At 39.5% G+C, this 144,179-nt stretch overlaps 1 protein-coding gene and 4 long non-coding RNA genes across 7 annotated transcripts; 3 read left to right on the top strand and 2 right to left on the bottom strand.

The window, feature by feature from the left end:
• Positions 1 to 26,081: 26,081 nt before the first annotated feature.
• LOC109491425 lies at positions 26,082 to 30,748 on the bottom strand. Its single transcript, XR_002144771.3, has 2 exons — positions 30,678 to 30,748; positions 26,082 to 26,343 (listed from the first exon to the last, which is right to left on the bottom strand). It is a non-coding gene; the product is annotated as an uncharacterized LOC109491425 (long non-coding RNA).
• Positions 30,749 to 53,847: 23,099 nt separating this feature from the next.
• Positions 53,848 to 86,078, top strand: LOC109491424. 2 transcript variants are annotated; one of them, XR_002745392.2, is made up of 3 exons: positions 53,848 to 53,946; positions 58,917 to 59,289; positions 84,146 to 86,078. It is a non-coding gene; the product is annotated as an uncharacterized LOC109491424 (long non-coding RNA). The 2 variants fall into 2 exon arrangements; XR_006585373.1 differs by lacking the exon at positions 84,146 to 86,078 and adding an exon at positions 65,673 to 67,056.
• On the bottom strand, positions 55,263 to 93,440 carry STRIT1 (small transmembrane regulator of ion transport 1). The gene is made up of 5 exons (XM_045037412.1): positions 93,314 to 93,440; positions 88,438 to 89,199; positions 58,060 to 58,255; positions 55,467 to 55,562; positions 55,263 to 55,367 (listed from the first exon to the last, which is right to left on the bottom strand). The coding sequence occupies exons 3-4, from the start codon at positions 58,070 to 58,072 to the stop codon at positions 55,471 to 55,473; spliced, it is 105 nt and encodes a 34-aa protein (XP_044893347.1). The 5' UTR covers positions 58,073 to 58,255; positions 88,438 to 89,199; positions 93,314 to 93,440; the 3' UTR covers positions 55,263 to 55,367; positions 55,467 to 55,470.
• Positions 93,441 to 93,510: 70 nt separating this feature from the next.
• LOC109491423 lies at positions 93,511 to 98,692 on the top strand. 2 transcript variants are annotated; one of them, XR_006585372.1, is made up of 2 exons: positions 93,511 to 93,671; positions 98,069 to 98,692. It is a non-coding gene; the product is annotated as an uncharacterized LOC109491423 (long non-coding RNA). The 2 variants fall into 2 exon arrangements; XR_002745391.2 differs by having other exon boundaries at positions 93,525 to 93,602.
• A 2,810-nt stretch (positions 98,693 to 101,502) lies between these two features.
• On the top strand, positions 101,503 to 104,099 carry LOC123379816. Its single transcript, XR_006584683.1, has 2 exons — positions 101,503 to 101,652; positions 102,238 to 104,099. It is a non-coding gene; the product is annotated as an uncharacterized LOC123379816 (long non-coding RNA).
• Positions 104,100 to 144,179: the final 40,080 nt, after the last annotated feature.

The following is a 144,179-nucleotide window of genomic DNA, read 5'->3' as shown; positions in this document are numbered from 1 at the left end:
TCAAATAGTAGTGATCCTCATGGTTCTACCAGTGTCTTTTCTTCTTACTCTCTGTACCTTCCTTTCACAACCTTTCCTGCATACAGGCTTCCAATTATCATCTAAGACTCTCAGCTTTATATCACCTGTACAGTTCTCTCTCTAAAGGTCTAATCACATAAACTGGAGCATACATTTTCGCTTGGCTATTATATATGAAACTCAATATGCTCAAAATGGAACTAAAGACTTTCCCTGGAATCTGCCCCTCTTCATATCTTTGAGAATGGTGCTGTCGTTCATATTGCTGTATCCACATTGTACCACATTGTACCTTTCCTCCTTTCCCTTACTGCCCACATTCAGTCATGAAGTCCTAAGTTCCATGGATTTTGCCTTCCAATATGTCCTTTATCTGCTCACCATTCCTCTTACTCTTCCCTAGTTTAAGCCTTTGTTACATAGTTGCGGCAAGAGACTTTCTTTATTCATCCTTGTCCTTTCTAATCTATTCTATAAATAGCAGTTCTGTGTATAACTCTTAATGTCTCCCTGCTTCTCTTTGGGTAAAGTCTATAAGAAACAAAAACAACCTAAGTGCCCATTAATGGATGAATGAATAAAGATGTGGTACACATATACAATTGGATATTATTTAGTCACAAGGACGAAGGAAATCCTGAAGCTTCTGGCAATGTGGATAGGTCTTGAGGGTATTATGCTACATGAAATAAGTCAGGCAGAAAAAGAAAATACTCCGTGGTTTCCCTTATATATTGAATATAAATTAAAAGTCAAATTCATATAGCAGCACTCTCAACAATAGCCAAATTATGGAAAGAGCCTAAATGTCCATCAACTGATGAATGGATAAAGAAATTGTGGTTTATATACACAATGGAATACTACGTGACAATGAGAAAGAATGAAATATGGCCTTTTGTAGCAACGTGGATGGAACTGGAGAGTGTGATGCTAAGTGAAATAAGCCATACAGAGAAAGACAGATACCATATGGTTTCACTCTTATGTGGATCCTAAGAAACTTAACAGAAACCCATGGGGGAAGGGAAGGAAAAAAAAAAGAGGTTAGAGTGGGAGAGAGCCAAAACATAAGAGACTGTTAAAAACTGAGAACAAACTGAGGGTTGATGGGGGTGGGAGGGAGGGGAGGGTGGGTGATGGGTATTGAGGAGGGCACCTTTTGGGATGAGCACTGGGTGTTGTATGGAAACCAATTTGACAATACATTTCATATATTAAAAATTTAAAAAAAATAAAAGTCAAATTCATAGAAACGGAGTATAGAAAAGTGGTTGCCAGGAGCTATGGGTGAGGAGAAAAAGGAAGAGATTGATTTAAAAAATCAATCAATCAATCAAAAAGGTACACACTTTCAGCTATAAGATGAATAAGGTCTGAGGGTTAAAAAAAAAAAAAGTACACAATTCTTATCAAGTTCATAAGCTGCTACTTGACCTACCCCTCTGAATAATTTCCTTTTTAGCTGTCTTTATATGAACTTCTTAAATATGTCCATAGCACCATATCTTCCATCACAGAATCTACTACCCTGTTTTTTTATCACTTTATTCCTCTGCTAAATTGATGTCCAAAGGGGGATTAGTCACCTTTCCCAATTATATCTAATATCCAGGGTAGTGCCATTGGTCTATAAATGTTTGTTGAATAAATAGTTGGGTGATTAAATGCTGAGTTCTTTAGTGTTCTTAGATAGCTTTATTCTCTGATAAAATCCTCTGACCTTAAAAGGAAATCTAGAACATATCCATTCCCTGAAAGATTCCCCTCTTTCATCCTAAAATAAGTCTTCCATATTGGTATCTCAGCTCCAAGAGGTCTCTGTAGAAGGATCTGGTTGATATTCCTAACACCAATGTTTAAGTCAAGGCATGATCTAGCCTGTCTGTTCTCATGTTTGTCTCTGTCATCCCTCAGTAGTATATCTCATCTTTTTTTGTTCTTATACTGTTTGTATATTTTAATTTTTACTTTAATAAAATTAAAAATGTAAATGGTTTAAGGAGTGAAATAGTTTTACAAAACTTTTTAAAAAAAATTTTTTTAACATTTATTTATTTTTGAGACAGAGAGAGAGCATGAACAGGGGAGGGTCAGAGAAAGAGGGAGACACAGAATCTGAAACAGGCTCCAGGCTCTGAGCTGTCACCACAGAGCCCGACGCGGGGCTTGAACCCACAGACTGCGAGATCATGACCTGAGCCGAAGTCGGACGCTTAACTGACTGAGCCACCCAGGTGCCCCAGTTTTACAAAACTTTTTATGAGAAAAAACAATCCCCTAGCCTTCCAACCTACTTGGCACTCTCCGGAAGCAAAACTTTCAAGATTTTGGCTTTCTAAATACCACACTTGTATGGCTGCTCATTGATATTTTATTTTTAACCATTAAATCTTGATTTCTTACCATAGAAAAGGTAAACACAACTCTTGTGCATGCACACACACACACACACACACACACACATACCACTGCACACCTGTAGACTTCCTCTGCCCTTCCTTCCCAATATTCAGAGTTCATGTAGGTTCTTTCCATGACCAAGCCATGTAGTAGGCTCTGATAAGTTTTCCTTACCTGAATTTTTGTGTGTGTGTTGGCGGGATTAATAATTTTCTAGTTTTTATATTTGTTTGGTTTCCTATGTACTTAGCGTTGGCTCAACACAAAACTCTCCATCAGTTGTCCAAGTCTCTTCTCTATACTTTGCAGTATGTCTTATTTCAATTTTGTCTATTTGAAGAAATTTCTTTTGAGGTTTTCCTACTTGTTCCATCATAAATGACTTGCACTCTATTCTCATTGTAGACCTTTTGTTTCAGAATTCCTTCTGTATCACCATGGGGATTCCCTTCCTGTCTCTTGTTTCTTCTATGTCTACCTTGAATATACAAAAAATCATCTGGGGGAACTTTAAGAAATCCTGATGCCTGGGCCTCATCCAAGGCCAATTAACACAGAACTTTTGGAGGTGGGACCCAAAAAGCAGTATTTCTTAAAGCATTCCAGTTGATTTCAATGAGTAGCCAAGAAGGAGAACAACTACTCTGTCTGTCTGTAGTTTTCTTTGTTTGCTTTCCAATTTTGGTGGCACACATCCTCCAGAAGCTCTGAGAAAGAGTATTTAAAAGAAGAATTTTGAGACTACTTTTCTGAACATACTTATATTCTGCCATCCATTCAATTTATAACTTGCCGAATATAGAATTCATACTGGAAAATATTGTTTTTCTCCAAATTGTTGAAGGCACTGATCCACTATCTTCTAGCTCTCAATATTGGCTTTTGAGAAGTCTGAAAGTGTTCTGATTCCTAGTCTTTCATATATGACCTGTGCTTTTCCCACTACATTTTTATAGGGACTTCCCTTTGCCTTCGGTATTTGAAAATTTTTTTATAATTGTCTTGATGCGGGCCTATTTTCATCCATTTTCTTGCTATAAAGCACTTTAAAAAATTTTTTTAATGTTTATTTTTGAGAGAGAGAGAGAGAGAGACAGAGTGTGAGTGGAGGAAGGGCAGAAAGAGAGGAAGACACAGAATCAAGAGCAGGCTTCAGGCTCTGGGCTGTCAGCACAGACCCCACACGGGGCTCGAACCCATGAACCATGAGATCATGACCTGATCCAAAGTCAGACACTTAACCAACTGAGCCATCCAGGCTCCCCTATAAAGTGCTTTTTAATCTTGCAACTTGGGTCTTAAAATTCTGGAAATTTTTGTTAAATTTCTTCATTAATGACTTATTCTCCTCTTTGTTTTTTTATCTGTTCTCTTACTCTGGAGCTCATATTTTTCAGATATTGGATCTTCTCTCCTAGTTTTCTACCATTCTTTACTTTTTCTCCCAGTTTTCCATTTCTAATCCTTTTTGGTCTATGTTATATGCTGGATCGTGTTTCCCAAACATTAAAATGTTGAAGTTCTATCTGCCAGTACCTCAGAATGTGACTGTATTTAGATACAGAGTCTTTAAAGAGATAATTAAGTTAAAATGAGGTCATTAGAGTGGGCTTTAATCCAATGTGACTGGTACTTTTAAGAAAAGGAAATTTGGATACAGGCACACCCAGGGAGAGAATGCCATGTGAACATGAAAGTGGTTATCTACAAGGAGAAGAAGGAGGCCTCAGAAGAAACCAATCCTAGTGACATCTTGATCTTCAACCTCCAGACTCCAGAAGTGTGAGAAAATAAATTTCCTTTGTTTAAGCCACCCAGACTCTGATATTTTGTTATAGCAGTCCTAGGAAATGAATACAGTCTGCTTTATAGGATCTTTTCTTTACTTTATAACATTACTCTTTTTTTTTCTTATGTCTGGCTATAGTATTTTGTAATTTCTAAGAGTTGGGTTTTTAATTATAATAGCATCTTGCTCATGGTCCAGAGATGCAATATCTTTTCCTACCTCTCTAAAGGGAGTAATGGTAATTCTCCTTTCGATGTTCTCATGTTTATGCATAGTTTTGGGTTTCCTCAAATTGCCCATTTTGTGTGTGTTTTTTAGCCTTTGTCTTTTATGCTAAGTTTTCTCGGGTACCTGATTATCTGTTCACCTTTTAAGAAAAAGACAATACAAAAGCTGAGTTGAAGCTCTGAGTGGTGGATGGGGTTTGTTGACTGTGAGCCCTTTGATCTTTTAACCCAAAGGTTGAAAACTAGCAATCCACAGACTGAATCTGAAATAAATGTGTCTGTTTTCTGTTTTGTCTTTCAATTAGATCTGCATCCTTTAACTGAAGATGCAACCTTTAACTACCTGCAAATCCCACTCCTCCTTGTTGATTGAAGCTACTTTTAAGCTTGAAATTGCTGCCTCCCACTTGTCTCTAGTCAAAATCTTGCTTATCCTTTCACACAAACTCAAATGACTCTTCCTCTGCGACATCTTCTCTAATATCCTCAGGTCAACTTAAACTGCCTACTCTGGGTTCTACCAAGTGTCATTTCCCCATTGGAGCTTTTGCCACAGTCCTCTTTCATATAATAGATACTTGATGTGTATGTGGGATACTCCAGGTGACTGTGTATCTGTGGAGGCAGGAACTCCATTTCAGGCATGTATGTACTCATATAGTAGCTTTGGTAAAGGTTCAAGGATCTTCTTCCTGAAAGATCAAATTTGGTACTCACCTTGGAGTATTTGATTAGTAAGACCATGAACTACAATTCCCTCCCATACCCCAAAGGAAGTAACATGCCATGCAAAGCCACAATGTGGCTTTAATATTCTTTCAGATGATTTCACAGAGCATAATCTGTTTCACATGATAGAACATTCCTCAAGCTGCAACAACAAAGAGAAGAAAAAACAAAACTCCAACCTATCTAAATGAAAGAAGGAACCTTTCTGCATTTGAAGAGGTGATTTATCCTCATCCATGATCATGTACCCTCTCAGAATTCAAATCAGATAAAGTATAAATCCTGGCACATCTGCAAAGGTGCCCATGTATAATATATCTTAGTCTGTGGTAGATATTTTGAAAACAGTTTTCAGATACCTGAGCCTTTAGCATTTCTGCTGCTTTTATTTCACCATGGCCTCGGTTGTAAAGTATCCTTTGCAACTTTTACAATCCTTTGATATTCCTACATGGCATGGATTTTTGCCATGCAACCCATCCATTTCCGCTTAAAGCTTCAAGAATACAACTACATTCTCATCCATGTAGCATCCCATCCATAATTGAACCAGCCTTTCTCTTTTTTATTCAGCCTCTCATGCTTGCCCAATTAAACAGCATCAGCTAACTCTTTGTTCCTATTAATCTCTTCCTCCCAGAACAGTTTGAACATTGTGGTTTTTAAATTATTGAGAGCGCCCTGGGAGTTACCAAATATAGACTCATTCATGTAAACAGTAAACAAAGCATGTTTGGATTCATACAAATTTATGACTCTGTAAAGATCTTGAAGAACCAGATGGGTTTTAAGAACTGTATCTCCAAGTACTCTTAGACTGGACATGTGGTTCAGGGACAGAACGAAGTGCACACAGCCTGAGTTCCCATCAAACCACTGCTTTGTATAAACTAGGTGGCCTCGGGAACTGTTTAGCCTCTCTATAAACCCCAGTCCCCATCTGTGAAATGGGCAAAATAATCGCATCTACTTTAGAAGATGTTTGTGAACATCAAATGAAATAATGTTCTTGGCACACAATCTGTAAATATTAGTTGCTGTATTTCTTATTAAAGAGAACACCAAGGTTGAAACATGGTGTCATACAAAGAAATTGCAAGAACAGTTCGTCCATAGTTTTAAAAACTGGTTAGACCTCTATACCTGCCAAGTTCAAAGCTGGAATAAACTGGTTAAATAAAACCAAGACCATTTAGAAGTTAATGTTTGAACGGATAATTTTTACACTGCATTTGGAACAAGAATTATAAAGGAATTGAAAGCATATAGCTTCCATTTTGTTTAGTTATTATAAAGAAAACGTTAGGAAGAAAGCAATAAATTGGCAGCTCAAACTAGTTTTGTTGTTTGTTTGTTGTTTGTTTTTAAAGAATCTTTTGCTTTAATTAGAAACCTAAATTTAATGGGACCCTAAATTCAAATCCTCCCTTCTTCCCAACATTGTACATAATGCCCCATATGCAGAAACCAGCTCAGTCCAGTAAGGGGAGCCTAGCTGGTAATGACAAAGGCTACTGGTACCCAAACTGAACAAAAAAATAAATCTTTGCCTTTGTCTAAGAGAGAATTCACTGCTTTTATTTGAATTTCTGGGTCAAAACACACACACACACACACACACACACACACACACATTTTTAAAGGCAGGAGAATTTAATAAAGTGTACTTTGCTTTCCATGTGCTTAGTTTTGTTTTCAGGGGTTTTTTTTGTTTTTGGGGGGGGGTTTGGTGTAAGTTTGTAGTAAGTTGATGTATATGATATGTAATAGTGTTTTTCCTAAGTATTTGGAAAATTGGTTGATTTAAATTAATATATTTTTTAACGTTTATTTATTTTTGAGAGAGAGAGAGAGGGCACAAGTCGGGGGTGGGTAGAGAGAGAAGGAGACACAGAATCTGAAGCAGGCTCCAGGCTCTGAGCTGTCAGCACAGAACCCGATACTAGGCTTGAACTCACGAACCACGAGATCATGACCTGGGCTGAAGTCGGACGCTTAACCGACTGAGCCACCCAGGCGCCCCCTAAAATTAATCCAAATTAGCATTTCCCTAACCATCATCCACAGAGCATTGTTCCTAGGATGTTGATGAACATGCTAGGAGAAAAGTGTCCTAATACAAATAAGTATGAGATAGAGGCATTCATTATCCATATTTATCATCATGCCAAGTGCTAATTAGCATATTAAAAACTCTAAGATGCCCTGTGATGGGGAAATCCATTTCTTCTTTAATGCACATTTTTCCAAAATTATTTGATCCTGGATCCATTTTTCCCAGCTTTTCTTTTAGATTCTAAAGAACACAGTTTGCAGAATTCCTGCTTGGGGATACATTGATTACATTTTGGCAAGGCTCATCCTGTAATTCATCTAAAGGCTATCACACTGAAAATTAATGGTGATTATAATAGATGCCACTTATTGAGAACTTACTAATTCTTAGGGAAATTGCTTCTTCCCTATTCCTTTCCTTTTTTTTTTCCTTGAGGAGGATTTCCCCTCAATATCCCAGGCTTCTTGTTTTACCCTTGACTCTTCTTGGAGGGGAGCATTACCATTAGTTGACAGCCATTGGTTACTGTTTCTCAGTTAGACAGAGCTAATACCAAAAGTGGGAGTGAACAAAGACACTAAGCCCCTTTTTCCTTTGCATCTGGACCAAGGGCAGTTAGTACTCTGGGTTAAGTGTCCGTTCCTCTGAAAGCAAAATTTCTCTCAGACAGATTGTGTCAAGGCCAGGAATGGGACATAGATAGTTAGCAAGCCCATTTCGTTAGTCCAATTAATGTGACTTGCAACCTAGCCTTTACCATTGATAGTGATGATATTTAGCTCTCCATGGAATAGCTTTATTATATTTCAACTGGTTTAAATCTCAGAGAGTGAAGAGGGGTGCTGTTTTAGATCCCGCTCATAACCTCATATGTCATTAATTCATCAAGTTATTTTATATGCATTATCTCATTTAGTCCTCACAATTTTTTGAGGTAAATACTAATATATCCCTATGTTACAAATGAGGAAATTGAAACAGAGGTTAAGTCACTTACCAAAGGTGATATAGTGAGGGACTGAACTCATCATTAACGAATGTAATATCATGCACATTATTTAATGTCACTATTATTATAACTAGTGCATCTTATATTGTGGTGTTTGCATTTGAATCTCCATATTATTTATCGCTCAACTCGACTTCTGTTGCAATCTCAGTTATATGGAATGAATATAAAAAGACAATAACCCTGGTCAATGAAGAAGATACTCAGGTAAGGCCTAAAATCAGAGTTGTAAATCAGAAATTTCAAACTGACAGCCAGCCCAGAAACATGTTTTGTTTGGTTCCAAAAGTGTTAAAGATTTGAATTAGTTAATATCATAAAAATATACATTTCTAGCTTCTCTTTTTTTTTTTGCATAAACTCAGTGATTTATTTATTTTATTTTATTTTATTTTTTAAAATTTACATCAAAATTAGTTAGCACATAGTGCAACAATGATTTCAGGAGTAGATTCCTTAGTGCCCCTTACCCATTTAGCCCATCCCCCCTCCCACAACCCCTCCCATAACCCTCAGTTTGTTCTCCATATTTTTGAGTCTCTTCTGTTTTGTCCCCCTCCCTGTTTTTATATTATTTTTGTTTCCCTTCCCTTATATTCATCTGTTTTGTCTCTTACAGTTCTCATATGAGTGAAGTCATATGATTTTTCTCTTTCTCTGACTAACTTCACTTAGCATAATACCCTCCAGTTCCATCCACATAGTTGCAAATGGCAAGATTTCATTCTTTTTTTGCTTACCGAGTAATACTCCACATATATATATGTATGTGTATATACACATATACATATGTGTATATATATATATATATATATATATATATATATATATACCACATCTTCTTTATCCATTCATCCATCGATGGACATTTGGGCTCTTTCCATACTTTGGCTGTTGTTCATAGTGCTGCTATAAACATGGGGGGTGCATGTGTCCCTCTGAAACAGCACACCTGTATCCCTTGGATAAATGCCTAGTAGTGCAATTGTTGGGTCATAGGGTAGTTCTATTTTTAGTTTTTGGGGGAACCTCCCTACTGTTTTCCAGAGTGGCTTCACCAGCTTGCATTGCCACCAACAATGCAAAAGAGATCCTATTTCTCTGCATCCTTGTCAACATCTGTTATTGCCTGAGTTGTTAATGTTAGCCATTCTGACTGGTGTGAGGTGGTATCTCATTGTGGTTTTGATTTGTATTCCCCTGATGATGAGTGATGTTGAGCATTTTTTCATGTGTTGATTGGCCATCTAATTGTCGTCTTTGGAGAAGTATCTATTCATGTCTTTTGCTCATTTCTTCACTGGATTATTTGTTTTTTGGGTGTTGAGTTTGATAAGCTCTTTATAGATTTTGGATACTAACACTTTATCTGATATGTCGTTTGCAAATATCTTCTCCCATTCTGTTGGTTGCCTTTTGGTTTTGCTGATTGTTTCCTTCACTGTGCAGAAGCTTTTTATTTTGATGAGGTCCCAGTAGTTCATTTTTTTTTTTTTTTGTTTTTTGTTTTTTTTTTGTTTCCCTTGCCTCTGGAGACGTGTTGAGTAAGAAGTTGCTGTAGGCAAGATCAGAGAGGTTTTTGCCTGCTTTCTCCTCGAGGATTTTGATGGCTTCCTGTCTTACATTGAGGTCTTTCCATCCATTTTGAGTTTATTTTTGTGTATGGTGTAAGAAGGTGGTCCAGGTTCATTCTTCTGAATGTCACTGTCCAGTTTTCCCAGCACCACTTGCTGAAGAGACTGTCTTTATTCCATTGGATATTCTTTCCTGCTTTATCAAAGGTTAGTTGCCCATACGTTTGTGGGTCCATTTCTGGGTTCTCTATTCTGTTCCATTGATATGAGTGTCTGTTCTTGTGCCAGTACCATACTGTCTTAATGATTACAGCTTTGTAGTATAGCTTGAAGTCTGGGATTGTGATGCCTCCTGCTTTGGTTTTCTTTTTCAAGATTGCTTTGGCTATTCAGGGTCTTTTCTGGTTCCATACAAATTTTAGCATTATTTGTTCTAGCTCTGTGAAGAATGCTGGTGTTATTTTGATAGGGACTGCATTGAATATGTAAATTGCTTTGGGTAGAATCGACATTTTAACAATATTTGTTCTGCCTATCCAGGAGCATGGAATCTTTTTCCATTTTTTTTGTGTCTTCTTCAGTTTCTTTCATAAGCTTTCTATAGTTTTCAGCATATAGATTTTTCACCTCTTTGCTAAGATTTATTCCTAGGTATTTTATGGTTTTTTGTGCAGCTGTAAATGGGATTGATTCCTTGATTTCTCTTTCTGTTGCTTCATTGTTGGTGTATAACAACGCAACCGATTTCTGTACATTGATTTTATATCCTGTAATTTGCTGATTCATGGATCAATTCTAGCAGTTTTTTGGTGGTATCTTTTGGGTTTTCCATATACAGTATCATGTCATCTGCGAAGAGTGAAAGTTGACCTCCTCCTGGCCGATCTGGATGGTTTTCATTTCTTTGTGTTGTCTGATTGCAGAGGCTAAGACTTCCAATCCTATGTTTACTAACAGTGGTGAGAGTGGACATCCCTGTCTTGTTCCTGACCTTAGGGGGAAAGCTCTCAGTTTTTCCCCACTGGGGATGATATTAGCATTGGGTCTTTCATATATGGCTTTTATGATCTCGAGGTATGCTCCTTCTATCCCTACTTTCTTGAGGGTTTTTATCAAGAAATGATGCTGTATTTTGTCAAATGCTTTCTCTGCATCTATTGAGAGGATCGTATGGTTCTTGTCCTTTCTTTTATTGATGTGATGAATCACATTAATTGTTTTGCAGATATTGAACCAGCCCTGCATCCCAGGTATAAATCCGACCTGGTCATGGTGAATAATTTTTTTAATGTATTGTTGGATCCGGTTGGCTAATATCTTGTTGAGGATTTTGGCATCCATGTTCATCAGGGAAATTGGTCTATAGTTCTCCTTTTTAGTGGGGTCTCTGGTTTTGGGATCAAGGTAATGCTGGCTTCATAGAAAGAGTTTGGAAGTTTTCCTTCCATTTCTATTTTTTGGAACAGTTTCAAGAGAATAGGTGTTAACTCTTCCTTAAATGTTGAGTAGAATTCCCCTGGAAAGCCATATGGCCTCGGGCTCTTGTTTTTTGGCAGATTTTTGATTACTAATTCTATTTCCTTACTGGTGACGGGTGTGATCAAATATTCTATTTCTTCCTGTTTCAGTTTTGGTAGTGTATATATTTCTAGGAATTTGTCCATTTCTTCTAGATTGCCCATTTTATTGGCAGATAATTGCCCATAATATTCTCTTATTATTGTTTTTATTTCTGCTGTGTTGGTTGTGATCTCTCCTCTTTCATTCTTGATTTTGTTTATTTGGGTCCTTTCCTTTTTCTTTTTGATCAGACTGGCTAGTGGTTTATCAATTTTGTTCATTCTTTCAAAGAACCAGCTTCTGGGTTCATTGATCTGTTCTACTGGTTTTTTTGGTTTCGATAGCATTAATTTCTGCTCTAATCTTTATTATTTCCTGTCTTCTGCTGTTTTTGGGTTTTATTTGCTGTTCTTTTTCCAGCTCCTTAAGGCATAAGGTTAGGTTGTGTATCTGAGATCTTTCTTCCTTCTTTAGGAAGACCTGGATTGCTATATACTCTCCTCTTATGACCGCCGTTGCTGCCTCCCAGAGGTTTTGGGTTGTGGTGTTATCATTTTCATTGGCTTCCATACACTTTTTAATTTCCTCTTTAACTTCTTGGTTATCCCATTCATTTTTTAATAGGATGTTCTTCAGTCTCCAAGTATTTGTTACCTTTCCAAATTTTTTATTAAAGTTGATTTCAAGTTTCATAGTGTTGTGGTCTCAAAATATGCATGGTATGATCTTGATCTTTTTGTACTTATTTGGGGCTGATTTGTGTCCCAGTATATGGTCTATTCTGGAGAACGTTCCATGTGTACAGGAGAAGAATGTATATTCTGCTGCTTTAGGATGAAATGTTCTGAATATATCTGTTAAGTCCATCTGGTCCAGGGTGTCATTCAAAGCCATTGTTTCCTTGTTGATTTTTTGATTAGATGATCTGTCCATTGCTGTGAGTGGGGTGTTGAAGTCTCCTACTATTATTATGGTATTACTATCTATGAGTTTCTTTATGTTTGTGATTAATTGATTTATATATATGGGTGCTTCCACATTTGGCACATCAGTGTTTACAATTGTTAGGTCTTCTTGGTGGATAGACCTCTTGAATATGATATAATGCCCTTCTGCATCTGTTGATACAGTCTTTATTTTCAAGTCTAGATTGTCTGATATAAGTATGGCTACTCCGGCTTTCTTTTGTTGACCATTAGCATGATAGATGGTTCTCCATCCCCTTGTTTTCAATTTGTAGGTGTCTTTAGGTCTAAAGTGGGTCTCTTGTAAACAGCATATAGATGGATCTTGTTTCCTTATCCATTCTGTTACCCTATGTCTTTTGATTGGAGCATTGAGTCCATTGACGTTTAGAGTGAGTACTGAAAGATATGAATTTATTGCCATTATGATGCTTGTAGTGTTGGAGTTTCTGGTGGTGTTCTCTGTTCCTTTCTAATCTTTGTTGCTTTTGGTATATATATTATATATGATTTCTCTAATTCTTAAATCATGCTCTTTTGCCTTAATCTCCTCTTTTTTTTCTGTTTCATTATTCTCCATAAGTTTGTCCTCTATATTACTGATTCTCTGTTCTGCCTCATCCATCCTTGCCGCTGCATCCATCCCTGATTGCAGCTCAATTATAGCATTTTTAATTTCATTCTGGCTATTTTTTACTTCCTTTATCTCTGCAGAAAGGGGTTCTAATCTATTTTCTACTCCAGCTAGTATTCTTATTATCGTGATTCTAAAGTCTGGTTTAGACAGCTAGCTTGTATCTGTGTTGGTTAAATCCCTGGCTGTTGTTTCTTCATGCTCTTTCTTTTGGGGTGAATTCCTTTGTTTTGGCATTTTAAAGGGAGAAAAGGAATTAATGAGGTAGAAAAATTAAAATTAAAAAATATTAAAATTAAAAAATATTATAATTAAAAACTTAAATACACACACACACACAAAATTGAATAAATGATGCTAGATCCTAGGTGTGTTTGGATCGGGGTGTTGAAAGTGGTTTGACAGAGAAAAAAAAGGGGGGGTGGGAGGAAATCGTTTGAGAATTTGAAAAAATGAATACACTGAAGAAGACTAAAATGAGATGATGGGGGTGAAATAGAATTTGAAAAAATATACACAAAATAAATAATATACTCGAAAAAAATTAAAGAAAAATATTGTTAATAAAAATTAAAAATAAATATGAATTTTTTCTTTTTCTATATTTAAGAAAAAAGAAAAAAGAAATCGTTTGAAAATTTGAAAAAGTGAATACACTGTAGTAGACTAAAATAAAATGATGGAAGTAAAATAGAATTTGAAAAAATGTACACAAAAGTAAAAATATAGTAATAAAAAATAAAAAATTTTAATAAAAATTGAAAATAAAAATGACTTTTTTCTCTTTCGGTATTCAAGAAAAATAAGTGTAAAAGAGAAAAAAGAGGAAAAGAAAGAAAATTGAATTGCATTTTATAGTCCATAAACTAAGCCAGCAGTGAGACTTGTGTTCTTGAAGAGTGAGGTTGGCCCAGTTGGGCGGGGCTCAGTGTAACGGCTCCGCCTTCCACTAGATGGCGCTGCTATCCTACTGAGGTGGATTGTTGCGGGGCTCGTAGGTGCGTTTGCGCATGCGCGGGAGTGGTAAAAATGGCGATACTCAGTTACCCAGTCTGTTTTTCGGGATCAGCAATTGCGCACCCATCCTCTGTCTTCAGCTCTCGGCCACTCCCCGCTTTTTCACTCTCCGTGACCAGGGCCCAGGCAGTACCTCTCTCCCAAATTTTGTCTCAGATGTGGCTGCCTTCCCTGGCCCCTTACTTCTGAAGGACTGCGGCTTTGACCCGTTCTGCCCCTCTGCGGGAGCGTCTCACCAAGCAGTGGCCGAATGAGCAATGGCCGAATGTCGGCCGCACCCAGGAACGCTAGCTGGACCCTGCTGCTGCCGGTGCCCCGAGGCTGTGGCCAGGTGCCAGCACATCCCAGAAAATGTTCACGAGGCAGTGTAGCAGCAGCGTTTCAGGGATTATGGAAAATCGCAACACACCTGGCACCAGGCTTCACCCTTAACCTTGTTCCAGCACCAGCGAATGTGGCCAGTTTGTGAGGTCTGCTGGGACCAGATGGCTTCAACAGTCTCTACCAAATGTCCTTTCAGCAGTGGAACCGCTTTTCCCCGTGTGGCTTGAGAACCTCCCGGACCGCACTCTGTTCCTGGGGATTCGCCCTTTCCACCAGAGCACCACCAGGTATCGGGCTGTGGAGTTGCAGACTCTGCACTCCCCTTGTTTACAGTCTTACTGGAATTTAAACCCTCTCCTTTCTCCTTTCTCCCTTTTTAGTTTAGTCCCTGCGGCGGTTTCCAATTTTCCACTTTCTCCCCAGCTGCTTTGGGGGAGGGGTGCTTTTCCCGTATTCTCCCCCCAGTCTCCGTCCTCTCTCCTCTCACAAAAGCACCTCCCTTCCTGCGCCTTCTCGCTCCCCAAGTTCACTTCTCTGTGCCGCGTACCTGCTGAATTCTGTGGTTCAGGTTGTGCATATTGCTGTGTTAATCCTCCAGTCAGTTTTCTAGGTGTGTAGGATGGTTTAGTGTTGGTCTGGCTGTATTTCATGGACACAAGACACCCAAAACACTTCCATGCTGTTGAGTCATCTTGGCTCCTCCCCCTGGTTTCTCTTTTTTAATATTTGTTTGTTTATTTATTTAAAGAGCATGAGTGGGGGAGGGGCAGAGAGAGAAAGAGGGAGAGAGAGAATCCCAAGCAGGATCCATGCTGTCAGCTCAGAGCCTGACTTAGGGGCTTGATCTTATGACCATGAGATCCTGACCTGAGCTGAAATCAAGAGTTGGACGCTGAACTGACTGAGCTACCCAGGCGCCCTGGATTTCTGGCTTTTCTTGAAAAATGAGAACATCTGGGCAGAAGGGAACTGGAGTTGAAGAGCTATCTCCTTTCGATGGAGCATGTGCAACACAGTTCCCCTCTTCCCCACTGTGTCAGTTCATATAAGTACCTTGCTGGCATATGCTCTTGTAAACATTTCAATTTGCAACCCTGGTGCCAGACAGGAGGTCTCTCACCTCTGCCCCATTCACCTCTCTGGGACATCACGATTATTGCAAAAATCCTGGAGGTTGGATGTCAACAACCTTGACCAGGCCACTAAGTGAATGTAAGGGGTCTTGATGTCAAACAGCTGAGCTATATGAGTGGCAGCTCTTCAGAAGGGATGCCGTTCAGTGAGGGGGCTCATTTCATCCCTTCAGCAAAAATGTTCACGCTGCAACCTGGAGAGACTTCAGAGAGAGAGGAGAGCAGCTGGGCTGCTGGGTGTGAGGCTACCTCACACACTCAGTTCCATCTGTGTCTGCTTCAGGTTTGAGACATCTTTGTAAATGTTATTAAATTATGGATTTCTCTGGCTCTAAAAACATTGTAAAACATTGCCTCTCAGCCCTCCATATTCTCATCCCCAATATGAGGAGAATAGATACGAAAAGAAGGTTCTTGTTGTATCAGTGTCTTTTATAAAGCAGTTGCTCAATAAACATTGCCAGATGAGTAATTGAATAGACAGACTTTGTGAATTCTAGGATGGATGATTGTCCTTCCCATAAGAAATGCATATTTGAGTGAGTGAAGAATATCCACCTCCAGCAAGACTACTTTCCATCTTTCTGTTAATCTCTTTTACTAATCTAATTTCTACTCCAACACCAGGAGGAGCAAGACTTATTTCCCATCAATATTAGGTATTACCCCCTCCACGGCAATCTACATTCAAAGGATTCCCTATTGATGACTTAAAAAAAAACATCTGTCTCCTCTTGAGGGGATATTGAGAATTAGGTGGAATAAATATTTTGGGTGGGCCACTTTCTCACCCTAAGATCAAACTTACATACCTGGATTTGAGATCAAAAGAAATAGCAAGTTCAGACTTTCAGTCAACCGTGGCTTATTTTTTTAAATATGAATGCCTGTGAGGCACCTGGTTGGCTTCCTCAGTGGAGTCTGGGACTCTGGATCTCAGGGTTGTGAGTGTAAGCCCCACACTGATTGTAGAGATTACTTAAAAATAAAATATTAAAAAAAAATGAAATTAAATAAATAAGTAAGATCACCCATGGAATCACAGGACATTTGATGGAGCTAGAAGGAACTTTAGCAAGGAATCACCAAACATGACAATCCATCACAGCAATTAGTGACATTGAAATGCCACCTGCACCAAATTATTATAAATACCAATTTGCTGAATGGCTTTGCAATGTTAAGTACAATGTATTTCTTGAAAAAGGTAATCATCTAAAAATTATCAACATTGGGTTTTAATGAGAGAATTATCTAAATTGTTCTTTAGCACAGTATAAACCTGTTGGGAGAGAAGGCATGCTTTGGGGTAATGGCAGACAAACACCTTATTAAAATTGTATTTCCTGGTTAAGAGTATTTGCTTTCATTTTACAAGACCTGGCTTACACTAATTATTTGATTGGGCAGAAAGGTCATACACAAATCTTTAATATTCAAGGAATGAGGAATGCCTTCCAAGCTCCCAAAGGTACTGAAATAATCAAAGGAACTCAAGCCGGACGGACTTACCATCAGGCAATTTCTTAAAGAAAGTGTCACTCTGACTGTTAGAATATCCAGTGAACAGATTTTGTCAAAGGTTATTGAAGTGCTCGCTAATAGCCATTTTTAAAGTTAAACATATAATAATATAATAATATAACAGGGGCAGGATAGTGTTATATTTTTTAAGTTTTATTTTATTTTTGAGAGACAGAGAGAGAGAGAGACAGACAGAGAGTGAGCAGGGAAGGGTCAGAGAGAGAGGGAGACACAGAATCGGAAGCAGGCTCCAGGCTCCAAGCTGTCAGCACAGAGCCCAACGCAGTCCGAACCCACCAGCCATGAGATCATGACCTGAGCTGAAGTCAGTCACTTAACCGACTGAGACACCCCGGCGCCCTGAATAGTGTTGAATTAAAGGGCACTACACTTTTACAGCTGCAGAAAACAGGTGGGCAGTTCCTAAAGGGTAGAGGCCCAGGAAATGTAAAGAAATCTCTTGTTGCGTCCTCCTTTAATACGGGAGAAATCAGCCTCAAATAAGCCTCCAGCTGGGGATCTAATAACCGCCCCCCCCACGGACCATATGCAGCAGAGGCACTTGAAGATGTGCCCATCACCAATTACAGTACGGCATACATTGTGGGCTGACTTCCCAACACTTTCCACTTCCTGTTCCTGCTGCAGAAACTGGCAAAACTATATTCTCATTCTCCCATCCCTGCCCCTTGCATTTAGGAATGGCCGTGTGACACAGTTGGGCCAATGAGAGATGGGAGAAAAGTATGCTAGGGAGTTTAGGCAAAGTTACTGTGTATTCTTTTTTGTTTCTTATAAAAGCAGTTCCTCCTTTTCATCCTCCTTGAACATGCATGCTTATGTCTGGGGCTTTAGAAGCAATTTTGTGACTTTATTAAGTCTCTGAACCCACATGAGAGGCCCGCTTCCTTCTGATTATGGCACTAGGAAAAGGTTCTTTTGTTATTTGCAGCCAAAACACACAGTTGAGGACTAATAACACCTTTTCTTCATGGTTTTTAGTGTATTTAAAATAACATTTCACTAGATGGATTTCTCACTTTCATGGAAAAAAAAATCTTTAAACACACATGGTTCGTGGCTAGTCCACTCTCATTCTGGAAAAATTATCTGGAGGCCCCTGCAATCTGTGTTTTACACCACCTTCTTAGGGAGTTTTCCTCTTGTGTTTGGCGTGGGATGGTCTATAATTTCCTTCACATTCCTCTGGTCAAAATATTATTTTTATTTAAAACACTAATTATCCACATGGGATCTGCTCATTCTTGGTTTTCCCCAGAGGCCTTTAAAGTTTACATCTTGGGTGATACAGTCTTCTGGTGTGTAAAACAAAACTATAGGAAAAGGAATACAGTCTCCTGCTTCACTGGTAAAACCTATGTTAAAAACTATCGTCAGGGGTGCCTGGCTGGCTCAGTTGGTGGAGCCTGCGACTCTATACGCACATTGGGTATAGAGGTCACTAAAAGAAAAACAAACAAACAAAAAAAGCTATTATCAGATATTTTCTTTCAGATAAAGTTATTAACCACATGGTGATGGCAAAACAAAAAAGTGTCCACTCGCCCTTGAATCCAACCTGCTTCCCTCCTCTTCCACTATCTTATTAATTTACTTACAACAAAGATTTTTGACTCAAATAAAAATTAATATGGGTATGCACTCTCTTCCTGCCCTTGCTACACAGAAGTTAGCCTAACAGGTTGCCCTACGCCTTTCTTCCCGTGTGAAACCACATATCTTGGAGGCGTTCCATATCTGTGAATGGCATCCACATGTTTACAGTGGTAAAGTATTCCATTGTTTGAATGTACATGAAATATTTAGCTAATCCTCCTTTGTTGGACATTTGGACCATTTCAACAGACAAAGCTGTAATAAAAAACCCTCAAACACACATCATCATGCACAAAGGAAGAGATACTGTAGGAGAAATACCCAGAAGTGGACTTGCCAGTCAAAGGGTAGAGGCAGTTGTAACTTTGATTGTTAGTGTCAAATTGCTCTCCACGGGAGTTATACCGATTTACATTCCCACTAGCAACAGATGAATGTGCCTGAAGGCAAAGTTAGATTCTACCAATCCACTAGGTGAGAAATGGTATCTTAATATAGTGTTAACTTTTTTATCATGAGGAACTTTGAACATCATAAGTTTTAGAGACCATTTACATTTCTTTTTTCTGTATCTTTTCTGTATCCTTTCTGTGTCTGCCAATTTTTAAAAAGTATACATACCTTTTCATTTAAAGGAACTCTGTATATTAAGGATATTAATTTTCATTTGTAATATGAGCTGGAGATCTTTTTCCCAGTTTATTGCTTGTCTTTTAACATATTTCTGGTGGCACTTTTATTGCCATGCAGAATTTTGGGCTTTTACCTAATCTTTTATGACATCTGAAATTTGAGCCCTGGAAAGACCTTCCTTACTCAGATCAAATAAAGAAATCTATCCATGTATTCTTTTTTTTTTTTTTAATGGAATGGCATTTTTCTTTTTTTTTTTTTATTATGCAATTTATTGTCGAATTGGTTTCCATACAACACCCAGTGCTCATCCCAACAGGTGCCCTCCTCAATACCCATCACCCACCCACACCTCCCTCCCATCCCCCATAAACCTTCAGTTTGTTCTCAGTTTTTAGGAGTCTCTTATGTTTTGGTTCCCTCCCTCTCTAACCATTTTTTTTCTTCCCCTGCCCCATGGTCTTCTGTTAAGTTTCTCAGGATCCACATAGGAGTGAAAACATATGGAATCTTTTCTCCTCTGTATGACTTATTTCACTTAGCATAACACTCTCCAGTTCCATCCATGTTGCTACAAAGGCCATATTTCATTCTTTCTCATTGCCACACAGTATTCCATTGTGTATATAAACCACAATTTCTTTATCCATTCATCAGTTGATGGACATTTAGCCTCTTTCCATAATTTAGCTATTGTTGAAAGTGCTGCTATAAACATTGGGGTACAAGTGCCCCTATGCATCAGTACTCCTGTATCCCTTGGGTAAATTCCTAGCAGTGCTACTGCTGGGTCATAGGGTAGGTCTATTTTTAATTTTTTGAGGAACCTCCACACTGTTTTCCAGAGCGGCTTCACCAGTTTGCATTCCCACCAACAGTGCAAGAGGGTTCCTGTTTCTCCACATCCTTTCCAGCATCTATAGTCTCCTGTTTTGTTCATTTTAGCCACTCTGACTGGCATGAGGTGGTATCTCAGTGTGGTTTTGATTTGTATTTCCCTGATGAAGAGTGACGTTGAGCATCTTTTCATGTGCCTGTTGGCCATCTGGATGTCTTCTTTAGAGAAGTGTCTATTCATGTTTTCTGCCCATTTCTTCACTGGATTATTTGTTTTTCGGGTGTGGAGTTTGGTCAGTTCTTTATAGATTTTGGATACTAGCCCTTTGTCTGATATGTCATTTGCAAACATCTTTTCCCATTCCATTGGCTGCCTTTTAGTTTTGTTGATTGTTTCTTTTGCAGTGCAGAAGCTTTTTATCTTCATGAGGTCCCAATACTTCATTTTTGCTTTTAATTCCCTTGCCTTTGGGGATGTGTCCAGTCAGAAATTGCTGCGGCTGAGGTCAGAGAGGTTTTTTCCTGCTTTCTCCTCTAGGGTTTTGATGGTTTCCTGTATCAAATTCAGGTCCTTTATCCATTTTGAGTTTGTTTTTGTGAATGGTGTAAGAAAGTGGTCTAGTTTCATCCTTCTGCATGTTGCTGTCCAGTTCTCCCAGCACCATTTGTTAAAGAGACTGTCTTTTTTCCATTGGATATTCTTTCCTGCTTTGTCAAAGATTAGTTGGCCATACGTTTGTGGGTCTAGTTCTGGGGTTTCTGTTCTATTCCATTGGTCTATGTGTCTGTTTTTGTGCCAATACCATGCTGTCTTGATGATGACAGCTTTGTAGTAGAGGCTAAAGTCTGGGATTGTGATGCCTCCTGCTTTGGTCTTCTTCTTCAAAATTATCTTGGCTATTTGTGGCCTTTTGTGGTTCCATACAAATTTTAGGATTGCTTGTTCTAGCTTCGAGAAGAATGCTGGTGCAATTTTGATTGAGATTGCATTGAATGTGTAGGTAGCTTTGGGTAGTATTGACATTTTAACAATATTTATTCTTCCAATCCATGAGCACGGAATGTTTTTCCATCTCTTTATATCTTGTTCAATTTCCTTCATAAGCTTTCCATAGTTTTCAGCATACAGATCCTTTACATCTTTGGTCAGGTTTATTCCTAGGTATTTTATGATTCTTGGTGCAATTGTGAATGGGGTCAGTTTCTTTATTTGTCTTTCTGTTGCTTCATTGTTAGTGTATAAGAATGCAACTGATTTCTGTACATTGATTTTGTATCCTGCGACTTTGCTGAATTCATGTAGCAGTTCTAGCAGACTTTTGGTGGAGTCTGTCGGGTTTTCCATGTATAATATCATGTCATCTGCAAAAAGTGAAAGCTTGACTTTTTCTTTGCCAATTTTGATGCCTTTGATTTCCTTTTGTTGTCTGATTGCTGATGCTAGCACTTCCAACACTATGTTAAACAACAGCGGTGAGAGTGGACATCCCTGTCATGTTCCTGATCTCAGGGGGAATGCTCTCAGTTTTTCCCCATTGATGATGATATTAGCTGTGGGCTTTTCATAAATGGCTTTTATGATGTTTAAGTATGTTCCTTCTACCCTGACTTTCTCGAGGGTTTTTATTAAGAAAGGATGCTGAATTTTGTCAAATGCTTTTTCTGCATCGATTGACAGGGTCATATGGTTCTTATCTTTTCTTTTATTAATGTGATGTATCACATTGATTGATTTGTGACTGTTGAACCAGCCCTGCATCCCAGGAATGAATCCCACTTGATCATGGTGAATAATTCTTTTTATGTGCTGTTGAATTCGATTTGCTGGTATCTTATTGAGAATTTTTGCATCCATATTCATCAGGGATATTGGCCTGTAGTTCTCTTTTTTTACTGGGTCTCTGTCTGGTTTAGGAATCAAAGTAATGCTGGCTTCATAGAATGAGTCTGGAAGTTTTCCTTCCCTTTCTATTTTTTGGAACAGCTTGAGAAGGATAGGTATTACCTCTGCTTTAAATGTCTGGTAGAATTGCCCTGGGAAGCCATCTGGTCCTGGACTCTTATTTGTTGGGAGATTTTTGATAACTGTTTCAATTTCTTCGCTGGTTATGGGTCTGTTCAAGCTTTCTATTTCCTCCTGTTTGAGTTTTGGAAGTGTGTGGGTGTTTAGGAATTTGTCCATTTCTTCCAGGTTGTCCAGTTTGTTGGCATATAATTTTTCATAGTACTCCCTGATAATTGTTTGTATCTCTGAGGGATTGGTTGTAATAATTCCGTTTTCATTCATGATTTTATCTATTTGGGTCATCTCCTTTTTCTTATTGAGAAGCCTGGCTAGAGGTTTTATCAATTTTGTTTATTTTTTCAAAAAACCAACTCTTGGTTTCGTTGATCTGCTCTACCGTTTTTTTAGATTCTACATTGTTTATTTCTGCTCTGATCTTTATTATTTCTCTTCTGCTGGGTTTAGGCTGCCTTTGCTGTTCTGCTTCTATTTCCTTTAGGTGTGCTGTTAGATTTTGTATTTAGGATTTTTCTTGTTTCTTGAGATAGGCCTGGATTGCAATGTATTATCCTCTCAGGACTGCCTTCGCTGCGTCCCAAAGCATTTGGATTGTTGTATTTTCATTTTCGTTTGTTTCCATATATTTTTTAATTTCTTCTCTAATTGCCTGGTTGACCCACTCATTCTTTAGTAGGGTGTTCTTTAACCTCCATGCTTTTGGAGGCTTTCCAGACTTTTTCCTATGGTTGATTTCAAGCTTCATAGCGTTGTGGTCTGAAAGTGTGCATGCTATGATCTCAATTCTTGTATACTTATGAAGGGCTGTTTTGTGATCCAGTATGTGATCTATCTTGGAAAAGGTTCCATGTGCACTTGAGAAGAAAGTATATTCTGTTGCTTTGGGATACAGAGTTCTAAATATATCTATCAAGTCTATCTGATGCAGTGTATCATTCAGGGCCCTTGTTTCTTTATTGATCCTGTGTCTAGATGATCTATCCATTGTTGTAAGTGGAGTATTAAAATCCCCTGCAATTGCCACATTCTTATCAATAAGGTTGCTTATGTTTGTGATTAATTGTTTTAGATATTTGTGGGCTCCTGTATTTGGCACATAGACATTTAAAATTGTTAGCTCTTCCTGATGGATAGACCCTGTAATTATTATATAATGCCCTTCTTCATCTCTTGTTACAGCCTTTAATTTAAAGTCTAGTTTGTCTGATATAAGTATGGCTACTCCAGCTTTCTTTTGACTTGCATTAGCATGATAGGTAGCTCTCCAACCCCTCACTTTCAATCTAAAGGTGTCCTCAGGTCTAAAATGAGTCTCTTGTAGACAGCAAATAGATGGGTCTTGGTTTTTTATCCATTTTGATACCCTATGTCTTGGTTGGAGCATTTAGCCCATTTACATTGTGTTATTATTGAAAGATATGGGTTTAGAGTCATTGTGATGTCTGTAGGTTTCATGCTTGCATTGATGTCTCTGGTACTTTGTCTCACAGGATCCCCCTTAGGATCTCTTGTAGCACTGGTTTAGTGGTGATGAATTCCTTCAGTTTTTGTTTGGGAAGACCTTTATCTCTCCTTGTATTCTAAATGACAGACTTGCTGGATAAAGGATTCTCAGCTGCATATTTTTTCTGTTTACCACATTGAAGATTTCCTGCCATTCATTTCTGGCCTGCCAAGTTTCAGTAGACAGATCCGTCACAAGTCTTATTGGTCTCCCTTTATATGTTAGAGCATGTTTATCCCTAGCTGCTTTCAGAATTCTCTCTTTATCCTTGTATTTTGCCAGTTTCACTATGATATGTCATGCAGAAGATTGATTCAAGTTACATCTGAAGGGAGTTCTCTGTCCCTCTTGGATTTCAATGCTTTTTTCCTTCCCCAGATCAGGGAAGTTCTCAGCTATGATTTCTTCCAGTACACCTTCAGCACCTTTCCCTCTCTCTTCCTCCTCTGGAATCCCAATTTTGTGTACATTATTTCGTTTAATTATGTCACTTAATTCTCTAAGTCTCCCCTCATACTCCTGGATTTTTTTATCTCTCTTTTTCTCAGCTTCTTCTTTTTCCATAATTTTATCTTCTAATTCACCTATTTTCTCCTCTGCCTCTTCAATCTGAGCTGTGGTCGCCTCCATTTTATTTTGCAGCTCATTTATAGCATTTTTATCTCCTCCTGACTGTTTCTAAGTCCCTTGATCTCTGTAGTAATAGATTCCCTGCTGTCCTCTATACTTTCTTCAAGCCCAGTGATTAATTTTATGACTATTATTTTAAATTCATTTTCTGTTACATTGCTTAAATCGTTTTTGATCAGTTCGTTAGCTGTCGCTACTTCCTGGAGTTTCTTTTGAGGAGAATTCTTCTCTTTCGTCATTTTGGATAGTCCCTGGAGTGGCGGGGAACTGCAGAGCTCTTCCTCTGTTCTGTCTGGAGTAACTTGCATTGGTGGGCGGGGCCACAGTCAGACCTGATGTCTGCCCCCAGCCCACCGCTGGGGCCACAGTCAGACTGGTGTGTACCTTATCTTCCCCTCTCCCAGGGGCAGGACTCACTGTGAAGTGGTGTGGTCTCTGTCTGGGCTACTTGCACACTGCCAGTCTTGTGGTACTGCTTCGATGGGATCTGGCATATTAGCCGGGGTGGATCCGGAAGGTGCACAGGGGCGAGAGGGGCAGGCTCAGCTGGCTTTGTCTTCAGTGGTCCGCTTTGGGAGGGGCCCTGCAGCACCAGGAGGGAGGCAGACCCGACGGAGGGATGGATCCACAGAAGCACAGCGTTGGGTGTTTGCAGGGTGCAAGCAAGTTAGGTGAGGGGAATTGGCTCCCTTTGGGATTGGCTGGGGGATGGGTGAGGGCGACAGTGCTTTCCATGCCTTTGTTCCCGCCAAGCTGAGCTCTGTCCTCCGAGGCTCAACAACCCTCCCTCCTGCTCTACAAGCAGAGCTGTTGACTTATAACATTCCAGATGTTAAGTCCCACTGCTGTCAGAACACACTCCGTGCGGCCCCTCGCTTTTATGGCCAGACTCAGGGGCTCTGCCTTGCTGGGTGGGCTGGCTGCCCCTCCACAGCCCCGGGTCCCTCCCGCCAGTCCCTGTGGTGCACACCGCCTCTCTGCCCTTCCTACCCTCTTCCGTGGGCCTCTCATCTATGCTTGGCTCCAGTGAGTCTGTTCTGCTAGTCTTCTGGTGGTCATCGGGGTAAATTAGGCAGATGTGGGTGGAATCTAAGCAATCAGCAGGACGCGGTGAGCCCAGCATCCTCCTACACCGCCATCTTCTCCTACCTTCCCATGTATTCTTTTAGTAATTGTATGGTTTTATTTTCTTACATTTAAATAGTTGATCCATTTGGAATTTACACCACTATACATTGTGACATAGAGATCTAATTTTTTTTTCAGTTGTTTACCAAGTTGTACCAATAGCAGTTACTGGTAAGTTTGTTTTTTTAGGATCTTTAAATATGAATTTTAGGGGCACCTGGGTGGTTTAGTTGATTAAGTGTTGGACTCTTGATTTCAGCTCAGGTCATGACCTTACAGTTTGTGAGATCGAGTCCCACGTCGGTCTGGACAGTGTGGAACCTACTTGGGATTCTCTCTCTCCCTCTGCTTCCCTGCTCTCTCTCTCTCTCTCACGCATGCTGTCTCTCTCTTTCTCAAGTAAATAAACTTTAAATAAATAAATAAATAAATAAATAAATAAATAAATAAATAAGAATTTTAGATATCTAGCTAAATGTAATGGTTTCATTATTTTCTAAGCTAAAATTTATAAAAGAAAGGGGTTAGGAAAGTACCCCCTGGTTTGTGCACAATCCACTTGAAGATGGAAGTGAAAATTTAAATTTGTTGTTGAGATTCTTTGATTCACTAGTAACTAGATTGAAATGGATATAGAAAGTTATGTAAGGAAAATGTTAGGTCATGTTAGGGAAATACTGCTATAGATTTTTATTTTCCTTTTACAAATTAAGGGCAAATGATAAGCAAAATTACACATGAGACTCAAAGGAGAAGAGCCATTTTTATTATAAGTAAATGAACAACCTAAAATGGAATTTGATACAATTCTGTCTCAGTATCAAATATCACTCAGTATCACTCAGTCCCCACTCCTGAAGGCCGAATCAAAATGTCTAGAGCTGGGGGGAAGAATCTTGAGCTGGGATCAAGGGATCTATATTTATAACAAGTTCTCAGATGATTGTAATGTAGGCGCTCCCGCACAAGTTAGTGAACTCACATCTAGGAAACTTTGACTTCTAGCCTGAAAAAGAAAGGGCAGAAGCCAAGTTCAGAACCACAGAACTAGAAAAAAATGCGAAGGAATGACTGGACCCAACCCATTGTCTTCATTCTTATTAAAGGACACACATGTGCTTCCTCTCCCCAAATATCTCAGTAATCCACAAACACCATCAGAAGCTCAATTTCAAAGTCATCACCCCAACAATCAAGAATTCTTGTCTTTCCACAAATGATGTCTTGCTTTAGCTTGGATCACTTTCTTTTTGTTAAATCCTACTCCAAGAAAAGAGAAAGGAATGAATATTCCTTGAGCTTTGAAAGTGTGCCAGACATTTCATAAACCTTAATGTTTTCACTTGGTTTCCCACAAACGTTGTGAAGTGGATATTATGGCTTTAATGTTTACAGTTAAGAAAACTGAGGCTTGGAGAGATTGTATGACTAGTTTAAGGATACTGAGTAAGTATATTTAGGAGCTGTTTTGTGAAATCTTTCTATAAAGAAGAAAATGATTGATCAGCATCTCTTTCTATGACCCTCAGACAAAACCCATGATGGTTTGAAGATACAATAACCAAGCAAATTTTAATCTTTACATATTTAATTTACATTCTTTAGGTACAATTTTGGACCTCAGAAACCTATTTTAAAAATCATCTCTCCTACAATTAATTATCCCTCTCTCCACTTGCTTGTTCTTTCATCAACGTATCCCTCAGTACCTGACAGTATGTGCTTTAATTTACATATGTATTGCCTGTCCTGTACCACTATAATGAAAGCTCCCAAGCACAGGAGCTTGGTCTGTCTTGTTCTCCACTATATCCTCAACACTTGGAACACTGGAAGTCATCAATATTTGCTGAAGAAATAACTGAAAGTGAATTCTTCCTTCATACTGGCTTCTTTTCTTTACAGCTGCCCAGATTTGAGGTTTTGTTCTGTTTTCAAATTCTGAGCATAGAGCTGGGTGTTTGGGTTAATAGCTGGTTTAATAACCTGCTAACTATAGTATCTCCCTGCTATAGATAATATCTCTGCTCCTTGGGAAAATGAAGGTCTGCAGAAAACAGAGCTTTGAAAATCATTATCATCACATCTGAGCCTTCTTTCCTCTGTGCCATCTACTGTCTCTCTACTTTTACTTTTTTCTTTTCTCTATAATTTCCCTTTTTCTCTACTGGGCACAATCTGTAACATTGTCATTTATTGAGGACTCTCTATGTGTCAAGGAGTGTAAGTTGTATTTCTTGAGGTACTTCATTATATCATCCCAGACACTCAGGTGTCTTACCTCCATTTTTCACATAAGGAATATGAATTTCCGGGAGAGTAACTCACCTGCCTGAGGAGAAAGAGCTAGGACTCACACCCAAGTTTACATCCACTTAAATCTCGAGCTTTTTTCACAATGTCTTCAGTGTATGAGGGAAACCTGGTTGGCTATAATGTCTCCATGGGCTCTAATGCTACTATTTTCTAAAGACCTGTTACTAAAAGATCTGCTTTGTGAAGCAAAGGTAGGGGAAACATTATATTTCTTTACTTTTATAAATCATGTTAGATATGGTTCATTTCATAATTTACTAAGGTCTTGGGGAAACATAACTTTAGTCATTTTGTGTAGTTTATCAGTGAGAAAATGCCTTCAGTCAATGTAAGCGAGACCTAATGGGGCTTAAGGAAATAACGGTTATTCCATCAAGTGAAAGAAATCTGGAAATCAGGACTCCAGGTACAGCAGCTCCACAAAGTCATCTAATTCTTAGGATCCTTCCAACATTCTCTTCTGCCATTTTTAGTGCATAATTTTCATGCGCAAAATTGTCTCGTGGTTTATGACGACTGCTAGAGCTCTTCTCATGACATCTTCCAGACAGCCAGGAAGGAGGAAAGGTGAAGAAACATGGGCTGTTAAAAAAACTTTGCCAAAGGCCCAACCTGTCCCAATCCTCCACCTTCTGTGCCAAATGTGGCCATGGAAGCCTTCCTTCTCCATGGCTCCCGCTGGCTGGCACTTGATGCTCACTTTCCTAATAACCACGCAGCATTCTCCACTTACAGGATGCATTGAAGAAAAGTGTATCGTGCAAGTCTCAGCCACCATGGTACCCACTGCCAATCCCTTATTTCCAATCTTAGGCAGCCGTACCTGTTTCAGCGATCTTTTGCAGCATAACAAATAACCCCGAGAGCTTAAATTAAGAGCTTAAAATACAACCCAATATCTCCCGTGGTTCTTCAATTTGGGCACACCTCAATGGGGAAAGTCTCATCTTTGTTGCAACAATATTTGCAACTGAAAACCATTCGTGCAACTGCTTTCATCTGTCTGTACCACTGGAGCTAGCAAGTCCCAATGTCTCTTCCTCCACAGTCTCTCTGTGTGGCCTCTTATCACTTAGTGATCTAGTCAATGCTTATTCCACGGTGTCTGGATCCTAAGAGGCAGTGGTTCAAGGAAAAGTAAGAGAAGCTGTCCTCTAAGGAGCTGGAGGTGACACTAGCAAGGCATCACTTCCTCCATATTCTGCTTGTCAGAAAAAACCATAAGGCCAACCCAGACTCAAGGGGAAGGAAAAAACCTTCACCTCCTGAAAGAATGTGGCCACTGTAACCCACCATTCTATACCCTCCCTTTGAGTTGGACCACTCGTTCTTCAACTACATCTTTAACTATTTCTGTAACTACATCCTCTCAGGAAAAGCCAATGATAATCTCTTAATGGATCTAACCTTACTGAACAAACATTTTCAGGCCTGAATGACAAAAAGTTACTAACACAATGCACCTGCCTTTCTCTAGACAAGGGAGCCTATAAGAATTGGTTTCCCATAAAAGAGAAATGTTCTTTTGTTTTCCTTTTGGAAATGAGAAAACAGTGGCAAAAAGTCAAGGAATGTATTATTTCAGTAACATTCCAGTTACAGTCACATTCATATTTTTTAATATAGTTAGCTTCTAATTCCCTGTTGTAGTTTGGTAGAGCATAGACATAAGAAAACAAAACTTAATCATGTTTATAAAGACTTATTTTGACAGCTTCAACTTCATTTATATTCAAACAGTTATCATATCCCTGAAAAAGAACAGACAAATAATTGAGTTGGCTCTCACCTCCCTTTCCTTCTCATTGTTTAAGAAAAATATGGAGTCATTAGTATATAAATTCAGCTCAAAGCAAAAAGAGATCTTACTGGTTTGTAAGCCTGGGAAATCACAAGAAGGTCTGGTTTCAAGTGTAGCTGGATACAGGTGCTCAAATATTATCACCACTGCCTTTTGCTTCCATGTTCTTGGCTACAGCTCTCAATCATTTGGCTTTATTCCCTCCTGCTACAGATGAGCTTTGCCCAGTAACTGGAAACAGAGTTGCCGGCAGCACCACCATAATTTTCTTCAAGATTAGCCACTCCTAGGAAAAATAACTTCTCCTCCCATCCTAATAATAATCCCAGGGAAAGATTTAATTTTCCTGTTTAGGTCACATGTCCACCTTTGGATGAACTACTTTCCCAGGAGAATGGTATACAAAAAATGCCCCCCCCCCCCAAAGATGTTCACATTCTAATCTCTGTAGCCTGTGAATATGTTACTTTATGAGGCAAAAGGGACATTGCACATGTGATTAAATTAAGAAACCTTGCAATGGGGAGATTATCCTGGATTATCCAGGTGAGCCCAATACTATCACAAGGATCTTCAGAAGAAAGGGGAAGAAAGAATCAGAATCTGAGAGAAGGAACTGAGAACTGTGATTATGGAAGCAGAGATTGGATTGCTGTGCTGTGAAGATGGAAGGAGCCACGAGACAAGGAATACAGGTTTAGAAGGTGGAAAAGGCAAGAAGCAGATTCTCTCTTAGCACCTCCAGATGGAACCAGCTGTGCCAATACCAGTTTTGGACTCTGGCCTCTAGAACTGTGAAAGAATAAAGTTTTGTTGTTTTAAGCCACTAGGTTTGTGCTAATTTGTTACAGTAGTGAAAGAAATTAACATATGTGGTTTCCTGATTTGGCTCTGTTTAGTTTACATGGTTTGATCTGTGGTCAAGGAAGGGGATGGGAGTTGATAGGGAGAGGGGCAGAGTGGGAGCATGTGCTTGATGGTACATCCAAGAGCACATAAAATCAGGCAGAACCCCCTCCCCCCCCCCCACCGAAAGGAAAATTCCTTTGCTGTATAAGGAAGTAGATAGAAAAGAAGGCATGATAAATATAGCCAACAAGCAAACAACACCATAAACAGTAGATACCACAGTCTAGTACTACCATCTAGTACTACCCATAAGTAAAAATGCTGAGTCCAGCAGGAGGAAGGAATTAACAGAGGCCAGGATGTGTAGGACCTACCGTTGGGCCTGGATAATCACGACTCCACAGCAGCAACAGCTAAGGTTTTCCTGCTCCAATGTCCTGAAAGACACAGAATTTTGAAGAATAAAGCACCTCTTAGAATCAGTAAGACCTAAGCTCAAATCCTCCACTAAGAACAAACACTCTCATCTTGATTTTCAACGGTAACATGGGAGAGCTTGTGATGCCTCAACTCTTCCAGAAAGAATGCCAAATGTTGTAGAAGAGGAAACTGAACATGCACACTGAGAATTTCACAAGGGTCCCCACACAAGTGCACCTTTCCCTGAGTACTGGTTTTATTATTTAAAATTCAGGTTATTGACTTTAATATAAAATTGATATCTTAAAAGTCCTGTGAATTAATTTATTTTTTCTTCTCAAGTGTTTGAGTTAATTGATGCTCCAGGAGGTTTTGCCATTTTTATTCTGGCTTCAAATAGTCTATAGTGTCAATGATTTACATAACACATGTTACCCACTTGTGGGATTAGGCTCAGGACTCTTCCAGACCTCCAGCTTCTAAGACAATCACCCATAGACTCTGCTGTCCTCAGAGCCTCTGCTGTGAATCAGTTTGGTTTTTCATGGCGCTCCTTAATCTTAGCATGTGGGAAAGGACTTTCCATAGAACTGCACCAATATGTTTGTTTGGGGAAGACAGTCAGAAGGCCAGGAGAAATGAAAAGTCCTTTAGAAGGAGTCATTACAGAGAGGAAAAAACAGAGAGAGAAAGGGAGAACTCTAGATGCACTCATTGTCTGGTTGCAACAGGGGAGAGATCTTAAGCAACTCTGTCCATTCAGCTCACAAAACCAAGAGAGGTAATGATAACAAGTTAGGGTTTATTGTTTTACACTGCTAAGTTTATGTACCAATAGATAATCAAAACAATGGTATTGTCTGGAGGAATCTTTGGAAAGGGAAAAAAATAAAATATGTAACTCAGAGGCATAACCTTCGTATGTCTAGGACCCCAGATTCTACCCCTGCACCTCTGATTCACTTTCCATGTTGGATTATAAGGTGTCTATTTACTTTTTTCATCTTCCCGACTGGAAGACAGTAGGTGCTTCATAAATGTACAGGGAGGGGTGACTGTGCGGTTCAGTAGGTTAAGTGTCCAACTTTGGCTCAGGTCATGATCTGGTGGCTCTTGAGTTCAAGCCCTGCATCAGGCTCTGTGCTGACAGCTCAGAGCCTGGAGCCTGCTTTGGATTCTGTGTTTCCCTCTCTCCCTGCCTCTCCCCCTCTCATGCTCTGAATCTCTCTCTCTCTCTCTTAAAAATAAATAAACATTAAAAATTTTTAAATAAATATATGGGGAAACTGGAGTAAGGAGACAGGGAGGCTGGGAACTGAGCCCAAGTGATGGGAGCTACAACCAGACTCCTACTGAAATCTTTTGTGAGTTGAGTTTGATGGATAGCTCCAAGTAGTACAATGTAGCCTGAAGATGCTGTGCCACCAACTCCATTACCTACCAACTGAATAACCATGTTACTCCATATCCTAGGACACATTTCTCACCCTGGAATGCAGGAAACAGAACCAACAGGCAGTATCTACCAAAAGTTCCAATTGTATTCTAATCATTCGTTTTATAAATATTTATTCAAGATTTGTTATGTTCTAGGCAGAAAGGTAAGCAATTCAAAACAAAATTTTATATTAAAGTAAGTGCAGTTTTAGAAAATTCCATGTAAGCGATTATCAATAAAAATTTTGATATTGTAATGTCTTCCTGTACAAAAAATGGGTCAAAAAATGGGTGGCTCAGTCATTTAAGTGTCCAACTCTTGATTTTCGCTCAGGTCATGATCTTGCACTTTGTGGGATCAAACCTTGTATCAGGTCTTTGCTGACAGCCTTGGAGCCTGCTTGGGATTCTCTCTCCTCTTTCTCTGCCACTCCCCCCACTCATGCTTGCTCTCTCTCAAAATAAATAAATAAACTTAAAAATATTTGGTAACTCATAGCTTATCTGCACTGCTCTTATTTGAACCACAAAGCAATTTGATTTTTTTTTGTCTTTTTTACAACTTGAATTAGTGCCCAATATTTAAACCTCAGGGGTGTCATTTACTACGTTGGATCTCTGGCTTCTCCTGAAAGAAACCAGACGAGCTGACACCCATAAGCTCATCTCTTCACGTGGCAACAGTCAGCTAGTGCCGAGCTTCAAATTCCCCCTTTTCTTTAGACAAGACCTGGTCCCAGTAGCTTGCCACAGTCCTTGCCACTTCCTATCCACCCAACCAGCCAGGCTGTGTGTGGCCTGCTTCTCTTGCCTGTGGTAACTGCCTGGGCCTGGGAAGTTCACGCTGACGTGGAATCGTTTGTGTCATTTTCCACCATTTGTCACTGACTTCCAAATTTTTAAAATTTTCAGGATACTCGTCTTAGATCCAGAAGTTAGGTCTTTATTTGCCCAAGTCCCAAATCAGAGAATCATAGAGTTGCAATGGACCCACTTTTCTGATGATGGCCATAGCATCCTGAAGACTGCCACCCGACCACAGGGATCACAAAGACCCCCAAGATTGCCTGACTTACTCTAAAGGAAAGACTCAGACTCAAAACTTGTATCTTCCCCAAACATAGAGTCCCAGGAGAACTCGGCAAAGAGGAACTAAAAGGAAGTTAAACAGTCCTTTTTTCCTTTAAGTTTATTTATTTATTTTGAGAGAGACTGAGACAGCATAAGTAGGGGAGGGGCAGAGAGAGAGAGGGAGACAGAGAATTCCAAGCAGGCTCCACGCTGTCAGCTCAGAGTCCAATGCAGGGCTCAAACTCCCAACAGTGAGATCACGACCTGAGCTGAAATCAAGAGTCAGATCCTTAATCTTAATCAACTGAGCCATCCATTCGCCACAAACAGATCCTTTTAGAGCCCGCACTTTCCTTTGGAAACACACACTCCTTTTCACAGTGTTGGGAAGTAGGGAGCGGTTCCACAAAGGTCTTTGGATTCTGTCAGGAACGGGTGAGGGTGGCGTCCTTACAAAGACATGGACAGCCAGGTAACAGAGTCCAAGTTCCTGCAGCACTCTGTGTGTGTGTGTATATGTTTGTATGTGAGTGTGTGACTGTATCCACCTCAGGGGCCATGAATGTTCACTATGAGTCATGGTTTTGTTTTCTGGGCTCAGTAGCCTGTGGTCTGGCAGGAATCAAGGTCTAAGATTTTGCAACAGCTGTTCATGTCATGTCACCTGGGGTGGCAACTAAGCACGCACTGGGACCATTTTTATCAGCTCATGAGCACTGGCTTTGCCTGCCAAAAGGCCATGTTTCTCAACTAGAAAAATAATATTCCTATCTGGAATGAGTGTGGAGTCTTAAATTCTAGGGTCTAAATTCTTATCTTATGCTACATAGTCTTAAATTGTTCACATAGTCTCTACTTTTAATTTAAGGTGACTAACTCCTAAAGAGAACAGCTATAACATCTATCCAGACGGTACCGTAACTCACACAGGGTCATCAGCAAATAGCCTGGAGATGGAGGCTAAGTCTGTCTCTAACCTATCTTAAAGTGACTCTTATGTTTTCAAGGCACAGCTACCCTGTTCTCCACTCAGGAATTTCATACACAAACATCTCACCACCAGGCAACTGTTACAGGCTCCTTCCTATCACCTGGTAGCCCTGGTCTTTCTAGACCTCATTTTTAGCCCACCTTCTAAGGAAATCTCCCTAATCCCAGATCTTGAATTTGCCTGTTCCTGGACCCTTTCCAGCCTCTCCACGGAGAAAGGCACCGTGTCCTTTGGACCGTGGCCATGGGAGAAACACTGATCATAGGAGGAACATAGGCACCACCTGTACTCTGCAAACAGCACACAGCAATGACAGAGGGATGCCACAGAGGGCTGCTTCCCGATGTTGTTGTGGGAACCTGAATTAACATATTTGGATAACGAAACGGCCAGTTTGGTCAGATGTAACATAAAATCTTACCAAACATACTTAATCAGCAAGGTAAAGATCAAAGCCATAAGTCAGTCTTAGAAGACAGTTAAGGGTGTGAATAGTCACAATGGTTTATCATTAATTGGGAACTCTTCAAAACACTCATCTTAATACCCTTAAAATAAGATGCTTCTTTTGAAGCCAGTGTGATATTTTTTTTAAATTTTTTTTTCAACGTTTTTTATTTATTTTTGGGACAGAGAGAGACAGAGCATGAACGGGGGAGGGGCAGAGAGAGAGACAGACACAGAATCGGAAACAGGCTCCAGGCTCCGAGCCATCAGCCCAGAGCCTGATGCGGGGCTCGAACTCACGGACCGCAAGATTGTGACCTGGCTGAAGTCGGACGCTTAACCGACTGCGCCACCCAGGCGCCCCAAAAGCCAGTGTGATATTACCAAAGGGAGTTTTCAAGTTAAAAAGTATTTGCATATATGTAATATTGGAGAACAGGAAAATGGAAATTTTTATTTAGGTGGAAAGTGGAAATTTTATTTTACCTAATAAAATTATCTACCTGCTGTTTCCAGATCAGAAAGCAGTATTGACAGTATTAACAGAAAGCAGTATTCTAGATAAAAATTATTGCAGCAAATTCAGGTGATTGTTTCTTCAATATGTGAGGATTTGTTTTTTTAATGTTTGTTTACTTATTTTAAGAGAAAGAGAGCGTGTGTGCAGCTCGTGGGAGTATGAGCAGGGGAAGGGGAGAGAGAGAATTCCAAGCAGGCTCCATGCTCAGGATCCCGACGTGGACTCAATCCCAAGAGTCAAACACTTAATGGACTGAGCCACCCAGGCACCCTAGCAATGATTTACTTTTAATAGTGATCCATTGTGTCATCAAATCTGGGTCTCTTATCACAAATACTGATACCAACACTAGTAATTTTATTATACCCCTTTTTATCTACTTCTGCAGAGTTCTTAAAGGCTTTGATTTTAAGTTCTGTAGAAGATGCAAATAATAGAGCATACCTTTCATTACTATCAGTGGATATTACAGAGAAAAACCTAAAACCTTAAGAAGGATTGATTGTCCATAGAGGATAAAAAGAGGACTCAGGAGAGGCCATGGAGAAGCAAAAAGAGAGAGCAAGGATTGGAGCGTGTGTGTGAATGTGCATGCGCACGTGTGTGTGTGTTTGTGTGTGTGTATGTGTGTCTTAAAATTTGGAGGAAGTGGCAGGAGGAAATTCTAGAAAGGAATTTCAAAAACCCCTCCTCTCCCTCTTCTTCCTCCTTTCAACTACTTAAAAGTTTTACCACAAATGAGCTCTGCCTCCAGGCTCTCTTGCAGCTTATTCCCATACCTACCTTAGTCCTTTCTATTCAATTACTCCTTCCTATTCGATTTATAAGCTAAGAAGAAGGCCCAAGCTAGCTGTTTCATATACAAATCAAGAGAGATATATTGAGAAGAGTAAACAACTGCAAATGGCTGAACATTACAAAGGGACAAAGAATAATGGATTGGTTCCAAGAAGCCATGCCACTCAGATCAGAAAACTTTTGGGGGTCGGGTACTCCCAGGAAGGGAATCATTGTATTCAATCCTATGAGAATCCAAGCATGCCTTGCTGATGAAACAACAAGCCCACATGCCAGCAGATTAGGGTATTGTTCTGGGACAAAGGGGAACATACGCAAGCTATTCTGAGAAGTTAGAAAGTCATGATTACCCCACAAATTGGCCCAGACAATTTAATCAGTGTGTGGGCAATGCAGGAAGAAAGCGTTTTATTAATATAATTTTCCTTTTTCAAAATACAACTGGCAATTCTCTTCTAATTATCATGAGTTGACCCAACAAAGAACAGAAGAAGAAATATTTCCTTTTGATTATATGTACTGTTTTTCCTTAGGGGATGGGTGGGAGTGAATATTTAAAAAAAAAAATGGAACCAGAAGTTATAAACTAGACCATATTCTTGGCTCCCATTTAGAAAGAGGCAGAATGTTTGGATCAATATCACAGTCATCTGCTAAACATCCATGCTCCTTGGTCTACCACAAACTGGTACTCTTCAAATCATAAATATATACATGTTTTTCCAAAAGAGGTGAATCAATACCATTGTTTTACTCATGCCATTTTTCTTACAAATGTTATGTTTCATCAGACATACAGTATTATGGAGAATCATTTTCAACTCTTGCCTATTCTTTAAAAAGTTGAGGTTTTTGTTATGAGATTCTTCTGAGCTTTATTTTTGAGGCAATTTCTGTAAATAATCTAAAACATTATGTTCTATGGATAATTTTCCTCTCAACTGAAACAGCCCATCCATCCATTTTGGTTGATATTGGCAAGAAAATACCCATTTGTTTCATCTAGATTAGTTTTTTCCGTAAACTACGAAGACTGAAGAGTGCCTGAAAAATAACTTCTGTCCTAGGAAATGGTTAAGCAAAAGGGGAAAATATACAAAAAGAATGCCATCTTGTGGCTGCACCAGTAGAATAACAATAAAACATTTATCACCCCAAAAGGTAATGTTATGGTGTCCAAACAGGGATCTTTACATTGTAATATGAGCCTCTGAGGTAGTGGTCCACACTGCCCAACCCTAGATAAATCCAGATGCCATCCTATCCTCAGACCCCAAAGGGAATGATACTGTTTGGTCTGTGCCCTAGAACCAGATATTCCTAGGAAGGCAAATTATTTGGAGAGACCTACCAAGGGTATCAATCCACTTAGGAAAATGCCTCTGGGTATGATATTGAATGGCCTAGGGGTCCAAAGAGAACTGATTTCAAGATGACTAAGGGTAGGTCCCCGGGACCTCAGGTGTTTGAATTTATAAGACAGCTGCTTTGTGGTGGCAGCCGAAAACAAAATGGACTTCTTGACACAGGCTTACCCCAAACACTGGAAATAAGAACTAAGAAACACCAGTTAATGTGTACCAGTTGTTTGGAGCCAAGTAGTAGAAGAAGTAAGCTCAGTAAGCATTTGTTCTTGTAAACTGCTGACTCACAGCTAAAAGAAGGGTTTAGATAAATACATGTTTTATAGATCCATGATGTATCATCAAGAAAAGCTGATGATATTTAGTACACATTTTGTGGTTGCTGTCTACAAGGTTAATGATATCTTTCCATAAAATGGAGACTTAGTTCTTAGAACTTCAAAAGACCTGAAAGGTCATTTAGTTCACTCCCTTAATTTAGCAGAGGAAGGAAACAAGGTCCAGAGAGGCTAAGTGACTCAAATAAAATCACACAGCCAGCTAATGCTTCAACTTGGTGCCAGATGTGGGGTACACAACTTTCTTCAGGTGCTATTCATTATAAAAAGTGTATGTGTGTGTGTGTGTGTGTGTATACATATATATATATATATATATATATACATATATATATATGTATGTATTTGTATTGTGTTGTATATATTTGTATGTATATATATTTATCCATATAAAATGTATATTTGAAAAAACATATACACACATATCTGTATCTGTTATCTATGTATGTCAAGATATGTATACATATATATCCCTTTCTTAGAGATTCAAAATGTACATTATCATATACAAAATTCTGAGCAGTCTTTCAGTAAAGAAATCTGTTCAGCTTTATTAAGCTCAGCTTTTCCCAAACTTATTTGGCCATGAAGCCCTTTTTGCCATTCAACAATTGCTAACATCCATGAAACTAAATCATGGAAATTCTGCATAAGAACTTCCCTTGGTTCTATAATTATTCTATTTTGTCCACTGGTTCATTTTTTTTCATTCTAGTTAATTCAAGCTAGAATCATAAATAAAAATAGGTGCTTGAATAAAACCCCACAGAGTTTCACTCACTCACCCAGCTCATTCAAGTAATAGTGAAATCCCAAGGTTACCTCTATGCAGATCTACCACATGGCACAGAACCACCCGGGGCCTCTGTATTTTCCTACATTCGCAAACTAATACAGCATTTGCCTACTTTTCTCAAAGGTGGATAGCTATCACATTGCACAGATACTGACTTATTTGAAGAGAATTGTTTTCAGCATTTACTTATAGACATTTTTTTGGTGTAAAACAAAAAGTGAGAATCCCACACAACAAAGCACTGTCTGTAGACCTTTAATGTTTCATAGTTTGGGCCATGAATCTTTATCTTTAAACAAAAGGAAATACAGCTTTATACCTGATAGAGACCTGTAAAAAGCTTCATTCTGTTTTAAAAACCTACTTTTCTGTCCTATGGCATTGTCATCTCACTGCTGCGAACTGGAAGTATTAGGCTGTCAGATGGTATGAAAATTCTTATATTCTTAAGTGTTTATACAATCTTCTGGCTTAAGAAAAAACAAACAAACAAACAAACAAACAAAAAGACCTGGAGTGGCAGAGGCAGCACTCACTTTTGCCAAATGTGGCAGCTCTGTTAGGTGCACTGACCCTACTCATTTCATCCCCCATGACAGAATAATTTCTAGTAGAATCATGCATTCACCAGCCAATATTAAGGAATCATCTGAGTTCCCTCAGAATGAGCATATTTCACACACACACACATGCACACACACACACCAAACTCACCAGTGCCTGGAAGGCATGTGACATTGCTTTGGGCTTAAAATATACCTGGCAACCAGTATCTGAATGAGTAATTTTAGGAACCCTAAATGCCAGTCAAGGCAAGATTCTGCCCAGGCTTCATCTGTTAGCAATCTGTATTCATGTTGATTCCTCATAGTCCACGCCTCTTGAGATAGCTGCTAAATTAAATAGAAAAGTACCTAGATAAACTCATGCAATCGTCATAATCTAATACTGCTAAATTGCAACCCACGGGTAATTTAAGAGGAAATTACATTTACATCTCCAATCAATGGACCGATGTTATGACTCATTTTGTAATCAGCAATTCTTTTGACTTTGCTGATCTCCACCCTGGAATGGATATTTTTAGACTGAAGTGGAAAGGATTATTCATTGTAATCTTGCCCTTAATACTGTTTTGTGTATGTTTCCACACACATAATTGGCACTATGAGAATTGGAGGATAATAAGATTGTTAATAAGGACTAATATCTCTACAGTTCCGTAGAAAATGTGTTGAGTTTCAAAGAATTTTTAGAACTTGAAGCAATTGTCTTTGAAGAGTGCTTTCTCCCTAACTATCTGCCTCATACAATAGCCGAAATCAACTTTCGTTGCTTCATAGGTCTAGTAAATTGAGGAACTGGATGCTTTGTATTTTAGTTCTTCTAAGACTGCTTGCAACCCAGAAAGTCGAACAAAACAGCAAGACGGTATGTGATACTACAACCAGGCCAAAATCCAGTACTTCTGCAAGAATCCATGCTTTTGGTGCTAATGGGTTATAATAAATCTCAGTAGAACCAGGAGTCTGGCTATTTGGATAAATAATGAATACAAGGTTGGGGATATTTTCCCTCAATTTTCTTCTATAAGAGGCAAGTATAGAAATACTGGTTTCTATTGAGATTGAAAAAAATATTTTATTTCATGTAATAATTTTAGGATGATATCCTTATATTTTTTAATACCAAGTATTCTTCCTACTGGTATTCAGTATCCATTTTAAAATTACATATCCATCATAAAACAATCTTTCCAAGTCAGAGCTGTTCTGGTTTATCCTATTACCAAGGCAGCTAAAATCCACCCATTTAAATTTACCCTCTCCTTCATTTTATTCTTCTTTACAATCTCTGAATCCTGGAAAATGGCAGGGCTCAGTACTTGGATCTTTTCTCTATCTACACTCACTTCCTTGAAGATATCATCCATGCATGAAATGCAATCTATATGCCAATAGCTCTAAAATTTGTATATCTAGCTCACACTTTCCTCCAAAATTCTAAGCTCTTATACCCAAACTTCTAGTCAACAACTCCACTTGCATTTTAAATAAAATCTATAACTCACCATTCCCAAAACTAAACTCTTGATCTTTCCTGCCAAAGCTGCTCTGCCCATAGCCTTGCTTTTCTCTGTTGATAGCAACTTTGTTCTCCCCACTGCTCTGGTCAAAAGCTTAAGTCATCCTGGACTCCTCTATTCCTTTCATACCTCTCATCCAATCTAAATATAAATCGAATTGGTTCTATTATCAAAATAGATCCAGAGATCCGTATGAACCCATGTTTATTTTAATATATGTAAAGACAGGTAGATACATACATAAATTTAGTACCTGTTCGTATGCAAAGTGGTAGGTAGCAGAATGACCCCTTTGTAAAGATGTCCACATCCTAATCCTTAGAACCTGTGAATATGTTACCTTCCATGGCAAAAGGGACATTGCAGATGTGATCACATTTAGAACCCTGAGATGGTGGAATTCACTTGGATTAGCTGGGTGGGTCCAATGTAATCACAACCATCCTTAAAAAGAGTCAGAGGAGGAGATGGGACAACAAAAGCAGAGTATCACAGTGATGCAATATGGATCTGAAATTCTATGATGCCAAGTTTGAAGATGGAAGAAAAGGCCATGAGCCAAGGAATGCAGGAAGCCTGTAGGAGACAGAAAAGGTGAGGGAACAAAATCTCTCCTATAGCCTCCAGAAGTAACACTAACCTGCCAACATCTTGATTTTAGCCTACTGAAATCTATTTTAGACTTTTGACCTCCAGAAGTGTAAGATGAATTGGTGTTGTTCAAGTCACTAAGTCCTCAGTAATTTGTTACAGCAGCATAGGAAACTTAGGTTAGTGATACACACTTGGGTTAGTGATATACATCTGTTTCCTGGCTCTGTCTGCAAGGAGGGTCAAGAAGCAGTGGCATCCCAGCAATAATGGGGTATAGTGCCCAGATCCTGGCTTCTAAATATCATTCTCCAATATGAGGTACCAGGGCTCCTTGGAGAAATGGCTGATTCTAAGGCTGGGGATGAGAAAATGCAAGATAAGTTTGGAGCATTTTATAGCACCAGAAAGTAAGGAAGCACTGTAAAAAATGAGGACACTTCAAAAAGGCACAGGAACAAGACCAAAAGACTTTCCAATGGCCACAGTTGGAGCAATCTGAGTAACAAAATAATCGTAGTATTGGACGATTATTCAAGGAGGAAAAATCCATGAATCCATAGTAATATAAATTTAAAATTAAATGTATAAATACATTGGTGAGAAGAGACAAATCCTCCTCACAAAAAATTCCAATTAATAAATGTGGAAGAAATGAGGGAAACAGAGTATCACCATTAGAACTCCACAGCAATAATTTCTGAGGCAAGATCCACTGATTAACACAAAACTTTAAAAAGAATCAGAATATTTGCATAGCTTCAAAGTACCTCCCCTCAAATATTTATCAATTACTATAGTGGTTTTATCATGTGTCCACAAATTGTTTGATAATCCTCCCTCTAGGAGGGGAAGCTTAATTCCCAACTCTTGAGTGTAGGCTGGACCTAGTGACTCACTTCTGAGGAATAGAAGAAACCTGGAAAATACTCCCCTCAACCAAGTGATCACAGCTGAATCACTGGTGATAAGTCATGTTGAGACCCCTGGTAGGATGCCAAGAGAAAGCCCCATCATCTCTGTGGTGGTCATCTCCCAAATCTAAAATCTTAGCCCAATTACAGGAACACAGACAAACTCAATTTTAAATTGAGACAGAGCCTAAAAAATACCTGACCACTCTTCCACAAAAGTGACAAGGTCCTGAAAGACATGGCAAAACTGTCACAGATTGGAGAAGACTAAGGAGATATGACCGCTGATTTCAACGTGGTATCCTGGATTGGATGCTAGAGCAGAAAAAAGATACTAGTAGAAAAATTCTTAAAATCCCTATTTCTCTGTTTCTCCCTATCACAATGTAAGTTGCCTTCCATGACAGTAGGAACCTTAAAATAAAAGCAGACATTTTATCTGTTGATATAACCCTGTTGATATATATCTGTTGATATATCTGTTGATGCACCTAGAACAGTATCTGGCATATAGAGCATGCACAATGAAGTGTTGTTACATTGAATTTAACCTGACACATTCAGATCCCTAGAGTATGGATCAGTCTTCAAAGGATATCAGAATCCCTAGAAGCTTTCATATAAATTCTTTCTGTTCAAGTCAATGTATATATATTAAATAAAACTTTATTATTAGACTTAATAATTATTTTCAAAATTCATGATATGTTACCATATTAAATTGCCATTTTTATAGATCAAAATAGGTGAACATTCCAACTTCATGTAATTCAAGTTAATAATTCTATGATTTTTATCAGTTCTTTGCTACTAATAACTATAACTCAGTTCCAATGATTTTTTAAACCACTTTATTGAGGTATGGTTGACATACAAAAAGCTGTATATGTTTAAATATACAATTTGTTGAGTTTAGTGATAAGTATACACTCAAAAAACCTTTACCACAATCTATGCCATAAAGATATTCATCACTTATCTTTCCTTCTTTATTTATTATTATTATTTAATGTGTGATAAAAACGTTTAACATAAGATCTACCTCCTTAACAAACTTTTAAGTATACAATACAGTTTTGTTAACTACAGGACCTACGTGGTACAATATATCTCTAGGACTTACTCATCTTGCATAACTGAAACTTTGTACCCTTTCACTAATTAATACCTCCCTGTTTCCCCCTTCCCTGGCAACCATCATCCTACTCTCTGCTTCTATGACTTTATTTATTTTAGATTCCTCATCTAAGTGTTAGGTAGTGTTTGTCCTGTGTCTGACTTATTTCTCTCAGCATAATGTCCTTCAGTTCATCCATGCTGTCATGAGTGGCAGGATTTCCTTCGTTTAAAGACTGGATAATATGACATTGTATGTGGATACCACATTTTCTTTATCCATTCATCTGTCCTTGGATACTTAGGTTGCTTCTATGTCTCAGCTATTGTGATGATAGCCTTGAGAGTGAAAATATCTCTTGGAGGTAGTGATGTCATTTTCTTTGGATATATACCCTGAAGTGGGATTGCTGGATATGATAGTTCTATTTCTAATTTTTTGAGGGAGCACTGTACTCTTTAGTATAGTGAATTGCCAGTTTGTATTTCCATTAATAGCATACAAGGGTTCCAATTTCTCCACATCCTTGCCAACACTTTTTTTTTCCTTTTTTTTTTTTTAAAGACATCCTAACAGATGTAAGGTGATATCTTTTTTTTTTCCCCACCCCAGATGTAAGGTGATATCTTATTGTGGTTTTGATTTGTATGTCCCTGATGATTATTGAAGCTGGGTACTTTCTCATCTTCCCCTTGGGCATTTGCATATCTTCTTTGGAGAAATGTCTCTTCAGTTCCTTTGCCCATTTTTTAATTGGGTTATTTGGGTTTTTTGCTAGTTATGGGAGTTTCCCATATATTCTGAATATTAACACTTTATCAGATATACAGTTTGCCAATTTTCTCCCATTCCATAGATATCCAAACTGGGATAGTTGGTCACCTTGACCAATGCCTATATGAAAGTGTACTGAAGATTTCAAGGTATAAGGGTTCAGGCTCTGCCAGGGCTACCACACCAGCCAGGTCTTCTGTGCAAGAGCCATCTTCCAGTAGGCATCTACTCAGGTAACCCCAGGAAAAAAAAGATGTCTCAGGGAACCCTGTGTTATGGACCAGAAAGGCCCCATCCTGCACCCATCATCCCTGTAGCCACCAGAAAAAGGGGTGATTAAGGGCTTGCTCTGAGGACACAACCATAGAGCACTGTGCTGATCCAAATACTAAAAATTTTAATTAAAAAATAGACAGCATTTTATTTTTTTATTATTTAAAAATTTTTTTTTAACGTTTATGTATTTTTGAGAAGAAAGAGACAGAGCATGAGTGGGGGGGAGGAGAGAGAAAGAAGGAGACACAGAATCTGAAACAGGATCCAGGCTCTGAGCTGTCAGCACAGATCCTGACACAGGGCTCAAACTCATGAACCATGAGATCATGACCTGAGCCGAAGTGGGACGTTCAACCCACTGAGCCACCTAGGCGTCCCTCTTAGGTAAACTTTTAAAACTTATCTACTTCATGTTTGAAATACCATGATTTAAAGAATTTCACTATCATTAGAACCTAACAATGAGTTTTAAAACACGGACATGACCTTGTTTAGAGAAAGACAATAAAAGAGAGCCTATATCTAAATTTTATTCCCCCTTAAGTATAGTTTCCAGAAGCCCAACAAAGCAAATATGTTTCATTAAGTTAAAAGGAAATAAAGATCTTTTTCAAGGTTTGAGATGAAGCATATGCAAACTAGAAAGATAATGTCTTCTCTTGGAAGGGGAGAAAATGTCATTTCCTTTTCTAAACCTTCATTAGATGAAGGGAAATCAGTAACACTTGCTTTACTTACATTAACTTTTTATCCAAAAGCCCGAGAGTCCTGTACAGCAGTGCTCTTAGATCAAAAAAGTGTATTTTATGTTAGTTTCTCTGCCTCCCCATGCTTTGATTTCTTTTCAAGAGGCAGATGTCTTGAATTTGCTCTTGCATATATTTCTTAACCTAATGCTAAGTGAAATCAGACAAGGAAATAAAATCAAGTCATTGTAAAAAGATCTCAAATCCTGCACAAGTCTTTAAACCTAGCTGTAGACCTGGCTTTGGTTTCCTAAAGTCTAACACAAAGCAAAGAATCTTACTGTACTATACATTTTTATTGTATTTCCTCTGGAGTTCATATATATTTAAATAAATGTAATTTCAACAGCAACTGGAATTAAAGGCACTTTTTATAAATCTTTTCTTGACAATATATTTAAAATAGATTTTTAAGTCTCATTGATTACAATGTTGTCTGTTTTATCAGACAATACTCTTTTAAATATGAATTTCAATGGATGCAAGCAGGAAGGAGTGAACTCTCCATTTGTTCACATAGTTTTCACTGTTCTCTACTTTTGGTTTTGTGTCTCTCACCTCCACTACCTTGCTGTCCCCCAAGCATGTGAATTTGTGACCTCTGAATTGTCAAGAATGGACTAATGTTCATCAAAAGTAATTAGAGCCAGATTCAGAAAGAGAGCAAAAACTGTACTTTAAAAGATATTCATCATGGGCACCTGGGTGAGAGTCGGTTAAGCGTCCAACTTTGGCTCAGATCATGATCTCACAGTTCGTGAGTACCAGCCCCGCGTTGGGCTCTCTGCTGACAGCTCAGAGCCTGGAGCCTGCTTCAGATTCTGTGTCTCCCTCTCTCTCTGTCCGTTCCCTGCTGTCACTCTGTCTGTCTCTCTCTCTCTCAAAAATAAATAAACATTTAAAAAAAATTTTTAAAGAAACTCATGGATTTCAAGAAAAAGACTTTGTCAGGTTGTTACCGATACATGCCCAAGCTGAGATGATATTTTAGAAGTTAGCTTGGAGACAGAGCTTCCCAACATGAACACGTGTGCATCACAATCACCTAAAAAGACTTGTTGAAAGACCATGGCTGGGCCCCACCCCCAAAGTTTCTGATTGAAAAGCCCTGGAGTCCCAGTATGTGCATCTCTAACAGGTTTCCAGATGATGCTGATGCTACTTGTCCAGGAACCAAATATTGAGAACTATTGGAATAAGAAATACCCAGAGACTTGAAATAGTTTTAAGAGGAAGGAAACTTTTTTATCAAATTTATTTTTCATGTTACACACACACACACTTATACCCACATGGACTTTATTTTCTTTACTACATGGTTAAAATTCCTTCAGATAAAACTTAGTGGGATATAGTAGTGAATTATTGGAAAGGAATAAATAAGATTTGGAAGGATGTAGGAAGACGTGTTGGAAAACTAAGGGGGGTGGGCTTTAAAAATACAGAGTACATTGACTTGAGAGAAACCAGTCTCTACCTCTATGACAATGAAGGACAATGTGGTTCTGGACACTTATGTGCACAGATGATTCATACCACACAGGTCTTTGTTCTGGTTGTTTAAAAAAAACTTTATCAATTTACTAGAAAATTAACCAGATCTCTATTACAATCTTTTATCAAACAATGGATGGGCCAGACATGGAAAAAAAAAAAAAAACCACAACACATCAAGTACTTTTGCTGGAAATCAGTCTAATTAACTGCAACATGATTGATGATTACTGAGCCTTTAAATTTTCACTGTTCTTCAAGTCCTTCTGTAAATAGTCACCAACTCATAAACCACCTATCTCAAGGGAAGTGGGATTCCAACCATTTTTCCAAGGCTGAGTATTGAGTTGGACTTTCTCTTTACCATTTTTTTAGACTGAGATGATTAATCAGAAGGGCACATCCTCTCACGACCTGGAATACGGCCTTCTCCTAAATTCCAGTTGATAACCGTTAGGCAAAATTACTTCAGGCAATGAATTTCAAATGCTTCTCAGTAGCTAAATTTCTTAATGTGACATCAAAGAAAAGTCAAATGTAGTTTGAAAATATAACACTGAGTTCTGCCCCACACTTGATCCTGGCCTGCTTTCCTCAAGATAATGGGTCACAACACCCTCCTTTCTACTTGGACTCTATTGTACTTCTATTACCTGATGTATTCATACACCACGCCACTTTTCTTCTCAACAGGTTTCCTTGTCACTATCTGTATATACACTACTAAGAGTAATGAGCTGTTGCTGCTGCTGTTGCTGTTTTTAAACCTCTTTGGATTCCTGGATGGGAGTCATCACTAAGTGCCACTGATTTATTTTTTCTCTTTTCTCTAAATTGAATTTATGTAGACATGGATTTTTAAAAAAGTCTTCCAAAGAATTACTTTTTTAAAAGTGTTTTATTTTAATTCCAGTATAGTAAACATACAGTGTTATATTAGTTTCAGGTGTATAATAAAGTGATTCAACAGTTCCATACATCACCCAGTGCTCATCAGAAGTACACTTTTTTTTTTTTTTAATTTTTTTTTCTTCAACGTTCATTTTTACTCTTGGGACAGAGAGAGACAGAGCATGAGCAGGGGAGGGGCAGAGAGAGAGGGAGACACAGAATCAGAAACAGGCTCCAGGCTCTGAGCCATCAGCCCAGAGCCCGACGCGGGGCTCGAACTCACGGACCGCGAGATCATGACCTGGCTGAAGCCGGACGCTTAACCGACTGCGCCACCCAGGCGCCCCAGAAGTACACTTCTTAATCCCCATGATCTATTTCACCCATCCCCCCCTCTACCTCCCCTCTGGTAACTATCAATTTGTTCTCTAGAACAAAGAGTCTGTTTCTTGGTTTGTCTTTCTCTCTTTTTTTCCTTTGCTTATTTGTTTTGTTTCTTAAATTTGCCATATGAGTGAAATGATACAGTATTTGTCTTTCTCTGACGTATTTTGCTTAGCATTATACCATCTAGCTCTATCCATGTTGTTACAAGTGGCAAGATTTCATTCTTTCTTGTTTTTTTTTTTTTTTAATGTTTATTTATTTTTGAGAAGAGAGAGACAGAGAATGAACAGGGGAGGGGCAGAGAGAGAGGGAGGCACAGAGTCCAAAGCAGGCTCTAGGCTCCGAGCTGTCAGCACATAGCCCGACGCGGGGCTCAAACTCACAGACCGTGAGATCATGACCTGAGCCGAAGTTGGATGCTTAACAGACTGAGCCACCCAGGCGCCCCCATTCTTTCTCATGGCTGAAAAACATTTCATTGTATATATATACTACCTCTTCTTCATCCCTTCCTCTATCAATGAACACTTGGACTGTTTCCATATCTTGGTTATGGTTAATGCTGCAATAACCGTTCTTTCTTCAATGTCTTAGAGTTTTCAGAGCACAGTTTTTCACTCCTTTGTTAAATTTATTGCTAGGTAATTTTATTATTTTTTTGGTGCATAAAGGATTACTTTTCTGGGTATTCTGTATCATAGCTAAGTCCCAGGACTATGAAGCAACGTCTCTTAACTTGAAAACTTTTACTTTTTTTAAGTATTTTTTAAATTTATTTATTTATTTTGAGAGGAAGTGACGAGCAGAAAGACAGGAAGAGAGAGAGAATCCCAAGAAGGCTCTGCACTGTCAGCACAGAGCCTGACAACAGGGCTTAGACTCCTAAACCTCCAGATCATGACTTGAGCTGATATTGAGTCAGACGCTTAACCAACTGAGCCACCCAGGTGCCCCATCTAAACTTGAAAAATTTTAACTCATCACATTGTAGAGACATGCACCAGGCAACCAGACAGTTGGACTTTCAGAGATCCCATATCAACTTCACTGTATACCTCTATCAAGATTGGTAGGAAAATGAATACATCAGCCTCGGGCTTAGCGAAGAAGAAGGGGGTAAGGGAGGGACTTTTGAGCATCTCAGAGCAAGTGCAGCTGTTCAGTGCTTTAACTACATGAAGATACAGGCCAATGGAATATAAAAATGTAAGCAATATAGATACATGCCACACCATAAATAAGACTAAGTCATTTACTGTACAAGTTCAATGCTCTCTCCATTTCCATCAATCTTAAACACACATGCTGCAAGTTGGCATCTGTTATAGCAGAAAGACTATATACAACAGCCCTGGGTTAAGTTCTGCTGAGCTGGTGACCAGCTGTGGGACTTTGCCCAAATAAAGACTTCCTAAGTCTTATTTCACACATCTGGATACACCTACCTTTCATGAGAATCAAGTGAGATAATGAATAAGAAAGCACTTTTACAACCATATCATGTAAAGTATCTTGTAAACACATTGCAATGATTTTGGATGGATACCCACTTAATTGCTAATAGCAGTTACTTCTGAGGAAGTGAGCAGCACTGAAGATAGATGAAGCAAATCTGAACTTTTTACTACTGAATTGTTTGAGGTTGTCAGGGGAAGAGGGCCTTTCTTACAGATGTCTCTTTTAATGATAGTCTTCATATGTCTTTGTTATTAGAACTATGCAAGGATCTAAAAACCCTTACTATCTAGGGATTACATGTTTACTTGCAAGCACTTGTGTGAATATCGCTACAGCACTTACAACATGAAAACCCTCAACTCACTCTATCTGTAGATACAGAGAAAGCTTTAAAGTTCCATGTCCCTTTGCTTCTTGAAGGAGGCTCACATTTGAGCCAAAATTTAAAGTCTAGAAGGAGGCAGTTATATAAATTTAGGTGTTTGGAAACGGGGTGGAATATGCTAGGGCCAAGAGTAGTTATTTTCCAGAACAGAACATGCAAAGTTGGCTTAGAGCTAGAAATGAAAGTAGGCAGCCCAGATATACCTGGTTAAGAGCCTTAAGTTCTATGGTACAAAGATCCTTTAATGTCAAAGGACTGACAACAGAAACCTAAGAACTTGACAATATTACATAGAAAGGGACTGAATGGAAAACCAAAAGGAGGTTAGAGAAAGAATGGAGGTTGTGCCAAGGGATGCAAATGTGGAGACCAAGAAGCATGAAAATAAAATGTCACCTAGAAGAAACAAATGTAGTTGTTAATTCTTTAAATATAGGGTAGAGATTTCCTCCTCTGAAATTTGGTGCATCTTCTAGTATAGTTCAAAAAGAATCTTAGGGGCACCTGGGTGGCTTAGTTGGCTGAGCGTCTGACTCTTGATTTCAGTTCAGGTCATGACCCCCAGAGCTGTGGGATTGAGCCCTGTGTCGGGCTCCTGTCTGAGCATGGAACCTGCTTGAGATTCTCCCTCTCTCTACCTCTGCTCCTCTATCCCACTTGCACTCTCTCTCAGAAAAAAGTCTTATAATTTGATCATACAGTATAGTAGAAAACAATTTGTAATTTGAAATCAGAAGACATGGGGTCAAGTATTGTTTGTACCAATCACTAACTATATAATCATGAACAAGTCTCAACATTTCTGTACTCCAGCCTGCTTATTTTCAACACGGAGTTAATGATAATTTCTACTTCACAGAGTTGTTCACTGGAATAAGTAAGAATGTATGTAAGATGTAATAAGGAAAATTGTGATATTAATAATGATTAAAATAATCTTACATTAGTTGGGCACGTAGTAACTGTTAGACACTGTGCTAAGAGCTTCACGCTCTTAATATATCTCATGAGGCTGTTTGGTTAAAGGTAATGTTCAGGCATTCATTCACTTATTCACTTGATATATATCCATGAGACATCTTCCTGTCATGTCTAGTGAATCCTACATTGTCACACATCCTACATTGAAAGAGTTTATTATGCTCATCATGGTGAACATTTTGTAATCAATATAAATGTTGAATCACTGTGTTGTATACCTGAACCTAATATTATATGTCAACTATACATCAGTTTGAAAAAGAGGATCTGCCATTTATTTAGTGGGGAATGTGTGTGCGTGTGTGTGCGTGTGTGTGTGTGTTTGGAGGTAAGGGTGCTCAGATAAACTCTTACCAAGTTGATAATGTCTAATAACTCTGAATTCTAAAATAATGTTCTTCCAATGGTTAATTAGTCGACTCGTTTTTAAATCTGTTTGGTGGGGGGTGCCTGGGTGGCTCAGTCACTTGAGCAAATGACTTCAGCTCAGGTCATGGTCTTGCAGTTTGTCGGGCTCTGTGCTGGCAGCTCAGAGCCTGGAGCCTGCTTCAGATTCTGCATCTCCCTCTCTGACTCTCTCTCCCTCTCTCTCTCCCTGTCAAAAATAAATAAACATTAAAAGACATTTTAAATCTGTTTGGCAGGTTGAGACCAGTATTTTGTCTTAAATTATCACCGACCCTACTTATTTGTATCACAAGACTCTGAGAATCCAGATGCATTACTCGAGTGGCAGTGAGATCCCAACAGCTCTCAGCATGTCTGGTATCTTGATCTGGCAAATAAACTAAAGCCTGCTTGCATAACTTTGAGGAGACTCCTGGGAGAACTCCTCGAAGAAGCCAGGCTTGAGGAACTTGACCCAGTGATAGTGAATTCAGTGTGGCAGGTGCCACTTGAGTCTGTCTGGCTCTGCCCTGGATGTATGTCCTAGGGAGCCAGAGGGGAGGCTGAAAATGAAAACTAAAAGAACTATTTAATTAAGCCCTGAGGAAAATGTAACATTAGGCAGCACTGCTTTAGAACTCCACAAACAACTACTTGCTCACAGACCAACATATAGGCCCAGTGAGGGCTGCCATGGGAGAGATGGGGGAAATGGGAAACCACCCACAGTGTCTCTGAGACACGGCTGGGTCCTGGAGAGGAGAAGTGGTGACTAGAGCAGGGGACATATTCATAAGCCCATGTGAGCCACATGAGACCCTCCTGGCTTCCTCAGCAGGAGGGTGCAAGAGCCAAGGAAGTTAGAATTACTGATATTAAGGTGATTTCATTACTCCCCATGGGCTACTGAGACCAGAAAAGAAGTGTCAATTCCGTACAACAGGGAAATAGGAGGAGAGTGAGAGAGAATATTAAATAAAGATAAGAGCAGAAAATGAAGGGAAAAACAAAATTGGACAGATCTGGCTATATGCTTGAAGAGGTCCAAAGCAATCTCTCCATCTACTGTCAATGGGCTCCAAAGCAAGTTTCTACCTTTAGCGAGATAAATGAGGAATATGCCCAATGTCTATAACAACCTGATGAGATCACCGTGTCGATTAAACTAGGGAATTGCATTTTCTAAATGCAAATACATCCTATCCTGAGTATATCTTCACATGGTAGAGATGAGAGAAAACAAATAGGATGCCAGGTTAGAGGCTTTAAGCACATCAGTATGCAAACCACTTTTTAAGCCTGTTTCCATTTTACTCTCCACTTCTGGACCGATTTTACAGAGCAGGTAACCTGTAACTCAAAACAATCTCTCCATGACCCTATTTCATTCAGCAGCAAGATTCTAATCAATATCCTATTTCCTTTAATAGTCATAGGCATAAGCTCTAAAAATAACTTCATCAGCTCTATATTTGTGTCATTTGGAATTTTGAATTTATAAGGGCGTGTATGCCCAGCCCAGGGAAATTACTGAAAATGGTCTTAAATCTCCGATAATGGCCTAAATTTGAAGCCCTGGGATATTTCTGTCCTTCCAAAAAAAAAAAAAAAACCCACTTTGTGCCCACTCAGGATTCGTTCAGATGATTTATAAGAAATTGCATACCCATCTCACTTTGCAAAACAGGAAATCACTTTCAAAGGAGAGCAGAATAAAACACCTTATCCATCTCATTCTCAGGGAAATTACCAACTCAAAATATTCTTCTGCTTTTGATGTTCTTTCTTTCCTCTAAAGGAATCTCAGGCTAATGTATATTTATGTTTTAAGTGGAACTACTGTGCTTGTCTAAGAAAGAAGAGGAGAAAGGGGATGTCTGAGAAACTGCAATAAGCAAAAATAAAGGACAGTAAATAAAACAAATAATAAAACTAGGAAATTTCCTCAGGAAAAAAGAGAAATTCAGGTTTATTTTATTATAAGATCGATAGATGCGTATTACTTGAAAACCTTGTATCTGTTTGTGCACAGGGATCTCTCCTCCAGGACTTATCCTTGGGAATTTTCTCAGCTCTGTTGAGCTTGGTAGATCATGAGGAGTTTCCTTAAACATTTCAAGACTCAGTGGAATTTGTCACTTTTCCCAGACACAGAGAGTGATAAACAGCTTTCTTTAAAGTTTTTTATATTTTATGTCCTAATAGGTATTAGAAAAGTAGTATTTCTCAGCTCTAATATCAATACAGGTCTTGGGGTAGGGGAGAGGCATAGGGTGGGTATTATGATGATGTAAGGCTAGGCATTAATTCAGTCAAAAATGTCAAGAAACAGTTAACCCATCATACTCTTCTCAAATAGGTATAACTGCACTTTGACAGAACGTACACTGAAGATTTTGGAAATTTAAAAACATATAAGCTTCTATGCCTTATAAGATCTGTATGCAATCATCTACTCAGATGTATTATTCACAGATCACTAGTCACTTCTTTGAGAATTCCAATCCAGCTTAAATTGCTTCAACATCTTTAAAGTTCAAACTTAGAGCATCAACATTGTGTATTCAAGGATATTGTAGGGGGAAAATAATTACCCTTTTGGTGCATATTTAGTAGTTGTCTAATTTGAATTATAGTCTATACGTTGAAAAGGTAAGAAATGGATTCACCAATAAAGGGCTTAAATTTAATAAAGAAAATAAAATTCACATATGTGAAAATATTAGTGGACAAATAGCACTATGTATCATTATACTTAATGTAATTAAAATATATAATAAATATAATATAATATAATATAATATAATATAATATAATATAATATAATATAATATAATATAATATAATATAATAATATAGTGCAATTTTTTTGCTGCAGCAATAAACAGAAAAGTGGCTGGGACTTACCAATGTAAGCTATCGTGGATCAATGTCTATATGTATCTGGAGGAATGCCTACATATACACATACACTGTAAGTGTGTTTTCCAAACTTCTATGATAATAAAAATCACCAGGAGAATTGATTTTTTTAACAGGCTTTCTCCAGACCTACCAAAACAAACTCTTAGAGAAGGAGCTCAAGAATCTGTATTTTTCACAAATGACTCCGTCAATTCAGATCAGGCAGGTTGAGAAAACACTGTGGTCCTCAAAACAATCCCATGAGAATATTATTATCCTTCTTTTATAGTTGAGAAACTGAGGTTAGAGAGATTAATTAACTATTCAAAGGACTCCCAAGTTAGGATAAAGCAATCTGACTTCCAAAATTTTTGTTCTTTTTTACTGCGCTAAGCTTTCTTTGTTCTCTGAGAAAATGATCAGGTTGGATGTGGAAACATAGAAAAATAGAAAAATTCATTTCTATTCCTCCTTTAAAACGTTACCTTCTGTTTTAAAGTGCTGGAGAAAAGAATATTGAGCCCTTGAATAAGAATGTGCATATTGATACAGCCCCCTCCATTTTATAGAAAGGTAGAATACATAATTCTGTACCTGGCTTTTTTCACTCAACACTTTGACCTGGGGATGACATCACATCAGTATATAGAGACCCCCTTCATTCGTTTTCACAGACGTCCAAGTAACACATTATGTAGCTAGAACTCAATTTATTTAGTCAGCCCCCTGTTAATGGACCCTTGGCTTGTTTCCAGGTTTTTGCTATAACAAATTATGCCTTAATGAGTAGCCCTGTGCAGATGCCATTTTGCACTTTTACCAGTGTGCATCTGTGGGAAATGCAATATTCTTAGAAAAGGAATGGCTGAGTCAGAACTTAAATACATATTTAATTCTGATAGATATTGACTGTCAAACACCTCTAAAAATTCTGTACCATTTTTAATTTCTAAAGGCAGTATATGAGCGTGTTTTATTCCCCACATATATAAAGTCAAACATCTTTGTTTTGTCCCAGCTACGAGGTGAGCGATGGTTCTCCAGTGCGGTTTTAATTACACTTCTTTTATCATGAGCAAGAGGGGAAGTTTATATTTACAGCTTATTTTCTGTGAACAACGATCTCTATTCATCTCTAGCTCATTTTTTCTATAGGGTTTTTTTTTGGTGGGTACCCCCCCAAAATTTTTAATGTAATTTATCAAACTTTTCCCTATTGGTTATGCATTTTTAGTCAAAGTTTGGAACATTTTTCCTATTCCCAGGTTATAGAGAAATTCATCCATAATTTCTTACAGTTCTTATTTGTAGTTGGAATTTTTAAAAGGTCCTAAAAAGATTCATATGTACACCAAAGTAACAGTTTACAAATCCAAGGTTAGAAAGTGATGTCAAACATTGCAGTTTATTTACATAAGAAATGTTTAATAATCTGTCATGTTCATGTTTTTCTTAATTCTTCTAAATGAAGTCAGTCTGCAGTCTTCTTGCCTGTATGATAAAATGTTCCATTAGTAAAACAGAAAAGATTATTCCTGGAGTAACGTATGGTCTTTATGAATAAACATATTCAATTATTGAAAACTTTACCTTTCTAAGAGAAGACAACATAAACCATTATGATGCAGCCCACAATCCAGCCAATCAAGAGAAGAATAGGGACCAGAAGGTGTGATAGTGTAGATTCTGGTTAAAAATAAAGAAAAGAAAACAGAGTAGGTAGGTCATTTTGGCATCATATCTTCTGAAGATAGAGAATTTATTTGAGAGAATAAATGGAATCTGATAATATCAAGAGGAAAAAAAAATACACTCTTCAGTCACTCTCAGACATGATTATTATCTTCTGTTTTACAAAGGGTACATGAGACTCGGCTGGGTATTTAAAAGGAAAGACCTGTGTTCAAATGATAGGCTTTCCTTATACAGTTATGCGACCTTGGGCAACTCTGAGCTTGAACTTCCCTATTTGTAGAGATAATGAAACTTGTGATATCTACCTCCCTGAGTTGTTGAGAGGATCAAATGATACTGTGCATGTGCAAGAGCTTTGCAAACTCTAACCTTCCTGTGTGCCTAGGGTGCACAGAACACATCCCTGCATTTGTTCAAGAACACAGAGAACAGCTGTTTACATAGAAACCATCGAAAATGACTTTTGAGGCAATTCCTCCTAAACTAAATAATCATAATATAGGGAAAGTTATTGAAAATTGTTGTTAGCCTTCATAGCTGACTTTAATCCTAAGTATCATAGGAAAAGAAAAGCATTATACCTTATATAATCATTCTCAACTAGAGAAAAGAGATTCTATTTTCTTAACATATTCAGTAGAGCAACCAACACTGATCCAACACACATAAAAGACGTTTAGAACAATGATTACTCCTGTGTCTATTTTGAACTCTAATCTGAAGAAAGCAATTTATAAAATTATCATTTTTTAAATATTCATTGTACATGCACACCACACAAAAAGATTCAAAAAGAGCACAAAAAGACATCATATAGAATTAATGTCCACACATTAAGGACTCAGATATATTCTTAACTGAAAAGCACAATTAGGTTTTGTACCACCAGCTAACAAAGAGAACGCATATTCTTAGCAATTGTGTGCCTGTTACCATTTCTATCATTTTAAAATGTGAAGTTTTTTTTTAAGTACTATTAAAATCATCAGGAAAAGAAACACTTCCAAAATTAGGAGCTCCTCTAATAAAAGCAAACTTTGTGAAGTTAAAGTGAATTTTAATAGTTTAAATCTATCTTTCCAGGAATGTTGGCATGTCTTTTAACTCTCACAAATTCAACGGGTTTTCCTTGCTTCTCCATCTCGCTTTGACCTTGAACAAAGCATTAACCACTCATGGAAAAACCTTTCTCTTTACCTGTCTGTGGTATTGCTTTAAGTATAAAGCGAACATTGTGATATGCCCTTTACTCTCATTTGGATGAAAGCGTTTTTATGAATTAAGGTGCCATTACAGTGGGAGTACATAGCAGTAATTTTTTTGAACTGTTCATATATGCGATTTCACTTTTTTCCCAGTTTCAAAGAACTTAAAAATTAATACGAATATTCTAATTGAGCATTTATAAATATCTTATACAAGCATATTTTTGTACGATTCTAAAATTTACATATAATAAAGCCCTAAAAGTATATATCTCATTATTTACTACTCATTGTAAAACAGTACAGTTGACTGCATTTCAACACTCAGAGTATGCCTGCATTTGTGTTCTTTTAACATGAATATTTTAAGTTTTACCATAATCTGTAGCATTGTCACTTATATTATGGCACAAACAAGCACAAAACTTCTTTTTAAATATGAAGAGTGATTTCAAAATGCTTCTCTCTGTCCAATTCTGAGCATGCCCAAGAGGTTATACCTGGAAGTATCCTTAAGGGCACTGTGCTCTGAAACAAGACTGTCTGCATTCAGAATCTGCTGTCACCACTTTCTATGATCACAGGCAAGTGGCTATACTCAGCTATGCCTCAGTTTCCTTATCTGTAAAATGGAAATGAAGACAATACTGCCTATCTCATGAGATCATTGTCCAGATTAAGAGCAAACAGTGTAGTGTAAAAGAGCATTTCTTGGATACAATATATATTCAGCCCCTTCTGTCATAGTAGAGTCAATCATTTTTCTTAAATATAACACACATTTTAAAACCAGAAAATAAATTCAGATCTGAAGCATATCAGAAATGACTAAGTCCATTTTATTTATTTTCACTTCAGAGGCAGAAAACAGGCCCAGAGAGCTAGCGGAGCTTCCCCAAACTCACATGGCTGATCTGTGGACAGCCATGAATTGAGGACAGAATCAAATGTCCTCAATTCTGGTCCAGCACACCACAATACCTCGAATCTTGTATAACACTCGAGAATAACTGACTCCTACCTCTTTCAAAACAAGCATGAACAAATTAAGCTCTTCTGTTTGTTTGATCCTTTGAAACTACATGTAACGTACAGACATAATCCATAAATTGTACATTGAATGGCTTTTTTCGTAGCCATGCTAACATATATGATGAATGCCCATTTAGCAGAGATGCCCCATTCTTAAGAATAACTGAGAAATACTAAATACTGGGGAACATAAAATAAACCAGGGAGCTTGGGCCTGTCTTACCAAGAGGGTCTGATGCCTTAAATCTTACCTTTTTCAGCCATTCTTCCTGTTGCTGGGTGGGTTGGTCAGGGCCACACTCACCTCTTCGTTGTTGTCACACACCGTCTCTTTGAACTTTAAATAGATATCTGAAGAGTGTGGCAGCTGCCTCTCTCCTGACTGCCAATTGTCTGCAGAGTGATGTAAGGTGTTGGAGAACAGATCTCCCCTGGCTCTTCTTTATCCTGTTATCATGGAGGAAGCAACGGGCTATATAAGCTAAACAATTAAAGAAGTTGAGCTATCCTAACCCAGAGATGGGCAGATTTTTAATTCACCCAATGCCTTCAGGCAACATGGAGAAAATGTTTAGGAAAGGGGGTGTACAGAGGAAAAACGGCATTGCAATTAGACAAGTTCTATCAAGGAGAGAGGGTAATCTACTGGGGGAAAAACACTTTGGAGTCGGAAAGACCTGGCTTCAAATTCCAACTCTGCTATTTCTGTAATGAAGGCCAAGTTGCTTAACCTGAGTATCAGCCTCTTGAATTTTAAAATGAGAATAGTGATACCTTTCCACAGTGGAGGGGTCATAAAGAGGAGATGAAAAAGCTATGTGGAAATACAGACATTTATTACATTACAGGATGCAAAAGATAAAGTAAATTAAGTGGTGCCCCTCACTGTGAACCATTCTAAAAACAGAACATTTTAATATAAATGTACTAGAAACTAAAACAACGAAAGGCTGGGGTATTGCCTAGAATTTTCAGAGAGCAGTCATAAGCTTGTTTTTATTAGCAATATATAAAAATAGGACATCCCATTTTTCAAAGTCCAACCTGGTTTATGTAATATGACCTAGACTGTGCTCTAGATTCTCACTGGAATAACTTTAATTTTCAGGTCTGGATGGAAAAGTTTTGCAAAATGACCCTGTGACCAACTTCTCAAAAAGTCCACCACAAGATTAAGGGTGTCCTTCTTGAAAAGACAAGAGTTGCCTGACCAAGTCTACCTCCACAGAGCTCCAAGAGGGAGGTGTCCCTGCAAATGACCACATCTCATCACTCACCAGAATCCACCCATGGTTCTCCATCTCCCAGAAAATAAAAATCTGAACTCCTCACTGAGTACCTGAAAAGCCTCATCTTCCTACTTTCCCACTTGCAGTGACACCTCAGCCACAGTGAATCCTTTGTGATATATGAATTCGGGATGAATTGATTTTTTACCTCAAGTCATATGCCTATAATTAGACTGTGCAGCCAACAATGTGGTAAGTTTATTACATGATTATGCAATATGTTTATGTTATATCATTCAAGCACAGTTGTCATCTCTCTCTTTCTCTATATACAATTTAAATATATTTTTAAAAATGCCTGGGTATACCAGACAGAAGAGAGACTTGTAATATCTATGTAACAAAATCCCCGGTAAAGTCCATTTTTTTTAATACTAAATAATTATATATTGATAAAAGGTTAATTGAGGCAAGATACACAGAGATAGAATGAAAAAGTGATTAATCTCACTTAAATACTGATTTTTTAAACTAAATAGATTCAAATGAATACCCTATCTTAAGACCAAAAAAAAAAAAAAAAAAGATATTAAAAAGAAACAGTGACATACCATCCAAAAAACAAATATACATATATACTAGTATAAAACAATTTGCCTAAAGTGGTTAAAAACAGAATGTATGAAAACATTTCTACATTAAAATTACCTTAAGCTTTCTTTTTTGATATAAAATTGACTATTATTAACATTGCTACCAATTTGAATTTTGAGGAGGAATTACTTTATAACTCATCATTTATTTTTGTTTTCTACAGAAAATGAGGGGGGGGGAGAATTAATTCAATGAACATGAATTGCCCAGATCTCAGAAAAGAGTTCAGTCTAGAATCTCATTTCTTTGGTATCCCATCAGTAACTTTTAAAAAATAATTATAATGTTTATTCAGGAAAAATGTTTTATTCACTAATAGACTGAATTCACTTTGAACTCACAAATGCAAGGGCCTCTTTTGACAATTTTCTAATCTTCCTCTTAGGGCATACCATTTAGGAATGTTTTACATTTCTACTTTGCATAAAAATTTCTTCATGAGTTCTCAAATCCCTTATTATCAAAGTGACATTAGATTCTTCCAGGGCACTTAAGGTAAAAAAGTCAAATATTTGGCTCTTTATTCAAGATAAATCGTAATTCTTCATTTTTCTAATTTTTTCTAACCATTAGTGTCTGGAATTATAGTAGATAAATCTTCACATGATAGATTAAATGGACAAATTCCTCTTAAGACCTTAGCTTACCCAAACTGATTCAAAAAGAAAGAAAATTTGAATAGACTTATAACAAGTAAAGCAACTGAAGTTATAATAAAAAAAACGTTTCACAAAGAAAAGCCCTGAGGGGCGCCACGGTGGCTCAGTTGGTTAAGCATGGTTAAGCATCAGACTTCAGCTCAGGTCAGGATCTCGCAGCTTGTGAGTTCCAGCCCCAAGTCAGGCTCTGTGTTGACAGCTCACAGCCTGGAACCTGCTTCAGATTTTGTCTCCCTGTCTCTCTGCCCTCCTCCACTCACACTCTGTCTCTCTCTCTCTCCCTCTCAAAAAAAAAACATTTAAAAATAATTAAAAAAAAAAAAAAAAAAAAAGCCCTGGAACAGGTATCTTCGCTGGTGAATTCTTCCAAACATTTAGAGTTAACACCCAAACCTCAAAAACTATAGAAGAGGAGAGAAGACTTCCCAACTCATTCTACAAGGCCAGTATTACTCCAATACCCAAACCAAAGATATTATAAGAAAAAAACTACAGACCCAATCTCTCTAATGAATATAGGTGAAAAATTCTCAACAATAAACTGACAAACCATATCCAGCAACATAAAACATCCTGAATTACATCCCAGGACCTAGTGGGATTTAACCCAGGAATGCAAAGTCAGCACAACATTCAAATACCAATTCATGTAATACACCATATTAATAAAATTTTTTTAAAAGCCCAAAAAACAAAACAAAACAACAACAACAAAAAAAACACATGATCATCTCACTAAATGCAGAAAAGCATTTGACAGACTCCAACCAACTAATTGGTAATAAAAGCGAACTTCCCCAACCTCATAAAGGGAATCTACAAAAACTCACAGCTAGCATCATATTTAATGGCAAAAGACTGGATGCCCCCCCAACCACCACCACCAATCTCATGAATAAAACAAGAACGTGTATGCTTATACTTTGATTCAATACTGTACTGGAGGTTGTAGCCAGGAGAATTAGGCAAGAAGATGAGATAAAAAGTCATCCAAATTAGAAAAGAAGAATTAAGCTATCTTCATTTGCATATAACATGATCTCATATACCAATAAATCCTTAAGAGCCCCTTCTGCACACAAAAAAACTCTCTTATTTTTTTAAATTTTTTAATATTTATGTATTTTTGAGAGAGAGAGAGCATGAGCAGGGGAGGGGCAGAGAGAGAGACACACACACAGAACCAGAAGCAGGCTCCAGGCTCTGAGCTGTCAGCACAGAGCCCTATGTGGGGCTTGAAGTTGTGAACCGTGAGATCACGACCTGAGCTGAAGTCAGATGCTTAACCAACTGAGCCACCCCAGCTCAAAAAACCCACCCCCCAAAAAACTCTTTTAGAAGTAATAATCAAATTCAGCAAGATTGTAAAATATAAGATCAACAAATACAAGAAATACAAAAGTCAATTGTATTTCTACACAATAGCAATGAACAGTTTGAAAATTAAATTTAAAAATAACATTACAATAGCATCAAAAATAAAATACTTAAGAATAAAGAATAAATTTAATCAAAGATGTATAAGCCTTGTAACTAAAGACTAACAAACCCTTGCTGAAGGAAATTAAAGAAAATCTAAATAAATAGAAAGGCATTCTGTGTTCACGAATTGAAACAATATTGTTAAAGATGGCAGTACCACTCAAAACAATCTACAGGGTGACTATATTCCTATCAAAATACCAATGGTCTTTTTTACAGAAATGGAAAATCTAATCTTAGAATTCATATGGAATTGCAAAGGACCCTGAATAATCAAAACAATCTTAAAGAGGAAATACAAGGGACTCAAACTTACTGATTTGAAAATGTACTATAAAGCTACAGTAATCAATAATGTGTGGTACAGGCATAAGGAGAGACATACAGGTGAATAGAATAGAATTGAACATCCAGAAATAAATCCACTCACTAGTGGTTAATTGATTTTCAACTGAGGTGCCAAGACAGTATATTAGGGAAAGAATAGTCTTTTCAACAAATGGTGCTGGGACAACTAGTCTTCTACATACAAAAGAATGAAAGTGAACTCCTACCTCATACCATACACAAAAATTAAGCCAAAATGAACCAAAGACCTAAATGTAAGAGCTAAAACTATAAAATTAGAAGAAATCTTAGGGGTAAACAGGCAACAGTTTCTTAGATAAAGAAACATACATAAAGTACAAGCAATCAAAAAAAAAAAAAAAACAGATAAATTGGCCTCATCAAAATTTAAAACTTTTGTATATCAAAGAATACCACTGAGAAAGAAAAAAGATAATCTATGGAATTGGAAAAAATATTTGCAAATCATATATCTGACAATGGTTTAATATCCAGAATATATTAAAAATAAAAAAGTCTTACAACTCAACAAGAGACAACCCAGTTTAAAAAGGGCAAAGCATGGGGTGCCTGGGTGGCGCAGTCGGTTAAGCGTCCGACTTCAGCCAGGTCACGATCTCGCGGTCCGTGAGTTCGAGCCCCACGTCAGGCTCTGGGCTGATGGCTCGGAGCCTGGAGCCTGTTTCCGATTCTGTGTCTCCCTCTCTCTCTGCCCCTCCCCCGTTCATGCTCTGTCTCTCTCTGTCCCAAAAATAAAATAATAAAAATGTTGAAAAAAATTTAAAAAAAAAGGGCAAAGCATTCAAATAGATTTTTATCCAAAGGAAATGTATAAGTAGTCAATAAGCATATGAAAATACACTCAAATCATTAGTCATTAGAGAAATGTAAATCAAAACCACAATAAGATACCACTTCACCCCCACCAAAATGGCTAAAATAAAAAGTTGCACAATAACAAGGGTTGACAAAGATGTAGAGAAATTAGACCCCTCATACAATGCTGGTAGGAATGTAAAATGGTTCAGCCACTCTAAAAAACAGTTTTGTAATTCCTCAAAATGTTAGATATAGAACTACCTTATGACCTAGCAATTCCATTCTTAGGTGTATACCCAAAAGAATTGAAAACAAGTATACAAAAACTATATACAGAAGTTCAGGGCAGCATTATTCATAAGGCTCAAAAAGTAGAAACAAACCAAATATCTATAAACTGATGAACAGATAAGCTAAATGTGGTATAGCCACACAGGGTAATAGTCAACCATTAAAACATGTTTTGGTACATCCTACAGCATGGTTGAACATTGAAAATATCATGGTATGTAAAAATGTCATATTGTATTGTATGATTCTGTCTATATGAAATGTCCACAATAGGAGAAACCATAGAGACAGAAAGTAGATTGATAGTTGCTCTGGACTGGGGGAGATGGAATGGGGAGTGATGGCTAAAGGCTATTGAGTTTTCTTGGGGAGTGATGAAAATGTTCTGGAATTAGATAACAGTACTGGTTGCACAACTTTGTGAATACACTCAAACCACTGAATTGTACACTTTATTTTTCTTAGTGTTTATTTTTGAGAGTGAGAGAGACAGAGCACAAGTGTGGGAGGGGCAGAGAAAGAGGGAGACACAGAATCCAAAGCAGGCTCCAGGTTCTGAGCTGTCAGCACAGAGCTTGATGCAGGGCTCAAACCCATGGACTGCAAGATCATGACCTGAGCCAAAGTTGGGAGCCACACAGGTGCCCTTGAATTGTATACTTTAAAAGAGTGAATTTTATGGTATGTGAATTATACCTCAATTTTTTAACAAGTTCAAATTCTTGAAACAAAAAAGTTTTAGAAAAGAACCCCAGACCTAGAAGGCAAAAAATCAGGGAGAGGTGAAACAGCATTAGGAGAAAGGACAAGGAGTTAGTGTGACTCCAGCAGGGTGAGCAAGGGGGATGGCAGTAAGGGAAGAGTCCAGGTAGTAAGGAGGCTTTATCAGCTATTGTTAGAATTTTGTTTTTTCCCTCTGAGTGAAACAGGGAGCCAACAGAAAGTTTTGAAGAGAGAGATTACATGATCAGACCTATAGTTCTGAAGTCTCATTTGTGGCTGTTTGATTGAGACCAAAGGTAGAAGCAGACTTGTTAGTGACTATTGTAATGATACAGATAAGAAATGGTGGAGACTTGGACCAGGGTGGTGGTCAATTTTCATCAAGAAAGGTGACTATTAATGAGGGCAGAAAGTAGTGTGGCACATTTACAAAGGTGTGACTAATATGGTTCTGATAGGTTGGGTGGGACTTTCCCATATTATGAATTTTTGTTGACCAAGTTGCCGTGTCAAGAAATTTGTGTGTTCAAAGTCCAAGCAAAAGGTTCAGCAAATTGCAATAGAATGTACTGAACAATATTTATCCAATCTGAGGTGTCCAAAAGTATGAAATGAATTGAGATTAATGAGTAAGAGGCAACAAAGGATTACAAACTACCTGATCCTCTTCCCTGGGACTCCTTACATGTCATAGAAAAGACAGAGTGGCTCAAAGCAGCAGGGACTATGATAGTGAAGGAGGAGGGACTCAGGATCAAGTTTGAACACCATCTCTGGCAATCGCTGTGTGAACTTAAACGAGTCATGTGTACTCTTGAGTCTATTTCTTCATTTGGAAAATGAGAGAAATAGCATACAAGGTTGTTGCAGAATTAGAGATAAATGGGTATTATGTGCTCAGTGCTAGCCTAACACGTAGTAGATTCCCAATACATGATATTTATTATAATTAAATTATCATAAGCAGAGATAAAGATGAATGAGAAGCAACATGTACAAAGAACTAGATGTTCCCTGATACGTGTAGCCAGTCATTCCTGAGGGTTGTCTTAGATTATCTCTTCATCCTCAGGCCGCATAAGGCGGGTTGTAGGAGTCCATTTTTCAACTCCCACTCACTTCCCAATGCACTTCTGATTTAGCTTCTGCTTGCATTTTTCTATTAAAACAGCTTGTTCCTAAGATCATGAACATCTATTATCACATAAATTCCATGTGGCCAAAGTCCATGGAAATTTTTCAGTCCTGATCTTACTTACTGATGACCTCTTAGTGTCACTTGGTTATTCTTCTTGAAATTCTTTCTTGGCTTCTGTGGCATCAGATTCTTCTGACTTTTCCCATTTTTAACTGTTCATTCTTAGTCTTGTATGTTTATCATCATCCACCCAAACATTAAAGATTTGTTCCTTGGTAAATATATCAGAACAGAGGTTTCGGGATACAAGAAGATGATTTGGAGAGAGCCAGTAAGTGAAATCACAAAGTCATGTGCATTTACAAGGCCCTGAGAGTTCCTTTCAGGGCCACCTTCTTGGTATGCAACCTGTACCGTCATTTAGGACTCTGTGCTAAAAAGGCCCCCATGCTTGGCTTAATGCTCTGATGTCAGTGTCTTGAAATTCTTAATAATTTATCTTTGCTCTTGGGTTTCATCAGAGTTGATGGAGAAATGGAGCATGTGCACAAGCAGAAGGATATTCAGGAGACTGTGTATGCGTGATGTATCGATCCAGCCACAGCTCGAGTATGTGCGGGCCCAGGCTCTAAGTCCTGTAACAGCATCCACATGGCAGTGGACACTGCGGGCAGGCCAGAGCCTCGGACAGTGCAGAGCTGCGGGGAGCAGAGTTGTGGGGCCAGGCTGGGACCTGGGCAGAATGGAGCCCATGACAGCAGCAGGCATGCATGGAAAAGTGAAGTGACTTTTCCAATTTCACAGTCAGCCTCCTTACTTCCAACCTCTCACCTTCCTGCTGCTTTCCTGGTATCCATGACCTCTTTGTGACATGACATGTTCAGTGATTTTACATGATTCATGACATGATGTGTTCAGTGATTATATATGAGAATCCTTTATTAGCCTACTGTAAAGTATAAAGGAATTTAAGAAGGCTGATAGATACCCAAAGGTGAGCATCTATGTATCCATTTCTTATTCTAAGACATTTTTCCCTAAACTTTAAGCCGTTGCCACCAGTACCCCCACCTTGCAAAACAGTATACGAAATATGATTTCAGTCTGAATCTATTTCTTGAATGTTTTCATATAGATAAAGACAGAGGTAAATATAAAGTGTTTTTTTCAGTGTCATTCTTAATATAGTACTCCTGTTCTTGGAGTCCGTAGCCTGAGCAATCTCTACTAACACAGACACAAAAGGTGCTATTACTTCAGATTGATGTTTATTGGCTGGGTTGGATGGTTTCATCACCCAGAGAATCTTTGTGTTTCAAAGATGCATTGGCTATCAAAGGGAATTATCTGCACAGATCTGATAGATTCCAATAGTCTTTAAAAAAAAAAAACTCATTACTGAGTCATGACAACAGGTTGAATACATGGACGGTAGAGTCACAGTGTCAGGAGTTTGAATCTCTGCTCTACTACGATGCTATTTGTGAGACCTGGAACGGGTTACTGCCAGAAAAATTCTTCATACTTGGAAATAAGGCAGACAGATGGAGGCAGATTCTTTCAGTATCACATAGGGACAAAGGTCATTCAAGGATTGTCAAGACCCGTACTGTGTTCACCTCATTTTTACTATTGATTAAAGTTCCCATAGAGAATTTACTTGATAACTTGTACATTTCTGTCCAGTAGAGATTCAAGTAATTTATGCCCAATGGAGCAGATAACCCCAAATCTCAATGGCCTGCTGGACATTAACCAGTTCTATATCTAGTTCATCAATCTCATCCTAGCATTTCTTTGTTATGTTGATGGTAAATACACTCTTAATGCTCTTTGAACTGATCATAACATCTTTTCCCTCCTTAATTATGAATTCAATAAAATATTTGATACAGGTCCTTTTTATATTTGTCTGAGAGTTCTGATGTTATCTTTTTGAAAATTATGCTTTAACTTGACTTTACTCTCTTGGCCTCAGTTTTCTTGATCTGTAAAACAGAGATAAGACCAATTTATAGGATTATCATGAAAGTTAAGTGGCAAAGGTATATAAGGCACTTTGCACAGTCTGGAGCTTTGAAGGTGAGTTTGTGAAGAGAGTACAAAGCAGCTGGAATTGGGGATGTGGTCCAGTTCATCACTGAACACTTTAACACCCACATTTTACATTCTTGCCTGAAATGATTTTCTGCTTCTATAATCACATTCTTAAAAACCTTATTTGCTGACCCTTTGCTAATTATACACTTTATACCTCATGGAAATAATGTCCAGTGGGAACTATGTGTGGGAGCTGGGTGACCTTCATCACTGAAAGCTTTCCAGTGCTTGTTTCCAATAGTGCTCAGGCAGGTGTAGGGTTTTAAAGGCCCACGATATTGTCAATCAAATAAATTTAAACCAAAAGACAAACAAGTTTTTTCTCAGAGACCATGCATTAGCATTTCTGTATTTTCAAGTGGTAATTTTTCAGAACAAAAAAGGGGACATGAAAGCTGATATTTTCAATGAAGGATATGCTGAGGAAACCTATTCAGTTGTAAACATATTCTGTAAACTGTTTAACACTTTCCCCTCCCTAAGAACTCTCCCTAAGAACTCTCAAAACTATGGAATCAAGTTTCTGATATTTCCCACTTATTTATTTTTATTAAAAAAATTTTTTTAACATTTATTCATTTTCAAGAGAGACAGAGTGTGAGTGATGGAGGGGCAGAAAGAGAGAGGGTGACACAGAGTCCGAAGCAGGCTCCAGGCTGCACAGAACCCGATGTAGGGCTCGAACCCATGGACCCTGAGATCATGACCTGAGCCAAAGTCAGATGTTCAACCGACTGAGCCACCCAGGTGCCCCCTGATATTTCCCTTTTACTACCCAAAGGTATACACCTATCTCACCCCCAGACCCTAAACAAAAGGAACCCCAAATTTACCCATCAGAGCCAAAGGGCATTTTTACGGTTGAAGAAGTGTGGCTAGTTCTCTCTGCATGGTGGCAAAATTACTCCTGCTGGGGGCTTGGCTGTGTACAAAACAGCAGAAAAATGCTCCTCTCCCAACACCCATTCCATACAATCTTTGAGAACTATAAATATAGGGTTGAGTAGCACAAAACCACAGAAGACAAATAGTTAAATAACTGTACTTTATGAACTACTCAGAACTCCTGGACAAACTGTTCTCAATCCTAAGGCTTTAAGCTATAAGAGAGCAGCTTAACACAAAACTCAAAGGAGTGAATAATCACCATGCTTGAAGGACAGAGCCATCCTTGGCCTGCACATTTGCTCTGGTCCAGTGACTACATTTTTCTCCCGGCTCTTTGAACATGTGCTGTCCCAGAGGACCTGTGCTCCCCTTGCTGGCCAACATGCCTCCCAATGGGAAAGCCCTCATGGAGGCTTCACACAGCCTCACAAGTCAGAACCCCCAGGAACACTACAGAGTCTATGAGAGTCACCCCAGGAGTAATTCTGTTCCCTAGACCTAGCCCTTCCCACCAGCATTCTTGTTCCTAAAACTATTATAATAGGAGACAAAGTCTTTCATTCTATAAAGTTATAACCACTTTCATCTTTACTGTATTCTAAATCTCTATACATTTAAACCTATTTTCCAACACTTTATCGTGACATTTTCAAGCACATGGCAATGTTGAGATAGTTTTACATAATTACAAAATTTCCCATCTATGTGTACAAAATTTCATCAATCCATCTGATTTTTTTATTTTCTGATTTTTTTCAAAATAAACTGCAGATAGCAGCACTCTTCCCTTTGAATAGTTTAGTATGCATGTCATTGGACAAGAGTCCAATACATTTTAATATTTTTTTCAAAATAAACTACAGTGAAATGTATAAATCTTAACTGTACATTAACTGAATTTGACAAATGCATGTACCTCTGTAACCTAAACTCTTTTTTTTTTCATTTAAATCCAAATTAGTTTACATATAGTATAATAATGATTTCAGGAATAGAATTTAGTGATTCGTCACTTACCTATAACTCCCTTGCCCTCCCTAATGCCCATCACCCTTTTAGCCCATCCCCCTTACCCAACACCCCACCAGCAACCATCAGTTTGTTCTCTGTACTTAAGAGTCTTTTATTGTAATCTAAACTCTTATTAGGATAGAGACCTGAATCTATTTCTTGACCTACTAGCTTTTATTAGTGACCTGTGTATTCACATACAAGTAACAATCTGTTTTAAATATCTTAGCTTTGAAATATGTTTTAAAATCTGCATGTCTCATCCCCCTTTGTTGCTCTTATTTTCAGAACTATTTTTGCTATTCTGACAGATTTAATTTTTCTCTTGAATTTTCAAACCACTTAGTTCCCACAAAAAAAGAAAACAAAATAAAAATTAAAAACTCCTTATCTTTAATTAACCTGCATTAAGTTTAGGATTAACTTGGGGATGTGTGAAACTTCGTAATATTCCATGTACCCTTCCAAGAACACGAAATGCTTTTCTATTCAGTGAAGACTTCTTTTATGTGTTAGAATTCTTTTCATAAAATTCTTGCACATTTCTTCTTGAGTTTATTTATGGGTTGTTTTTCTAAATGTGTTTTTTCCATTATACTTTTTTATATGAATTTTGTATACAAACAACTTTCCAAATTTGCTTATGATCGACAGTAATTTTCAGTTGATTTTCTTAGGTTTTGATATATAAATCATTATCTACAAACAATAATTTACCTTCTCTTTTCCAATTTCTATATCTCCTTCCCCCTCTCTGCCCCCCCCCCCCACATTTATAGTTGCATCAATTAGAGCCAAGCTGTCATTAGACAGGCATTAGTGTTTTGAACAACTTTTATGTATCTCTTTCACAGTAAATGGCCTCTGAATATGGAAAATGGCCTTCCTCTTTAGGGGGAGGGGATGGCTTTAGCAATTTACCTTTCCCTAAAAACTATTCCACTTCACCCCAATATTGAGTTGATCAAGAGTCAATTACTTCCATTTCCTCAGTATCCATGGTCATTTCCCCATCTCCTTTATTATTTTGTATAATTATGCTTTTCTCTTTTTCACTAGTTTTTCAAAGAGTCAACTCTTGAATTTATTTTTCAGGCTTATCATTTTCCTGTTTTATATTCATTAATTTTTGCTTTTAAATTTCTGAGTTACTTCCTTCAACTTTTCTTGGGTTTATCTCCTTGTCTTTTATCTAATTTTTAAAATGTGATGCTTACTTCATTAATTTTTGTTCATCTATAAAAACATTTAAGGTTGTATATTTTTCCTCTGAGCACAGTTTTAGCTGTATCATGGGTTCTGATATGTCATGTTTTAATTAATAATGTTTTCTAGATATTCTGACATATTACTTTTGATTTTCTCTTTGACAAAGGAATTGTTTGAGAGAATTTTTAAATTTCTAAGTGGTATTTTGCTTTTAAAATGAATCATGGAGAGGCCCCTGGGTGGCTCAGTTGGTTGAGCGTCTAGACTCTTGATTTTGGCTCAGGTCATGATTCCAGAGTCATGGGATCCAGCCCTGCCTTGGTCTCTACGCTGAGCATGGAGCCTGCTTAAGATTCTCTCCCTCTCTCTTTGTCTCTGTCCCCTCCCCTACGTGCTCACTCTCTCTCTCTGTTTCTGTGTAAATTAAAAAAATAAATAGGGATGCCTGGGTGGCTCAGTCGGTTGAACATCCAACTTCAGCTCAGGTCATGATATCACGGATTGCGTCCCACGTCTAGCTCTGTGCTGACAGCTCAGAGCCTGGAGTCTGCTTCAGATTCTGTGTCTCCCTCTCTCTGTCCTCCCCCCACTCCTACTCTGTCTCTCTCGATCTCTCAAAAATGAATAAACATTTAAAAAATGTTTTTAAATAAAAAATAAATCACGGAGTAACACTTTTTATAGGACAAAAATTTTAATATACGATACTAAGTATTTATGCATCTGTTCAGGGAGTGTTGTTTCCTATAAGTGCTAGCTTTGTATTTGTGACCCAAATACACTGACGTATTTATTCCTTAATTATCCTCTTTTATTATAGGAAATCAAGTCTCAGAGAGATTAAGCAATTTGTCAAACACCACATAGATCTTGGAATCAAAATAATAGAGCAGGATGCCTGCCACGGCCAACACAATCCTACCTCCCCAGACTGCATCACTAGAACCATATGAGGAAACAAAACACAAATTACTTACCATCTAGAGGAAATACATGCCCAACACACCACCATAAACATGCAGTCGCTGAGGATGTCATGGATGCCCACTGAGAAATGCAGTTAAGTAATTGCACATTTCCTACAAGTACAAGGCTTTTAGAGATTTCACATGTTGGGAGTGCTCCAGGACAGTGATTCTGCTTTTGGAGTTCTTTCCAATTTTAAGGTATTCCTCGAAGAGGTTCATTTCCTTGTTTCACTCTCACCACCAGGAATCCTTTTTCATACCCAACCTAATTACTTCATGCTGAGGGTTAGCTCTCTCTTCGGGATTCTTCAGAGATGGAGAACAGCTGGTCCCTATTCTCTGCATAATAACTCCTTGTAAACTTGAGGGAGGCCTTCCATAGTCATTGTCTCCGGGATAAATAATCCTAATCTCTAAATCCTACATTTTTGCAAAAATATTTTCTAAAAATGTGGTTATTTTCATGCCAGGGAAGGACAATGTTTATGCAGCCCACATAAGGTCGTTGTGTTGACCATTCATGAGCTACTGCATGGTGAGGTGGTGAAGGTCATTGCAACACGGTTGTTTTCTGGTGTCTCCAAGTCTGTTCAGGCCTCCTGTGGCCTTTTAACCTAGGTCATAAGCTTCAAAGCATTTGGCATCCATCTCCCACACTTAAGGTGCTGAGGAAAATCAAAGCCGTCTGGGTGGCTCAGTCGGTTGAGCGTCTGCCTTTGGCTCAGGTCATGATCTCACAGTCTGAGTTCCATCCCCATGTCGGGCTCTGTGCTGACAGCTCAGAGCCTGCAGCCTGCTTCAGATTCTGTGTCTTTCTCTCTCTCTTTGCCCCTCCCCTGTTTGTGTGCTCACTCGCTCTGTCTCTCTCTCAAAATAAATAAACATTTTTAAAAATTAAAAGTGCTGAGGAAAATCAAAATTGCACATGATGATGAAAGAAGATATGAGAAAAGCATGTAGACAGCAGAAAAATATGAGGTTTGTGGTGATTTGTGTGAAGCGCATTTATTCTTAGTTTTAAAAAGCAGGAAAACTTATCTGATAGCATAGAAAGGAAATAAAATGAACACCCAGGATCTGTGATAACAGAGTAAATTTTTTTTAAGGCAAGAAAAGAAATAAAATCCATCCAAGTCTCTTCCCATTCAGAACGCTAGAATGATTTCAGGCATCTCTAGAAATCATATGATAATGACAGAAATCTAGCTGCATGTTAATTATAGAACAAAAAGTGGAAGGAATTGGGTTACTGTATGAAAGAAAGTATAATTACATAAGTGATTTTTGTATATAAAATCAATGCCTACAGTATATTACTTGAAAAAATAATTTCTGTAAGGTTTCACCAATAAGTATTAGTAAAAATAATTATCAAGAGCTTTATTCATCCAGTGGCCCCACTAACACCTAGAACTTCAAAATCTTTCATTAGATCTTTATGGGAAGCAAAGAAATAAAAGCCTTTACATAAATGCATGGGAGATCTTCTGGTTTCTCCCTAAAGTTGTGTATCAATCTATCCACATTCCACCAGACAGAATTCAGTCACAAGTCTAATGCGAAGGAAGGTTAGTAAATATCATCTACCTGTGTGTCCAAGTACCTACCTAGTCTCTGCTACCATATTTATCTTTATGACTAAAAAAATGCTTTGTGCATGGGTGCTTAATAACAACAAATTAATATTACTTAACACAATGAAATTTGTATTAATACAAAGCCATATTTCCTTTGGAAAGTAAAATCTACTGCAAATGACATATCCAATAAAGGGTTAGTATCCAAAATATATAAGGAATTGATAAAACCCAACACCCTAAAAACAAATAATCCAATTAAAATATGGGCAGAAGACATGAATAGACCTTTCTTCAAAGAAGACATACAGATGGTCAACAGATACATGAAAAGATACTCAACATCACTGATCATTAGGGAAATGCAAATCAAAACCACAATGAGATATCACTTCACACCTGTCAGAATGGCTAAAATCAAAAACACAAGAAACAACAGGTGTTGGCAAGGATGTGGAGAAAAAGGAACACTCCTGCACTGTTGGTGAGAATGCAAACTGATGCAGCCACTCTGGAAAACGGTATGGTGGTTCCTCAAATAGTTAAAAATAGAACTACTCTATGATCCAGCAATCACACTACTGGGTATTTACCCAAAGAACACAAAAGCACTAATTCAAAAGGATATAGGCACCCCTGTGTTTATAGCAGCACTATTTACAATAGCCAAATTATGGAAGCAGCCCAAGTGTCCATCAGCTGATGAATGGATAAAGAGAGAATGGTATATATATACAATGAAATACTATTCAGCCATAAAAAAGAATGGAATCTTGCCATTTGTAACGGCATGGATGGAGCTAGAATATTATGCTGAGCAAAATAAGTCAGAGAAAGACAAATATCATATGATTTCACTCAGATGTGGAATTTAAGAAGCAAAACAAGCAAGCAAAGGAAAAAAAATAATGAGAGAGACAAATCAAGAAACAGACTTTTCATTATGCAGAACAAACTGATGGTTACCAGAGGGGAGGTAGGTATAGGGATGAATTAAATAGGTGATAGGGATTAAGGAGTACACCTGTGATGAGCACTGGTGATGGACTGAAGTGTTGAATCGCTATATTGTATACCTGAAACTAATACAACACTGTATGTTAACTAATTGGAATTAAAAATGTAAAATAAAAAATAAAAATAAAGGGACACCTGGGTGGCTCAGTCAGTTAAGCATCAGACTCAATTTTGGTTCAGTTCATGATCTCACAGTTTGTGAGTACGAGCCCAGCATCGGGCTCTGTGCTGACAGTGTGGAGCACTTGAAATTCTCTCTCTCCCTCTCTCTCTCTGCTCCTACCCTGCTTGCCCTCTCTCTCTCTAAGTAAAATAAATAAACTAAAAAAAGTATTTTTAATTAAAAATTAAAAAATAAAAAAATAAAAACTAGAATAATCTAGAACTAGCATTTCATATAAGGTCATCTACAAATTTCAGTTTAAACAATGTATGTCTCATACCTTATGAATGTGTAATGAAATTTGAGAGTTGGCTAACCAAATTTTTAACCAGGGTTTCTAAAAGAAAATAATTTAAAATAACAAAAGTATATATGTTACTTGATGTTTTTTCATACTTAGACTTTATTATTATCTATATTAGCTAATATAATATAGATTCCTTTTCTAGTTCATTTTTTAAGTTTTCTTCTTTGTGAACTTTTGAGTTGCTTGAATTTTAAAATAAAAATCATGCAACACTTACATAAATAATAAAATCATTATTCTTAAAAAATTAATGTAAAATCACATATTGGCTTTCTCTATATAGCATTCTAACAAGGAAGAAAGACAAAACAGCAATGCTGATCAACGGCAAAATGCTTTAATGTTTAATTTGACCTCTGACAGCTTTAAAGAGATGCTTTTAAAGCAGTTATTATCACATGCTTCTTTCTTAGGAAAAAAAGGGGGAAAACAAAGCTAACCTGTCTGTTAGCTGTTGAGACATGATGAGTCTTACATCATGTCTCAAATGCTGGCCATTTGGAATTTACCAAGATCAACTGAATGTTTCTTTCTATAAGAAAGAAAAATAAATGGTTAATACCTTCAGCAGATCAATTAAATTACCAGGCAGCTATCTTCCCAACTGCCTATGCTGACATTGTTCTGAAATTAACTATTAAATTTAGTTTAGCTATTGATAGTATATTGCTCAAAAATAACTAGTTTCAACAACTTCTGTTTTTCCCCTTCATTCCTTTCTGAATGCCAAAGTTCCTTTCACTAATGGATTGCTTATGATATGCTAAGGAGTCCATCACCAGAATAAAGGTAGAGATGGAATGTGGTCATGATGAAATTGCTATATTCCATTGCAGAGGTGATAAAAATGCAAGGTGCCTCATAAATATTTCTGACCCATTTGCTTACCGGGATGGGGGTATAGATGGTTTGGAAATCTCTGGCTGTAAAAAAGCATTTCAGTTTATTCTATGCCATCAAGTAGCCTTTTGTTGAAGTAGAGTTTCATGGGTGAGTTATTACTGGGAAATCTGCCTTTAGAACATTAGTAATGCAATAAATTCCATCCAGCCCATCTAGGTTATTTTGAGCAGAACTATGTCTAAATGAGCCAACTGCATTTCACCAAAGATATTATATTCTATTCAGAGGCTCATATGTGATCTTCTTGGTCCTTGTCTTTTTGAGATTCAGAATGGCAGAAATAGTCATGATGGGAGCTTCTTTTTAGGGAATTTCAATCAAAAGATGACATAAAAAATTCACTGAACAAAAATTTGTAGTTAAACCAAGTAACTGAACTGATCATTATAAGCTATTGAATCACATTGCAGCTCACGAAACTTGCATATGAGATCCATGAAGATATTTTTGTCTTGAATATGAAGGTTATAGCATGTTCTTTCATATTTGTATGGACACTATGGAATCATAGTTCTATAGCTGTACCATGTATATCTGTTTTGTTTTCAAATCAGACTCAAAATGCATTGATATAAGGGATGGCATATAAGAGGCATTTCAACTTTGGAGTCAGATGTCTTGTGTTTCAGTAATGGCTCTGCCACTCAGCTGTGTGGCCTTGGACAAATTACACAGCAATCCTGTGCCTCACTGTTCTCCTCTGTAAGAGGAAGACAATAAAAGTATCTATTTTTTTGGGAATTAAATGTTTTCTCCTACTATTATTATTCTCCTTCTGTTATGTTCTGACACACAACATCCTGCAGAATAATGGGACCACAGGAGGCACTCAGTACATGTTCATTGAATAAATTGTCCCCAGTAGGTTTCTTATGGCTATAGAGACATGTAGTAGTAGCCTAGTGTGGGGTAAGGGTAGGCAGGGATCGCAAGTTAGGGAGAACTGAAAACTCAATTTATCTGAAATATAAACTTTACTAAGCAATTGTTTTAGTTTTCTCATTAGTAAAATGGTGCCAAGAATATGATCTTAAAAGATCACTGGAATTAGAAACAATATATGGTGAGCGCTGGCAAAATATCGACCACTCAATAGATAGATGATAGCTATCACTAGCTAACACTATGATCTATTTCTATTCCCAGAACACCTTTGACACTAAATGTCAAGGGTGGTGGTTGGTTTCCCATATCAACAACAAATTCTCCAACGCTTACAATTGAATTGTAATTCAGTTCTGACACTACCTGGAATTAGCACACACCCACAAGAGTTTAGTCCCACAAGACTGCCACCACTTCACACACCAGTTTCAAAGTCCAGGCTTCCTGTACTTCTGACCTACCGGCTGTAAATGGAGGGTTCCCATGACCCTCTCCTCAGGTTTGATAATTTTCTAGGATGGCTCACAGAATTCAGGAAAATAGTTTACGTACTATGACTGGTTTAGTCTAAAGCCTATAATTCAGGAACAGCCAAATGTAAGAACTATGCAGGGTAGGGTAAGGGGGGCAGCACAGAGCTTCCACGCCTCTCTGGGTGCACCATTCTCTCAGCATATCGATGAATTCTCCAACCCGGAAGCTCTCTGAACTCCACTGTTTAGAATTTTTATGTTTTAGAATTATTTAGGCTTTATTATTTCATTATGCAGGAATGATTGATTAAAGCATTGGTCATTGGTGATTAACTCAATTTTCAGCCCCTCTCCCCTCCCTGAGATCAGAGGGTGGGGCTGAAAGTTACAAATCTCTAATCACAGGGTTGGTTCCTCTGGCAACCAGTCCCTACCTCTAAGGGTCACCTCTTTAGCATGACTCTGGTATAGTTGAAAGAGGCTTGTTATGAATTACAAAAGATGTTCCCCCCAACCCTTTCATTCAGGAAATTCCAAGGATTTTAGGAGCTCTGCCAGGAACCAGAGAAGACCAAATATACATTTCTCATTATATTACAGTATCACACGAACATGTGCAGAATGATGCTATGAAGAATGACAACGCTGACCTGCAGACATGATCTCACCACATTTTATAAATGTCTACCTTGTGCAACACTGTGCTGGTGATATGGGCTTGAGAGAGATGGAAAACACATGACTTCTGTTGCTCATCGTCTGTTGAGAAGTAGGATTTTAAAAAGATGGTAAAATACATAATTTTTGCAAAGGCAAAGTCAAATGACAAAACTAAAGTTACTAACAAGTTTATTGTCCTTTGTTGAAGGCAAAACAATCCATGCATTGAGGGAGTTCAATGTCTCACAAGCAGTGGAACACTCTTCCTGAGGGATTTGGATCAAGAGCAAACTTTATAGAGCATTAGAAGTAGTAACAGGTTGGGGGGCCCGGGGGGCTTGGTCGGTTGAGCATCCAACTTCGGCTTAGGTCATGATCTCATGGTTCATGAGTTCGAGCCCTGTGTCGGGCTCTGTGCTGACAGCTCGGAGCCTGGAGCCTGCTTCAGATTCTGTGTCTCCCCCTGTCTTTGCCCCATCCCCACTCATGCTGTCTTAAAAATAAATTTAAAAAACATTAAAAAAAAAAAAAGAAGTAGTAACAGGGAGGGGTGTCTGGATGGTTCAGTGGTTAAACATTTGGCTCTTGGTTTCAGCTCAGGTCATGATCTCATGGCTGGTGAGTTTGAGCCCCGGTTGGGCTCTGTGCTGTCAGTGCAGAGCCTGCTTGGATTCTCTCTGCCCCTTCCCCACTCACTCTCAAAATAAATACATAAACATTTTTTTTAATTTTTTTTTTTAACGTTTATTTGTTTTTGAGACAGAGAGAGACAGAGCATGAACGGGGGAGGGTCAGAGAGAGGGAGACATAGAATCTGAAACAGGCTCCAGGCTCTGAGCTGTCAGCACAGAGCCCGATGCGGGGCTCGAACTCACGGACTGCGAGATCATGACCCAAGCCGAAGTCGGCCACCCAACCGACTGAGCCACCCAGGCGCCCCCATAAACATTTTAAAAAAGAAGTGGTAACAGAAAATGGGGCATGATTGGCTGGTGCTGCATATCTGACCTCATTTAGAGAAATCAAGGAATAAGGAAATCAGTATTTGGATATTGGGTGACTGGATATATGTGTTTCTGGTCAAGGGGGACGTTATAGAAACACAAAAATTGGTTTGCTGACATAGCACCTTGGTCAGGAGTGGCTTCATCTTGGACCTAAAATTTATTTCCACGGTGTGAATTTTCAAAACTTACTCAAGAGCAAGTAGAAAAACATAAATATAGATCAATAACCATATTGTAGTAAAACATGACCAGGCCTGTTTTGTTAACACCTTGAGTAGATACAATAGCACAGTAAAATATTTAAAACTAGGTTATATATAAGATGCTTTGTAAATATCAGGTACCTCAGTGGTGCAAAGTGGTGCTCAAAAAAAATCTTAATCTGGAAACTGAGTAACATGGTTTAAGTGAAATAGAAATATGTTTTTTCAGTACAGGTCCCTGAGATTTGATATACACCCACCTATACCCTGCCCCCGACACCACTCCTATCCCCTGTAAGAGGTGATATCAGGCAGTCAGCTGCCAGGCATGGATTCTCCAACCTCATAGACCCTTGTCTTCATGCGGACTGCTAAAGTCACTAAAGTTCAGCATTCCTTTATGAAAAGCAAGGGTGTTTCCAGAAAGTCCAATTTATTCACATCATCATTAATCTTTGATCTCCTTGTATCCCTTGAATTGCCTATTTGCTGGTTAGGAAGTCCAACATAGAAAAAGTTATGTTGCATAAGAAAGTTGTGTTTATTTTTTTAATGTTTATTTATATTTGATTTTGAGAGAGAGAGAGAGAGACAGAGACAGAGACAGAGACAGAGGGAGAAAATTCCAAGCAGGCTCCATGCTGACAGCACAGGGTTCCATTTCATGAATCATTAGATCATGACCTGAGCTGAAATCAAGAGTCAATTGCTTAACCAACTTGAGCCACCCAGGGGTCCTAAGAAAGTTGTGTTTAAAAAACAACAAAGGTGGGGCTCCTGGGTGGCTCCTTCATTTGAGCATCTGACTTGAGGGATCAATCCCCCTATAGGGCTCTGTGCTGACAGCACTGAGCCTGCTTGGAATTCTCTCTCTTTCTGCCCCTTCCCCCATCCTCAAAATAAATAAATAAACTTTTAAAGAAAAAGGATAAAAATAAAATTTTATTGCTCAAAAAATAATTCTCATGAAATCCTCAAATGTGGGATGACTTTGTCGTCTGGCCCATCTTACACAAGAAGAATTAAGAGTTACAAATCCTTGGGGCGCCTGGGTGGTGCAGTCGGTTAAGCGTCCGACTTCAGCCAGGTCACGATCTCGAGGTCCGTGAGTTCGAGCCCCGCATCAGGCTCTGGGCTGATGGCTCGGAGCCTGGAGCCTGTTTCCGATTCTGTGTCTCCCTCTCTCTCTGCCCCTCCCCCGTTCATGCTCTGTCTCTCTCTGTCCCAAAAAATAAATAAACGTTGAAAAAAAAAAAGTTACAAATCCTTGTAATTTTTTGTAGTGACTTTCAAAGCATGGGCGGGGGGGAGAAATTCTAAAACTTCCAATTCATTTTACAAAGCTAGAAAAACTTTCTAAAATATTATAATCAAAAACAGAACTAAGGTCAGCATTTCCAAAACTGATCCAGAAATCCCTCTTTCAAATGCACACTAATGAATCATGCACACACAAAAACAATTTTGTGATCAAATTATCTAGATAAGTGACACTCACTATGATATCCCTTTCTTGAAGACTCATAATACAGGATCTGAGAAGTTCTACAGTGAAGAAATCAATTTAACCAAAAATTTCCCCAATTGATTTGGCTGTAAGCAATCACTACCTTTTTGTGGCCCAAAACCTTTCCCAAAGCAAAGAAGGTACCAGATGCCAAAACAACGATGATCAACACCATTTGGAAAGATATCAGATTTCATCAGGACAGGAAACATAAGGTGATATCCCTTGCCCCAGCTATTAATAATGAATTTGTTATACCTCATAAGTTTGACAAATAGTTACATGATTCTCCATTTATACACTTATATGTTTAGTTCCTATTCAGATCTTCCAAAGGGCATTGTATTCCCTTAAATATCAGCATCTGTGCACTTTATTTTTTTATTTTTTCCCCCATCAGCTTTGAGAGACACAAGTGAAATTTGGAAGACCCCAAATTTGGAAATTTGGAAATAGCCCCAGAGAGAAAGGTTGAACAACCCAGTTAGAAAGAGTAAGAAACAGAACTTATTTTCTGAAACTTCTAACCAGAGGTCTCTTTAACTTTGACACCCAAGTAGAGACATGGATGGAATAGAACAGGCTTCCAAGACAGGTTATGGAAACCCAGTGTAATTCTTTTACCAGATTACTCTCTCAACTCTATAAATAGCATATGTGTCTCAGATGCCATTTGAACATTAGGCTTTGCTTCACCCTGCCCATAGCCATGTCGTCTCTCTGCCAACTCCAAGATGGCAGCATCAGGCTTTTACTGGAAATGTTTTCTATAGCCTGCATAGTGGATGCTAATGATACAGTGCTTCCCTGCCCCTGCCTGAACAACCCCATGATTTTCATAATATCAATCCATACAGACAGTGGTCATTTGATAAGGAAAAGCATCCATTCTGTAAACTGTATTGAGCTATGAACACCTTGAGCTTGAAAAAAAACCAAACTGAAAAATGTCAAATATTGCATCCCATGCACGAAAAATTGGGGAGCTTCAGCCTAAAATAAATTTTTAAGTACACCTTGATTTTATTACTGAAGAGACAGATTTTGTTTCATAAAAGATATTACAAAGTTTCAAATTCCTCTATTTCCTAGAGAAATAGAATTTATGTCATTTATTTATATATTTGATACATCTATCAATTGAAATTTCTAGGTGCCATTTTGATATAAAATCTATTTTGTTTCATTTGTTAATTTCTAAATCTGGCAAGAGATCATCATGATAAAAGCACAATACTTTCTTTAAGAGGCATATGTCAACAATCTCAGTTGAATATCTCTTGTGGCTTAGTTAAAAGGTGGACAAAAGTTACTAAGTTCAATTATGACTCCCCCCAAAAAATCCTAAAAATGGATTTATAAAAATGGAATTTTCATGCAAGGTACAGGGCACGTGCATATAAACTGGTACAAAGCAGTACCAGTTTAGGCTATTTCTTTGAAATTTTCATTGTTATTTATGTGTGTGGTTTGAGTCACAACAGTGAAGAAATAAATCATAAGGAAAAAAAATCCAGTTCTATGTGTGTTCAGCTGCACTAATTATTTCTTATGAACAATATCAAGCATTTTAATTTTTCATTCTAATGAAGATGAAAAAAGCTAGTGGATAAATCATATAAAGACACTATTAAAAGAGGTCATGATTACCATACTGAACAATATTTTGTAATTTTTTAAAGACCATTCCAATATATCCAAAGAAGGAATGAGGTTTTAGGAATATTTGCAATAAGTAAAAGAGTCGTTCATTTTTTTTATTTTAGAATTTTCTACTAGACACTAAAGTGAAAAATACAAATACTAAATTTTATGTGTTAATATTCCAGACAGTCAATATTAACTTTTCTGGAAGAGTTTATCTTACTAGGATTGAGCATGGACACTGAGGAAGCTCACACCATTAAATGGGAAAACAGTTCCCATTCAGTCTGTTTGCAGGGAAACAGACTGTGAGTCCAAGGTTAGCACCAAGGAGGCTTCCCTGGGAGCTCTGAGGAATGACATGGTGAGGTAAAAAAGAGATGTGTAACTGGGCAGAAGGCGAGGTTAAACTGTGATGCAGCTGTGATCAAGATCTCAGTCAGCCTCAGTGAATCCCGTAGGAGGCCATGGAGCTGGGATGGCCCTCAGGGCCATGCAAGCTTGAAACAAGGAGGCCAGGCCTTTGTACCTCCACATCGACCGGATTTTGGACGTAGGCCACCCTAGGAAGGAGATGGAAACTGGGGCAAGGTCACCCCCTAAGGCTAAGAGCAATGCCTGGGGAAGGACTCAGCTGTGAACTGGCGGCGGTGATCCTTGGGGCAGCTGGTGGACTGAAGGAGTCCTGGGCATTGCGTAAAGCCACTACCTGTCCCTGGTGTGGTGGACCGTTACCAATCAGCGATATCGAGCTGCAAGAATTCCTGACATTAGTAAAATGCAAAGAGAACTTCATTTCATGCTTGTCTACTCAGGTAAAATCCAAAGAGGAAAAATCACCAGGACAAAAAAAAAAAAAAAAAAAAAAAAAAAAAGCTGGAGTATAAGTTTGGTAAGAGCAGAAATAGATGTAATGCCATTCTGAGATCACTGACGTCTGCTGAAGTCTGATACTTATGTATTTAGATTCTATCCCCCACCACATGCACATACCATACACAGCATGATCCTTGAGTCAAGAAAATTTCGTCTAGCAATAGCTCCTGGCCAGACAAGTGTGACATCACCCTGATGAGCAGACGTCAAGTGAAGAACTCTGCATGCCATTAGATACTCAGGCCCAAATTCAAAACATGTGCTCATAGGTAGGTAATATGAATGCACAGGGACATTGACTTAGCCAGGAACATTTTATTTCCCTCATTACAGTGTTTCGGCTGCCGAGGAAGTTCTGTTTCCAAACACCTAATCCCAATAAAATGTAAAATGTAAACTCTCTATTTCTTCTTCCTCAGTCTTCACTGCTTCTCAAAACTAGAATGGCTCGCACCAGCCACCCCACCAAATTCCCTGAAATTTTTTTGCCAATTAACAAAATATAATACAAACAAGTACATGTTGCCGTCAGTTACATTCACTAAAACCAACCTGAAAAGCAGAAAATCATTAATTATTTTTAAGTCAAATGTACAGAATATTAGAAATTGCATTGATTTTTTTAGTGGCACAGTTTGGGGTATAATACATGAAATCTGTCGTGCATTTTTCCTCAACCAGAAGCCTACCTTTTTTTTCAAGGTTAATACACACAAATAGTTTCAGAATCATTTCTACACCTAAGATATATTGACTAAGCTATGATCTGTGAAGCATACAGTGGCAGAGCAAGAAAGGATCTTAGGTTGCCTAGTTTGACCTGTTTTACAGATAGAAAAGTGAGACCAGAAATGGGAGGACACTAACCAAAGGACATACAGCTAATTAGTAGCCACTGACACAAGGAAACCCAAATTTCAGAGCAGGGTTCCTTCTGCAATAATAGCTTCATTAACATTTCAGAAGTTTCAATGCGTTCTTGTTTTCTACCATCACTGCAACCAGTTCACACTGAATCTAGCAGGGGATTGTAGTTCCTAAAGTGGTAGGCAACACTAATGTTTAAATGTTTAAGCTACTTCAGTGTTTTGTGTGCAATCCAGGAAACTGTAGCCAGATTTTGTATCTCGGGTAAACCTGTTTATGTCTTTTGCCTGGCCCTCAAAGCTGGGAAATGTGGTCACTGAGTCACAAAATTCAAATGCATCTAATATAAGTTCTTTACCTCGGCCCTAGGCCCATGCAGGATAGCTAAGCCCACGGGTGTCCTGTGTTGACAGAGCTGGCGTCTCTAATAGCTTCCAGCAATGTTCTGCCTGGCAAGAGGTTTCCAACTTGAGAGGACGCATGGCCTACAGCCAGCACCGATCATATAGCATGAAAAAATTAAAACCAGAATATAGTTTCAAAATCTGTAAGGCGTTTTGAATGCCTGGCTTAACCGTGCACTGCTTTCATTCTAGCCTTCATACTTTATTCAGAACAGGATTTTGTGTGAGAATGTTTCAAGAGACTACAGAGGGGAAAAAACTCCATCACCACACATCTTCCCATACCTTTAAGCTTCTCTTAGCCATTTTTTCCCTTTTATTCTAGGTCTTTCAAGACAACAGAGAAAAAGAAAAAAACAATATACTTCTGCTGAGCATATTTTATATATCACCGGTGGCGGATTAGCTCATTCCGTGCTCGTGAAGCTAAGGTTAAAAGTTGACCTGCAACAAGAGCTAATGACCTGCACTCTGACTTATGGCCCTAGACAGTGTTCCAGAACCTCATTACTTCTCTAATAAAAGATAGTAGGAAAACCTGATACATGAGTGAATGGCCTCCTCACAGGACTGGAAAATATCTTCAATGACACATCCTCCCCTGGAGGGCAGTATCACCATTCTTACATAAAAAGAGCAGAGGTGATGACGTTTTTAAGAAACGAATTGCCTTCCAGGCCTCACCCTGAACGCTGGGGATGCAGTAATGAAGAAGTTAGGCACAGTCCCTGCCTTCTCAAAACTGTATTCTGAATTCTGCTTCTTCCAGGAGGCCTGTTGGAAAAGTTCACCTAACTCTGATTCCTTCTGGGAGCTTCTTCAGCAGGCAGGGTCTACAACTCAATGTTACAGGAATATTGGACTGGCACTGGCATTCTGCTTACTTGACTATCATTCATTCCTGCAATGCTGTTAGTGTCATTTCCCTGGCTAGATTACACAACTTTGATATCAAGAACCATTGCTTTTTATTCTCTATCTTGCTTGATACAAGCAAGATACAATTGATACAACTGATATTAATTAGCTGTCGCCTTTTTTGTCTCTGTTAAGCAGCTGAAAAAAATTACAGTTACGGAAAACTGAGTGATTTCAGACAAAGTTTGGACTGATAATTCATTTCCTTGAAAATTACCTTTCAAAACTTAGAGAATAATCTAATATTGATCCACATAATATGTGAAGCCTAGACATAAACTTATAAGTAATATATTCATACATGAACGTTAATACATAGTCTCTGTATAATATCAAGTAAAAAATAAATTATTAACACTTTATAAGCATAGGAAAGAAAATAAAGATAGACACCAAAATACTAAGTGAAACCATATGAAATCGTGGCTTGTGTTGCTTAAGAATGTTCAGCTTCCAGCAAGTCTGTGGTTAAACCTGTTATTAATCATGTTTGGTTCTCAATGTGGACTTTATAAGTGAATTAAAATGCTCTTCATATGTTAGGGTATCTCTATTACTTTTCTGTTTTCCTCCAGTGAACATTTACAGTAAAATTAGAAAAACAATTTAAAAATTATTCTGATTTATTGACCATACTAGTAAAGGATCCTTTTTTAAAAATCTATGAAAAGACGGCCCTGTCACAGGAAGTCTGGCATCTGTTTTCCTGAGTCTTGGTCAATCCAGCTCAGCGCTCCTTGAGAAGGCAGCTCTTTAGTGTCTAACACCCTCTAGTGAGCAGATCGCAAACCCTCGGTTCATTCTTGTAATTACGCTTGAAAACGGAGGGTCCCTATCCAGCATGGTTACTAACAGTTTTTAATTGCAGAGAATTGCAAGCATGCCTTACTAAATGAGCTCAGTTTTTGTTTTTTCAGACCATGTGAGTTCAATATTTCTACTCTTAATGGGTCCAGCTCTTATTTGACTTTCAGACTCAGAGCACAGTACCACAACATTTAGGACATCAGGGTGAGCTACATAATCCATGACATTTCTAACTTCAGTGCAACCTATCTCTATTACCTACTGCACTTGCTGCAGGGATAATGCCCACATGACCGACAGGAAGAACCACATCTGTAGCCAATACAGGAGGGCTGGTGGGGATTATTAAATACCACATGATGGAGCTGCACTCCTGAGCCAAACATGGCTTTGCATAGTTGGTTTTTATTCAGAAACTGGATAAATGTCATCTATACACTTTCAGTTTGCCTTCTGTTGCACTCATACTGTGGGTTTACGTTAATTGTGAAAACTTTCATTCTATGCATCAAATAAATGAACATCTAAATATATGTACTCATTTATAATTTGTACTTCACTCACTTCCTAAATTTATTAACCATTGCATTCTGAGGTTGAATTTCTTCTTGAGAGACACACAGAGAGAGAGAGAGGGAGAGAGAGAATCCCAAAGGCTCCGTGCTGTCAGCGAAAGGCCCGACGCGGGGCTGGAACGTGTGAACTGTGAGATCATGACCTAAGCTGAAACCAAGAGTCCCACGCTTAACCAACTGAGCCACCCAGGCACCTCAATGAGGTTGAATTACTTCTGATGGAGACTTTTTGGCATATCTACAGGATAACTTCTTTCTTCCCCAGGAATGTCCCAACCAGTGGGTCCACACACTCTCACTTCCCTTTACACTGGGAGGTTTTGTTCTTTGTGAGCTACAAGCCTCAGGCTGAAACCCAGCTCCCATCTCCTGCTTTCTTTGGTTCAACAAGTATTTAATATTAAAAGTAAGTCACATGGTGTTTTTTGCGATGTGCAGGATACAAAGATGATTTTTTTTGTTTTGAAAGTTGAAAATTGACCCAGAACAGATGATAAGCCAGAGGAGTTCTTATCTGTATGTAGCACCTCTAAGTAAGGCAGAATGTGACAAATGGCCCCCATGAAAGGTACAGATAATGGTGGGTCATGAGGGGGGAGTAGGGTCATCATCACAGATAGCTTCAGGGAGGACGTGGCCCTAGCGCTGAAATGATGACCCAACTCAAACTCTTTCTTGGGCCCGCTCCCGCCCCACCCTCCTCTGCCCCAGTCTCTCCTCTTCCAAGTGTTGGCTACTTTTCTTGCCTGTCACCTGTTATAACTAAGTCATGGCTGAGGATTGGTCAGATGCCAAGGGAGAGGTGGGCCTGGGAAAAGGGAAAAAGAACAAAAGTCAGGACCCAGGAGAAAAGAAAGACAGAATGTGTCCCGCGGAGACCAATAAAGGTCTCACGCTTCAGGACTCAGGGCAACAAAAACCTACTACACGTCCCCTATTTAACATGCAGCTTGATGCAGGCCCAGGGGCAAGGGCATCATGTAAGTAAAGCACACCTATACCAGCACACGTAAGTGCTTAGAGCTCCAGGTAAGTACGTCCCCTCCATCTGCCCAGCCACAGCCATAGCACGGGAAGGAAGAGTTTCTTCCACTCCCGTGATAGCGAAGGGCCATCCAGCCCAGAGACAACACTGTCCTCGAGTTATCCCAGCAAATTTGAGGCTTTGAGTTCAGGTTCGCTTGGTTTGGGTCATCCTGTTTCATATATGTTGAAAAAGCAAGAAAAGACCCATCCTTCTTATAATAGGGAATAGGATGCACTTTTTCTTCAATGTCCTTAATAATCTCCTGCTATAAGTAATGGACAGTGTGGAATAGACCCGGGGAAGGGTCCTTCAGGGACACAGACCCACCTTACATCCTCACAGAAGGATGAGAAAGGATGAATAAAGTTAGTGATTTACACTGTGTTAAGGATAAGTAAACAGATGCTTCCAGACAGTTTGTCCTAACAGTAGGAGGCATGTGTTAGTCTGTGAGTAGCTCAGGTCTCCACCTCACAGAGGGACACCACGGGCTCACATGTGCCCAGCGCACACACAGCTTCAGTCCCGGGACGCTGAGCCTGCTTCCCTTTCAGCTTCGCTCTCCCACCAAACAACTGGGAAAGGAGCGTTCTCTCTGAGTTCAAGGATCAGAACCATTCACTATAGAAGCTTCCACTTTGCCCCCAGAAGTGAAGGCAGCTGAGCATGAATACGTGTCTGGAGCGACGAAATTTGGAGATACCTGGCTGGAATCCACGCCTCCTCATTCCCACAACTCTGCATCCACATGTCTCCGGGTGGCACCTGGCTTTTGGCCTGGGGCCTGGGGGGGATAGGAGTTCCAGCATTATTAGCCATATAAACTGTTTTACGGGGGAAGCTTTGGTATACTACAGCAGTTTGGATTTAGTGCAACACTGACTCCAGCAGATGGCAATGAAGAACTTCAAATTCCTCCGTATGGGTAAGGAATCCACTTCATGCTTTTAAATAATTACAACAGTTTTTGTTCTGATACAGCCAATGTTTAGGTACAAAAAGAAAATAAGAATGACATTTATTTTTTCCCTTTTTGTCTGAAAGAAAGTCTAAAACCTAAGTTTATTAATTCATCTGACTCAAACTATGTTATGTTGTGGCTCTGAACAAGGCACAGCAGAGGCTCTGTGGGAAGATATTGAGATGAACGGGACATGATGCCCCATCAGATAAAAACCCGATGGCTCTGGTCTGTCCGTGCAAGGACATTCACAAATAGTTCAACAACCAGATGTTGGAGATAAGTTTAACAAGACCTACTTACTTCTGACTCTAAATATGAAGACTTACTGAAATCATGAAGGCAGCTGGACCAGATCAGCAATCCCCAGATCTGGCTGATGTTTTTCAAGTTCTTCTTCCAGGTATGCTGATTTACTGGGCCTGCATAAGGACGGTGATGGATGTATTTTTAAGCTCCCCAGGAGAATCTGATAAATGCGATGTCAGATGTGGGATCTTTTTGCCACCAGATGACCTTTGATGTCCCTTCCAAATACGAAAGGCCCTCATTACTGTGAAAGACAGTCAAGGCAAAGGAACCGGCTCCTGCTGGGCCACTTGCCTGCTCAGCTGAGCCAGAGCTGAGAGTTCTGAGAGTTTTAATAGCAATCCATTTGGAAAGAGAGATGGGCCTTTTCTTCTGCATATGGATCTCACAATGTGTATTGTAACCAAACGTGGTTATCAATATGCCATTAATGTCATTTCCAAAAAAAGAGCCACTATTTCAGTCTTTCAGAAAGCAGCAGATGTAGTGAATACATTTTTGAAGAAACATGTCAACATTTGTGATTACTGAGCAGAAACCGACATGATGCATGATATTGCTAATCTGCTTTACTTGAAAGCAACTGGAGCATGAGCGTTAGCATATATTCCTTTTTCAGGGAGCCAATTTAACTAAAAGCCAAACAGACAGTACAAAGCTTTGTAACTTAGACAGAAATAGTTATTAAAACTGTCAAGGGCAACACACTTAAGGATGAAAGTAAACTGCAGCTGACGTGTTCTTGTTACTTGCTCATATCCATATTTCCCTTGGATCCATGCCTGTCAATTCAAAATTAGTAAGCTCCAATGAGTAATTTATTTTATTTTGATGCAAGTGTCTGAGATTCTTTGGGGAGGGGGTGGAGATATCTATTTCTGAAATAAAAATAATGCACCCCTGCTGATTATTAGCAGATATACATATACATTTAAATTTACATTACATAAATTTCATCTTACATATAAATCTCCCAAGCATCCACTCCAGGAATATGCTATATTTTTTATAAGGATCTTAGAATAAGGGTCTTCGGCTCCAATGTTTTTCTTCCAGTTCCTGTAACCATCACCATCAGTGCCATTCTTTTGATATTTACCATCTATTCCCGATTTGTGACAATGCATCATTCTGGTCCTCCTCTTTGCAGGAGGGGGTTATGATGTGATAGAAGGAGTCCACTGGGTCTGTGGACCCACCAAATAAGATTTACCTTGTTCCTGAATTCATAATTGGGACTGGCATGCCTAATCAATGCTTTTGTCAGTAGTTATAACACAAGTTGGGGCCTCAACTTGTGAGATAAGCGATATCATGGTGGGGAAAGTCAAACTGAAGCTTCTGAAAATGCCCACCACCAACTTTTAAAAAATATCAGGTCCAAGGGGTGGGGAGATGGCAGGAATCAATGCTACCCTTAAGGACCTAAAGGATGAAGGATGGCCGTTAAAATTTTTTTTTAAAAAAAAAGGGGGTGCCTGGGTGGCTTAGTTGGTTAAGTGTCCAACTTCGGTTCAGGTCATGATCTCACAGTTTGTGAGTTTGAGCCCCACATCAGGCTCTGTGCTGACAGCTCGGAGCCTGGAGCCTGCTTCAGATTCTATGTCTCCCTGTCTCTCTCTACCCCTCCCCTGCTTCTGTTCTGTGTGTGTGTGTGTGTGTGTGTGTGTGTGTGTGTGTGTGTGTGTGTGTGTCTGAAAAATAAATAAATGTTAAAAAAAAATTTTTTTTTTTTAAAAAGGGATGCAGGATGGTGGTACCCATCAGATCTTCATTTCATTCTCCTGTCTGGCCCATGGAGAAACAAACAGGCTCTAGAGTGGAATATTGAAAACTCAACTAGGGGCGCCTGGGTGGCACAGTCGGTTAATAATCCGACTTCAGCCAGGTCATGATCTTGTGGTCCGTGAGTCTGAGCCCCGCGTCGGGCTCTGGGCTGATGGCTCAGAGCCTGGAGCCTGTTTCCGATTCTGTGTCTGCCTCTCTCTCTGCCCCTCCCCATTCATGCTCTGTCTCTCTCTGTCCCAAAAATAAATAAATGTTGAAAAAAAAAATTAAAAAAAAAAAAAAAAGAAAACTCAACTAAAGAATAGCCCAATTGCAGCCACTATGCCAGATGTGGTATTTTTCTGGCCATTGATTTGACATATCTTCTTTTCTAATCAGAGAAGTTCAGGGGCACCTTGGTGGCTCAGTCAGTTGAGTGTCTGGCTCAGGTAATGATCTCATAATTCGTGAATTGAAGCCTCTCGTCAGGCTTGTTGCTGTGGATGCAGAACCAGCTTGGGATCCTCTGTCCCCCTCCCCAACTCATGCTTTCTCTCAAAATTGAATAAACATTTGTTAAAGAAAGGGAGATCAGAAACAGTTTCCATTCACATGGAATAAGCGGGACTGTACAAACCCCCAGCCATGTCAACTCTCCTTCCACTGGTAACAATATACTAAGATGTGTGGACTATGTGGATATCCCACAAAGAATCACACTGATGCATCACGTATATAACATTATGCTAATTGGCCAGGATGAGTTGAGAAGTCTAGCGTGCCGGAGGCTTTGGAAAGACTCATGTGCTCCAGAAGGTAAAAGATAAGCCTTACAAAGATTCAAGGGACTTCATCAATAAAAATCCTGGAGTCGAGTGGCAAGAGGCATGCCAGTAAATCCTCTCCAAAGGAAAAGACAAATTATTATATCTTACACCTTCAACCTTGAAAATGTTAGCTCAGCGCATTGAGGTTCTACAGGCGGCATGTGCCACACCTGGGAATGTGCTTCAGTCTCCATAGTGGGTGGCACAAAGTCCACCAGCCTTAAGTGGGACCCAGAGAAGAGAAGAGCTCTACAGCAGGTCTCGGTTCTGGTGCACAAGGAGTCCTGTCACCTGGGCCTGTGAACCGGCAGACCCTATAGCGTGAGAGATAGTAGCTGTGGGAAGGGACGCCGTGTGGAGTGTGTAGTAATCCCCAGTGGAGGATCACCACACAGGCCCTGGGCGTCTTGCACACGGCCATGTCCCATGCAGGAAATAATTCAAGGCCTCTTGAAAAACACCTTCGCGGGGCTCCTGGGTGGCTCAGTCGGTTAAGCGTCTGACTTCGGCACAGGTCATGATCTCACAGTTCATGGGTTCGAGCCCTGCGTCTGGGCAGCTCAGAGCCTGGAGCCTGCTTTGGATTCTGTGTTTCCCTCTCTCTCTGCCCCTCCCCCATTCATGCTCTGTCTCTCAAAAATAAATAAAAGTTAAAAAAAAAAATTAAAGAAAAACACCTTCTCATTTGCTCCTGGGCTACGTGTGAGGTCGAGTGGTTGGCCATGGGACACCACCAGAGCAATCATGCATCCAGAACTGCTCAGCATGAGCGTGGGCCTATTATCAGACCCACCAAGTCATAGTGTCCAGTGAGCCCAGCAGCAATTCATCACAAGATGGAAATAGTATGTCTGGGATCCCAAATGAGCAAGATCAAAGGGCACAAGCAAGTTGTGTGAGCCGGTAGCTCAGAGCCCCTTGTCAACCACGTTGTCGTTTTCTCAACCCAAAGCCACAGCCATATGGGGGATCCCTTACGAGCAGCTGACCATGGTTTGGGGATGGGTTGGCTCAGTAGGTGGTACAAGCTGAAAATGGATGGCGGCTGTTTTAGCCTCACTGATATGTGGCCAAAAAAGAATGGTTTCAAGTCCTCTGAATGCTTACATCAGGACCAGAAAATGATCTGGCCTGTGGAAATTAAAGACCAACAACATCTGACCCACCCTGAAAGGATTTATTTTCCAACTGATTGATACCCAGGATACTATTACTGTCATAGGTATTCAATATCCAGCAGATACTTTTTCATGGTAACTGACAACCTGAAAGCCAGCCAGCTGAGCTACCTACCCTCAAACTAATTGCAAATGATGCTTTTCAAAGTCCCAGATCCCTTCAGTGTCCAATATCATCATCTTCACCTGCTGAGGGTATAAGGCTTTGATATCAGGTCACCTTATATCAGAATACAAAACAGGTTTTGCCAGAAGCCCACGGGCAGGATGCAGACACGTCCCTGGGAATTTCACAGGAACAAATTCAAAGCTTTTTCCATACTAATTATATTAAGACCAAGGAGACCTAGCTGCCACGTACAATAGACCTAAAATAAAAACTCCAGTTCTTTAAAAAGTGGCAAACTGGGATGCCTGGGTGGGTCAGTCAGTTGAGCATCCGACTTCAGCTCGGGTCATGATCTCGCGGTCTGTGAGTTCGAGCCCTGTTTCAGGCTCTGTGCTGACAGCTCAGAGCCTAGAGCCTGCTTCGGTTTCTGTGTGTGTGTCTCTCTCTCTGCCCCTCCCCCGCTCATGCTCCATCTCTCTCTCTCTGTCAAAAATAAACATTAAAAAAAAATTTTTTTAAGTGGCAAGCAATTAGACTTTATTCCTTCTTGTAAAACTTATTCAGAAAAGGCAGTACATTTTATATATGGGAAAACATGCATAGTCATTTTAATTATACCATATTCAGGAATCCCGCCCAGTGCCTCCTTTTGCACCATCCCAGGAACCTAATAAGCTTTCTGGTTATGACTTCATCTTGCTGCCACACTTGGAATGACCACCATTCAAACACAATCATACTGACATGTAACATGCTGCACTGTGACATGGTCAGTGCCATGTGGCAGCGCTTTCTGCCAAGTCTGACATGTGCTGCCTCCTCTGGCTGACTGATATCTGAACCTGACAGAGGCTGTACAAAACCTTTCTGCTACCTGTTCAGGAGGCAGTGCATGCCAGGGGGCCAAATCATTCTGCTTTCTTAATCCTGTATTCCCTTAACATATGGAAAGAAACAGGAGAGTCTTCCCAACCTGGACCTGGGCAAAACTGTCAACCATTCAAGAGAAACTTACAGCCAAAAAGAAGCATGGCATGGGATTCCTCTGGACTAACCTTCACATTTTGCAAACTGAAGACCCATGTTGTAAGTAGTGGATGAGGCGTTGACAAGGCCACTCAGCTAGAGAGCAGGAAACACTGGTGAGGGCGCCATTATGACAGCACACTCTGCCAAAGTTGCATCATCAACCAACTGGGTGGGTTGCCCTAGAAATCCTCCCTCTAGTTCCTGCCCCCCGCACAGCTCCAGCTCGTTCCCTGGTTACTGCCCCTCTGCTCCATCCCTGGCATCTCTCTGGTCTGGTCGGTGCCAACTGTTTCTCTTGGTATATGCTATCAGCTGGGATCTGGTCAAGAGAATAGTTATGCTAGGTATTTAAAACAGAGGGGATTTAACTCAGGACTTGGTTGTATGGTTCTTGGAGCACTGAAAGAGCAAAAATTCGCAGGCTAAAATAATCTGGATATTACTAACGGCAGGAAGCAGCTACCACCACCACAGGTGGGGGAACAACAGGAAAGAAGTGGCATCACCAGAGGCCAGGCATTCACAGGGGGGCTCCCCAGGGTGCAGGTGCCCCAATGGCCAGGGCTATAGCCCTCAGCCGGTGCCTTGAGGCTGGTGCCTGGCTCGATAAAGAAATTGTCATATGGTTGTTGCCGGTCAAATCATTCCAATAGGAGTTATACTATCGCTAAAGAAAACAAACTGCTTATGTAAAGAAACTGCTTTATAGCAACTGAAAGCCTGTTATGCTAATGAAAGATCATTTTATGTAATCATTAAAGCCCAGTCCCTTAAGGATATATACTAGGCAAAACTTTGCTGCCTGGTTCAAATTACTGCATGTAGTCGACAATAATCAAAAACCACTTCTTCAAATTCTGTAATTAAGACTGCTCACTCAAATTTGACTTTCGCCTTATCCCAGCTTGTCTGAATTGGTACAGTTCTTACCAAAAGCAATAAATCAAAACCATCATAATTAAACTATCGTGGTCAGCCTCATCCATCATAGGTCTATCATAATTGGACCTATAATTGCTTTTGTCATTGCCTCAGCTTTTATTAACAAAAATACTTGCTAGTCTTTAATAAGAGTCAGTTATATACCAGGTAATTTATAAAACTTTCATCTGATCATCACAACTTATCTGTGAGGTTTAAGTATTATTATTTCCATTTAAAAGTAAGGAAGGAACTATGAAAATTTCCATGACTCACATTCGCAAAGTTTTTTAAGGGGTTACTTATGACTTACAATATTAATCTCTGCCTTCTATGCTATGACAGAGATTAGATGAAATTATATAAAAAATAACCCAAAAGAACACATAATAAAAAAAACTATCCAAAATGGAGCATATGGAGAATTTTTGTAATTTTTTTTCATGTTTGTTTATTTTTGAGAGAGAGAGAAATAGAGTGTGAGCAGGGAAGGGTTAGAGAGAGAGGGAGATACAGAATCTGAAGCAGACTCCAGGCTTTGAGCTGTCAGCCCAGAGCCCCACACAGCGCATGAACATGCAAACCTTGAGATCATGACATGAGCCAAAGTCAGACGCTTAAACGACTGAGCCACCCACGCACCCTGCGTATGGAGAATTTTTATCATAGTTGTTGCAACATCTATGTCAACTAATTCTCTTGTGAGAGAATCCATTTCTGTTATCCTAAGCCACCCAGTTTGTGTGCCTTTGCTATGACAGCTCCAAGAAACTAATATACCTGGTCATTTGGATTGGATGCTGGCTGGATATTGTAAATTTTACATTTTGCGGGGTACTGGATTTTGTTGTAGCACTTTAAGGAGTATTGGACTCTATTTTAGCATGCAGTTACTTAGACCCAAGTTACTTAGGAACAGTTTCATCCTTTTGAAACTTGCTTTAAAGTTCACCAGGATGGGTCAGGAGAAACTGGCAGTCTCGTGCTAACCCCCTTCTTCTCATCCTACTCAATGTCCACATCTTACAAGGCCTCCCCACTCTAGCTTGTGGGGATATGATATACTCCCAACCCAGTGTGAGCTCTGGGACATGTTTGATCTAGTGCTGGCTGAGTGTCTTCTCACACACGAGCAGATCAGAGCTCGGCCAAAGACCAGAGAGGACCCATCTGCGTGTCTCAGAAACTCTCTGTAGCTCTCTTCCATGATATTCTGTCCCACAAACTCCAGGCATCTAGCCCCCAGAATTCCAATTTCAAGCTTTTCAACTCAGCCAGACTTCCAGACTCTGCAGCCTAGAAACTGCCTTTGGGCAACAGTTTGGGTCAGTTCCAGAGCTCATCTTATTGATTTGGTTGTCCTTTCCTCAAGGATCACAGTCCTGCATTGCTTCATAGCCAATGTGTGGAAACGTTTGTTTCCTACATTTTGTCTGGTTTTCCTTTTTTATGTTAGAGATTGAATCCAGTCTCTGTTACGTGTTACCATGGCTAGAAAGTACGTTAGTTATTTTTTAAGTAAACAAGAATATGGTGTTTTGAATGTTTCATTTTTTTCCTCCTTCTTAGGATCTGGATGGCACATCTCACCTCACTACTCCACGCTAATGCTTAACATATCATGTATATTTTTGGCACCATGAGGTTTTTCTGTGAAGTCTCCAAGAAAGAGAAATCTAAAAGTTGAACCAGATCCTGACAGGCCAGACCCTAGGAACCCCAAATTCAATAAACATCTCACATTACTAATGACTGTTGGAGGCAAACTGGTGACAGAAACTATGTTCTGCTCTTTAAGTGATTTCATAAGCTAAGCAGATGGCAAACTTCCTCACTAGCTAACAGGTGCAAATGGTCCGATTCCCGCCAATTCCCGCCAATAATCTTTACCTCAGCACTGTGCTGGACTAGAGGCAGGGCAGGAGGTTGTGAGGGAGACAAGAGGCAATCAGAGCAAATGAAAGCAGATTTCTTGTGCGGGGTGTGATGCGATCATCAGAAACCAGGAAATTTACATAAGAGTAAGTTAGGCAAAAAGCAACAGTTTACTAAAATATGCTAAATTACATAGACTTGATAAACACGCCAAATTCTACAGGCTGACATTTTTATAGCAGTTATGGATTACAAGATATCCCCATATTTATTTATTTTCTTCAACCCTACTTCATCCCAGGCTTCAATTTTTCAGCTAATGGAAATTCCATTTTCCAGATGCTGAGGCCAAAAGGGGGTCATTGTTGGCTCTTCCTGCTCATATATCTTCGATGAAATCCATCAGCAAATCTAGTAAGCTCTAACTATAAAACAGATCTAGCTGCAACCACTCCTGGATACCCTTGATGCCTGAGAGACTGTCATCTCTCTCCTGGATTCCCAAAAAAGCATCCTCACTGGTGAACCTGCTTCCAGCCCAGCTCTCCAAGACTATTCTCAATCCAACTATCAGAATGATCCTAAATCAGATTATATCAGTCCTCTGCTCAAAACCCTGCAATGTCCCCCTATTTGTCTCAGAGAAAAAGGCAAAGTACTTAAAATAGCTAAGACCCCAGAGGACCCAACTACTCTGCCCCCACAACTGCTTCTTCTTACCTTGCTCTATTTTTCTTTTTTTTTAATAAGACATTCATCATCTAGCATGATATGTAATTCAGTTATGCCAAAGGGCAATACAGTCTAGCCAGTTATCAATGTTGATTGATAAGATGTTGACATGTATTCCCTCAACTAAGGCATTTTACAAAGGCAAGTTTATGTACTGTTACTAACTAACCTCAGCTAGCAGAAGCTGACCTTAGCAGGAGCCTATAGAGTAGTTTGATACAGATAAGGGTGAGCTGTGGCCCCACTCTTGCTATTCAGGCTATAACAAAAGCAAAGGTAACATGTATACAGGTACGTGTTGACCACACACTCATTAGCGAGCAGCACAAAACTCCACATAAGCTAACAGAAGTCCCATCTTCCTGGATCCCTTTTAGGTTTCCTGACAAGTTCACTTGAGGCAGATACAACAGCACATAGAGGCAACATTCTGTTAGACTTTTAGGCATCAGCAAGCAATCATCTTACACCAATGGGACACGGGACCATTAGGGACTGAGTGTGTGGTATCTTCCCTAAGGATGTAGACTGTAGGCCTCCTCCAGTTTTTACATCTTATTCATGCAAGAGGAACAGCCAATCCTTATATGTTGACTATCTCACATTGCTTACAAAGGAGAGCCTATTTCTAACATGCATTATGTATGCAACAGATTCCGCGTTTTGACAATAACAGCTCTGACATCTAACTCTAATTGAATGTCTAATTATCACAGCCTTGATTTGATCAAGACACAAACAACAAAGCTTATGGTAGCCATGTTGTGTATGAGGCTTCTCTTTTCTAGTAGCCTGGGTGGCTCAGTCAGTTCAGCGTCTGACTCTTGATTTCAGCTCAGGTCATGATCTCCCGGTCGTGGCATTGAGCCCCGCATCAGGCTCTGTACTGAGCATGGAGCCTGCTCAAGATTCTCTCTCTCTGTCCCTCTGCCCCTCTCCTGCACTCTTGCTTTCAATCTCTCTATATATGTATATAAAAAAGTAATAAAAATAAAGAGAGAAAGATTTTGTAGCACATGGCAATTTAACAGGCACCTCTAGTGACAAATAGTTCAGTGCCTACTATTTTCACTATAACAAGCACCGACACAGTGTTCATTATATTTTATTACGTTTTATGTATTACATATTTATTATTTATTAAATATAACAAGTAAATATATTATGTATTTATTATAGTTATTGTTTCCTTTTTTTTTTTTCCTTTTTGCAGCCACAACTAATGATTAATTCCTGGCATCATGTAACAAGCTGTGGAAGAAACTGAAAATCCAGTCATAAAAAAAGGACTCCAAAGGGCAGGAATGTCACATCAAAATTTCCTAAGCATAAGTAACTGCCCTCTCCCCAGCCAAAAACTTCTTAGTTCTGTGGGAAGAAGAGATGAAAGAAAGATGGCCTTTTTACAAGATCAGAAAATTCCCAAGCTAGAACATACAGTGTCAGGGCAATCAGAGTCTGAAGTGCCAATCATTTTTATTTTTTTAAGCACTTTCTTGGATGTTTTATGATTTGAATGATTCTGTTGTGAGTGTAAAATAATTGGCTTTTCCATTTAAAAAAGCAATAATGTGTTTCTGGTAAAAATGCTAGATTAAAAATATTCTCTTGTTATATGCCAATATTTTTTTCATTTTTATGTTTGCTAATGTCTCGAGGCAGATAGAAACATCAGATAAGCTAGAAGTGAATTTCAATATAAAAATTATTCGTTGTACGTGAGTCAACAATATTCCCCATAGAAAGCTCTGCCGAGTGCTATCAATCTAAAAAATATTGCTCTATCAAGCCATCATCCAGGGAGAGTTATAAAATAAAATCATTCTTGATTTCTTTATTGGGTTTTGCCAAGCAGTATTTCCGCTGTTTACATCTTTCAGATTACAAGGTGTCTAAAATGAACGATTTAAAAACAGATCTTGAAGTGTTCCATGGAAAGCCACCCGGTCTTTCCAAATTTTCAGTTATGGATGAAGAAAAACAGAACACATGTTGATGCTGGCAGGGCCAAAGTGGGGTTAAAAAATGTTCCTGCCTTTGCAGAAGGCATGATTTGGTGTGGGCCTTAGAGAATTGTTGGAACTTGGCTCATGGAGAGAGACAGCTCCATTTCAGGTGAGAGCCGAGCACAAGTCTGTCATGGAGACCAGAACGAGCATTAGTCAGCATGAGAGGGAGGGCTGAGGAAGGAGAGCAACGAGGGAGACAGGTTATAAATGAGGCACTGAAGCAAATCAGTTTGACAACTAAGGTGCGTGATCTAAGAAGCAAATTGAGTACTTGTTGAGGGCATGAGCAAGCAGAGGTCCCTGAAAAGGAGAAATATTAAACTTGGCCAAGTTTATCAAGAATTTTGCAAACCAAAATTCTAAGAAGGGGCTATTTACCTTCCAAAGTAGATGTAACCTGTGTCTTTTATGGGTCAGGGGATGCTTTACTTTGAATCATGTAAGATAAATGTTGAGGGGTGGTGACACCATCATTCCTTAGTCCGGGGCCCTAGAGCAGGAAGCTTGGAAAGGTAAGAGAAAAAAATCCACTGACTTAGCAGGGGAAGAAAGTAGAGCCTTGCAAGGATTAACTGAGCAGTGCTCTACGAGGTGGAGGAGAGCACAGTGAGAATTCCTCCATTCCAGGTGTGAGATGATCGGGGCACTGCCAGGAGGACTAACCCATGGGTAATTTTGAAAACAACATCATTCACCATTACAAAAAGGCAGTGGGGTTGAAAGTAGCAGAATCCATTTTCATTCTATTTTTGTATGGCAGAATTACCCTACGTATGTAGGTTAAATGCAGCTAAATCTGTTAATGCTGTTTGTATAATAATCTCCCAATAATAACATCAAATCTTATAAAATATGCATATATGGAGATAGATAGGTAGATCTGTAGATGCAGAGATAAAGTTGGTTAAGTTACTAAAGTTACTTTAATTCACAATAAAACTAAAATATATTCCCACAAGGTTCATGTATTTTTGACACAAACTTCCTCATAATACACTGAATTGTAATAATGCCAAAAAAAAAACCACAATTTTGCTGTAAGTCCAACTTAAAATTAATGTCTTAATTTTACCTCTTTTAAAACCTAGATATAATTCTAGAAAATCATCTGAATTATCTTGTGTCACTCAGACAGATATTTAGGAAAGATTCTACTGCAGGATTTTCTTTCTGATACTCTTCAGGGAGCAAGCAAATGAGACTACTCAAATCATAGCCATTTCTAAAAATAACAAGCATTTCTCACTTCATGCCACTAGATGGCACACCTGTACATAAATAAACCAGGAAATTTTGTATAAAGGAGGCAATGAATCTAGGTTAAAATAAGCCTTGTCAAATCAACACTGGAAGAATATGGAAAGTACCCGGAAAATTATTATCATTTTGACTATTCAGAAATGATTTGAAAAATTAATTCAGCCATAGTCCAGCGTGTCAGTTTCCTGGGGTATTGTAACAACTGAGTGACTTAAAACAACAAAAATTTATCAGTGCACAGTTGTGGAGGCTAGATGTCTGAAACCAACATGCCAGCAGGGTTGGTTCCTTCTTGAGGCTCTGAGGGACAATCTGTCCCAAGATCCTTTTCTGGCATGGGTGGTCGCCAGCAATCCGTGGTGCTCTTGGCTTGAGGACCCATCCCTCCAATCTGCATCTTCACCTGGCTTTCTCACCCCTATGTCTCTGTGTCTTCACGTGACCTTCCCATAAGGACACCAGTCACTGGATTTAGGGCCCACCCTAATCCAGCATTGACCTCATCTTAACTAATCATATCCGCAAAGAGCTATTTCCAAATAAGGTCACATTCTGAGGCTCCAAGTGGACTTGAATTTGGGGGAGACACTATTCGGCCCAGTATACACACAGCGACATGTGTCCTGGGTAGGTAGGTTTGAGCCCAGTCTCACCACTGCCATGCTGTGGGACCCATGGACAAGTGACGTAACCTGTTTAAGCTCCATGTCTTTTTCTTGTAAAAAAAAAAATAAATAAAATAAAGGAATAATAACAGTATATAACAGTAAGTATAGCCTCGCTATGAGGATTAAATGGCATAATTCATGCAATGTACTCAGTGCCTGGTACATTGTAATCAGTCAATAAACATTAGTTATTACTACTGTTATGATTTTTATTATTATAATTCAGAAACAGGGCTTCTACCTCGTGTTTTCACCAGAACTTGAAATAAGAGGTTCTCTGACCTGAGTGTGAGAAAATGAGGAAGGGGATGAAATGCATTTCCTGAAAGAACGGGCCTTGTTTCTGTACTGTCTCCCCTCCAGGAAAGGGCCCTGGACCTCCTATGTTTTGATTTTTTTTCATCATGCATTTATTTATATTACTGGGTCTACTTTCCAAAAAGGCTCTGTGATAGCAATGTCCTAATGTTGTCTCTCTGTTTCCTTAAGTTCTAAGTGTACCCAGGAACCGTCTGTACCTAGAAGAGCTTAGGATTCTACAGTGTTTTAGTAAAGGGGTAATTAGGGAGCCACAAGATGCAGCTGGCTATCCAACCCGGAAGCACAAACAGCTGGGGACAGGCAAGCCAAGTCCTGCCTGAGCACATGGGAAGGGGTGGGGGGAGGGGGGTTCAGGCTGCGTCCAGGCAGGACAGCAGTTGTGACAAAATAATCACGCTTAGGGGCTAAAGTCAGCCATGGACCTGGTGGATAAAGTGGTACTCCTGGGGAGGATCCCTCCAAGGAACTCCGGGAAAGGAGTTTGAAGATGGCCTGAGAATGAGCCAGGCAGAAGGAGAAAGGCTTTCAGACAGAAGCAGGTACCAAAGAAGGAGAGAGTGAGAAGAAAAGGTCTCTTTCCAGAGCACCCAGGCTCAAGGGAAACACAGACTCTCAGAATCCCCACCTAGATGCCCCCCTGGCATCTGCCACTTCCATGCTCCCCAAGCAAAACCATCACCCCTGCCAGAAGCCCGCTCTGACTTCTGCATTCCCTTTCTAGAAGACAGCCCCCCAGGCTCACCAGCCAGAAGCCAGGGGTTATTATGGAGTGAGCCCTTGCCCTCATGGTCCATATCCTGTGGGTTCCACAACTTCAGAGTCACATGAATCTATCCCCTGTGCCTCTACCTTTCCTATTACCTGCAGAACAGTCTTCAGCTAGGAACACAAGGCCTTCATAATCTGAATCCTGTCTAAATTTCCAGTCTCACCTACTCTGGCCTCTGCTGGCAACTTACACTCCCTCTATAATGAACACATGTGATTGCTGGATGAATAAATGCATCGCCACAAACAGGAGCAGGTTTATGGTTTCCAGAGGGGTGATATATGTTTGGAAATACTTTGCTGTCAAAGTCTATCTTTTAATAAATCACTCAAGGGTTTTCTTGTTAAATTGACAGTTCATCATGGATTGAAAGGGATCCCATCCACTGTGGGAATAGAGACTACATCTTCCTCAGTCCTAGCAGAGCACCTCACACAGTAACATCTACTGAATGGCAAGAGCTAATTTCCAGGCCCTGGGGACTTCAATATGGAGTTTTCTCCCAAGATGAATCTTTGACATAGATCCTGATAATCTGTCTCGTACATGGTAGAAGCAAAAATGACATGGATTAATGCACCCTCTTCCACAGCAAGATGCCCATGGCAGGTGACTCTGACACAGGGGCAGGAAGTAGGAAGGGGGAGCTGAAGCATTGTGTGTAGGATGGAGACAGGTAAGGGGCAAAAGTTCATTTGTGGATAGAGACTATTGGAAAAGTCCAGGAGGTGAATCCCAGAATGGATTAAGTCAGGTGACATGTGAAGACATCAGTGCTGGAGCCCACAAGGGCCAGACATCAGTTCATACAGGTGTGCCACATGGGTCTTCTTATGGACTGAAGTGTGTATCCCTAAAATCCATATAGTGAAGTCCTAACCCCCAGTGTGAGCATATGTGGAGATAGGACTTTTAGGGAGGTAATTAAGGTTAAATGGGGCCATCAGGTTGGAGCCCTGATCCAATAAAACTAATGTCCTTATAGAAAGAGGAGACACCAGAGCTAATTTTGTGCTCTCTGTCCTCTCTCTCTCTCTGTCATTGATTGTATGCACAGAAGATGGGCCATGTGAGTAGTACAGAGCAAGAAGGCATCTATCTGCAAACCAGAGAGAGAGCTCTCACCTGGAACCAAATTTGCTGGCACCTTGATCTTGAACTTTAGTCAATTTGGTATATTACAACAAACTACCATGGGCTGGGTGGCTTTTAAACAACAGAAATGTATCTCTGGAAGCTGCAAGTCTGAGATGAGGGAACCAACAAGGTCAGGTGAGGGCCCTCCTCTGGGTTGGTTGCAGACTGCTGATTTCTCATTATATCCTCATCTGGTGGAGAGAGAGCTAGCTAGCTCTCTGGTGTCTTCTTATATGGGCACAAATCCTATACCTGAGGGCTCCACCCTAATGACCTAATTACCTCCAAAGGCCTCACATCAAATACCATTACACTGGGATTAGGCTTTCAACATATGAATGGGGGGGAGGGAGGCACAAACATTCAGTCTGGGGCAGACTTCTAACCTCCAGAACTGTGAGAAAATAAATGTCTGTTGTTTAAGCCACCCAGCCCGTGGTATTTTGTTATGGCAGCTGAGAAGACTAATACAGGTCCCCTGAAGGGCCAGGTCCTGCCCTGTGTAAGTAACACTCTGTGCCACTTCCCATAGAAGACACCCAATGTGGTGGCTGCAGAAGACAGCCCCCGACAAACACACATATACTAGGTAAAAGAATGAATCTGTGACTATGCTTTTATCAACCAAGCAAAGCAAAAGAAGATATCCTGAAAGCAAGCCTACACAGTTCACCCATAAGGCCAGATCTCTCCCTGAGGAAGAACTATTTAGGGACCTCACAAAGCAGGGCATTAAAGCAGGGATTCAAGCAGTTTTGCAACTCAGAAATACCAAGATGGTCAGTCATGCTGTCCCTAAATGATCGGCTTCAAAGTGTCTGTCTGGCTTCTTTCTTGTTCTTCACCCATTTGCTGGCTGACCTGGCTGGTCTGCTCCTATTTCAAAGTCAACTGTCTTACCCCCAGGACCGTGAGGCTCCCTGGTTCCATGTATGTTTCACTTGGCATATTTGGGAAATTCTAGCCACTGTGAAAGAGACATCTCTGGATCTCTGGCAGGTCTGATAAATGCATAAACTCCTTCCAGCTTTTTCTTTTTGTGGAAAAAAGTTCTTTAATAAAATTATTGCTTCTACTCCATTATGATGCAGTTAGGAAAATTGTTTCTCCAATCAATCTTTTTGACTATTTTCCCCCTGTAACCCAAAAAGAATTTATTTATATGTCTGCTAAAAGATAATAAAGCCAGTTATTAAAACATTTTTAAAAACTGGCCATCAAATATACATGCTGGTGTTTGCACCAATAAGTTCCCCAACAATAGACACATATAAATTGATGCTGCAGTTAAACCCCCTGTGTGTAGGAGACTGGAAATGCTCTCCTCGGCATCTATGAGTAGGGATAGTGCTCCACTTTTTAACCATACTAAAAGCAAGTATATTTTCTATTGAAACCCATTGGATACCTCATTTCTGTATTCACTGCAAAAGAAATATTTTGCATCATTGCAGAAGGAATATTTTGACACCTGGTTTAGGTGGCCCAGATAGTCGCTGCACTGAAATAATTAAACTACTATTACATAAACTTTAAAAAATTCCACCTCGTGACTTACACTTACATGGAGGTCTGTTACTCTCAAACACAGTGTGAGGTACAGTTATCATGCAGTTAAACCATCAAATTAGGTGTTGGGGGTCAAGATGATTTCTGGAACATTTAGGGTATATAATAGAGAACCTGTGATGCCCATTATGGTGGAGCCTTAGTATCTGGCCCTCCCTGGCCACTGACTACTCCCACTGGATGACGTTGGGCAGGTCTGTTTCTCTGCTACAGAGTTTTTTAATAATTAATTAAAATAACCAAACAAATGTTATCAGTTTACTATGTACACCTATTTACAAACTAGTTAAACTTATGTGAAAATCTCATTTTCTGGAAATTTCTCTTCAGGATTAAAAATACAAAAGCAACATATTAAAGAAAAATTTAGCTCTTTATATATTAGTCAAGAGTTTAGAGAAAATTGGACATATTTTCCCATTAAAACTGAAATGTATACCTCTGAACTATGTGCTAGCAATCAGTGGGATTCCGGATTGCACATCTTGCCTTGAAACACCAGGGGTTTGATTTGAGCTCTTTGACAGAGAACAGAGTATGTTGGCTGTGATACAGAATGTCAAGAGGGATTTCTCCTGGTGTCTCGGAATTGTGGCAAAGGTCCAAGGCCAAGAACAAAGGCCCTAAAAGCCCTTTCCTAGTTCAGAGAGCTGACATCTGCCTGCAGCTAGAGTGGGTAGTAGGGGCCTGCAGGCTCACTGAGAATCTTTGGAACCAACCAGCCCTCCAAGAACATCCCACCCCCGACTCAGATTAAACCCAAAGAAGGAGGAGTCTGCCATCTAGGGGAGTGCAGTGATGGAGAGAAGCTAGGCCTTCCTTGTGGAGAGACGGAGTGCTTATTCTCTCCAAAGTCAAGAGTGGAGCACCCCAAGAGAACCTCTCATTAAGTTAGGGTGTCTGGAAGAAAGAGAGGAGGGCAGTTCTTTCCCTGACCCATGTCTGCTTAGTCTCTGGCTTGCCCATCTGCTCCCAGCAAAGGACAAGAGGAGTGAGATCAGGGATGGGGAGCGGACAGCAGAGCAGTGGCCCACACTCCTGGAATGGCCGTGGCAAGGATGTCAGGTGTCCCCACAGGTGGGGTGGCCATCTCAGACAGAGCTGAACTCATACTTGCCAATTCCTCACCCTAGTGTCCTCAGCTGGGGTTGGGAACCCAGCAAATGGGACTGTGGGACAGACAGTCTTTGGAGGGCTTAACAGGTGTGGTGGAGGAGGTGGAGGAGGTCCAGCAGAGCTGGCTCTCCCAGGCCAGGGCAGGGAGCTCCAGCAGGAGGAAACCTGCCACAGCGGTGCCTCCTGGAGAGGCACACTGGACCTGGGCCACTGCAGGGGGAGCATGATGCCAGGCAGCCTGTATGAGCCAGAGAAACAACAATGAAGGAACTATAGACTGCTCAGTGGGAGAGTGACATCTTTGCCCTGTGCCTCTCCTCTGTATCCCAAAGCACCAGAAGGGCTTGGCTGAGAAGTAGGGACAGACCTAAATAGGCCAATAAAGAAATTAATTAATTAATAACAGACCACACCCCTGCCCCTCAACACACACACACACACACACACACACACACACACACACACACGCTGGGAAAACATAGACAGGTGTGGCCTCCAGGGGGAGGAAAAGAGCTTTAAAAGTTTAAAAGTGAAATTTAAAAATGAATGAAACTAAGTCAAATACTAAAATAAGATTGTGATAAGCTAATGTAAATATAAATTTACTGGTTACCATAATGTTTGAATACACTTCTAGTATTTTAGAAGAGTGTCTGCTCCCTTTCCCCTGACCTGGGATCACAGTGAACCAGATCAACCAGCACAGTTGGGTCAACAGAACATAGGCATTCATGCACACGCACAAACACGTGCATGGACCCACACACAAGCACACACACACACGCACAAGCATATGCACAGAGAGATCAATAGTTCATGGAACTAGTACAACAAACCTTCAGTATTACAAGAAAACTCATAATCCTTTATGATAACAAGATTTCGATATAAAGTCAACTTTATATGTAAAAGATCCACCCTAATATAAGCCTTATAGACAGTCAAAGGCATGTGGAGAAAGGTAAAGAGGCTGCTGATTCTCATGGGGGTAGGTCACATGGGATGTATCATTACCAGCCCTCTTCCTAACCCACAAAATGTGGAATTTGGATTTAGGTGGTCCAAGGTCCCTTACCACTCTCTGATTTATAATCTGACATCTATAGCTTCAGCAAAGCATGTCCTCTATTCCTCATGTCCTTTTTAAACCATTTAAACTGCACTACACTGAAATTTTCAGCTCCCGAAGAAAGGCAAAGCAGACTCCTATATGGGGAAACTGCCAGTGTCCTCCTGCTCCAGGTAGGTGGGTGCCCCCCGCCTCCACCTCCAACCTACCAAAAGCCCAATCTCCTGAGGCTGTCTGCCAGTGAGCTGCATGGAACGTGGAGCCCAGAATAGTGCAGTAACTTCCCAGCATCACATGGGTAATTAATGAACTTGGACAACAGAACAGTTCTCCTAAGTACCTGCCCAGACCCGAAACTAGTCATATTCACTTGCATAATAACAGAGTAGTGAGGACATTGCCTCCAGAAAAGGTCTCTTTGCCATAATCTCATCCAGGGCACTAGGAGATCAGGCCATTTCCACAACAACCACCCCCGCCTGGACCATCTCTTTAGATACGTTTGTCTCCACTTGGGTCCTGGTCTCCCTCTGCCTCCTCTCCCTTCCAACTCACCCCACCTACTCCCAAACTTAACCATAATATCCTCTGTGGCACTTCACAGTGGACAAAATGCTTTTTCCTGAGAGCACACTATCTAAATGCCATCATAGGTCTATCTTGTATTAGGGACTAACCCCATTTTACAAACAAGGGTACTTAGAGGAAAAAAAGGAGACACTCCCAAGGTGGCAATGCTGGTTAAAAATAAGAAAACAGGCCCAAAATTGAGCCACTTATGCTAAGCCCCACATCACCAAACCAAGGCTTAGTTACAATTTTGGCTTTCCTAGAAATGGAAGCTTCAACCAGTCTCTCAGAAATCTTCTGATCAGTACTAGTTAGGTGATATGCCTGATAGACCCCTGCCATCCCCCAAAGGAACATAACCGTGCAATGATCAGTTCCCTCTTGCCTACTATCACATTCCTGTCCCTGCTCCCTTCTGCTATAAAAGTCTTTTATTTTGTACAGCTCCTCAGAGCTCTTTTCTGTTAGATTGGATACTGCCTGACTTAAATTGATTTTGCTCACATAAACTCAAAACTTTTAATATGTGGGGTGGCTGGGTGGCTCAGTCAGTTAAACAACCAACTCCTGATCCTGGCTCGGGTCATGCTCTCACGATTTGTGAGACCAAGCCCCACATTGGGCTCTGCACTGACAGCGTGGAGACTGCTTGGGATTCTCTCTCTCCTCTCTCTCTGCCCCTCCTGCACTCACACAAACACACTCTCAAAATAAATAAATACACTTTAAAAAATTTAAATATGCCTAGATTTCTTTTAACACTGGTAAATGGTAGTTGTGAGGAGGCAGTCTCAGCCTCTGCATCTATGAGTAGGGATAGTGCTTCACTTTTTAACCATAATAAAACCAAGTATATTTTCTATTGAAACCCAATGAATGCCTCATTTCTTGAAGATTGTGATTTTTTCTTTTTTTCTTTTTTCTTTTTAAATTTACATTCAAGTTAGTTAACATACAGTGTAGTCTTGGCTTCAGGAGTAGAACCCAGTGATTCATCACTTACATATAACACCCAGTGCTCATCCCAATAAGTGCCTCCTTAATGCCCCTCACCCATTTAACCCACCCTCTCATCCATGACCCCTCCAGCAACCCTCAGTTTGCTCTCTGTATTTAAGAATCGACTGTGATTTTTTTTTCTAAATAAGAAACTATGCTTTGTTTGAGAAAACAGTGTTTGTGCACTTAAAATGCAAATCATCTTCAACAGGTGTTTGATCTTACTGTCCACCTGCTGATAATTTGCCCTCTGAATACAACCTTGCTGCTCTAATCTAATTCATTTACATCCACTGGAAAAGTAGGTGTTTTTCTCTTTTTTTGTTGTCATTGTTCTCTTTCCACTGACTCGAACAGTGCCTAATGCTTAGAAGAGGGTCAAGAAATATTAATTGAATGAGTGACTAAGCCAACCAGTACAAAAAGCCAGTCTAGACTCTTTTAGAGTTAGAAACATAGCCAAAGGCACTCCTCCTTGTGAAAAGTTATTTTTTAAGTAAAATAGAATAATTCTAAAAGATTGACTATAAACCTGATGAGAATTGTCATCTTTCTTAGGAGGGTGTTCTTTTTTCCTTTTCCTTCCTTCCCCAAGCCATTGGCCTCGTTACGCAAAAGGATGCTCTCCCAGTACTCGTTTGGAGGTAAAATGAGAGTGTAGGAATTTGTGAATGCTTGAGTGTGTGTGAGCACAAGTTATAAAGGGGAGGCAGAAGAGTAGGTGGGAGAAAGAATGGGAAGGGAAAACCCTAGGAACCAGCCTCCCACCTCTATGCCACTTAAAGAAGTTGACATTAAAGCAAATGCATGTGGGAGAACTCCGCCCCCACCAGCAGCAGGACAAATTCCAAGACGACAAGGAAGAGCCTGTGAAGGTAGCACTAGCAGCCATTGGTCAGCCGGCTGGATGCTTGCATTTTACAAAGAGCCCTCATCTGGAACCACCGCCTCAAGTGTCTTTCTCTGCATATCCCACAAGCAATTATTCTAACATTGTCACATAAATTGATTTGGAGGGCAAAACTTCTCAGAGCTTTGCACTGCTAATTCTTCATGAAGCCTAAACAAAAAGCCTCTTGGCCTGAGAGATGTTTACAAAAATCATTTCCATAGTATGGGGCTCACTGAACTGAAAATGAATGAATCAGACTGAATTTTAAAATCATTTGATAAAAATACATGGATGTGAACACAACCATGGCGTTACACCCATTTCATTCATTTCTTCAGTAAGAGTCTGTTTGGTACTGGTCATTGACTTCCCATCCTTCTCCCTGACCCATCCTACCTTTTGAGTCAAAGGATAGTGATATGCAAGTGAATAGAATAGATTTTGATTCAGTATATTTTTAACCCCTGCCACCCAATGATGAAGGGTATGCTGGTCCTGTCACTTGGAGCACAGTGGACAACTGCTCTAGGAATTAAATGTCACCACCTAATACCTATAGAGTCTGTCTTCCAGCAAAGTCCACCTGGTAGAAATGCTGAGCTTCAGGACAATAGGATCAGATCGCCATATTTCATTTTATTCATTTATTTATTTTTTGAGAGAGAGCTCAGGGGAGGGGCAGAGAGAGAGAGAGAAGAGGGAGAGGGAGAGAAACTTCAGCAGGCTCCATGCCGAGCGTGGAGTCCAACATGGGGCTTGATCTCATGACCGTGACATCATGATCTGAGTTAAAGTCAAGAGTCAGAGGCTTAACTGACTGAGCCACCCAGGTGCCCCAGATTGACATATTTTTTAAATGTTTTATTTATTTTTGAGAGAAAGAGAGCATGAGCAAAGGAGGTGCAGAGAGAGAAGGGGAAGGAGGATCTGAAGCAGGCTTTGTGCTGACAGCTGAGAGCCCAGTATGGGGCCTGAACTCAAGAACCATGAGATCATGACCTGAGCCGAAGGTGGATGCTTAGCCGACTGAGCCACCCAGTTGCCCCGGACATATTTTAGATTACTGAAATACACAGTTATCACTTTAGAGCATTGTTTAGAAAATGTTGAACAGCATTCATCATTCCCATCATCATAATGTTTAATATTTATATAGCACTTTCTCAGAGATGGTAAACTGTCATTCTAAATACCACATTTGGCCAGGTGTTAGGCTCTTGTTGAGCCCAGTATGTTTTTGATTTAGTTGCCATTATTTAAAATTTGGGGGACTTTACATTTAAAAAAAAAAAAGTATTTCCAACTCCTCTTAAGAAATAATAGGATCTAGGGTCACCTGGGTGGCTCATTCAGGTAAGCATCCAACTCTTGATTTTGCCTCAGATGAGGAACTCCTAGTTGTGGGACCGAGCCTCACATTAGGCTCTGCATTAACAGCACAGAGTCTGTTTGGGATTCTCTCACTCCCTCTCTCTCTCTCTCTCTCTCTCTCTTTCTCTCTCTCTCTCTCTCTCAAAAAAAAATAAACTGTTTTAAAAAAGACATAATAGGACCTAGTTTTAAGGCCATGTTTCTTCATGAAACAAAATCTCTGGCACTGAGTTTCAGCTGACCTTTTTAAACAGCTCTGTGGTGTAGTTTACCACAATCCCCACTACTCCCTATTGTCTTATGCACAACCCGTTACACCTCATTCATATTATCTGCCAGAACCATTCTGTTTTTCTCTCAACAAAAGTACTTCTGAAAGTGTTCTTTTTATTGCTAATTAGAAATCCATGTGTACTTGCCATTCTTTTATGAAACACTGTGCACCTATAATTTGTCAGTTAAAAATATTTTCATAATTAGTGTCTTTAATGTGGAGCTTTAGTCTTGAGACCTATAATAGGACATTGGATGGCATTTTTGTTCTTATCTCAAAATTGTTTATTTAAGTCCCAATGCTGAGGGCAATTAGTAATAACGTCCTCAAATCTTAAAGAAGAGCTTCTGGACATGTTCTGTGAGAATTACTGAAAGATACACAAGTCATCCCCCAGGACTTCACTTATCTCTGTGTCCTATGTAAGGAAAATAGTAGAAATCCAGAAGGAAGTCCTCAAGGCAAAGAGGTCTGGAGAGGGCACTTTCGTCCCCCTGTTTTGAATACTCTGGAACAAAAGGAGGAGGTCAAAAACATCTCTTGGAGCACCTAGAAGTGCCTAGAGGGAGGGGGATCCCCCTCTAGGGGGGGACTGACTCTAGGCATCAGTCTCCTTATCCGGGAGTGGCAGAATCTCACAGGCTCACCCCCTCTAAGGAGGAGCAGAGGGAGGGAGCACGTAGGAGAAACTGCTGTACATTTTCTTGAGTGGGGGCATGCATGAACAGAGACTGGGGCCCACTTCACACCTGGAGACACCTTCGGGCAGGAGGCAATGGAGGCTGGTGGAGAGTGCAGTGGTGGGGTCACCGGCACTCTCCCCAAGAATGCTCAGGTCTCACAGTGAGCCCTCAAGCAGGTGAGCTTCAGGACTATTGTAATAGAGTCACTACGGGCTCACATTCTTTCTCTTCACTTTCTAAAGGATCACAGCTTCCCCAGGCTGGCTCCCATCCCGATTTCAAGATGCCAACATTGGGTCTGCCTCAGCTTATCCTGAAAGAGGGCATGTCTCGGTCCCAGCATTTCAAGAAAAGATCCTGAGATGCACCCTGGCCTCCCAGCTGAGCGCACACTCCAGCCTTGAGCAGGTGACTGTGGGCAGGAAAGCTGCTGAGAAGGTGAAGTCGTTGAGGCTTCAGCCAGCCAGCATCCATCTCTAGTGCTATGGCGTTGGAGCTCTGAGGTCAGGGATGTCCAACTAAATGACATCCATCGGAAGCAGGGAGTGAATTGGGTAGGCAACCAATATTTGTTGTTTTCTACAGAAATAATTAAAGGAATTCAGGTAGAGAGTAACAAATTTAATCATGAATTTGAAATCATTTTGGCTGCAGTATGAAATTTGAAATGGAGGAAGGCAAGACTAGAACACATATCTTTCCTATAAATAAAGCCTTTGCTATACCTGAAAGTAAAATCTTGGCCTTTAATACGTGCCTTGGTACTTGCATCAAAACTTGGAGCAGTTAAGAAATGAAGGCAAATATTTTCCTGACATCGTCAAACATCTCTAAATACCACTGATGTGACTTCAACCTATTAAAACCACTACTCTGAAAACTGTGCTGTCAACATGAATACAATTTCCCATCTTAAGAGTGCTGCGAACAGGTGTATGTCATAACTGGAGCTGCAGAAGTTGGACTGGTTATCAAAAGAAATTAGTGTCTCAACTCCTATTTTTACCAAAGTGCACACACATGCACAACACTCTGACACAGGCACACCCACATTCTTGTGCTTACATGTGCTTACATGTCCTCACACACTCATAATCACATGCACACCCACACAGGCACACTTTCATGCACACACACTCACACACTTGCACACAGATGCTCACACACACTCGCTCCTATACACACATACACTTTAATGTTTTAAATTTGTTTAATGTTTATTTGTGAGAGAGAGAGGGAAAAAGAGTGTGAGTCGGGAGTGGGGCAGGGGCAGAGAGAGGGGGAGGCACAGAATCTGAAGCAGGCTCCACGCTCTGAGCTGTCAATATGGAGCCCAATGCGGGGCTCAATCCCACAAACCCTGAGATCATGACCCGAGCCGAAGTCGGATGCTCAACTAACTGAGCCACCCAGGCCCTCTGCACACGTACACTTTAAAATCCAAGAGCCAGTGCAAAGAGCACCACCTGTTATATTCTGTAGGATCCAGAATGGAAGAAGGAAAATGATGAATATTTACTTGGGTTCAATTTTTTTACATCTTGCTAGTTTACTTATATATTTCAAGGACAGAGGGGAGATCTGTCCAGGTTTAGGGATTCAGATCTTGGAAATTTCCATCTGCATTATGTATTCTAACTGTCCGGGGAAAGGCTCTTCTCACATTTCCACTTTGGCCTGCTCAGTCAGGGTGCAACAGCTCGACTGTAAAACAAAGGGCACCACCAGCTTTCCTCGAATCAAAACTGAGAAAAAATTTCAAGCCTATGTGTGTACCATTGTGTTAAAAGAGGAAAAGGTGAGGATAATCTCATGTTGCCAATGGAAATCATGGAACAACAGTGAAATGAGATGTGCTGACTTCTGGAGTACAGTCTGGGGGCTTGGGGAGCTGAGCTCTTAGCCCCAGCTTTCTCACTGACTAGCTAAGACTCTTTCGTTAAGTCCCGGGAACTTTTTGAGCCAGGTTTTTTTTTTCATTCACTGATAATACTTCTTTTCAGATTCAACTTTCATAAATTTGGTTGGGTCATAGTGATGTGGGTAATTTGTCTTTGCAAGAGCCTGGCGCCTTAACCAGCTCCCGGCCGTTGTATGCTCTGGGTAGCTACATACTAGTTCTAGAGAAATTCATTGCTTGAGCCCCTGACATTCTCCATCAACCATCAGCACAAATTCAGACCTCTCTCTCTGTTCTGCCATGAGACTGTTCTCTCAGGGAAGCTTGCACCCACAAGCTGAGGACAGAGGGCAGGAGTGAGGAGATGTGGTCGGTGTCTCTACACCTGCTTCTTTCCAGTAGCAGGTAGCAGTCTCCATCCTTTGAGACTGACTGTGTCAAGCCTGGCCTCAGGTAACAAAGGCCTTGTGTAAACAAAGAAGGCGCACTCTTATTTATCTATGTCAGAATTTGTCATCCTAGATGGCTGGCAGGCTGGCTAGATAGATTTTTTTTTTTTTTTTTTTTTGCACTGGCTTGAATAAAATCTCACAAGTTAGACGTATTGATGTCAAATAACAATATGGCCTAGCTGCAATTTTCATTCCAACCCTAGAAAAACCTGAGAAGTAAGTAAATTTGAGCTTAAGGTTCCCCTACCTTTACTCCTTGGACTTCCAACTCTAACACTGAAGGTTTCCCCACCGACCCCCAGATTCCCAGGGTGTTCCACGAAAACACTCCATGATGGCAAAAAACATCTTAAGCCTTTGACCTTCTGTCCCCTTCCAAACCTGGAAGTCCTATGTCCCTATTCCTGAGGACATAGCTCTGCCAGAAAAGCCAGTACAGCATGGGTGTATGCGTATTTAACTTGTGCAAATTTAATTATACACAGGTAGGAAACCACAATGGAAAAATATATTTATGTAAATGCAAGCCAAGTAGCTCTCCAAGTGTTCAATAGTAGTAGCAGTAATCTATTCCAGCTCTAGAGGGAAAAACTGCTGTATAGGGCTTATCAAGAGGCAACAGAATGCATAGAAAATTGGGTCCACAGTATTTGTGGACCCGGCAGCATGACCACCACTGTAACTCAAGGCAAAAATTTACAAGTGATGGAAGCTCAGTGCTCTGCCCCTCATGACTCATTTTTCTGTTTTAACAGGGCTTCAGTGTTCAGTACAAACTGGCGTTCCATAATTCCCCATCAGCTCCAGGATAAGTAAGTGACCGCAGCAGGGCGGCCTGCCTGCCTCATCTCCCTCCCCCAGGCCTCAGCTCCAGCTACTCTAGTCTTTACTCTGCAACCTGACATACACTCTTTTTAATTTTCTGACTCTTGTTTTTCTATTAAAACAATATAAACTCATGAAAGCTGAATTCAAATACTGCAAACTAGCAAAAAGCAATGTTATGTACATTTTTCTTCCAGACTTTTATGTCCATAAAAAATGAGCTTATTCCATATAGACCATTATATTTGCTTATTTTTTTCTTAATATTATAGCATAAGCACTTCCCCACATTAAAACATCTTTGTAAACATCATTTAAAAAGGTTACATAATAGTCCACTGTATGAATATTTAGCAATGTACTTATGCATTCCCCTGTGGTGTCGAGCATTTAAATTGCTTCCATTTTGCACTATGACAACGTGTACCGATCATATGCACTTTATCCTCTCTGCTGTCATTATGTTGTCACCAGCCTGTCACATCCTTCCATCTGTTCTCTACCTGGTAAACTCTCACTTACACTTCAAGTCCCTAGCCTCAAGCTTCACCTGTTCTGCAGAGTAACCTATTCTGTAACTAACTCCTCACAGTCAGTTACTTTCTAGTCAGAGTTTCTACATCACTTTGTGTGTATTTCTAGTACAGTGCTGTTGGTTGGCATTGTATGATATTAAGAGGTTTGAGCATCTCTTCCACCAAAATGTGAGCTTCCTGAGTGTAGAATCATGCATTTTTCATCTTTCTAACTGTATCACCAAGGACAATGCCTAGCACATAGCAGGTGCTCAACAGACATTTGCCCAGGAGTGTTTTTTTCCAGAATTCTTCAACTGTAGCATTCAGAAATTTTGTCCTTTCATCTTTTCTCCTACCTGTGCTAGAGGCCTGCTTGGTAGGAATAATGGGATAGATATTGGAGAGGAAAATTATTGTATTTCAGGGAATGTAATCTACTTTGTGACAAAAGTACCAAACAAGTGACTAAAATTAATACTGATAACTGCTTCTTGGGTAGAGGCAAATCAGGTTTGGTCAGCAAAACTTGAAGATCTGCAAAACTTTTCTTAGATCTTGGAAGCTACTAGAAACACAGAAATGGCATTTTAATATCAGTCCAAGAAGAGTCTGCTTACACCTTAACCCCCATTATCTGCTGCCCTCCTGCTCACTGAAAGCTCTGGATTATGTTCCTGTTCATATTTTGCACTCTGTCATCCAAAGCCTAGCACAATTTTATAGCCAATATTAGTAGCCAACATTCAGAAAATAATTATTTCTGACTTAAATGTGAATGTTCCAACTGATCCCTAAATTTACTCGTTAGGCATTCAGTCTGAGTGTTCTCACACAAGAAAAAATAACTACTTTTACTTAAGGCAGACACACTACTTCTCTCCAAAAGGATTAGGTATGCAGATAATTTTCACTTCCAACAAGATATATATGTATATATTTTAAGATTTTACTAAATAATTTCTACACCCAATGTAGGGCCCAAACCTACAACTTTGAGATCAAGAGTCACACACCCCAGTGACTGAGCCAGCCAGGCACCCTGAGATTAATGTATATAATCCTAGGTATAAGAGCTTTTGCTAGTGAGTACTGTGCTATTTTTTATAGAAAGAAAAAGAAATAAGGACAATATAACTAACAAGAGGAAGGGGAGGAAGGGAAAGGACACCCAAACTTTCCTCCTACTCTAGTAGAGGAACAGGAACCACCAGATCCTAGACTTTTTGTGCTAATTAAGCCATCAAAAGATGAAGTACACATGTGTGGAATTGGTAAAGCTTGAGAAAAAAGGGGATGAGGGATAGACAGCATATTATCTGTGTTCTTTTTTTTTTTAAGTTTATTTATTTTGAGAGAGAATGTATGCATGGGAGGGGCAGAGAGAGAGAGAGAGAGAGACAGACAGACAGACAGACAGACAGACAGACAGAGAGAGAGAGACTGAATTCCAAGCAGTCTCCACCCTGTCAGCACAGAGCCCAACGCAGGGTTCAATATCCCAAAGCGTGTGAGATCATGACCTGAGCCAAAATCAAGAGTAGGACACTTAATGGGCGGAGCTACCCAGGCACCATTGCCCCCCCCCACCCCCCACTGTGTTCTTGCTAAAAATCTACCTCTTCCAAAAATCCCACCTTGAAAATTCCAGCTCCCATGACTCTCTTCTTTTACAGTTAATATTCATTTTAGCAGACTGTTATAAACTATCCTTTTAACTTTCCCATTTTTAAAGTTATTTCTGTCTTCACACTCATTTCAATCTTACTTTGAAAAGGACTCCAATTCCTTCCCTCGAGGCTCACATTGGACCTTGTGGAGTTTTGGGCACATATTTGGTAGGAACTTAAAATGTTTTAAATATAATTTTTAATCACAGAAAATCTGCACAGTTTTAGAATGTACTCCAAAACTCTCATGAAAAAGTGTGCTAAAGTGTCCCCACAAAATCCATGCTAATCCCAGCACCTCAGAATGTAACTATATCTGGGGATAGGGTCTTTAAAGAGGCAATTAAGGTTAAATAAGGTCATTAAGGCAAGCTCTAATCCAACTCAACTGGGGTCCTTATAACAAGAGATTAGGACGCAGACAGACAGACACACACACACACACACACACACACACACACACACACACACAGAGGAAACACCATGTGAAGACACAGGGAGAAAACAGCCATCTACAAGCCAAGGAGAGAGGCCTCAAAAGAAACCAACCCCAATGACAGCTTGATCTCTAACTTCTGGTCTTCAGAACTGTGAGAAAATACATTTCTGTTATGTAAGCTGCCCAGTGTCTGGGACTTGGTTTTGGCAGCCCTCACAAACTAATACAGGAGGGTTTCTCTCTCATTAATTTGATAGAAAAATAGTGAGGGATTTTGCAATTTGTGATTAACAAGATAAACTAACAAAGTAGGAAGTCTCATTTGTTTACTTTATTTTCCACTGTGTAAAGAAAATTCTTTACCCCTGAACCTTGCACATTTGCCTGTAATGTTTATTTGAATATAAAAATACAATATTTTAACTAGATCTACCATGGTTTTAGCTTTTGGGTTTTTATTTGTTTTAATGTTTAGTTATTTTTGAGAGAGAGCATGAGTGGGGAGGGGCCAAGGAAGGTGGGGGCAGAAGATCCAAAGCAGACTCCACTCTGAAAGCAACAAGCCTCATGCGGGGCTGGAACTCACAAACTGTGAGATCATGACCTCAGCCGAAGTTGGATGTTCAACCCAATGAGCCATCCAAGCACCCCATAGCTTTCATTCTTATTTCTAAAAGTCAGGGGATTAAGGAAGTGGGGGGAAAGAGGCAGAAGGTAAATCCTTAGCCAGTAGAGTGCCTCCAGAATGACGCTGCCTTTTGCTCAGGGCTTCCTGCTGACTGGCTTCTCTCCAAGTAAAACACAAGCCTATTCAACTTTGTGGCAATTTTGTCACCGCAGATGTGACTCTATTCCAGAGGTGTCTAGTTTCCTGGGCAATGACTTCGCAGCTTTGCCAACACTTCTCCTTCTCTTGGGTTTTCCTGGAGGCCTAGGCTCTACACCGCTGTTCTCGACAAAGGAGCCCCTCTTGCTGGCGCTGTGACCTTCCGCAGCCCCACAGGACCCACTTGGCACCACTTAAGGTGAGCTCACGCTGACCCTCAGGAAATCAACAAGGAGATTTCTCTACCTAGGCTATGTGCAGTTAATTTGACATTACATTCAAGCAAATTACTTCACTCGGTACTATATCTGGAGAGAAATTTCTTTAAAACAATAGCAGGAAAGTAGATCAGGCAATCCATTGAGACTATAATAAATATTACAAATAAAGACTCAAATGTGCTAAAATAAATCACAGGGATTAGCATTTTTTAAGTCATACAGTATTGTCCATGCTCAGCTCTGTTTTCACAGAACTTCATTGAAAAGGCCCACAAAGCAGGCCCACGTCAAGGGTCATCACCTCTTTGCCCTGACTACATACCCATGAACATGGGAAATAGCACTACCTACCTGACAAAATAGAAATATTTCAAGAGATCTACCTTGATGGTTTGTCCCAATCCAGTAAGCTATGGACATGACCAAGTAACCATAATATCTTTGTAAAAGCCAATATAACTTAAATTCTTGATTCATGATCCCTTCATGGGAGTTAACCTTAAAAATTAAGGTTGATTTATCAAGAAAAATCATCCCAAAGAAAGGATGGTAGGCTCAGTTGGTTAAGTGTCTGACTCTTGATTTTGGCTCAGGTCATGATGTCATGGTTCATAAGGCCAAGACCCACGATGGGCTCTGTGCCGACAGTGCAGAGCCTGCTTGAGATTCTCTCTCTCCAGCTCTCTTTCTCTCTCTCTGCACACTCTCTCTTTCTCTCTCTCAAAACAAATAAACTTTTTTGTTTTTTTAAAGAAAGGAGATAGATTACAAATGTTTATCTCAGCATTATTTGGCATGGTGATACAATTATCAAAAAATAGGAAAATGACAAAAGCAAGGTATTTGCACTTTAGGATGTTATAGACTGACTTCTGGAACCATACAGATCAAATATAATAGATATTGCATGAAATAAATCAAAGTCTAGGAAGAATTGATAGACTTTCCTATGCACATGCTGTGGAGAAGGAGCTACTACACTCTACCCCACAGTTAGCCAGACAACTCACTAACTTTTGTATGTGAATAAACTGCTTTGTCAGATAAAAGCAGGACCCAGAAACAACTGGAGATGGGAGGCTGCCAGGATCCCATAAAATAAGGGAAGTGGGTACCATATGGCAGCCACAAACATTTTGGCCTCTGGGAAGAACACTGGGAATGAAAGGCATTCTAATAAACAGTGAAGGAAGGCATGCGGTGACAGTTGCAGTGCCAGCTGGGCCACATATGACCCAAATGACCATTTGGACCAATCAGGAGCTGTCTCTGGACACGTGTATAAGGAAAAGAGCTGGGAAAGAACACAGTAAATAAAAACACTCAGTTTGTTAGCGTAATTCAACAGACTTTAAAGAGTGGCACACATTGGTTGAAGGAAACACCATGCATCATATTAATGGTATGGATCAGAAAGGGACTTCCAGAAGGAGCAATGGTCCAAATGTTCAGTGGCCAGGAAAGAGTCCTGTTTTCATTTATTCATAGTTTTAATATCTCCTGCCTCCTTCACTTTCTAAGGCACTGAGTTAGGGAAGATAATTCTCCCACAGACGTCTCATCCTCTTCCATCACTACCTTATGTCTCCTTGCCATTCACCCTGCCACACTCATCTCAGATCTTAATGTGGCCTGTGGTCAAATCCAAACAGCTGCTCCCACTCCAGTATTCAGGCCAAAGTGTGTGGTGGCAAGTTCCCTCTGTATAGTCGCTGTAGGGACATTCCTTTGGTGAAGTCCAAGGCATACCTAATGGTAATAAGGGTCACCTTACTAACTTGAACCTTCTCCCCTCCTTTAAAAGCATCTTGACAGGGGTGCCTGAGCAGCTCAGTCAGTCAAGCATCCAACTTCATTTCAGATCATGATCTCACAGTTGGTGGGTTCAAGCCCCACATCAAGCTCTGTGCTGACAGCTCGGAGCCTGGAGCTGGCTTTGGATTCTGTGTCTCCCTCTCTCTCTGCCCCTCCCCCACTTGTGCGCTCGCGCTAGCTCTCGCTCGCTCTGTCTCAAAAATAAATAAAAATTTTAAAAAATTAAAAATAAATAAATAAAAGCATCTTGACACAGAAATGAGGAAGAATAATTCAATTAAGTTCGTCCTGGGCTTTATGCTAGTAGTCTGAACTCTGGGAGAGTGGTCTTAGTGCCAGGACCATCACTGTCTTAGAGCATTTGTTAATATTAATATGATATAATAAAATACAAGCATATTATTCATTCAGTTAATACTCATTGAGCCTGCCATGAATCCTGAGTAGAAACAAGTTGAGATTGAAAATTCTGGGGCTCTTGCTCAACACATCCCGTCCTCACCCCAAGGTGAGGACTCTGGGGAAGGCATTCTTCCAAGAACAGAACAGCAACATCTGCACCCTTACATGTAAACTTAGAGTCAATGTAGGTGCACAAAATTCCCTGTTTTCCCCAAAAAAGCAGCCTCCCAACCCTCCCAGGGTCTGTACTTCCCACAACCATCACCTGGAAACACCCTCCATATATGCACCTAGATTTCTATTTGCTTTTAGCTACAACTATAAAGCTCTCCTTTTGAGGAAATGCTTTCAGCAATTGTGTTACCTACTTTGAACTTGTTTCTCCTAAGTCATCGGCATTTCTCTCCCCCACTGTGAAATTGACTAAAAACAGCATGAAGCTGACAGGTTTCTGTATAGAGACCAGACATAGCATTAAAAAATGTCTGCAGTTTTTTTCCCTCGTTTAACAAAAGGCATCTTCCAGTACATCTTTTATTATTATTATCATTATCATTATCATTATTCACCCCAAGTTTTTGTTATCCAAAAAGACAATTCAGAACTAGAGACTTCATTCCACTGATTGTTCTCAAGTGGAGCTCTCCTGGGGAATGACTTACACACTAAATACAACATTAAACTGTTTGTTGGAGAACAGAGTGAGCAAAGACGGATTCTTCTGGTTTTCTTTGTTCATTTGAGTTTATTCAACGCATAGCACATTTTTTGGTAAGAAGTAGCAGCATATTTACCCTGTTTCACTCATAAAGAAAGAAAAATAAAGGAGGGGGACATAAAGCTTTACAAATAACATCAATGGCAGAAGTAGCACACACCTAGGGAGCTGCGTTCATTCGACCTCATATCCACCAAGCCACGCACAGTCCCTGGCACACAGCAGATGCTCAGTACTTGTTTGTCAAATAAAGGAGTGAGCAGATACTGTGCCCCAACCAGCTCCCTGTTGGAGAATGACTGGGTAGAGGGGCTCGGTGGAGGGCCTTACCACGTTCGTGGCCCTGGCTGGCTGAACACAAAGAGGGTGTCCTATTTAAAAGGCACTTCACCCTACTACTCGCACCCACTGCAGAGTCAGCCTCAAGAGGACTCTGTCTGGACATGAGACATCCTCTAAAAGCTACATCCAAAGAAAGCTCCAGGTCCGCTCTAGAGTTTTAGAGGCCTGGAGTTTCCCAGACTACCTCCAGGGTCTGGGCTGGATCCTGGGCCCACCCTGAAGCTCTCACAGCTACTTGCGGAGGTTGCTACACAGATGCCCAGGCCACCTTCCTATCTAACCATATGCTTTGGTTTCCAAAATGATGTCTCCAGTCAGACAGCTTTCTTGGGATTTAAATGCATTTCACATTTTTTCTTGAACATCACCGCAGATCATCTTAGAGAAACCCGAACTCAAGCCAACTTTCCCCTGAAACATGCACTACTTTTTGTTTGCACTAGTACCAGACTCACTGCTTGTGTACCCCAGGGGTACCCCATCCTCCCACAACACTGAACTCCCCATAATTCCTTGAACACTTCCATGCTCTTGTGACTGCCATTTCTGGTGGCTAGAATCTTCTCGCTCCAATATCTTGCTTGGAAAACTGCTCACCCTTCAAGAACCTGCTCCATCTCACCTCCTCTCTTACCTTTCCCCACTCCTCCAGAATGGAGTGAACTTTCAGAGAACTTTGTTCAGGGGTTCACCTGGCACTTGCAATTGATTTTCTAGCATGTGTCCCACCTTCTGACTGTAACTGCTTACCCCCTAGGTCGTTCTCAAACTCAAGCGCACATCAAAATCACCTGGGGAGCTTTGAAAATGAGATTTCCAGGCCTCCTCACACCCAGAGATACAGACTCAATAGGTCTGGGGTGAAACCAGGGATGCTGAGTTTCTCTAAAAGCTCCTGGGGAGTTCTGAGAGCAGCCACATGCGGGAGTCTCATAGTAGATAATAGCTCCCGTGATTTGTTCAGCTTTGTCATCCAGCCTACAGCACAGCATCAGCAGAAGACCCATCTTTGTTGGATGGGAGTGTGGGTGAGTGGATGGACAGATGTTCAGTGGACTGAGACTGTAAGGTCATATCCTCTGGGAATGGGCAGCAGAACCAAGCCCCATCCCCATCTCCAAAGAGCCTTGGCTACTCTGAGGAGCAGACTGTCTGCATTTAATTTCTGGCAGATTCTCTCTTCTCCCTCTGTGCATTTCCTCCCTACCTTCCCCCACAAGCTTTTACAGACTGGGAGCTTCTCCAGTCTTCCCCAGGTGCCAGATCAAGTGTCTCCAAGGCCTGGGGGATGTTACAGGATACAAGTCACAGACCTGAATTACCTGGCTGGACACCAGCAGCCTTGCATGTGGCTCACAAATGAGGTCCAGCCACCCAAAAGGCCTAATGAGTCAACCCTGGGCAAGGAATCCCACCGAACACCAATGTAGGAAGGGGAGGAAAACCTTGAACTGGAGATGTGTGTGGCTGGTTTCTCACAGTTTACAAGAGAAAGGAGCCTCCTGTGGTCTTATCTCTGTCAGAGGCAGCCGGTGCTGGCTCCCCTGCCTGGCTCCCCTGCCATCTGGCAGCATTCAGAGCCCCTCGGGTGCTCTCTTTAAGAGCCATTTGAATCCATAATTCAAACTCAAGAGCATTTTCAATGTAAAAAATAGTAATGCTTGATTTAATTTTATTGCCTTGGGCTTTACCAGGAAAAGGGAAGTGAGGAGGGGAGGAGAGGCTGCACTTCTTCCCCCCAACCAGTGACATCTGCTGCTGGTAGGGAAACGCCCAGGGCATCGCCTTTCTGTGCAATTACTCCTGGGCATGAAAATAAAAACAACCCACTTTTTCTCCCCAGTCTGCCAGCGTCTTTGCATGTCTGGAAATAAGCTCTCTGCTATTGGGCAACTTGCCAGGCTGCCCTGGAACAAACATCAGCTGTCACAGGCATAGTATAAGGAGAAGGGAAGACTCCAGGGCCAAGCAGAAGCCTTCAGGACAGCTCAAATATGGCCACCAAACAGACCCTGCAGATAAGCCTGAGAGAGCATCAGGGCAGATTAGAGTCCAGCAGATGGCTCTCTGGGGTCTGCCTGTGTTTCTGTCGGCTTTCACAGGCGCTATTTCTATACACGAATATCACTTCCTTGGAAAAACAATGATAAGGTTAGAGCAAAAACACACATATCTAAGCTGGTATCACTGAAATCCTTAATAGAGTGGTAGAAATATCAGCACCCTCCAAAGGTTGCTAGCTGGTATATTTCCCATACTCAAGTTGAGCCAAGTGCAGGATACAGGTCTCTTGTACGTGGAGAGCCAGATGGCTTCCCCCTCTCCATTGCCACCTGCACACCCTAGAGTGGTCTGGCCAGGGCCATGTGTCTCACTGGAGCCCTGGTTTGTGAAGACCAGGGTCCCCTAGGACGGTTGGCAACATGAGTTAGTTTGTACTTCGCTGAGGACACCACATTTCAAGGTGAAAGAATTAATCATGGTGTAGAATGTGGCAGTGAGCAAGTCCTCCAGCGGTCTGTATACATATATGTATATACAAATGGCCATGCAATCTGCCTGACAGACTCCTCACCCACTCTAGGATTTCAGCTACACCCACCCAGGGGGCTATTTGGTACCACGTAACCCTGAAATCCTGGTTACAGCTGGTTGTACCAAGAAGGCATGCCTGATTAAAGAGCAGCCTGGCTCACGGATCCTGCCAAACAGGCACAATTGTGACCTAATTGAGCCGATCAGATCTCATTGCTTAGACCGTTTGAGAACCTGGCATAAAAAAAAAAAAAGAATTAGCAGTTCGTAAGGGGAAATAAAAACATTCTGATTTCTGAATAGGCAAAGTTCATATCTAATCACCAGAGTGCCAAAGAAAGTATTATGGAAATAACTGATATTTGTTGTATTTTGAAAGCATTAAAATGATAATTACAGGGGAAAAAAATCAGAACTTTTTCTGGACTTATTTATATTTATCATAAAACTTCACATGGCATTTACTTTGAAATTCAGGATAGTTAAGAGCGGGGAGAGAAGCCTACACATTTTCCAGTCTAAATATCCTAATGTGAATCTGAAAAACATACATAGAGAAGGAGCAGGAAGAAGCACAGAAACAATAGAAGCCAGAATAGGAGAAAAGAGAATATGAAATAGCCAGAAGTCAGGAACAACAGGTAGCAAGTGGGAGACTGGCTGAATCCCAGGAGTGACCGGGCAGCAAAGAGGAAACACAGGAACCCATTTCTGAGGGGACATCTACTGAAATTCCTGTCATGCCCCAGAGCTATTGCTGTGGCCTCAGTGTGGCCCTAAGTCTCCCTTATTTCCTCATGTGGCTTTGCTGCAAATCTCTGTCTCCTGAGCTTATCTTTGCTTCCTGAAACCTACAAGAGCTTCACTTCGGCATCATATTAGCAAATAAAAGAAAAAATATTCAGGGGCGCCTGGAGAGCTCAGTCAGTTAAGTGTCCAACTCTTGATTTCCGCTCAGGTCATATCTCACGGTTTGTGAGTTCCAGGCCCTCATCAGGCTCTGTGCTGACAGGGCAGAGCCTGTTTGGGATTCTCTCTCTCTCCTCTCTCACTCTGCCCCTACCCTGCTTGCCCTCTCTCAAAATAAACTTAAAAAAAAAAAAAAAAAGAAAGAAAGAAAGAAAAAATATTCAAATAGTATTACCAAAGCCAAAGGTAGAGAACTTTAAAAGGACTAGACAGGACGATATCATGATTCATGTATTTCAATTACAAGGTTTAATTCAAGAAGAGCTTTAAGTTGAAAGACAAACTTTGCAGAACATGGAATGCATTCAGATAACAGAGGCCAGGATGAATACATGTGAAACCATGTCGTACATGGTTTAAACAAATCCTTAAACAATCATGAGGCCGGGGATGTACAACGTGGGGACGAGAAAATTCAGAAGGCTTGTGATAGACCGTGTCCTGTGTCAGAAGGACAGTCAGCTGGAGGAAGGACTGGAATTGTTTCATGCACCAAAGGGAACAAATAAGAAAGTGGAGAAGAAAAGGCCTTAGTTCAATATTTAGGAAAAGCTTTTCAAAAATATGAACTTGGTCAGAAGATGGGGTGTTCTACTTTATAAGGTTGTGAGTTGTTTATCGCTGAAAGTATTCCAGGAGAAACATGAAGTACTTGGGCAGTGATGTTTTAAGGAAGATATTTAAGAACCATCTCGATTCTGAGAATGTTTGAGAGACAGACCCCTTCCATCCATCACCTTTCCTAGGTGGAGAGCACAGATTCTGGAGCCTGATTACCTGGGTTTATATCCTGGGTGGCCCCTAAGCAAGTTACTTAGCCTTTCTATGCAAATTTCCCACTCTAGAAATTGAGAAAACAGGAGTACCTATAGCCAAAGATGTTGTAAAAATTAAATGAGACCATCCAAATAAAGAATTTAGAACAATGCCTGGCACCTAAGAAGCAGTAGATACATATATTGGTGGTTGTTGTTAAAACTTGTTCTCCAGGATTCACTTCCAAGTGATCATGGTCAAACTAATTCTAACAGTGAATGGAATATATGCATATCGTTGAAGGAAACCAATATTAGAACTGTTCAGTTTATGTGTCATTAAATTAGTAAATGAATGTGAACAATGGCTCTAGGTTTTGGGACAGTCCTTTCTCCTCCTCTAGAAAGTCATGGATGACTAAAAAGAACAAAGGAAAGCAGCCCAAGATTAATTGTAATTGTATTCCACCACTGGGTCAGTAAATATTTGAGGGGTGCCTACCATGTGCTCAGCACTGTACTAGGCACAACAAACAAGACCAAATAAATAACATGCTCAAGAAGCTTACTTCCATTAAGGAAATTAACAAATAACCAAGATCATAACAGATGGGTGCAGGGAATATGCAGAATAGTGTGATAGACATTAGGGGACAAAGTGAGGGTGGAATGTCTTGGTCTGACCTGAATCCTCAGGAATAGGCAGGGACCTTATTCTACTGGGGGAAGATGCAGAAAGCTGAAGCAAATCCCTGTTACCACAAAAAGGAGAAGTGAAGATAGGCAAGGATCTCTGTTCAATGTCCCAGCTTTTCTGCTAAAAATAAAAACAGACTGACCATTTTTATAGGCAAGACAAGCCTTCGCAGTGATTTAGTCATGTAGCCTCAATTTAATTATCTATTCCATTCCTCTGAAGCCTCCTCAAAAATTAAATTTCTCACTTTTCTGATGGTCGATTTTGCTTCCAAGTAATAAGATCACATTGATAACTAAAACTAATACAGAAGCCAAAAATTTCATTTTAGTCAAAAATATCCAATCTCTGCAACAATTCTATAGTAGCCAGTGTATCTTCTGATGGACTGGAATAAGAGGAAACCAGATTCGAAAGGAGACTTAAAGAGGTCCAAATCAGGGGCACCTGGGTGGCTCTGTTTATTAAGCATCTGATTTCGGCTCAGGTCATGACCTCGCGGTTTGTGGGTTCAAGCTCCGTGTCAGGCTCTATGCTGACAGCTCAGAGCCTGGAGCCTGCTTTGGATTCTCTGTCTCCCTCTCTCTCTGCCCCTCCCCTACATTCATTCTCTCTCTCAAAATAAATAAATAAACTTTAAAAATTCTTTAAGAAAAAAGTGCTGCCTTTTGACACTAAGATAACCTAAGATTGTCTATCTCTCTGTAGGAGAAGTGTTTTTTGTTTTCTTTTTCCTAGGGCTGAGTGAATAGAACTTAAGCATATCAACTCACTATGTAACTGTTTTACTGAAAAGTCTATGTGAAAAAGGTACATCATGACTTTTTTCTAGTGGTGTTACATCTGGTCGTTCTTGGAAAAGCCTTCAGTTCTTAAAGTACAGATAGAAGAATGGCATTCAGGAAATAGAACACAGTAGTAATCCTGATTCAGGAAAGATAGGTGACTGAGAAATATGAAATCATCCTAATAGCACTGGGAGTGGCAACTTTATTGCTCCTTTATTCTTTTTTTTTTAATGTTCATTTATGTATTTTTGAGAGAGAGAAAGAGAGAGAGCGCACGCACATGTGAGCAGTGGAGGGGCAGAGAGAGATGGAGAGAGAGAGAGAAATAATCCCAAGCATGGTTCTAATCATAAACTGTAAGATCATGACCTGAACTGAAATCAAAAGTTGGATGCTTAACCAACTGAGCCACCCAGGCACCGCCCCCCCTCTCTTTTTTTAATGGCAATTACTGACCTCCAGGTTTCTTTTCCACAACTTTATGCCCCAACTACTTCTCCCATCATCTGGAGAACCTGAGTCCACAAGGGAGACTTACTCACCAGGGAGCCTCCCATCTCTAAGACTTTCTAAACTTCAGTTACATCATTAGGCTCCACCCATTTCAATCACCCAATGTGTGTGGCTTGAATTCTGTGAATATGGAGAATAATTCAATTGCTCAAGTTTAAACTCTAAGATCTCAGTCTTCAAGTATGATTTTCTGTTCTTATAGTACACTCATTCCACCACTCCCTATGCCCACACTTTTGTGGCATCTAGTGCCTTAATGCCTGCTTTGGGAAGCTGTCAGCTTCTTGTCTCTATAGATGTTCAGGAAGAAAAAGGATCATCATTTGTCAGGGATACAAGAAACAGCTACCCTGGCCTTTTGGGAAAGTTATGTTGCCCTAATACTTGGAGGGATAGGAGGTTCAAAAACATATTGCAGCTGTTAGTAAATGCTTGATTCTAGCAGTTACAGGGGACTAACCTTCCAATAAGTGTTTTATGTTTAAATGACCAAGGTTCCAATTTAGGCACTAAATAATCACCAAATAATTAAAGTGGTAAATACTGAAAAACTGTGTGTCAATTTAAATAAACTGTGTAATGTTACAGCCAGTGCTTTGCAAATGCAAGACATACGGTGACATATAAGAGATTATAATTAATGTAAAACCCAATTTACAGAAGGAAATGGTGTTGCTCAAAAATCACATACAGTGTTTAAGTTAAGGCTTATTAAGGCCATGACATCAGCTTCAAATCTAATATGCTGAGGTAAATTGGCACTTGCCTCAGTTTTCAGACTCCATTTAAATTGGACTCAATTAGAAGAATCCTATTTGTTGTAATAAGAATAGAAAACACAATAAAACCAATTCTAAAGTTGAAAATTAAGTGAAAGCAACAAGCCAAATATGTTGAATAAACGTGAGCAATCTGAAATCTGTAATGGTAATCTCCAGACAGCTGGGATGAAAGTAGTCTTGCATAGAAATTCTGCATTAATTTGACTTGGGAGTTGGTTATCAAGGCAGGCAATCATAACTATCCATCTTTATTTAACTTTAACAGATCAAATAAGGGAATATTTTATGCACCAAAGATTGTCACAGACATTGGTTACCAATTGATACAATCAAGGTGAAGAATGTTAGAAGAGATTCTCAAAAACCTTAGGACAATCTAACATACCTACGTAATTATTTTTCTCTTCCTCAGGGAACAAAGGAGGTTAATAGACTATAACCACTGTTTGTAAGCAAGGTACAGGAAGATCTGTGTGACTGTTCTCCAGAAGATAAATATACTGAGGGAGGAGAAATGTAATATCTGCCAAATACCTTGCTCAGAACTCTTTGTTGGAAGATTGTGCTGACTTGCTATCTATAATTCTTCTAGAAGAAAGAAAGAATCTCATCTCCCATTGTCCTGAATGAATTAAGACAATTAGTATTGACAGACATAGTGGACCCAAATTTTTCTTCTGAAGAAGGTTTGAAAAGGATCAGACTACCTCTCTGTTACTACTGTTACTCTTGGAACAACCAATGCATTTCTGCCAAAGACTTGAGAATGGAGAGCAAAACCTTTCTGCTGTATCCTATCCCCTATCTGCCACCTTGGGTTCCAGAGCTATTTATATCTTTAAATCTCACTTTTGCCAGAAAACTGGAAGCTAGATAGGATAGACAACATTTTTTAGCACTGTATTTGGTAGTGGAGAAAGAGACGACAAAATCCTTTGACTTAGAACCCTAAAATATCCACCTTCTTGCAAAGAAACAATATCAATAACTTCTAATCCTGCCTTCAGAGACAACCTCTAATTTTGGAAGTTCTAAGACACTATTCAGTGGTCACCTAGACAAGCAACTGGTAGTTTCCTTGCAACTCTAAAGGATTACACATGTACATATATTGCTAGCTTTATATCTAGCCACTGAAATAATATTTCATTCAAATTGTCAAAGGACAGGAAGAGAAGTGCAGTGAGAACAGCTTTAGCATTTCCACAAAGGGGAAGTTGATCTTTATCATTTGATGTGCAATCAGACACTGGACTGATTTATTTCACTTGTTAATTTTTCAGTAAGAATTCTAATTTGATATTTAAGGACCACCACTGTTATTGGTTTTTAATCCCCCTTTAAAAATAGTTATAAAACTTTTTTAGGTAATCAAATCTGAAAACAATTGGGAAAATATCTCAGCTGTTTGTATATTATGGAATATTAAGCTGATATAAAGGTGTTCAAATGGATTAAGTGGGGGGAAATATACTTAACTCACAGCTTTATTCAGCCTACTCCATCATGACCAAAATTCATCAGGAAAATAATTCAAGGCAAAAAACTTAGTTTGAAACTAATGTCACAGGGAAAAATGGTCCTAAACCCTAAATAAGTTGAGTGTTAAAAAGAAAAATAATGAAACCACTAGCTTAAAAGCAAAACAAGGGGCGCCTGGGTGGCGCAGTCGGTTAAGCGTCCGACTTCAGCCAGGTCACGATCTCGCGGTCCGTGAGTTCGAGCCCCGCGTCGGCGCTGGGCTGATGGCTCAGGGCCTGGAGCCTGTTTCCGATTCTGTGTCTCCCTCTCTCTCTCTGCACCTCCCCTGTTCATGCTGTGTCTCTCTCTGTCCCAAAAATAAATAAATGTTGAAAAAAAAATTAAAAAAAAAAACAAACAAATTTTAAAAGATAGAAATGCAGTGGAGACTACCCTGCATTTAAAATGACTAAACTTCATTTAATGCACGCCAGGTATGTTTATGTAAACCATTAGAAGTTGCTAGAATATATGAAATCCTAAGGAATCTAGTAACACATGCTGTGTGATGAATCACATAATACTTTTGAATTAAAAATAGCAGAGAACATAAATTTGAGATTTGAAATTAAAATAAAAATGAGATCTGACATTCTTGATAGAAGTGCTTGTATTAATAATGGCACCTTAAAGTCTAATTTTAAAAAAAATAAGCAAATTCATGTTCTTGTGGAATGCATATAGCCATCTAAGAGAACCTAATAAGCTCACTGCATCAAATGGTACATAAATGGAGTCTGTCCCAGGGCTGGGCTGGGAAGAATCCAGTGTTTATGACTTTCTGTCTCCCAGCCACATGGAGTTAGTTGCTGTGGTGACTTTCTCTCTCATGTTGGTTTGTTCTCCAAAAGTACAAAAAGCCAGATGCCTGTGGGTTCGGGTGTGCCTAATTGAGCCACACTGAGCACCAAATGACCTGGAAATGTTTAATCCAGCTTTTGTCAGAACAAATTACTGGGATGTTCTCATGCCCCCTTAGGGACTAATTTATGATTGGATACCAAGCCCTGTGCAAAGCTGTGGGCCAAGACTGAAGCCCACTTTACCCCTGCATGCAGAGTCTGGATATGCCACTCTGATGTGAAGAGGAACCACTCTCAAGTGGTGGGATGAATAAGAGGATGGCCAAATAAAATACTACAAGGGTCATAGAGAGAGATGTGCATTTGTTACTTCTCCTCAAAGAGCTCTTTTGTGGAAAGAGAGGCTTAATGTGCTCCCTGCAAATTGCCTTGCAATACACTGCCAATGAATCCTTATAGCATGTGAATGGACTGAATGCCACTGTCTCCCACCTCCCAAATTGATACATTGAAACCCTACCCCACAATGCGATAGTGTTCGTTGGTGGTGCCTTTGGGAGATGATTAGGATTAAATGAGGTCATGAGAGTGGAGCCCCCATGATGGAGAGTAGTGCCCTCATGAGTCAGGAGACTCATCTATTCTCTGCCATGTGAGGATAGAAAGAGAAGACAGGAGTGTGCAACCAACCCAGAAGAGAGTCTCACCAGGCCTGACCATGCTGGAACCCTAATCTTAGACTTCCAGACTCCAGAACTGTGAGAAATAAATTTCTGTTGTTACAAAGTACCCAGTCTGTGGTACTTTGTTATATAGCACCCCAGCACTCATCTAGCAATTCTAATATTTTTAGTATCAAATTATTCCCATTTCATGAACAATTCACTAGGGCACCCACGGCTTGCAGGAAGAACCTTGAAAACCAACCTTGAGTTTGGTATATACTGATGTCAGGTGAAACAGGCTCAGCCCTCTGAAATTCTCTCTACATTGCACTTTTACCACACTTGGATTCCTCACTCAGCCCCCACAGACTTGTGCTTCACACTCCTTACTTTGTTTTGTTATTGTCCTCCTTTTGGACTTTGGACAGAGAGTGTTGCGTACAATATTCTTCAGTTTCAGGCTATCATCATCAATCCATGCAAAGCTCTTCTCTTGTTTTACTTCTGTGTTTTTCCCCATCAGAACCCACACAATTATTTCCCTTCCCCTTGCCCCATAGGCATGAATTCTAACGTGCTTAACGTATATCATTGCATCTACAGGTGTCTTGGAAAGATATGTGAATGTGATTTCAATGTATACAAATAGCATTGAATTATTCCATTGCTTTTTTTTAATATGTATAATATTAACAAAAATAAACTCAAAATGGATGAAAGACCTAAATGTAAGATAGGAAGCCATCAAAATCCTCAAGGAGAAAGCAGGCAAAAACCTCTTTGACCTTGCCCACAGCAACTTCTTACTCAACACGTCTCCAGAAGCAAGGGAAACAAAAGCAAAAATGAACTACTGGGACCTCATCAAAATAAAAAGCTTCTGCACAGCGAAGGAAACAATCAGCAAAACTAAAAGGCAACCGACAGAATGGGAGAAGATATTTGCAAACAACATATCAGATAAAGGGTTAGTATCCAAAATCTATAAAGAGCTTATCAAACTCAATACCCAAAAAACGAATAATCCAGTTAAGAAATGGGCAAAAGACATGAATAGACACTTCTCCAAAGAAGACATCCAGATGGCCAACACATGAAAAAATGCTCAACTTCCCTCATCATCAGGGAAATACAAATCAAAACCACAATGAGATACCACCTCACACTTGTCAGGATGGCTAACTTTAACAACTCAGGCAACAGATGTTGGCAAGGATGTGGAGAAAGAGGATCTCTTTTGTATTGTTGGTGGCAGTGCAAGCTGGTGCAGCCACTCTGGAAAACAGTCAGGAGGTTCCTCAAAAAACTAAAAATAGAACTACCCTATGACCCAGCAATTGCAGTACTAGGCATTTATCCACGGGATACAGGTGTGCTGTTTCAAAGGGACACATGCACCCCAATGTTTATAGCAGCACTATCCACAATAGCCAAAGTATGGAAAGAGCCCAAATGTCCCTCAATGGATGAATGGATAAAGAAGATGTGGTATATATATACAATGGAATATTACTTAGCAATCAGAAAGAATGAAATCTTGCCATTTGCAACTACGTGGATGGAACTGAAGGGCATTATGCTAAGTGAAATTAGTCAGAGAAAGACAAAAATCATATGACTTCACTCATATGAGGACTTGAAGAGACAAAACAGATGAACATAAGGGAAGGGAAACAAAAATAATATAAAAACCGGGAGGGGGACAAAACAGAAAAGATTCATAAATATGGAGAACTGATGGTTGCTGGAGGGGTTGTGGGAGGGGGGATGGGCTAAATGGGTAAGGGGCATTAAGGAATGTACTCCTGAAATCATTGTTGCACTATATGCTAATTTGGGTATAAATTTTAAAAAATAAACAATAAAATTAAAAATATATATATAATAGTAATATGTATTAATATTATACAGTGATGACTGCATCTACATCGATATAATATTGTTACCTCTGACTGCTATATAGTATTTCATTATTATGAAGTACTTCAGAAATTGTTCCTTTACATTCCCAGGAGGGATGAGTGAGAATTCCTGTTTGCCCACTTGGGATTTTCCAACATTCTAACATTCGCCAATATGATGCTTATAAAGGAGATTGCTACTGTTTTCATTTACATTTCTGATTACTACTGAAATTGGACATCTCTTCACATACTTGTTACCCATATAGATTTCTCCTTCTATGGATTGCTTATTTCTTTTGAGCATTTTCTTTTCTTTCCTGATTTGTTCATTGCATATCTTAGATATTAATCACTTGTTAGTATACAGTATATATCTTCTCCAAGCTCATCCTCATTCTGTTAAATTTACCTATAGTCTTCTTTAATAGAAATCCTTAATTGTATATAACTAAGTCTACTATTTTTACCTTATTTTTGCAATTTTACTATCATGTTTAAGAGAATATCCTCCACTGTGACACCACAAGAACTTTTTATTAGAATTGTGTTAAATTGGTGGATTAACATGAGGAAAATTTAGATCTTTACAACATTGTCATTCTGTCATTAACATGCTATAGCTTTTTAATCATTCAGGCCTTATTTTTTTTTCTCTTATAGTTTAAAATTTTTTATGATAATTTTTTGCATTCTTTGTAATTGATTCCTAACTATGTAATATGTAATTTTATATGTAATTTTGTTGTTATCGTGCCTGTTTTTCTATAGCATTTTCAATTATTGCTATGGTGGAGTTTCCTAAGTTTACCTTTAACTAGCAAGCTTCTGAACTCTCTCATTATACTAAGAGTTTGTCTGCTTATTGTGCTGTGTTTTTTATGCAGATGATTATGTTGTATGCAAATAACAAGTTTGCTCTTCCTTCCAAACTCTTTTCCCTCTCATTTCTATTTCTTGTTTTTCTGCATTAGCCAGGACCTTTAATTATTTGTGGGTCAGTAAACATTGCTTATATGCCATGTTCTTCTGTTGTTCCAGATCTAAAAGGGAGTGAATTTAAAGTTGCTCCATTAAATAAATAAATAAATAAATAAATAAATAAATAAATAAATAAATAGTTTATCCACTAAATATTTTCTGTAGTGTTTTTGTACGCAATATTTACCAACTTAATGGAGTTTCCTTCATGTCTTAATCTACTGTGAGGTACTTTTTTTTTTCCATCAAGAGATGTTAAAATTTATCAAGTTCTTTCTATTAATGTGATTCTTTCTTTTAATTTTTTTTTTTTTACATTTATTTGTTTTTGAAAGACAGAGGCAGAGCACAAGTGGGGAGGGGCAGAGAGAGAAGGAGACACAGAATCCGAAGCAGGCTCCAGGCTCTGAGCTGTCACCATGGAATCCGATGCGGGGCTCAGACCCACAAACCATGAGATCATGACCTGAGCCAAAGTCGGACACTTAACCGACTGAGTCACCCAGGAGCCCCTAATGTGATTCATTTTAATGATAGATTTTCTGATTTTCAGTTAGTCTTGTATTCCTGGAAAAAATTCTACTAGATCATATTACATTTCTATAATATATGATTGGTTTTCATTATCTAAAATTTTACACTGGATTTTTCTGTCATAACTGGACTTACAATTTTCTTTTGTTTTATTGACTGCTTTAAGAATCAAGGTTATGCTATCCTCAAAAATGACTCATTTTGCTTTTAGTCTTTTCAAGTTTCTGGAACAATTTACTTAAATGAGAATTATTTGTTCGTTGAAATTATATTAGAACCCATCCATTAAAATAGCTAGGTTGAAGGTAGGATAATTCCCATTTCATTTCCGTTAGTAGCCCTGATCCATTTGGAATTTCTATTACAAATCTGAGAGTGATGGTTGCTTATAACTTTATTATTTAAAAGCCTAACTTTGCTTGTAACTGTTTCCCTTTTTCATTAAATGTTTTATTTGCATATTCTCTTTTGTCCTTGATTAATTAAAGATTTGTCTAACTTTTTAGGTATTTTAAAAACTATGAGGGGCGCCTGGGTGGCTCAGCCGGTTGCGCGTCCAAATTCGGCTCAGGTCATGATGTCATGGTCCCTGAGTTCGAGCCCCACCTTGGGCTCTGTGCTGACAGCTCGGAGCCTGGAGCCTGCTTCGGATTCTGTGTCTCCCTCTCTCTCTGCCCCTCCCTCACTCATGCTCTCTGTCTCTCAGAAAAATGAATAAACATTAAATTTTTTTTTAATTAAAAATAAATAAATAAATAAATAAATAAATAAATAAATAAATAAAAACTATGACTTTGAGTTTTCACTTTGCTATCCTCTATTTTTATTGCTCTTAATATTTTTGCTGTAATATTTATTGTTTCTATTCTCCATTTTTCTTTGGCTTTTGTTTCGTGTGCTTCTTCTATCTTCTTAAATAAAATACTTTATTTTTTATCAGATAGATCAAAGCTATAACTTTTCCTGTACAAATTAATTTAGCTCTGTCCAACAAATCTTGACATTATTACTGTCAAGCAGTACTACTTTCACTTTTTCAATTTTCCATCTGCAGAATTCTATTTTAAATTTTTCTCTTGTAGAAAACATATTTCTTCCAATCTCAGAGTCTTTTATTTTTGGTTTAGTCTATTTACATTTATTGTAATTACTGTTACATCAGAATTTGTTTTTGTAATTTTATTTCTTGTTTTCAGTCATCAACATATTTTCAATTTATCATATAGTGGGTTTTTTTTCTTTCATTCCAAACTTCCATTGGATAAATCAATATATTTTTCTGATAGTTTCTGATAGTACATTTTATTATTGTACTTTGGTTGATTATCCCTAACTTTTAAGATCTATACTTTGGGGTTTTTTTTCCTATTAATTTCTTAATATTAACATTTTTATATTCTGAGCAAACAAGTCAAGGGTGAGAAATACTATAGACTTACACACTCAACAGAGGTTCGAACCTTATACCAGCATTCAGAGACTAGAAAGCTGAAAATCATATTTCTAAGATTTCTTTACAGCTAGAGTGCCAAATATGGCTTAGGTTCCCTCAATCTAAGGCATGCACACTAAATCTTGATTCAGAACCAAGTCATATGGTGAGAGAAGCAGACAGTTCTGGCTTAGATTGTGGGAAATGCAGCATGATTCAGGAGCTAACAGTCTTACTAGTGACTCCTTAATTCAGCCTTCTTCTGACTACAGTAGAAGCAGGTTCCAAGCTGACTCAGTTCTGCAGTGAAGTTTTTGGGGAGTTTTTCCTGCAAGTTCAGCCTAAAGACTATTTCATTAGGCTTTTTAAAAATAGTCTGAGCAATCCATACTCCCTTAAAAGTCCTTTTTATTTAAACTTCCTTGAGTGGATTCTGTTATCTGCAACCAAGACTTTTTCTTGGTTGAGAAGATAATTTTAATTTATTTTTTAATGTTTGTTTATTTTTAAGACAGAGAGTGCGTGTGCAAGTGGGGGAGGGGCAAAGAGACAGGAAGACAGAGGATCCAAAGCAGGCTGTGTGCTGAAAACAGAGAGCCCCATGCAGGGCTCAAACTCACGAACCATATATGATCATGACCTGAGCAGAAGTCAGATGCTTAACCGACTGAGCCACTTAGGTGCCCCAATAATTTTAATTGTTTTCACCAATCATTGGTTCATGTGGGATTTCGATGTTTAAATTAAAAGTGATAATTGATTATAATTTTGTTGTCTTAAAATTTCTTATTTAGAATTATTTCCTCTTTTCACAGCATATTTTGTTTTTTTGCACGTTCTGTTATATCTTTGATGAGTCTTGTCAGACTTGTCTGATCAAGATCCTGAACAACAATATCTTAACATGTTTTTACATCCATGTGATATCTTTGCTACTACCTTGGAAGTATATTAGTATCATCATAGGTTTTGTTCTAAATTTGGAATGGATTCTTTTTTGTCTCTAAATGGATTAGTTACCTGTTGCCACAATAATGCTATGCAATAAACAGAAAATTTCAACAGCATACAACAATAAACATTTAGTTTTGCTCATAAGTCTACGAGTTACCCAGGCAGTTCTAAGGATCTTTGCTAGGCTTGACAGCATTCACTCAGGCCTTTGAGGTCAACTGCAGGCCAGTTAGATGGCTTTAAATCTCTTGGCTGGTTTGTATGCCTTGGGCCTTGTCTGGGATGACTGAGCCAACATCTCTGCTTAACAGCTCTATAATCTTCCAACACACTAGCCTGGACATGTTTTCAAGGGGGTAGCAGAGTTCCATGAGAGAGAACACAGAAGCACTATCATTTTTTACCACAATCTAACGGCCAAAGCAAATCACAAAGCCAATGCAGACTCAAAGGATGAATAGACTCCACTTCTTGATTAAATAAGCTACCAATTTCACACTGCAAAGGGCAAAGATGCAGGAAGAGAGGGATAATCAGGGTCATTGTGCAATCAAACTACTACTCGATTGTTTCAGCTATCTATTGCTTTATAACAAAGCACCCCAAAATGTTGTGGCTTACAACAATTCATTATTATCTCTTATGGTTCTATACAATGACCAGAGTTATATAAATAGTTCTCACTAGTGTCTCTAATGCAGTTCCACTCAAGTGACAGCTGGATTGGAGTCATCTGAAGGTTCGACTGGATCTAACATCCAAGACAGTTCACAGCTCTGGTGCCTCAGCTGAGATATTGAAATAGCTGGGGACTTACTTCCATGTGGCTTCACTATGTTGTTAGCTTGGACATTCTCAAGGTGTTCAAGCTTCTTACACGACTGCTCAGTTTCACCAGAATAAGCATTCCAAGAGACCAAAACTGAAGCTGCAAGGCTTCTTCTGACCTAGCCTTAACAGTCACACAGTGTCTCTTCTGCCACATTCTACACAGGCCAGCCCAGGTTCAGTATAGAAAGGATATGCGTGAAGATGTGAATACTAGGCATTTGCATGCATGCACATATATGTGTGTATGTGCAATATTATATGTGTATGCAATGCAATATCATCTTCAGCTTTCATTCTGAATGGTTAGTTGGTTGTTTTCCATGTAAATAAATATATGTGCATTTGTATTTCTTTTTAGGCAGTACATTTTACATATTTATGTATTTCCTAGAGTACTGGGTTTATTTTTCTTCTTCCAGAATATATAATTCTTTCAACAATGTTGTCAAAATGGATACTTTTCGGGGCCTTGCATGTTCAAGAATATCTTTATTTTATACTTAAGTTTCATTTTTCAAAGTTCCCTCCCGTCATTACTTTGTGTCCAATATTGCTATTAAAACACTTCTTTACTGAAGTCATTAGACCAGTTTTCTTAGCCTTTGATTTCTTTTTTAATTTTACATTCCTTTTGTCAATCTAGGCTCAACTACTTGCTTCATCCACCTCCTCCCAACACATTCATCAAGCAATGCTGGTTCTCAAGAAACACCTGTGCTTACTTCTTAGGCTCTGCTCTTTGTCGATAGGTGACTCAGTGATAATCCAGCTCTTGAAGTGGAGAGTGGAGAAAGGACTGACCATTCAGAGTCCCCAGCTCAGGGCTTTCACTGATACCTATGGACAGCCAGACTATGAGCTTAATATTGTCTTGCAGCCTCCAGCTAAGGGGCTGGCCCTGCCATTGTCCCTTCTCACATGGCTTTGGGAAGGTAATATTCCACTCAGGGAAATGTGGGGCTCGATAAAAACTCTCCCCCAGCTACTTCTACTCATGATACCTACATCTTCTCTGTTCCAGGTTGCTCTTTCATCCAATCCCCATTATTTCCACTCCACCTCCATCATAAAGAGACTCAATTACCTTCCACCTCCTAAGGTGGTTCTCACAATCTTTATTCTGAGATTTGACCTTGCCTCTCTTAGCTCCATGTCATCCTCAGAGCCAAGATTATATGATATTGCCAACTGATCAAGAACCACATGTTCAATGTCACAAACTCTTCAGTTTGTTTTTAGATAACACATTATATTAAAATGTAGTATGGAAATTAGAACATGGTAAACTTTGGAATGTAATGTTTGAAATAAGTTTTCTCAATCCACACTACTTTGAAAAATTCCATTAGATATTGTACCTTACATAATTACCTTTAAAAAAAAAAAAGCCCAAGTGAATAGATCAGCATATATTATACATGACTATTTTCTAAGTTTGTTTAATCAATAAAGAATAAAAAAGAAAAATTATAAATATATTCATCTTGGTAAAACTAAAGGACACATGTGTCTCATTATAAATTAATTCATATATTTCCTCGTTTCCTTTTTTCCAGAACATTTGGCATTCCTTATCAACTAGTATACAAAAGAATAGAAAAACAAGGGTTCCTCATATTGTCTTTTGTATTTCCATATTAATAAACCAGAATAAAAGTAGTGAATGGCTTCAATTATAAAAAGGAAGGGATCTGGCTTACCATTTTGATAAAGCCAAAGGCAAGTTTTTCTTATTTTTGGCTCAACCTGTATCAATCTTTGAAGTCACTCACTGGTGAACATTTTAATTGTTTTGTTCTAATGCTATCTATAAATACAATTATTTTCAATATGGAATGTTTTAATTTACTAAATTAACTCAAATCACAACCCTCTTGTTGTTTGGAGTTTATTGTTTGTGTGTTTGTTTTGTTTTTGCATTTAGTACATGGTTTGTCAAGGTCATCATCTCCACCTCTAGCTTTCATTTGAAGCCTTCTTCACAGATGAGAATGCATACCTCTTAGCGAAACAGAGTTGGGACCAGGTAAACCAAGGGCTGCATCATAGTCTTTTTCTCCATAGTCTTAAATATAAAATATATCAATAAATATTTCCACGTTTAGATTCTAAGATCTCCACACGTATAGCAGTGCTTTTGGCATCTGCTTCTTTTGGATGTTTGGTTTGACGCAACCTATAACAAACATCTTTCATGTGTAATCTATTCCATGAGCACTTGTTCAACTGGAACCTAATACATACGTTTGAAGAACATTCTTGAATCAGCACATTGGAAATACTTTCTCTCCCACCTAGCTGAGCTTTTGGAAGCACTTCTTTTCTTTTTTTTTTTTCAACGCTTATTTATTTTTGGGGGGACAGAGAGAGACAGAGCATGAACGGGGGGAGGGGCAGAGAGAGAGGGAAACACAGAATCGGAAACAGGCTCCAGGCTCTGAGCCATCAGCCCAGAGCCCGACGCGGGGCTCGAACTCACGGACCGCGAGATCGTGACCTGGCTGAAGTCGCACGCTTAAGCGACTGCGCCACCCAGGCACCCCAGCACTTCTTTTCTTAAAGAACTTCTTAAGCATAAATTTTGTGAAGAATATTGAAAAGTCATATAGTAGTTAATGGCTGTTACATTTCTTTAATTTTGAATTACTTCCTTGCTCTCTTTGAAAAATTTTGGTGAAGAGATATTTTTCAAATACAAGTATAGCACTCATTTAAAAAGATATCATTGGGGGCGCCTGGGTGGCGCAGTCGGTTAAGCGTCCGACTTCAGCCAGGTCACGATCTCACGGTCCGGGAGTTCGAGCCCCGCGTCGGGCTCTGGGCTGATGGCTCAGAGCCTGGAGCCTGTTTCCGATTCTGTGTCTCCCTCTCTCTCTGCCCCTCCCCCCGTTCATGCTCTGTCTCTCTCTGTCCCAAAAAAAAAAAATAAAATAAAACGTTGAAAAAAAATTAAAAAAAAAAAAAAAGACATCATTGGCATGTTTAGATTTGTATGGGGTTCAGCCAGAAGTGATCTTTAGAGGTAGTTACTATAACTCAAATAGTAATTTAATTATGGAACTCTGTGGAATTGGTATGTTTTCTGGAGTAGGTCTTCTCTGACCCTGAAATACATGAAACAATCTTAAGAGTTGCTTTTGTTTATTTGTTTTATTTTGTTTTCAGGAAAAATTTGGAAGCCATTTTTCCCCTAAAAATATAATTCCCACAGCAGGTGCCCAACTGTCCTCCGTGACAGCCCCCTGCTTACTCGCCACAAAGAGCTAGAATGAGCAAAGCCCACTCTCCATTGTGGTACAACTCCAGCCAAGCCCTCCAGTGCTAGGAAAGTCATGGAGGCAGGGGGTGGGAAGCAACAGACGGGCTCAGATCCTACACTCTGAGCTCCCCAGCCCCAATGGGATTTATTGCTTTATCGAGATGGTTTTGGTTTCAGACCCTCCTTTTACTCTTAGCTCCCTACTTGCTACCTACCCTCCTGTCTTTACTCCATTCCCATACTTCATCTTAGTGCCTGGAAAACCAGCTGTGTTCAATGTCCCAGGTCTGTGCCTTTCCCCATGAGGGGAGTGAGAAACTTAAAGCCTATAACTGACCAAGGTGAAGTATAGTCATTATGTTCTTGTGAACTCTTCTTGGTAGCTGAGGATCAAAATGCTTCATCATTTAGGGGAAGATCAAAGAAAGCCAAGTTCATTCTTGCAAAGAATGCAGCATGGCTAAGGTCCAAGATGCTTTGGCCATTCAGTTAAATGAGAAGTAGAGAAGAACCATCTGTTTACTATGCAAAGTAAGCAAAAAGTAGACATCTGGGGAGACAGGTGATAAAGTGGAATAGAGATGAACTGAAATTCAGGAGGCTTGTGTGATAGCCCTAGCTTTGCCCATCGTAGTAGCAGTATGACCTTGGGGGAGGTCAATTAACCTCTGAGGACATCAGCTTCCTCAGCATCACATCAAGAGTATGGAACTACATGACACCCAAAGTATTTATAAACCCAAAAGATTTTTTCTTGACCCTAATTGACCTCTCCTGCTAAAGCAGACAGACATCAAACACAGCCATTTGCTCATTATAGGGATTCAATATGCTAAATTGAATGTCCAAAGGCAACCTAATTAGGCAGGCAGTGAGGCTGTGGCTATTTCTGATGTGACTCCAGTGCCCTTGAAAATGTGTCCTTTGGTCTGCTCAGTCCTGCCCTTGACTGTAAGAGTGTTAGCATTCTCTGCTGCCTTATGGAAAATAGTAGCTCTGCTCCTATTACATTTTTTTGTCAACACAGAACGATATTCTTACTCAGTAGTTAGCCCACTTTATTCCATGTGCAGAAAGTTTGAAGTTTCAGATGGTTTGTTTGTAAGCTAAAATGGAGTCATTTTTCCAAATTAGTTACTATAAATTTTGGTAATTATTTGAGACAGAGACTGAGAGGCAAAGAAGAAGGGTCATGTCTTAAGCATTTCAGTGGTAGCAAGCATTTTAATTCTCACTTTAGGTAGCAAGATCAAAAGGTTCATCCTATCATTTCCTGGGGTCCTTTCATCAGCTTGAACATTTACATAAATTAGAATTATTTTCTTCTAAATAGGAAAACATTTAAGTACCATAAATTCATGTGTATCTTTCAGAAATTATTCACTGAGGGTTAATTCACCAAATAAGACAACTGCTATTAATTTATGGGGCAAGGAATATTACTATGACCTACATCATGGGTTTAGAAATTTTATACACATTGCAAAGATATAAAATATTGAATCACAATAACAGACTCATCTCATTTTTCACTGACCCAAATGGTTGGTGCCATGGAAACATTGTGATTTCTATACTATATCAAAAATTCAATAGTCTGAAGTGGCATTAAGAATAAAAGCAAGGGTGTCTGGGTGGCTCAGTCAGTTAAGCATCTGACTTTGGCTCAGGGCATGATCTCACAGTTTGTGAGTTCGAGCGCCACGTGGGGCTCTGTGCTGACAGCTCAAAGCCTGGAGCCTGCTTCAGATTCTGTGTCTCCTTCTCTCTCTGCGCCTCCCCTGCTCATGCTCTCTCAAAAATAAACATTTAAAAACTTTTTGTTTAAAGAATAAAAGTATTACTTTCATTATTTTGTTTTGCTGTAAAAAGCACTGAACAAACTCAAAGGAGAACATCCTATGAGGATTAGTTTGCTGGATTGAGACTATTTATTAATATATAAATAATCCACTAAAATAAATCCCTATTCAAAACAGTGGCTTGCATCTATTTCTCCCTGCGCATTCTCTCTACAGTTGACTCTCAAACTGATATTAATGTTAACTTGGCTCTATTTAAGAATGATCTAAAGATATATAATATTTTTGGATCCATTAGAGAATTTTTATTCTAGTTTTATTTTAATGGTTATTCTTAATTCAAGTTAAGATTTTTCTATCAAATATATTTTTAAATCTATTGTGTCTGTATTTTAGTGTCTTTTTTTCTAAACTCTTATTATCAGAACTCTTTCATTTAATCAGTAGGTATTTATTTTATAAAGTATTTTTTTTAAAAATTTTAACATTTATTTTTGAGAGAGAGATTGACAGAGTGTGAGCAGGGAAGGAGCAGAGAGAGAGAGGGAGACACAGAATCTGAAGCAGGCTCCAGGCTCCAAGTTGTCAGCACAGAGTTTAATGGGGGCTTGTATCCACGACCTGCAAGATCATGATGTGAACCCAAGTCAGACGCTTAACCAACTGAGCCACCCAGGACCCCCCTAATCAATAGGTATTTATTGAAACCACTATGTGCTAGAATGATTTGGTTTTCTTCATTCCAATATTAATCAATATGCAATTTGATT

This window comes from Felis catus, chromosome C2 (genome assembly GCF_018350175.1).
Source record: "Felis catus isolate Fca126 chromosome C2, F.catus_Fca126_mat1.0, whole genome shotgun sequence".
Taxonomy (NCBI): Eukaryota; Metazoa; Chordata; class Mammalia; order Carnivora; family Felidae; genus Felis; species Felis catus.
This window is presented reverse-complemented; position numbering and strand designations above follow the sequence as displayed.